Raw genomic sequence first — 120,720 nt, 5'->3', positions numbered from 1 at the left:
ATAAAGGCCCACAGCATATTTTAAATAGAGTATAGAGTTACTCAAAATAATGCATACGTTTTACATACAAACTGATAAATTATACGTGAACATATGTTTGTATTTGAGCTGTGCCATGAGAAAACCAACATAGTGGGTTTGCGACCAGCATGGATCCAGACCAGCCTGCGCATCCGCGCAGTCTGGTCAGGCTCCATGCTGTTCGCTTTTAAAGCCTATTGAAATTGGAGAAACTGTTAGCGAACAGCATGGATCCTGACCAGACTGCACGGATGCGCAGGCTGGTCTGGATCCATGCTGGTCGCAAACCCACTATGTTGGTTTTCCCATGGCACGGCTCATTTATTGTTGGCATAGGAATTATTTTTTGTAACACCGAGACGTTATTTGTTTCGCATTTCATAATATTACATTCGATTGCTTAATGGTTGGTTAGGATCGTTGATTTTGAATCACTTGCTGTTGATCGATGTGGGTTCAAGACTCACTCGGGGCGTTGAATTCTCCGTGTGAGAAAGCCATCCAGCTGGCTTATGAAAGGTCGGTGGCCCACCCAGGTGCCCGCACATGATGAAATGATGCGTGGAGGGGCACATGGGGTCTTCCTCCACCACCTAAACTGGAAAATCACCATATGACCTATAATTGTGTCGATGCGACGTTAAACTAAAAAAAATATAAAAATGAAACAAAGTAAAATATCTAATGAAATGATATATAAAATAAGCAATCTTAGCTTTGTAAAAAAAAAGCTAGTATACGGCCCGTTGTCGATTTAATTTCGTGAAAATAGTTACTTTAACATGTTTTAAACTTTTAGAAACTTCGTTTAAATACAAGCGTTTGCTGAATTTTACCAGAAATATTTATCGACGCTCATCAATTTCAGCATGTCAGACGATTGCTCCCATTTACATGTATAATCAGCGCGAAAAATAGTATATCAGATCCTCTATCTCATACAAAATTACAATATTTAACACTAATTAATTTAAGGTGAATCCTGAAACAAATTCTACCAATTGAGACATCAGTCTCCACATCTCATTCATGCGAGCTTACGAGTTTAAGAGAAGAGCCTGTTCTATACGCATAATGCTGAGCATATTAAGGGAGCAACTGGTACCATTTTTCACATCATTGGTACGCGACCTGGGATCAAATCCACGACCTTCTGTCCTGGAGGCGGACGCTCTACCATTAGACAAAATTACTGTACTGAAAGTGGAATTATGTGCCACAGTAGCTCAGTGGTAGAGCGTTCCTTCTAGCGCATATAAAATATTCTTTTTAAGGGGACGCATATTGCTACATTCACAGTTCATACAGCAATGCGGAAGGGGTGCATATTCAAGAAATCGATGGTGGGAAAACAAAAAACATATTCCTTAATTGATATAATACTGATGGACACCTGTAATATTCAGTAATTTGTGGATAAGGATGTGGTACTATGAATATAATAGGAAAACAGAGGTCTTTGTGAAAGTACATTCAACACAAAATATTAAGCTTTAGTATAAGGAAAATACAGGTTTTTTACAATAACAGTGTTCCAAATAATGTTGAAGGGATGAGATTTTCTTTCTAACACACCAGGTTTGCTTAAACATATAAAAATTTAACGCCACGTCTGTTCATCTCGGGATGGACGCCATATTTCTCATTGATAAAAAATGTAAACAAAAAAATCAGAGTGGGATTAGCATTGCAAGGGCATAACATGACATTCTACACAATGAATACCTTAGAACAGATATCTAAGATGCTACACAGGTCAGGCGGGTTAAATGCATAATGTCGATCACTTGAAATTCATCTTGAAAAGGTGGTTAATTTTAGTTTGTTTACATGGTTTTTAATTTTCCCACGACTTCTCGGCGATTCACTGCAAATGTATTACTGCGCCGGACGAAAGGTAACTCTAATAAACAACGGGAGACAACTTAGGTGTCAGCACGTGTACGATTTTTAAAAATAACATGTCGATGATTGTAATTTCTTATTAAATAATGAATCATATTCAGATATTCGTCTTTAATATTAGAAAATTATTAATTTCTGTGGACATTTGTCAAAAAATATTACTTACAGTGGACTACTTTGCGCATCAAACTGGTTTCCGCTTCAGTTGTGAGGCACTTCCGTTATACTTTTTGACAACAATAACAAAACACAAAATGAATCAATAAAGTCACTTATAAACCGACTGCTACTTAAATCAGTGTAAGTAAAATTGTTGTTACAACATTATACATGTTCGTTACGTTATGAGATAAAGTTTATCTTGAACTGCATAATCCATTAATTACGTTTAGATGATATTGCAATTTACAACTTGTTTGGCCCCGTTTTTTTACGTGAATGACAGCATTCTCGTGCAACTCGTGCAAACAGAGTTATGAAAAGTATGGTGGAGAATTCAAGGACAAATTATAAATGACATTGTAGTGAGGATAACTGTATATTCTCCAGTTTTGATCATTGACATTCCTGCTGTGTATTAGTAACTTTTGTGAACAAGATTAAAATGTTGCTTTTGCACATATACACATTGATTGGACCTCTCAACCAAATTTCATACCTTATTTTGGGGATTTTTAAGACAATACATTTTCAAAAGTTTGTTGAATGTGTTTTGATATTTAAGTGCATTGTAGTTCATGAATACCAAGTAAAAAATTAATAATGGCAACATATCTAGGCCTTTATTGTAAGCCACTAGACTTCTGTAACGATAAATGTTTAATGTATTAAGGGGAATATACTCTTTTAGTTTTGGAATGTGGCATTCCTTGACCACCATATCTTTTCTTATGCACTACTTTGTAAACAAACTAAATAATGTGTTTTAGCTCACATATGCGAAATGAAAAGCAAGACAGTGAACTTATTTCACATTCTTTCTTTAAATTAGAATCTGTAGAACATTGATAAATGTTTGGACAAAGTGAAGCACTATTATTTTCGCACCAAAAAGTCTTAATTGTTGACTTTGAATGTACACAAGAAGTCTTATGTAATTCAACAATAACTTTCTTGTTTCAGTTTTTCTCGTTTTTATTTTAGTGAGCAATCCTTTGTGTACTTATAGCAGTTGAAACAGTATTAATTTCATTTACCAAAACCTTGTACTTTTTTGCAGGTAAATTTTATAATACCCCACCCACTTTTTTCTAATTTCAAAGTATGCGTCCCCTTAAGGGATATTGTTTTAATAGCGTAATGTTACAAATGTTTAATAATGCAATGAGAAACATATGTTCTGTCATTTTTGGTACAAACTTAACTACTTAAGAACTAATGCAAGTATTAACAGTTTTATCATAATCCAAAGTTGTTTTTTTTTAATATAAGCAAGTCAGTACATATTATGCTATTTGGAAGCATTGGTTTTGCAGTCAATTCCGGATGTTTTCATCAGGCGACTACACCAGCGAGTACATGCACACTTAACACAAAGACATTTCATACATGCATTTACGATTCGAAAAACAAATCAGGAAGGGTAAAAAAGTACGCAAAAGAAAGCATTTGCAAATCTGAAACTTGTATATTGAAATGTTAGAGGCTAAAAAATCACTTGACCAGGGACAATTAATTTCATTACGTAAATTTTTATTTGGCGGGAGTCTATTTTTAGATGATGCATATTCATTTCATTAATCTCGATTCTTTACTATGATATATTCAATTGAGAAGTTACATCATTTAAACTTTATTATTGTGTCTTGTTGTTCTGTTATTTTACGTAGTTGTATTGCACTATAGATTGAAAAAAAAGATTGATTACACATATTGGGCTAGAGGCTATTTGTAATGAATATGCATGAGTCCAAGATGGCGGCGCCCTACGGGAATTCGGATTCCTCTGATGATACCCTTGTATCTATTACATGCTCAGTCAAGTGTGACATGTTCACCATAAGTGTTCATTCCCTTGAGAAGGAACAATAATGTAGTACTTAGTAGATTTATTTGAATTCATAAATAAAAGTTGAGTGTAACTAATATTCCGAACAAGGTTGAGGATTGCATTTAACATTGAAATTCGCCAATCTTCCCGAACTAAGAAAACATACTGTTTCGTAAAAAAAGAAGCATATAATGCCTCCGCAAGATACAAAAGTGTATGAATGCTTTCTGTCAGTTACTAATTGATGTTAGGAATAGGGTTCAGATATTTCATATGATGCACTGCGAGTTGCAAGCACACGTCCTCCCCGCCCCCATTACACCAGATTCCCATCCGCTCTACTTTTAAACTTCAAAATAATGTTAACTTAATTTTTACATAATCAAACCGCATTCTATATAAATACTCCCAAGATTATGAGAAAACTAAAACAAAATTTCCATCTTATCCATTCTTCCTATGGGTATAAAACTGTTCCATGCACTGTTATCCGCGCTGTGTCCAAAATGGACAAAAAGTTAGAATTCTTCTTCTGGTATATTCGATCGTTAACTCTTGATTTTATCATCAAATGTCAAAATAATTTGCTTGCTTCAACAATATTGGCCTCTTGATCGGTGAACGGTCACCACTAAACCATGAACGCTCGCTCGCAGGGTATTTTCGCACCGAAACGTTATTTACCAAGCTATTATCTGATAATAGTATAACTTGGGGGCTACTTTCATAATTTTACCTATAAAAAGTAGATATTCTCATATTTTACAATTGTTTAAACTTTTAAGTACATTTATATACCGAAACGCGTGGAAAACGCATATATTTGAGATTACACCAAAATGTATTGAGATTTTTAATAACAAAATAATTCAAATATTATTTAAGACAAATTACTTACATAATCTTCAGATGATTTCAAAAGAAAATCACGTTTGTTGTTCGGTCTTCAATGAATTCTATGTGAAATGTTAGGTACGTATAAAAACGATAAAGTCTTCTCTCTTAAACTGGCGGACATTTAACAGACATTTTTTTTATTAAATGGCGGTATTTTCCAGAAGCAAGGAACACCCATGGTGATTTTACAACACCGTTTAAATGTTTCGAAGTACATCAAGCAGAATGGTTAATTTTGTATACAATTTTTATGTTTAAAAAGATAAAATATGTTGTTGTTTTTTTGTAAAAATAATTAAAATTCCTGATCTAAAAACGGATAACAAAACCGAGTTAATGGGAGCTCTTTCATTAATCTCTAATCTTCAATGTTAGTATATGCGAATATAGGTTGTATCGAACTTAAATCCGTTTAAAGCATTACCAACTACAAGAACAAATATTTTGACTAATGGACCCACTGGCACCAGACCAGAAAGATACTTGCCTCTGTACATGTTATACCCTACCCGTAGGTATTCTGTAAGAACAATGGTCTGATAATTCATGTGGGGAAGTTGGCAGTTACTTGCGGAGAACAGGTTTGTACTGGTACAGAGTCCAGGAACACTGGTTTGGTTAACTGCACGTCGTTACATGACTGAAATACTGTTGAAAAACGGCGTTAAACCATAAACAAACAAACAAACAAATGGTCATGAACGGGAAAATATACTAGCCCATTTCAATCGCGCATTTCACACATAAAACGCGCAGTTCGGTAAATGTATACTATGGATACTGAACAAGCGGTAATTTATCTTCCATTGTGTACCGGTCACATTTCTTCAATATTTCTTACCTGGGAGAAATAACGCGTAGTTTATAGTTTTTTTCAACGTTACACAAAAAACTCCGTTGAACTTCCCTAGTGAAGTTCCGGTCTAGATTACAAAACCATTCTAACTGGCTGATGTGAAAATGTATCAGTCGTCGTTTAACTGTACGTGTACGCTAATAAAAACTGAAACTGAAACTGTTTTATTTGATTAAACGCCTCTTTTACGCAAAACATATTCAATGGCGTTTTACAAATACATAAAAATACGACAAAAATTAAGATATTTAATGACATATAACATAAATGAGCATAAATACCATTGTGAATAAACTATTTAGTAAGCATTAAAAAAAAAGATCAGACATCAGATAAGATTAATAAAATATTAGAATATTAAGATACAGTAAGACAGCTGTTTGTTATTAAGTAAGAATAAGTGGGAATTTGCGACATGTCCAGAAGTTATTACAAACAACTGTATTTTGTACATGTATTTGTTATAATATAGTTCATATTCGAATGTATTTACACAATAAAATCATCCAGTTCACGTTACTTCAATTTCTTAAAAATTACAGTCACAGTCTCTAAAAGAGTGCAAAGTACGCTAATATGTGTATATGCAGCATAAATATGCAATATGAATTAAATAAACAATACAGATGTATACCAATGAACGGCTCCAAATTGATAATCATATATCAGATGAATTGTATTCATCATTTCGAGTTTTGTAAAACTGTGAAGATTTTACATTCTTTTTTTGTTTGTTTACATTTCGCCTAACATGTGCACACTACTGTGACCTCCAGACCGGATGTTCATTAGGGAATTTCACGCAAGTTTTTTCTGTAACGTTAACGAAAGCGTAAAATATGTGGAGTATCTCTGCAATATGAAATATTTGGACAATGTGACTGGTGCACGATGGAAGATAAATTACCACTTGTTCAATATGCTGGGTACCCATTCACCGAACTGCGCGTTTTATGCGAGAAATGTACGATTGAAATTGGTTAGTGTACTTTCCCGTCCATGACCTTGGTTCTTATAGAATACCTAAGGGTAGGGTATAACATGTATAGAGGCATTTTCTTTCTGGTCTGGTGCCATTGAATGGACCCTGGTGATCTGATCCGCGTATCAAGGGAAAGCACATGTTTTGATAAATTTTGTTTCATTCCTAACGTGGTTGTTTCCTGACGAATATATATACGTAATTATGTGTTTCCTTTTTATGCAATTTTACACAAGTAAGTTTGACTTAAAGTGCAAGGCCTTAAACAAATTGTAATTTACATTTACGCGTCAGAATGGAGTTATTCACCGTCTTGTCAGTTGCGCGATTTCAATGCGTTTCGGTCGACTTGAAAGGTGTGTTTAATTTTAGCTTGTAAATCCACCAAGAATAAGATGTTAAAAGGAACAGTCTAGAAGAAAATAATTTGCCACCAAGACAGTGTTACCTATGAAATATATATTAACGGCCTGAGCTCTTGTTTAACTGTAAACAAAGTCCTGTAAACACACACACCAAACATTATCGGAAAACGTTTAGCATTGCTGGCACGATTGAAAAAATAATAAAGTTGAAATATCATTAACCGTTTTAATAGTATCTATTTATTTCAATTAATAAAACATGAAATGTATACGAGTCTTAATGTTTAATAAGAATTTAAACAGAACGACGTGGGTTGAACAGTATGAAAAATAATGAGAAGGTAACCAAAACATTAGAAAATCGTACTGAACTACATTATTTCACTTTTGATATGTGTCCACATATCCTTTCATGTTAGGAATCCAGTCCATACTTTTATTATGAATAGAGCCGTGTCATGAGAAAACCAACATAGTGGGTTTGCGACCAGCATGGATCCAGACCAGCCTGCGCATCCGCGCAGTCTGGTCAGGATCCATGCTGTTCGCTTTCAAAGCCTATTGCAGTTAGAGAACCTGCTAGCGAAAAGCATGGATCCTGACCAGACTGCGCGGATGCGCAGACTGGTCTTGATCCATGCTGGTCGCAAACCCACTATGTTGGTTTTCTCATGGCGCGGCTCAGTTATACTTTTATACTGCAATACTAAATTTGAATAAAACTCGCCTGTCTTCTGTTTTTCCAGCAATTTGAAAGTTCTACACTAACTACGATAATACCTCTTTAAGTATTCAAAAGTCTTTCAACAAACTGCACAGTTTACAACATTGTGACCGTTTTTTTTTCTCTGTTATATGATTAATCAGATACTTTAAGAATTCTTTCTTTGAATTCCAGATCTAGAATACATATAGGAAATTAGTTTACATGTATATTTGAATACAGCTTTGGCTTATTTTCAGAAGAGCCTGACTTCGGTATTGCATTAAATATTTCCGACATTGAAGTTTTTTTCTTAAATTTTATTTTAGGTAATTATTTTCGGATTGCGTATGTAAATGTATTAGTAAGTATGCATGAAAAAGATTCTATGATTTTAACCAAATGGGTTATGCCGATTTCCCCACAGCTTCCTGAGGGTTTTCCAGAAGTCTGCCAGTGTTGTTTGTAACGCACCTTGTGTGGTCGTGGTTGCTACGGTGGTCGTAGTTTTTTCAGTAGTTAATAATGTTGGAGCTATCGTTGGCAATGTTGTATGTGGCTTGGGTGTGCCGGTTCCTCGAATAATGAAATCGTCCTGGGTCCAGCGTTTTGCAATTGCTTCTTTCCTAAATATATATTTTATTACTGAATTATTACTTTACTTGCTGTGTGTGCTGTGTTATTTGCTTCGAGAAAATCTACTCTTACTTATTAGCTTTAGGTAATATAACTGTACAGATTTCGATATGAAATATAAATATTTTAATCAGTCACATTTAAGAAGAAGTTTGCACCGCAAAATCTGTTAATTATTTATCAATTATGCTTAACACGTTATGTTTGTTAAATCACCATAAAAATGATATAAAAAAAAACTAATTAATGCAGTTTAAGCGACTGCTTTGCGGACGTAAATACAATACAATAAAAGGTATATTAATGGAGTAAAAAGTATATTGAATAGAAGGTATATTTATAGAATAAAAGGTATATTGATAGAATAAAAGGTATATTGATGGAATGATAGGTATATTAATAGAACAGAACAGAACATCACTATAATAGAATAAAAGGTATATTAATGGAATAAAAGGTATATTAGTAGAATAAAAGGTATTTTAATAGCATCAACAGAAAAGTAATAGAATAAAAGGTATATTAGTAGAACAAAAGGTATATTAATGAAATGTTAGGTATATCAATAGAATAAAAGGTATATTAATGGAATAAAAGGTATATTTGTAGAATAATACGTATATTAATAGCATAAACAGTATATTAATAGAATAAAGGTATATTAATAGAATAAAATGTATATTAATGGAATAAAAGATATATCAGTAGAATAAAAGGTATATTAATAGCATAAACAGTATATTAATAGAATAAAAAGTATATATTGGTAGAATAAACAGTATATTAATGGAATAAAAGGTATATTAGTAGAATAAAAGGTAAATTAATGGCATAAACAGTATATTAATAGTCTAAGAATTAAAAGGTATATTGGAGTAAAAGGTGTATTAGTAAAATAAAAGGTATATGAGTAAAATAAAAGGTATATTTATAGAATAAAAGATATATTAATGGAATAAAATGTATATTAGTAGAATAAAAGGTATATTAATAGCATAAACAGTATATTAATAGAATAAAAGGTATATTGGAGTAAAAGGTATATTAGTAGAATAAAAGGTATATTGGAGTAAAAGGTATATTAGTAGAATAAAAGGTATATTGGAGTAAAAGGTATATTAGTAGAATAAAAGGTATATACGTGAAATAAAAGGTATATTTATAGAATAAAAGGTATATTAATAGAATAAAATGTATATTAGTAGAATAAAAGGTATATTAATAGCATAAACAGTATATTAATAGAATAAAAGGTATATTGGAGTAAAAGGTATATTAGTAGAATAAAAGGTATATAAGTAAAATAAAAGGTATATTTATAGAATAAAAGGTATATCAATGGAATAAAAAATATATTAGTAGAATAAAAGGTATATTAGTAGAATAAAAGGTATATTGTACATACATCATTCTTCGGAAAAGAGCTTCTTTAAGCTGCCTAATTCGATCGAAAAAATTCCATTTAATGACATGTCTTGCATCTGATGATACATGTTTGCCAGGAGTTTCCATTCCCTTAGGCTTTTGACGAGACGCTTTATTCAACATTTTACTCAGAGAAACAACTTCATCTGGAACACAAAAGTAATAATTGGCAATAGCTAAGAAAATAAAGCATAATTTATATGTTTTCGCAGAGGTATTTTTGATTGTTTTTACGGTAAATTCATCTTTATAAGCGGTACAGTGTATATCCGCTTTCTTTTATTGCCGACAATGAGGTTAAAAGACACAACAGGTAGCTTTTTTCTGCCAAACATGTTTTTAGAAAATGTTGTTTCTCGTCAGAAAGGCTGAGCTGTAATATATCAAACCTTAAGATTTATATCAAGAAGGCTTGGTCGAAAGTAGTTTTTATCCATTTTTGAATATCAATAAACCATTTTTCATGCTTTGGGCAATTTTAGTTACAGTTCTAACCAAAAGTTTTTTTTGCTTTTACAAAGAGCATGTGATCTACCATTATTTCTATGCATTCATAAACATTTCAATGTTCAGGATCTAGGAAAGTAGTTTGAACAAAATCTGCCAATATATTTCTATAAAGAATTTTTTTATATGTAAAATTGGGCATTTTTCACAAAAAAGAATGATTCAAGTATTTTCAGCTTTATGTTTTGACAGCTTAATGTTTCTAATTCTTGTCAAATCTGCTTTAGAAAAATCATATTAGCAACTTAAAGAAAGTAAAGACAAACTTAATACATGAAATGAAAAATTAAGGGATTTTTCATATTTTGTTAGTTTTGCGTTTGTTAAAAATAGAGCCCGAAATAATTTAAAATTGAAACTGAACTACCTGACCTTTGCTTTATATAAGCTTATGTATTTTTAAATCATTCGCCGAAGTCAACAAATGAGCAAGATTTAAGAAAAACTGACTACTCGAAGAAATATGTCAGCCGTGCCTTTAAGTATAATGCTTTGAATCAATGTTTGCGGGAGATAAAGAATAATAAGATTGAATTAAATGTGTTTTTCCAACTAGATCTTTTGAAATGAAATCAAATTATATATTATCACGTGTTTATAGTAAATCATGAACAGTTTGTGAAAATGTATTATAGAAACCGTACAAGAGAGTCACAATTATGATTTATTCAAAATACTAATTGGTAACGTTCATGCGTGAATATATGATTTATAGAATTAAGAATCGAAGAGCGAAACCACGCAAAGTTAATTACGACTTCAAAGATGAACTTAAATACAAAATGTATTTTAACACCCATGAAAAATAACTTGACTTTTTATTGCTGTTTCAAACTCACCTAATCAGATATTAATGAACTTATAATACAATACGTACATATAATCATTTCAAATTAATTTCTTAATTTAAAGATACAACTGTTTCTACCTTCAGAAAGCTTGGTTGCTGTAGTGCCTGCAATTCCAACAACAAAAACAAAGAACAAAATTGTAAGCTTTTCCATACTTGGTATCATTGTGCATATGTTTTACAGTAGTTTGGCCGTTGCAGCAAAGTTTTATACCCGCGCAACGTGACAGTATTACAAAATTACAAGGACCAGTGACTCCCCTTCCGGCAAATCTGCAGTCGTTTCTATTTTATCATCGAACGTCAAACGAAATTGTTTACTCTTGCTGAAAAAAAAAATTGATCTTCATAACCTGTTCATAACCAACAACACTGTCTATGTTTTAGAACGTTGGTAGGTGCATCTAAAATATTATCAGATGCAACTTACTCTGAGGCTAAATCTGTATAAATACCCTGTTTAAAGGTGTTCTGTCCATGCATAATTTCTTTCACATATGATGTACAATATGATCGGTCAACTTGTTAAATAGTCATTTCGCTTTAGCTCTAGAAAAAACTTTAATTAAATGAATTATAGTTTGAAGGACTTGTCATGATATCTCTGTATTCAGGACAAACTAATTAAAAATTTATTTCTAATTCAATTACACATATATTGACTTAACCGCCAAAGAAAGATAAAAATAGACCAATATTACAATACAAGAAACATATCTCTTTGAACAAAAATTTATTAAACACAAAGTCAGGCCATCAAAGCGAAGTAAATGATCAATATGTTACTGATGTTAAACATTTTTTTTAAGTTGTGAATTTGGAGATATCCAAGTTTTAATAATAACATACCTGGTTAACGTTGAATTCACTCAGACAGAGCAAATGAGAATATACACTGACTTCATTTAGGGCATTGACTATCTATAGAGCCGATGAAGAACGTAAAGGTCAGCTGAAGAACTTAAAATGTTAACCATAAACTGACATGTCCCCCACAGGCAGTAGGAAAATAACTGCAGAATCAAAGAAAGGAGGTCCATGTACGAATAACAAACACATGGGTGTAAACTAAAAATGATACATGTTATGCAAAACAATCAGAGCAGATAACCTTGCAGGTACATATCCAACATATGGAAATAGATAATCACAGATGTAAAGAACTAAAACACTTTACAAAATTCAGCAGCTTATTTAACGAAAGTTTATAACTGCAAAGTAATTCAATATTCCAACAGCGATGACGAATATTTTGTTGGGACACATAATTCAGGATAAAAAGCATAACAAAAATCAAAGAAATTGAAGATACTTTGTATGAAACAACGTGAAATGCAAAATAGTTACTGGATGTCACTGTAACATTTTATCAGCTTCAGTGTTTACAGCATTTCATCAAAGTTTTTTTTTGTTCTAAAAAGGTAATAAGTCCTTCATTTTTTATGTTTTTGGGTATGTGCCATGTTTTACAGTGTTTCTGGCACGTAATGGCAGGCAGTTAACCTTATTAGTGTTCTTACTGTGCCAACTTGTTCTGCAAATGTAACTGTCAACGTCTGCACACGAATCAGACGTGGAGGTAGAAATAGCTTCAGATGCTATTCCTTCTATCAAATCGCCATGGAGAACATATATCTCGCTCGCGGATTGAACTCAAGACACCGTGATCTGTAGATGTGAACTTTCCCTATCGAGCTATGCGTTTTGGTTTTAGATCTTCCAAGCTGTACACAAGATAGAACAAACGTCTTTGAAACAGTAGCATTGAAATGTACGGATCATGTCACAAATGTCTATGTCGGAAAATCAAATTAGAATTCACTGTTTGGATTTAGATCATTTCAAGAGATTGGTTTTGTCAAAGCTGTTAACAACGTGAACAAGGCTTATAAAAACACCACCAATCACATGCAAGACAATGATTTGAAGAACGTATGAAACCAGTCATATTGCCTGCCAGAAAATTGCTGTAATGCATATCTGTCAAAACTTGAAAAAGATGGAATGATACCAGAGATAACAATGCCTCATATTGGTTAAGCAATCTAAGCTTAGAACAGAAACCGAACACGTCATAATCTAGAAAGCATCAAAGTAAAAGCACCATGCTTCAAGATGGATGTTTTTATCAATGAAATATGCAACAACAAAATTCCAGATTTTAATGTACAAATGTACCAGTTAATTTAGCTAGCTTTGTGTATTTGGAAAGTTTGAAAAGATGACTGAGAGAAGGCATTTCATTATATAAAACTACGAAAGAAATATCTACTTCGCTTCAACCAGTTGTAAGACTGGCGTTATTTCGACTGTTTTGGACTGGAGAAAGGGGATACACATAGTAAAGTGAGACCACTGCTCTCGACGGCTGGAAGAATACTTAAGTAAAATCGAGACGTCTTCGTTCTAGGTAATTCACGGATTGATAAGTATAATGTGTTTATATCCAAACTGTATTGATTAACGATACGGATATTTAATAGTGGTAATATATACAGGAAAGGTAGCAACTTACTCCCTCATTTAGGCCGTTTCTTTCTCTTTATCTGTTTATATAACATACACGTAAAAGACAGGACCATTTCTGGAATCGGAGTGAGCAAGTCATTTGTAGTTCAGTAAAGAGTTTTGAGGGCCGACTATGAATTTACACTGTTTCAGTACTCCATTGTATCAGCACATATTTCACTGTATATCAGCCCTCCACTGTATCAGTGCACGACTGTTTAAGCGCTCCACTGTGATAGCGTTCCACTGTAATAGAGAACCACTGTATCAGCTCTCTACTGTATCAGTGCATAACTGCTTAAGCGCTCCTCTGTAATAGCGCACTATTGTATCAGCTATCCGCTGTATCAGTGCACAATTGTTTCAGCGCTCCACTGTATCAGCTCTCCACTTCATCAGGGTTCGACTGTATCAGTGCACCACATAACTGCTTAAGCGCTCCTCTGTAATGGCGCACCACTGTATCAGCTATCCACTGTATCAGTGCACAACTGTTTCAGCGCTCCAATGTATGAGCTCTCCACTTCATCAGGGTTCGACTGTATCAGTGCACCACTGTATCGGGCTTACTTGTGTATTAGTACATCGCTGTTTCAGCGCTTATTATCGCTTCACTGAATTGGCGCACCACTGTATCAGTCCTCCGCTGTATCTACGACCCACTGCATTAGCTGTCTTCCATATCAATGCCCAACTGTATCAGTGCCCCACCCCACTCCCTCTGCTTCATCAGTTCCCCACTATAGAAGTGCTCCGATGCATTAGCGCACCACTGTATTAGCTGTCTTTCATAACAATGCCCAACTGTATCAGCCCCTCCGTATCAGCCAGCGCTCTGCTTCGTCGGTTCTCTACTATAGAGGTGCTCCGATGCATTAGCGTACCACTGTATTTGACAACCCGCTTAGTTCAGGAGAGAGCGCACATTTATTGATCACAGGGTCGTGAGTTTGATCCCCGGGCAGGCCGTATGTTCTCCGTAACGGTTTGATAATAAACAACATTGCGTCTATAATAATTTGTCCTCCACCTCTGATTCATGTGGAGAAGTTGGCACTTACTTGCAGAGAACAGGTTTGTACCGGTAAAGAATACAGGAACACTGGTTAGGTGAACTACCCGCCGTTATATAACTAAATTACTGTTGAAAAACGGCGTTAATCCCCCCCCCCCACCCCCACAAAAAAAACCAACAACAACACTGTATTTGTTTTCCAGTGTATCAGCGCTCCATTCTATCAGTGTACCACTGTATTAGGCACTACCGTATCAGCTCTCTACTGTTTCAGCGCATCACTGTATCAGTTCTCGTCTATCAGTGCGCCTATGTAGCAGCGGTTTTCTTTATCAGTAAAAAACAATATTGTCAGCGCACCACTGTATCAGCGCACTACCGTAACAGCCGCTGTTTCAACGCAATACTGTATCAGCATTCTTGTTTATCAGTGCACCACTGTATCAGCGCACTACCGTATCAGCCATCGACTGTTTCAACGCAGTACTGTATCAGCATTCTTGTTTATCAGTGCATGTTTGTATCAGCGCACTACCGTATCAGCCGTCCACTGTTTCAACGCAGTACTGTATCAGCTTTCTTGTTTATCAGTGCACAACTATATCAGCTTACCACTGTATTAGCGCTCAGCTGTATCAGTGTTTGCACAAATGTCTCTTCTTATTTATTATATGTATGTAATGGCTTAGTATTTGCTCTCCTTAACATTTTAAAATGCCACCAGTATACGAAAAACACATTGCTCAATTTTCTAAGTCATGTACGTTCGAGAGAGCAACCAATTAGAACTCGGCGATAGCTGTCGGATAAAAGCGGTGGCATATTTCTTCTTAGAATAAAGTTTATCCATTTTTTTTTCAACTTATCAAATGAACAAACCCAGTCAAACTGAGTATGCTACTACATGTATCGTACTTGGTTCCAAATGATCTGAATAAATCATGATAACAGAAATCCAGAAGTGGGCTATACTTAATCTTTACTTAAATGTTTTATTATAAATTGTACAATCTTTGAGATACTTGTCTTAGGTCGACATGGACAAGTTATAACGCATGAATGAAACGAGGTTATTTTCAAAGATATATTTTCTAACTTTTTTGAGGCATGTGGTGTTCGATCCTCAACGCTAAAAGATATACAAGAAAAATGCATCGGTATATTTTCAATCTATTTCAATTGCTGCCTTTATCACCAAGTTGTAATTGCTTGATCAAAGGGGAAATGACACATTTTTAACTCTTTATATTATTGTTTCCCAACTGAAGTTACTTTAGCGCCATGCCATCACATTTTAGTTTTGAAAAAAAAAAACTTGTATAGTTTTAAATATTCTTATAGCTTCTATCTGTTATTTATCCACGACAGGATCTCAAGGGTCATAAATGTCAGATTCTCTTTGGGTACCAGCATTCTCAAACGACAGTAACTAAAAACGAAATCTAAATCTTGTATTTCGTCTTTGGCATCGATAAAACCACCAGCCATAACACGGTTTTGATTTAGCTGTAGTCGTTGTTCCAGCCGTCGTTGTCGCAGCTGTTGTTGTAGGAGGGTTCGTCTGCGGCGGCGGCCCCGTCGACGATTTTGGGCTTGCGGTTGTGTCTGTACCTCGAATTATAATATCACCATGTGCCCATATCATCCTTGCCTGTGCTCTGTAAGAATCGAACTTTGAATCAAGTGTATATAATATGTAAATGTCTATGAAATAGCTGCATTTATGATTGAATATTAGATATCCCCAATAGCTATGAATAGCAGCAACCTGATTATGGACAAGCACAGTCTGACTATTCAAAATTACTTACTTTAAAGCTAGGCATTTATGGAAGATCATGTTAAATGTAATCAGACTGAGAGACACACAGTCAAAGCAAAATGCTAAATAAATGTTACAAAAAAGAAAGATTTACAGTTTATCACATCATTTACTGAAGAATAAAATGCGATGGCAATATACATTGTATTCTTTTTTTCGGCATATTTCTTTCAAACTGGACTTCCCACTGAATAAAATACTCTCTAAACGCAAAACCCCGCTAAACTGAACTTTGTCTTTGGTCCGTATTGTATTAGACTGAATATCAGTCATATTTTGAAACAAATGGGTGTGATGGGTGTTTAATATTCCATTACCCTTTAATAAATAGGCTCAGTCAAACCGAGTCTGCTATTATTTTTCTTTGTTGCATTATGTTCTTTATAAGAATATTCCTTTATATTTTATCTGTTAGACTCTAGAATGTAATCACAATTCACTTTTCTTCAATCGGAGTCATCTTTTTGTTATGTATAGCCTCATTTTCGTTAGATGTTTCAGGAAAGAATCAAGACGGATTAATCGTTCGAACACTTCATTATATTAACACCGATCATCCACAAGCAAGCAGTTCAATATATACAACGGCAATTGTTTACTAAAATACTCTTTAGATACTTTCTTCGGATATCTTAAATCCTGTTACTTAAAACATAAATGAATTGTGCATGTAGAGTTACATACATAATTAATTTGACATGCAACAACAGTGGATTCTTTTCATATTTTGATTTCGGGTCTAGTATATACCATTAAGCTGTGATAATGTAGACAGATGAATGCTTAAAGTTTCGCATTCTATAAGTCCTGAGCACTAATCACTTCCTAGTTGGCATATAAACACTTAGAATTTAAACATTTAAGCAAAGAATATACTAGTATTAAGAATATTAAAATGCATGATCTACAGAGCTGTCATGTTAATTACTAAGTGCGAGATTCAAAATGAAGAATGGTAATATGTATGACAAACAAAGTATGCATTGATCACTGGACTCATTAATATCAAAAGTATGCCATCGCTTTGAGCAATGTATGTACTGTAAAATATTAAACTTTTCATGATTCGTATTCATTTGTATCAAATTTAACATTTGACAGTTCACATTTATTGTATATCTGGATGCTGTACTGTCAGATCTGACTGACCCGTAACAGAGATTAAGTGATTGCACGTTCCAGGTATAAGGTACGCATCTTTCTGACGGTCTCCTAGGGTTGTAGTAGGAATCGTATTATTTTTTTCAAAAGTGTCTTTAATACTATATATCATATGGCCAAAAATAAAGTGATTTTTTTTAAGCAAACTACATGTACAATATCATGAAAATTGATTAACATTCTATTTAAAAGTAATGTCTGTCAAAATTAAATTGGTGTAAAAATGGCTGAAAATATCTCATAAAAATGAATTTGATGAATTCAAAACAAATAAGGTGTTTTGAAAAATTAAAATGGACCTTTTTATCATCCTAGATCTTTTTCTGATAAAGTGAATAATTACAATGTTATTTCTAATATCTAGATAGAAAAGCCTTGTTACAGAGATGAGGGTGCTAACTGTAGTCTTCCGTAAACAAATTGAACGCAGTAAAGTTATGCCTCTCAAACTATGTTTAAATAAATTAATTTATATTTTTTATTATCCTACATTTTAGCATTCAAAAACTTTTCAAGATCAATTTGAGACCTTTCATCTGCTTCCATTTCGTTTAGAAGTGCTCGAATTTCATCATCTATCTCTGACCCTGTCAATTTGTCATCGTTGTATCTATGAGAGAAACCCTTTCTTACGTCATTTCCGTTTTTCTGAATGTCTCGTGTCGTCCCTTTCTTACTTAGGCTATTTCTGGCGTCGCTGTTTATGTTTGGAGAGGCAAGTGCGTCAATTAGTTCTTGTAATAGCTCTCTGTCATCTGCATATAAAACGTTTCAACAATTAATTACTTCTGTAGATATCTTAACCAGATAATGATACATCTTAGGAAGATAATAGGTGCATTGCTGAAAATCAACTGACTTTAAAAGGAAGTAAAACAATTAAAAAGAAAATACATTTATTAAACAAAAATAGGCACATGAGAAAATAGATAAAAAAGTGGAAAGCCACGACCAAATGTTGAAAGCTCGGTTTGATTGAGCCTGTTCTTGGACGAAAGTGGAAATGCAAGCTACCATCCGCTGATTCTAGGTTGATCAGAATACAACATTTGTACATGTTACACGTAAGCAAGTACAATTTACAGACATGCAAAGATGTATTTATATGGCGGTGAACATGGAACCTACAGCAATAAATAAAGCTGAATTTCATTAGTAGTGGCGTATGGACCCCAGTTGTAATAACCGAGACAAAATGGGCAGAACAAAATGAACCGGAATTTCAAAAGGGGTCTTAGGATATGGAACCGTTATATCATAAAAACTACCATAAGATAGAGTTAAAACGCGGGCACAAAGTTAAAAGGACGTTTCAAACATACCTCGAGATATTAAAACGGGACTATTGAACCAACCAAGCCGAAATGTTCAAGCTTAAAAGTTAGACGGTACACTAACACAACATGATTGTCGCGCTGAAGATCTTGAGAGAGATCGAAATACAACAGCTCTGACTGAAAGAACAGGGAAACGTGTTGCGGTTGCCACGCGGCACAAACAACGTTCCTGTGATCATAGAATAGAAAAAAAGCCGCCTAGATTATATTCGTGCCATTGCTTTCTATAGAAAAAGCTTTTACATGCATAAAGTAGAACTTGATATCAGCTATGATTAGTTTAAACTGTAAAGAAATTCGTCATTTTTAAGGTCTATTCAGGTCGAGTAGTGAACAAAAATCAAAATATCTCAGATTATACAAAATATTAATCATGTCCTTCTGATATGCTAAATTAAGACACGATGATGTAGATCACTAATACAATGATGGCATAAGTTGTTAGTCAACAACTTGCTCCAAACTGGTGACCAAACCGAATTTTGATAGTCATTTTTCTGTCAATTAACCTGTTTCATTATTTAAGACAAATGTTTGCTACCGTTTATAGCCACTGATTCAATCATTACAATGCTGAATCAATGCACATGACATTCGCATAACGTTAACGTGAGATACTTGTTGGACATACCCAGCTAAATAAGCCAGAGTGAATCCCCAGCTTTGCTCATGCGAGCACCCACCAGAATGCTAGAATGTAATAAAATCATATTAAATGAGTTTATTGAAGAAAAAAATCAAACGAATAACTTTCTCCGTATTTAAACAACACGATTCATTAAACATGAAACACATTACGAAGTTTCAAAGGTCATCCAGTTTGTAATGTATTTTATGATGTTCTGTAATCTAAACCCTCAATGTATCTAAGCTGGGTGATCTTTGATCTACGAACCAGGTCAACAAATTCTTAATGTATTCCAGATGTTTGACCCACGATCCACGAGTGAGAACAGCCAATTCAGGATGTATATAAAGTTAATGTACCTTAGATGGTTGATCTAAAACCCAGGCCAACCATTTTTCAATGCAGTTACGATGACTGAGCTACGATCAACGAGCTGGTTCGGCCAATTATTAATATATTTCAGATAAGTGATCCAGGTCAATGAGTCCTCAATATATGTAAGATGGTCATTCTTTAATTTATTTAAGATGTTTGATTTACGAACTGCGAGTTAGGTCAACATTCCAAATGGTTGAGCTGCTATCTACAATTCTGAATGTACTTAAGCCTGATGTTCGTAAGATTGCTGATCTTTACGATCCAACCAGGTTACCGTGATCAATTGTCAATGTATTTAAGATGGCTGAGCTACGATCTAAAAGTAAAGACAACCAATAATTAAAATTGTTTGTCTACGATGTACAAGCAAGGTCAATAAATTCGCAATGTATTTAAGCGGTGGTATCTATCAGTTAATTAATGACTTTTAGATGGTTGATCTTCGATCTACAAGCCATTCCAGCCAACACTTGATGTAGTTTAGGTGGTTGATATATGGTTTAAATGTCAGGTCAACCAATTTTTATTGTGTTTAAGATCTGCGGGCAATGTCAGTCAATTCTCAATGTATCTTTAATGTTTGTATGACCTGTGATTTATCGCCCATTTACATAGTACTTATATAATTTGAATATATTAATGTCGATCAAATTGTTGTATCGTATCGTATCGTACCGTACCGTACCGTACCGTACCGTACCGTATCGTATCGTATCGTATCGTATCGTATTGTATTGTATTCCATCGCAATATATCGTATCGTATCTATCATATATTACGCAAATATTGGTTATTTTGTTTCTGCGTAATTATAGTAGGTAAAATTTTAGAATGGTTTTGTTTTTAAATATAGAGTGTTATTTTGTTACCACTGTGTACAAACACGAAACTGCAGTACACTGAGAGTTGAGTTTGTATGTCAGGACTATAACCAATAATAATTTATCATCCTTTTGAATTTTAATGATTCTACAATACACTATGTTTAATTAAAGTTCATCATGTCTCAATTTATCAAACACTGACTTACCTTATGAAATAAAGCTATTCTTATTTAAACCACATTGGCAAATTATTTCATTTTATCAACAACTGAAAGACATGACACACTTTATCATTACTGTCAGTGCGGCTATTTCTATTCAGATGCGCCAACCCTAAACATATAAATGTCTCGTAAACCTTTTGGTGAAGATACTTATTTTTGTTTGCAGAGCTGTTCTTTTGGAGTTATGCATATACGTCTACTACACAGGTTTATAAATGTAAACGCACTCACATGTATTTTGTCAAACAGCGCCATATAGATGACACGCAATAATTTGACTTTATCTAATTATGTATTATTTAAAAAAAAACAGTGGCTGCCCCTTCTTAATAAAATCATTTTACAGTATTTGTGATAAGTATAGTATATAGATATAAAGGTAAGATCACTTTCACTTGTTTAATGTCTTTTCATTATAATGATATTGACGCTTATTGTTTGTCAACAAAATCAAATGATCAAATTTGCACTTTACATTATTGACTATCCTTCGAAGGATGACAGGTTCACGAATCATACGATAAAGACATCATATTTTGCACAACCACGTTAGTTTTCTGAATGCACCAAAGGCTGTCGCAAGGATCCTTGTAAAATAAATGATCGAATGTCAATCTGATGAGCTTCAAAAGAAATATATTGATAAAGATTTAAAGTTATTAAATTGGCCGTTGGATTGATGTGTTCACTGGGCTATAATAAATCATGTTATTTAGTTGTAGGCAAAATATGCAATTATCATGAAATATTTTATAAATAATTGACTGTTGATGTATCTCGGTTTTTGCAATACTTATTTGGTAAAACATTATCGAATATATATAAGTCACTGGTTTCTGCCCGTGGCCTTCTCTTACATTAAAGAGTAACATTTACTTAAAGGGACGAATTCTGATACTCATCTGTTGAAACAAAACATAACTGCTTAGATACACGTGTTTAATGGGTACAGATGATAAAATTGTACTCTTCACTTTTTGGATGATTTTTTGTTAAAAGATATTATTTACACAATCATATAAATAGACCATATATCACATTGAGACTTGTTAAAAAGACTACATATTTAAATGAAACAACGTTGAAGTTGATATATTCCATCATTTCAAATGTTTCTCGGAAACTTGTAAGTGACTGAGATTCCTTTGAAATGCTGACCACAATCAACTTGCTATAAAATCTTTTTTAAATTAGACATATATATCTATTCCAAGCATATTTTTTTTTTACAAAATTCAAATTTTAACATTTTGTGTACAAACCATCGCATCATCGCGTTTTCACCATCGTACCACCGCATTCCGTGAGTCATACATATTGGTACAGTACTTCAAACAGGAGGAAATCGTCTTATTCTGATACGGAAGGTATTTTGAAAAAATGTAAATACTAAGCCACTGGTTTAATTGATGAAAAAGAAATGATGGTGAAGATGCGATGGCACGATGATGGAAATTGAAGATGGTGAAAAGGCGAAGATACAATGATGAATATGCGATATTGCATCGATATTCCACCATCGTACCCTCGCAAATTTATCATCGTGGTTCACGTTTTCACCATCGTAGCATCGTGCATCGCGGTTTAGGATTGAAAAAAGTCACGATTGTCCAAACGGAATACCGTTAAACGTGCATTCAATGGGTTGTAAAATTTCGAGGCAAAATGTGATATTACCATAAAATATTTTATAATGAGCAATCGATGCATTTCTTTTTTGCAATATCTTTTTAGTGAATATTATCAAACAAACGTTAGTTAATTACTTCTGCCTGTGGCATTTTCTAACATTGAAGCAAAGTATCATTTATTGAAACGCACAAAAATTCCGATACTCATCTGCTGGAACAAAAAATATAACGTAACAGCTTAGATATATTTACGTTTCATCTTTGGGATCGAATCTTTAATTATACAGAAAGAGATATAAAATATTTATATCTTTCATTGAAAATTATTAAAAAAACATAAAAGCTTAAAAGCTGGTCTAAATATTTGAAGAAAAAGACAACTACTACTGGATGCACATACCATTAAACATGGTTTAAAACCCTGTAAAATATCCCTTAAAATAGGAAAAACCGTTAATTAGCCCTATTAATTCTTGCATCACTTTATTTAACAGGATTCACATAATTAATGGGTTACTTGTTAAAATACCATAAAAACACCCATTTTTGACCATGAATCATGCCATTAAAAATTTAGTTTGGTAGCTAAAATAGTTAATGGCTTTGAAAAAATAGTGAAATTCTGTATATTTTGAATTTAACAGGATTATTCATGGCCTTTAAATTTGATTTAATGCCCATTAAATGTTCAGGTTGTGTACGATTTCATTTAAGAGTAAACTTCATGGCCCTTAACAGCAATGTAATGCCCATTAAATCCTACATTCTATAAAATGTGATTCGTATATATTCTCTTTTTGGTTTTTGGCTTGCTCTCCTATTGAATGCTTAAAATTCCAGTCTCATATTGTTCTAAAATGGACTTTAATCACAATAATTACATACTACGCACACATCGTCTATAATATATCATGATTTTATATTAAGTTGCATTAAAGTTATTTCCCCTTGATGCAGTTACGCCATGTTTTTCAAATGTTTGCCAAATTGTGTTCCTACAAAAAATCGGATTTATTTCAATGAAAGTCGGATGAAAATGTATTAATTTATTTGATAACATCAATCTACAATATTTTGGTAAGGGCAAATACGTATTTATGCATGCCACTTTTTCTGTTCTTTGTTTTTCTTGTCCAAATAATCAGCATTTGTATAAGAAAATGGGTGGGGTAAGGAATTTACGTTATAAAATGTGTTCAGACTAGTTTAGATTTTCAAATTTTCCAATCCTTGAGTAGAAACTAAGGTTTATAGAGAAGTGAACAGTACACATAAATGTGAAGATTTACAGTCTGATTTAAATTTATTTAAGGCATAGGCAGATCAATCGCTTCTTCGTGTCAATGAATCACAGAGTGTGGTACGCTTGATTGGAGATGGGAGATACTATTTGTGATGCAATCCCGCAAACATTTGCTCTTAGCTGTTTAAGTGCATGCACGTGAGCACAAAGTACTGAAGTAGAGCTAAATTGTGATTGCCCATTGTGCGCTGACATTGTCATCAGCAATTGCTTTTTGAATACACCTGATGCCTAATGTCTGTACCAATAAAAACCTGGTCAGAATGTTTGTCAATATTATGATGTTGAATAGTTAAAACTACCCACGTGGTCACTTGATCTATTAAACCGGTACCTGTAAACCCTTCTCAGTACAACTCAATACAATACAATATCCATTTATTTTCTCATTTCATATGAACATATGACAGAATAAGGATGCAATAAAACAAACGTTTGAACGAGGCTGTTACATGTGTTTACATTACAAAATAATAAGAGAAAAAAGAAGAAACAAATATTCTTCTAGCATTTTACAAAACAGTACATATGTATAGATACTATTACATGTGTAGTAATACGTAGCTTAAATCAATACGGCAAATATTGATATGAAGTTGATTATCTTAAGATGTCTAATTCTGATGCTTATCTTCATGACCCTTAATTTAATATACAATTAAAATATTGTAAACCCATTCAAATTGAATCTGACATATTTAATGAGACCATTAATCATTTTTTTAATAATTAACGGCCATTAACAGAGTATTAAAAAATTAATGGCCCCATTAGTTCTTACTAATTAATGTGGAATTAAGGGGTACTTTTTTAATGGCACATTAATTTCATGCCAATTTAAATTTTTCATGGAGTTTTAAGGAGCCTGTTAACTTATTTTAATGGTTTATTTTAAGCAGCTTTTCATGGCCATCAAAGTCATTTTTAATGTATGGCATTAAAACTATGGTCATGAAAATCCCATTAAATAGTAAGAAGTAATGGGTGAATTTTAATGGTGACCTGTTAAAACTCTGTTAAAAACGTTTGAAAAAATTAAGGCCAATTTCATGACCCTTTTAATGGCATGTGCATCCAGTAGTGTTAACCCAGATGATGATTTACTCCATCAGTTTAGTGTCTCAGCCGTTTTGCTGTAACTGAAAGCGTCAGAGACTACAGAAATGATCAACACAATAAAATGCTTTTATAATTTGGATGGAAACGGTGCTGAAAGAGACATGTCAACACAAAAGTTTATTTTAAAAAAACAACAACATTTTTTTCACAGATTTGCACAAAAATGTAAACAAGATCTTTTATAACCTAACAAAAGTTTGAACGATACTCGCTATAAGCAGGAAATATATATCAAACCCTTCCATGAAATTAAGAAATATCAGAATAAAAGTTGATATGTCCCGATTTTAGAAAGCATTTTAACGTATTCGAATACCAGTCAGAGGGCTGTAGGTAATTCAGTTAAATCATGTACACATAAAGTTTCCATTACATGCATTTCTTTCATTAAGATATTTTTGTTATCCTATGCTAGTTAAAATACAATAAAAATCCTGAAGAAAATTAAGTGTTTATTTCGGCTGTTTGCTAAATTAGTTTATATTATTTAGCTGTTTAGGAGTGTCAGCCAGCTCAAATGCGTAATTCTAAAAAGATAAAACATAATAGAATATAGTAATACGCATGTTCAAATAAGTGTGACTCAAATCACCAATCTCATATTTGAAAACATCTTTAAAACAATATTTTAAGCAACCATTTTGCTCTATTTATTAAGTAAATTTACCATCATTTCTTGTTGTAACTTCCACAATACATATCCAGACGATACACATTAGACAAAACAAAGCAGGAATTCTCTCCATGATAGCCAAACTAATTTAAAATTAATACAACGGTGATGAAAATGTTTCAGTGAAAAATATTGAATTAACCGTATGATTAGTGAAGCTGAAACACTCAAATTTTGTTTGCTTGGTTACGCTCAGATGACGTTACGTTAATCAGATTAAAATAAAACCAAACATGTACATTTTCATTACAACTTGACAATATTGACATCACGTGGACATATTATTTGGCGTCATACAGACGCTGAGAAAGAGTGCTACCGAATTTTGATCTAATATTTTATATCAAAGCTCAACAGGGACAGGATCTGATGCAACGGGCTTGACTGCAAATTTACCCTAAGTAACAGTTATGATACTGTACGCAATACTCGGGTACAATCAATTTTATCTCACGCGCTGGTTCATTTCAAAAGGTACAGAAACACTTGACATAACGGTAGCATTGTTTTTTGAAAAAGAACGATGTTAGTATAAATAAAGCTATGTACATCAGTTTAGAGATTCCGATTAATGCGTACACGGTAACGACAACCTACCGTTTTGTTTGCAATCTTATTTATAGCCGTCACTGGTTACCCATATATGGACGACATCTCCAGAGAGAGACAGAGAGTAGTGCAAGACTCCGAAGACGTACATTTTCAAGAAGCTTTCCTGGTTCTGAAGAGTGTCAGGTGCATAGCACCCATCTGTGGGACTCTTACTCCAATGTTAGCTATTATTAGTTGGAAGCGCATGGACGCGAACACACGCGTACGGCCCCTTGTTTCGTATTCAGACAGTGTTACCATTAGACCACTACGTGCGCTCAGTTCACGTTTTTTTTTAATATACTTTATAAATGAAATTAATATGACCAATCCCCAATAGTCCATCAGGTATCTTATGAAAGATAGGTTCATTGCAGTGGTATCTTCATTTAAGACAATAAGGGGAAAGGTGTTCAGCGTTGATCTAGTATACTTTTACTAAGATATCAGTTAAGTGTACATTGATTTAATAGCCAGTTCTTAATTTAAGAATATTTTCAAAAGTTTAATCTAGCAGTCCTGTCTATACATATTTCCATCTCATATTTACATATAAATAGAAGATATACGTAGAAGAATGCCTACCATGCCTTTGCAATAACTTGTTTTACAGTAAACATTGATTTGCGTTTACAAATGTATGTCATATTCAATTTTAAGCTCACACATTTGTGCGCAATAATTATGGGGTTTTTTTTTTGTATAATTATTTTTGCTAAATACTATTGATTAGTAGACTCTTAGACAATGCGTAGACTCTTAGACAAATTTAGATTATTCTTGTTGTATAATTTGTATGTTCCTCGGTTTGGACCATATAATAGAGATAACGGATAGTCAAACATTTATATCTCTGCAACTTAAATTATAGTAGCTTTTACATATTTGTTAATATCTGCAACTTTTTAAAAATACAAATAACTTATACACTGATTACACATCATATGCCTAAAGTACATGCCAAGCTTAGCTTAATGAACGCTGTTTCATACACTTAGGCTGTTATTCGGCAGATCTTTCTTCCTACACCGTCTGCTGCAGCTTCAAATTTCGTGTGTGGCAACTAAGCGGAATGACTTTCTTACGTGCGACCTGCTGCAATTATAGTCGTTTCAGAATCGAAATGATATAACAGAACGGTATTACTCTTAATGTCACATTCTCTGAATCATTAATTACTCACTATTCCTTATGAGACAGGAGATAGTAAAAAAGAAAATTCCGCAAAAATGCGTTGCTACAAGTTTAAGAAAATCATAGAAAAACACAATGAATTTATTACATATGCTTAGCAATTAACTGTAAAGCATTTTCAGTCTGCCAATTTAATTGCTTTTAGGATACATATGAGTACAATTTCGGCTTGAGGACACTTGAATATAAGCCAAAACCGGTTCAGATTGCACACCATCTAGACTTACCAGCCCCGTATTACAAGCAAATGACTAACCTTAAACGTGGTGAGACAAGTGATTACTATTATTATTACTATTATAAGTGTTTTAATAAGCGTTATTGCTACGCTGGAAAATAATTATATTTTCTATGTTTTTGAAGTTGTAGAAATGTTTTCTAAGCAATTCCATTTACGATAGAAAGTATATTGTAGGAGCTTCATGCCAACTTTAGTGACATGATTTCCTTAAAAACCATTTTCACTATATACATATTCTGTATAGAGTGCATTTTAAGACGTAAACATCTTTCGTCAAAAGTGTTAAGATCTTAAAGGGCTAAGCGTCTGGGACCAGTGGTATAATTATATTTGAATATTATCTAGATAAGGAGAGAATCTCTGCAGTCTTGTGCATTATAAGTGTGATGATTTTACTGTTACTGCTTTCAGATTGCTTTATTATCATTGGTTGCTGGTAGAAAGAATTAATTCTTATCATATGATAACCTTTTCACTGGGCAGTAATGTTTCTGTACGCTATGAAAGTGGTTCTCCACAGCTCTTAAAAGTTGATTTTCCAAATGAAACTTCGGTTATATTTTTATGTTAAATTTTTGTCTGGTGTTACCGACATTGTGTGTGTGTGTTGAACATTTTTTCTTTTTGTTTTCCAAATATTGAGTATTGAATTTTTAAACTAACTTTGAAGATTTATCTCAACAATTATAAATGTGCTATTCAACGACACAAAATTATGGTTACTATTACGATTTCGGACCTTGACTGGTTTTGTGATTAGTATTATTATGATTAGTGTTATGATTACTGTTGTGATTAGTATTATGGTTATTATTATGATCGGTATTTTGATTAGTAAGTTACATAATTCGTATTATGATAAATCATATGATTGTTATTATGATCAGTATTATAATTAGTATTATAATTGGTATTATGATTACATTTATGATTACTATATATAATGGTTCGTATTATAGTTATTAACGTGACTGGTATAATGGTTAGTATTATTTACTTTTAGAAAGGTAACATTCGTTCATCTGGTTTTGTGTCTCGACTTGCTGAATTTCGAAATTAAAGAATCTAAATGATGGTAAGGCTATCTGAAATTCTGCTAGATGAAAATAACTCAATCGTTTCAATTCCAATCATTGCAAACGAAGGGTGTAATACCTTAACGTAATTTAAGGTGTATTTGACATGCCACGTTCTATTTGCCTCTGTTAACATTGCATATCATTGATGGTTATAACTTTCACAGTATGTTATTCAACAGTACACAGTCGAGTTTTCTTCATGGTAGCACGCAAAAACTAATAAAACAATGAAGCAACAAAAAATGCCATGGTGATAAATGTTAAAAGCTGCGTCTAATAAAGCTTAAAGCTATTATTTTACATTTAAAGAATAACATCAGATAAAAATAATATCCTGTTAGAAATGGGTGCGTTTTGTTCACTCATTTGTATCTAGCCATAACTTGATAAGTTTGAAAATATATAGCGTGAAATATAGATAAATACACCTTATTTTAATTTATCATATTTATTTCGAAAATAACATCGCAATTACATTTATTTTCACAAACAGAAAACATATTATAAGTACGAAAGAAATTAGAACGAAAGAAGACAAGTTTTTTTCTCCCTGTGTAATAACGAGATATCTTTATATGGAGGAAGGTAAAATGTAATGAAAAGTAAGTGCAATAACTAGAAATTATAAAGATTATTGAATATGATAATGACATGACACATATCAAGGCAGAGAAAAATGTCCACCCTTTTCGCCTGACTTCAGCACCATTCCCTTTATTCGCAAAAATAACCCTGCTCTAATTTTAAGGAATTTATGTTCTCTTGAGAAATAAATCTATGTTATTTTTCAGTAGGTACGCAAGAGCTATAATGTCTGCTTCTGTTACTCTAATCCAGTCCATATAATATAACGTGCCTCGATTAATCAATTTCATGCACGAGCAGTTCACGGGTGTGGTCATTTTGATCAATTTTATATTTCAAATCGGTTCATTCATTCACAAATAACTAAGCAGGCAAGTCGACACTTCGTGTATAAAAATACCCACCCTCCTCACCCTAACATTTTTTGAAAAAAAATCTGCTGCCGTGTTATATATTTTTCAGCGCCAGTACACCAGGTCATGCCACATACTGCCACGCCGGTATACAGTGCCTTTTATGGATAAAGACAAGTATTCCATCCAAGAAGTTAAAAGTTCGCCACCAAGTATGTGAAGGTTTCATTATGGATTGTTTTATATATTGCTCATGCATATGAAAGTGTTTCATCTACGAAATTCAGCGTTTTTTTTTCAGTTTATTTAAGTATTTATCTGAATATTTAATTTGTCTAAATGTTACGACCTGTATCATGTCCAATTTTCATTTAATACCAGAAAAACGAATATTATAGATCAAGGAAGTCGCGGGGTGGAGACACCTTTCTGTTTGCAGCATTTGGATATCACTGCCTCCCCCCTCCCCCTCCAAATTAAAACAAATAACTAAAAGATGAGGGCAAAAAAGATATATAAATAAGAGTTAAGGGTTAGGCAGCCGGCTCGCAGTTTCCAGACTTCCCTTTAAAATAGTCCTGTTAACAAAATGAAATAGATTCAGTGAAAATGTTGAGGTTGTGTAACAAAAGAAACTGTTTGTTTTTATTCAGTAAAGAAAATATTTTATTTTGTAGAATATGATAATTATGTTGTATCAAGTAAACACGCGGGCAGCAGCGGACTTGTTTATTTTGCTGCAAAATATCATCTCCTTAAGAGCAAAAAATATAATTTTAAAGACTTAAGTTTTAATTGTTAGTCGTGACTTTTGTTCCCATCGTGGCTGATATATTGCTGCATAAACATGGCAAAAATATGGTATCTATTTGGTAATTTTATTCTAATTATATATTCTCTTGCACTTGCATTGTATTTTTGTTTCCTTTAAATCCATTATCATGATGTTGAGAATTCGTTGAGCATCTTGGCCTCGGATTTTCGGCAGCTGGATTTGCTAGCACAATTTGCAATTTTGCATTCGCCTTCCATTGCTTAGTACATGTGTGCTTATCATAAATTTAGAGCTTCAGCATCATAGCGTTGCCTATTTTGTTTCTATGCAATTTGGCTAGAAATCTATCATTTCATGCTTCATTTCATGATACTTTTATCTCATAAATTATGCCATGATATTTCATTAATTTTCTGTAATGATATTATAATAATAAAAGTCACGGCCTTATCCCATTCAATCAGGATTTGTTATTTATTGTAAATAGTCAGAAGCGACAGGCTGCTCTTACTGATATATGGTTAATATCTTGGTCAGTTCTCGTCATGGTTTAAACAACATGTCTCTCAGAGTGCGGGCGAGTCTGTCGCTTCTTATATTCATGTCCTACTGATAAAATAAGCAGTACACTGGCTTAATTTATTAAATAAGATCTGTAAAAAGTTCCTTTCGAAGCATAGAATGCAACCAAGAAGAATAATAGCAGACTCGGGTTTGATTGAGTCTGTTCATGAGAGGTAATGAAATGTGAACACCTCTCACGGCCCCTAGGTGATCTGTTATCCACGAACCAGGTCAATCAGTCCTCAATGTATTTAAGATGGTCACCTTATTCTTGACTTATTTAAGATGCCTTGGTTTATTTACGAATTAAGAGTCAGGCCAACAAATATTTAAATCATTCCAAATGGTTGAGCTGATATCTACGATTCTGAATGTACTTAAGACTGATGTACATTAGATTTCTGATCTTTACCGATCAATTTCTAAGATAATTGAATATGATTATGACAAGACACATATCAAGACATGAACAAATGTCCACCCTTACGCCTGACTCCAGCACTCCCTTCTTTAATAACCCTGCTCTAACTTAAGCGGTACAAGGGCTTAATTATAAAATCAAATCTGTAAAATGACCCTTTGGAAGCATAGACTGCAACCAAGTAGAATAATAGCAGTCTGCTCATGAGAGGTAATGAAATGTGCAACACCTCTCATGGCCCCTATCATCCACTTAAGTGGAATTCTATTAATCATCTACGTTCCCAAACGACCAGAAAATATAACAACACTGAATCCAAGCATGAAGTTTGGTTTAAAGATGTATTTATTTATTTGAAGTATTTAAGTAACACAAGACATATGATTCTGATTTTTATTTATAATAATTTTGGCGAGAATGCCGTTCCATACCGATGGAAATCAGAAAATGAAATGAAAGATGCAATTATTCAAAGGTCCTTTGTTCTTAAAGGTGATAACGTAGTTGTTGGTTGCAAGAGACAATATGTAAATGATAGGTAATTCAAATTGTTTCGGTATGTTTTTATATCACTGAAAAAATGATAATAACACTTTATTTACATACACTTGAAGGCTCATAATATGGCGCCACATCTTTTGTTACCAACATAAAATGTGTCTATTTTTTGTTTGAATACTGACTAACACGGTACAAAATATTATTGAATCCATTGTTTATGATTACCTCCCTTTATTGCTCTAATGTTTTTAACATAACATATGGAACTTTAACGAATTTTCTAACATCCCTCTCGATAACTTTGTCAATATCCTTCATATTACTAGTCGTTTAACATTTTTTAAATTTCTCACACATGTAGCAAAATATTTTGAAAAATGCTTGAGAAAATTTTAGCAAAATCGAATTATGCTATGGTAACTTTTTTACTGCCTCAACCCAGCTTTTAAAAGTCACAAAATATAAGTAAATGTACTAATGACTCAATTTCGTTAAAAGGCAAGAAATGTTAGTAAAAAACAAAATAATTTCTTTATCCTTCCCTATCTTTCGAATAAATCTAAATTTGCTTTGATATTTGACCATATGTCAGTACAAAGCCAATTTTCATACATCTGTATCATCATAAACGATATTTGCTCGTTTTGTAAAAACACTACTTTTATGTGTATTTTTGTGATTCTTTAAAAACGAGTAGTGATCATAAATGAATGAAATAATGTCTTTGCATGATTTGATTTTGTTGATATTTTATATGGTTTTAACAAATACTTGTCTAAATATGTAGGAAATATGATAAAAGTGTAATTAGAATTATAAAAGACATCGTCAAAATACCGAGGGGTGTTAGAAGCTTCGAAAAGTATATGATTGTGCAATTTATACACATTTCAAGAATTCATTATAATTATGTTCCATGAATTGTCTTGGTTTCCCTTGTATACAGATCATGATGTTTTTTGTTGTATGTTTTTTGTTTGTGCCACGAAAATTCGCCGATGATTTTTAATTAATTAATATTGTTGTTTATAATGCATGTAATGTCGTCATCTGCTCGCATAGGTAACCGGACAGTCGTTATGTAGAGATTTTGGCAAACACCGAATGAAATTTATAAACTAATGAAGCAGACCTCACTACAATGTTCAATCATTTTTGTCTTTGTTTTCAAGTGGTACAAAAGATTCGAAGATGGCCCAGATTCGCTCGAAGACAGTGAAGGTCGAAGGTGAAAACAAAAAATCCGCGATTAGACGTTAACTTGGCAAAAGAGTTCATATTGTTTTTAGTATTACAAATTACAAGTTATTATCACTTAGGTATAATAAAGGATTCACAAATATAGATTAATGCAAACTTGAATAAAGGCATCACGATTAAATCACGACGTCGTTTATGTCGTTGAAAGATGATCACCGTGCGCAAGTTCACATCAAAATTGAATGGCATGCAATAGTGTATTCATTCGGCTATTAAAATTAATGTGATGGTCGGATGTAGAAGCTGAAGGCAACATGTGCAATTACCGTTGAAACATTTTACAATTTGCTATCTGATGCGTCACTCTTAAGTGATCTCGCTAAAGTGAATACTCGTCTATGTAATAAATCAAATGGCGTATCAATTACACATTATCTACCCGTTTCTGCACGTGGCCTTTTCTTACATTAAACGATTAAAGAAACATTTATTCATGAAGATTCAATTGCTTGAACAAAAAAGCAGAGTTGGTGTCTATAGATGTTAAAATCTGCACGGAGATCAATTGAAATCATAGAACGCAACCAAGCAAAATAATAGAATGTTCGGTTTTATGCAAAAGAAGGTTCGGTTTTATGCAAAAACTCAAGACCCCTAGCACCATAGTCAGAAAGGAAGAAAAATCACTGAATTAGATAAACTTTCAACATCCATCTTGCCTTGAGGTATAATTATAGATTACTAAATACAGGTATTTGCATTTCGTTCATAGTTTATTGATTTTGTTCATAATTTGTTGATTTTGTTTATAATTTACTGACTTGGTTTTATTGATTTTGATTTCGTTCATAATTTACTGATTTTGTTCATAATTTATTAATTTAGTTCACAGTTTATTGATTTTGTTCATAATTGGTTGATTTTGTTCAAATTAATTCATTTTGTTCATAATTTGTTGATTTTGTTCTACAGTGCTCTACATGTTCTTTCCGCAACCTGTATAAAAGGACATGATAGAAGAATACAAACAGGTCAGGAACTTAAGATCAAAAGATACTTGTGTCATAAGTTATTCAGATCACTCGAACCGTGACGTGAACACTGCTCCCTGATTGTTGAACTCTCCTCAAAGAAGATAAGATATTTTAAACATCTGTTAAAACCGAAGATTCGTTTAAAATCATTTCTTAAGTTATCCGATTAATGTTGATTTTAAATGGTTCATATCGTACTCTCTGTCTTGTGCCGTAATTAACATGTGTATTCCTTTGTATTCTGTAGAATGACAAAGTACTTTTGATCAAGTAAACGTATGACAAATAGTGCTACATAAATGTGGTATAATAGTAATAATAATAATAACGATAATAATAATAATTTCTAAGTGTCTCAAATGTTGTACTTTTAAATATAGGTTATTTTAAATAATGTGCAAGACACAAACATGCTAGTATAACAGGAACTTCATTTTTACCAAACATGTATTTATTTTATTCAATTTAAATAAGGAAAACATTTGAAAATTTATATCAAAGGCTAGCCTTCAATCACGTCATGCCATTTATTATGCTAGTCGCTCCCACCGTAAAATAAGATGTCTTAAAGTGTCGTGTGGCGACCGTAGAAAAGCTTTTCCATATATGATACGGTTTTGTTGCGTTCCTGTTCCTTTGTGATCATGGTGTCCATTCAATGTAGCTTTATAGTAGAATTCTGTTTTATCTGACGCTTTGTGAGGGGGGGGGGGGGGGGGGGGGGGGGGTGTTGCACATTGCATTACCTCTCATAATGGCTCAGTCAAACCAAATTCGCTAGTACTTTGTTCGATTGTGTTCTTTGCTTACAAATGACCTTATAGATATCATTTCAGATTTACAGGTATACTTAACACCTTTACATAGATTTCCAGGCATAGTACACACCCTGACATAGATTTACAGGCATACTAAACACCTTTACATAGATTTCCAGGCATAGTACACACCTTGACATAGATTTCCAGGCATAGTAAACACCTTGACATAGATTTCCAGGCATAGTACACACCCTGACATAGATTTACAGGCATACTAGGCACCTTGACATAGATTTACAGGCATACGAAACACCCTGACATAGATTTACAGGCATAGTACACACCTTGACATAAATTCACAGGCATACTAAACACTTTGACATAGATTTCCAGGCATAGTACACACCTTGACATAGATTTACAGGCATACTAAACACCTTAACATAGATTTCCAGGCATACTAGACACCTTGACATTGATTTACAAGCATACTAAACACACTGACATATAATTACAGGCATACTAAACTCCTTTGCATAGACGTCAAGATCGTACACTCCAGTCAGAATAACAAAGCGTTTGAAACAATCGATCTTTGATCACCATCATGAACATTAAATATAATAAAGATAAAACATTTACAATATCTAATTCTTAATCGTAATACAATAAAATGTAAAACTTCCATGAACACTAAAACATATTAAATGTAAAAAAAACCCTGACTAATTATAAATAAAAAATCTATAGTATATAGCACAATAAAACAAAATAAAAACAGACTTGGTTTGATTGACTCTATCTTCGAGGGGTAATGACATGTGAAACACCCATTACACCTCCCCTTCCCTACCACCGATTTAAACAGAACTCTTTTATATACACGTATTAAATGGATTTCTTAGTTTCAAGACCAGAATGTATAACAACACAGAAAATAAAATTAAAACACAACTGCTACAACCAATAACAAACGGAAAACATTTACTGTAAAAAAAAAACAGTGTGTATAATACAAAGCATTTGTCTCACTATTATACGAGTTGACATTTTAAAGATTTACTATGACCATCTTTTACTCAGAGATAATAAGAAATTTCGGTATAACATATCTTTAATAGAACACAGTATAGCATTCGAATTAATAGTACCATTCTTTAGCGAATGAAGAAACTGTGTAAAGAAAATCTTCTGCAGACTGGCTCCAGTCCCTATGTTTGTTCTGTCATAATTCTCATTATATATAACTTTTCTGCATTAACAGTGGAAGTAACTCCACTTGACATTTTTGTTACCATTGGTTCCGAACACAGGTATGGATTAGTCATCAGATAAAAGTCTGCTATTTTTAGGCTTAAAATTTACTTATAACATACAAGAAAATAACCATGCAGTAGGGAGCCAGGCTAAATGATCTGACGTATGCTTTTGTATATGATACATTTTGAAGTTTGTTGTTTGTTTAATATAATGACTCTGTTTAAATCCGAAAGCAGTATTTTTTGCCCCAAAACCGGAAACAAAACAGGGATGAGGATGAAGACTTGGTGGTGGCTGCAGTGGAAGAAGTTGCTGGGTTGGTTAAAGGCACGACTGTCGATGTGGATGTCGATGTAGACGTCGCATTTGTTCCTCGAATTATAAAATCATCCTGAAGCCACCTCTCCTCGTTCTCTCCACGAGCCCTGAAATCATTTTGATTCATCTCTAAAGCAAATTATACAATTATCTATTTATAACGTATTTAAACTTGAGTATAGAAAATAGAACATGTGCATTTTGTCAAGCTATTAAAACTGAAAGTCATGTTATTTTCAATTGCTCTATGTGTGATGATCTTAGGATTAAATTGCATGAGCTAGTTTTATCAACAGAACCTAACTTCAATAATATGCAAGATGTCGATAAGTTAAAACTTGTGTTTTCAAATCATATATACCCATTAGAATTTGTGCCAAAACCTGTTATGACATTTTAAACAGAAGACAGTTTTATCTATGTAAGTAATGTAATTTGTTTTTAATATGTTATTTGTACTTCTTATTTACTCCTAAGAAGTAAGTGCTAATCAATTCATCTACGATCTGATCGGGGTGATATCTGACTTTTTAGACCTTTTTTTTTTTTAATCTGCACAATAGTGCTTTTTTTCAAATATCAGTGCTTTAATCGCTCATTTTAATATCCTCTTAACAGATGGATTAGCGTCTACTTCTCAGCTTTAATAATATGTAAATAGTATAGTGATATAATGTAATGTTAAGTGTACCGAAAGTCTTTTATAACTCATTACATGAGTGTACTTTTATATTGCTTTTTGTTTATAACTTTGTATAATATAGTGTAAGTACATTGATGAGACTCAAATAAAGATTATATATATTTATTTTCGGACCTTTTTATAATCATCTGCCATAAAATAATTAGCTAATTAGCTACAATTATGAACATTAAAAGGTACTAGTAATATTTGAAAATGATACAAATAGTGATAAAGGTGGTTATCTGCTTCTTTATTTAACAATTGAATGCTATGTCTTTTGCGCTTAGATGGGTATAACCACATTTTGGCCTTCTTGCAAATCCATGAACCACGAAAGTGATTTTCGGATGATTCGCAGGAAGCTCTAAAATTCTTATATTTACATTTTATAGTAGTTCGCTACAAAAATAAGTGGTTTTCTTTCGATGAGTATCGGAAAATCAATTAATATCGATCTTTTCAACGTCTAAACAGAACAGGGGAAAAGCCCAACCACGTTTAATTGTAATCAGTATTACGGTAAAAATACAGTTCCAGATAATTCTTTAAATTTAGGAAAACTGATTATGTCGTATCCATTCAGTTGGATCTTTACCGTCAGCAGAAGTAGTTTTAACAATAACTTAACTTCGTTTTGAAATTTAGGTGTCCAATTTTAAAAGATCTTCTCGAACAACGCCAGTTTGATCATAATTTGATCATAATTTTCTTCGTAAATGACATCAGTTCACGCGTGTTATTACGCGGAAATGGCCACCCTTGATATTATTCTCCCACTTAGTGTTACACTAACTGTTGCTTATAAGAAAATAAACATTTTTCCTGTCAAACAAAACATATTCGAGTAGTTGATGTAAATATTTATATTTAAACTTAAAATAAAAGATACACCTTTATGTTCATATTGTAATGTAGAAAATGAAAGTATTGAGCACTTATTCTGGTCATGTACTCATACATCAAATCTCTTCAGTGAAATAAGGTCATTGTGTGAAAGAAAAAGTATCACTTTTTTGCCAAATGAAAAAAATGTTATCTTAGGTACCACAGATAAGCCATTGAATATCACTTTGTCACTACTTAAAAAATATATTTTCCAAAGTAGGTCTTTACAAAGATCTTTAACACTCGGTGGATTTGTATCCTTTCTTCATCATAATTATAAACTCAATAAAGATATTGCAATAAAAAGAAAGATAGTGCAAGTTTTTGAAAAAGAATGGACCATGGTTAAGAATATATTCCAGTAAATTTTATTGATCCTCTTTCTAAAATTAGGAATTTATTTCCTCCTTAATCAATATTCAATCTGTGGATAACTATATCAAGATTTTTCTGTCTAAAGAAAAACACTGAAATCATGTGGGTTATGTTCTTCTTTCCCTCTTTCTTTTGCTCTCTAGTTTTTTTTTTGTTTCCTTTTTGCATTGTAGAAAAAATAAAAAAAAATAAAAATATTGTCTCTCAACAGAGTGTGATGAAATATTGTTACATAGATATAGTATATGTTAATGTAAAGAATTTGTCTTGAATTCTGAGCTTATTTTATGAATAATACTATAGTATATAATTGTACTACTATTGATTAGTTATCACCAATTTAATAATTATGCCAACTTTGTAAGGTGCTGAAGTGGATGCCCTCGACCCTTCAGTAACCTATGACGAGGATAATAAAGAGACAGTATATATATATATATATATATATATATATATATATAAAATATTTATATTTATACCTCTTTCACTCTAATCTATGGGAATGTAGTCTCTATCCAATAATTTAATTTGATTTTTGTTTGTGGGTCATGAGATAATCTTGCTGTGAACTGACCGATTTGTTTATTAATGATTCGGCTACCTAATGGCTATAGAATTCTCAAGACAAAATAAATAGTTTGTTTTACTATATTCATTTTTACTATGTAAAAGCTGTTTCGTTTTATAATGCCCGTGGGCATTTAATGCACAATGGTATTATACTGGTCGCAATTGATCCTGTTGTTGTTTTTATTAAATTTTAAGTGTGCTATATGTCTATATTTGAAAAATTATTTAGTCAAGGCCTGTAGTTAATTATATCTTACAGTTACAATAGAGTGCCTTATTGCACCATTGGCATACTCTTTCAGACTCCTTCTTGTTTTAACTAAAACGCAGATCGAATGCATATTTAAGAACATAAGGATGGAACATTTGGGAACTAAAACTAGAACTAATACCTCTTTGAATTTAAAAACGCTTCAATCGCCCTGAGAAAACTTGCGTCTCGTTCCTTTTCGTGACCATGTGCTCTAGATGTTTTACCATTCTCCACTGCTTTTACATCTTCTTTATGATAGACACCTTTTTTTACGTAATTTCCGCTGTATCTGTTTCTGTTGCCACCACTGACGTCATTCCTCGTCCCTTTCTTATTCATCATATCTCTGACGTCATTTTTACTGCCGTCACTGAGTGCACTAATTATCTGTTGTAACAGCTCACTGTCGTCTGAAAAAAATATTGAAAATATTGCATGGTGTGCAAATCAAACTTTCGGCAAAAAACTCAGCAATAACAGTAATAAGTCAATGAGCACTCATAAAGGTCGCATTGAAGAGTCGGTAGATGATTACTATATTATTATGGAATTATTTGGGCAATACTTTCTCGTAAATTTGGAGAGTTAATATTTTTCAACTTAAAGAACAATATTTCTTGGAGTATGATATCAATTTATATCTTTTTTACTATTCAAGTCCATTAAAGCCGGCAGTGGTGGATATGGAGGAGATGGGGGCGACTTTGCACATCTCTTTACCTCTCGTGAACAACCCTAATAAAAACGAGACTAATGTTACTTTGATAAGTTTCGGTGATGGGTTCTTTCAATCTGTCGGTGTCTAACCAAATATAATGTCTCCAGTTTCGAACTGATCCTAATCATTTTTAATATGAAACAGCGGATTATCTTTACCAAACAAAAACTATGACTACAAGATCCTATAGCTATTTCAGGTTTTGAATATTTCAATAATACTGTTGAACTCCTATCAGCAAAGTGTTGAACTCAGATACAACTAACATTAATCTCATGTATAGATATTTATGTCTCTGCCAAAAACACCAAAATACGTTAATACGATATTTAACTTTTGATTTTGATTTCGTTCATAATACACTGCTTTTGTTCAAGATTTAGTTTAGTTCATAATTTATTGATTTTGTTCATAATTGGTTGATTTAGTTCAAATTAATTCATTTTGTTCATAATTTGTTGACTTTGTTCTACAAGGCTCTACATGATCATTCCCCAACCTGTATAAAGAACATGAGAGAAGAATACAAGCAGGTCAGGAATTTAAGATCAAAAGATACTTGTGTTATAAGTTATTCAGAAAACTCAAACCGTGACGTTAACACCGCGCCCAGATTGCGGAACTCTCCTCAAAGAAGATTAGAGATTTTATGGTAGTTCTGCACGTTTCATAAAGCATAACGTCATTTATCCGGAAATCGTAGAATAAAGCCTGGATTCGGCGTACAGCAATGAAAATCGTTTTATGAATAAATGACTACAGGTGAGTAAATTTATTACAAAGGCAACGTTACTACCTTTCTACAGTCGATATATGATATTAAAACGTCTGACATGTTAAATAATTCCAAACAAATATTTGAAAATAAGCCCGAAATGCACGAATTTCTTTAAACATTGGCAAATATCTCGAAAACAAGCAAACGGACCTACACATTTTATTTCATCATGTTATAGGCCATATGTTTATTTACGACTGTGAGAAGTTTCATTAAAAGCTACATTATAGAAAAAATTCTATTCGCAAAAATGTTATCAAAATTGTGATTTTCCCGTAGACTCCCATTGTGAACACTTGTGATAGGTCAACCATTTTCAGATGAGTCTAAAAACGGAATTAGGAGGTAACACAACCAGTACACAACATACATGAGAAATAAACCGGTACGGCTGAGATGCAATGTAGGAAAAGAGATTTTTAACTGTCGGTAATATCTGCAAACAGAACAAGGAGCACACCAACCACACACATACCCTAAATTCAATTCATAAGACGAGACCATGTAAATAAAACAATTTCTTTAACATAAGTGACAAATACCCGAGTGTATAAAACTAGTATTTAGTATTTCGTTTTGCTTTACTTATTCTGTAATCTGTGAAAGAAAATGGTTATTCAAGAAAAAATGGTTGTAGGTACAGATGCTGAGCCTTCCTACCGCACAAAAAAATCCCTGTTACAACCAAACCAGTGAGAGATTATTATAAACCAAGAGTGTGCCTTAAAAGAGCAAAATAAAGTATATTTTCTGTTAACTTACCATTACTTCTGGCTGCAGTTTCAGCAATACATATCCAACCAATACACATAAGAAAAACTAGTGCCAAGATTCGTTCCATGATAGAACAATTCTGTGAAACTAATGAAAAACAGTAACGAAAGATACTTGCATGAAATGTTAAACTTACTCAATGCTCACTGAAGCTGTACTGTTAACATTTTATTTGATATGGTTACACTCGAATAGCGTTATACCAATCAGATGGTGATTTTTGTTATTAGATATACTGAATGTCATTAAAAACGCAAAGCTTTTATATGTGTTATTTTCACTGTAAATGCTTGAGGGTTGATTCAACGTGCTTCAGCCTTTTTGCCGCCTTCGCCGCAAGAAGTAACGTCAATGGTTGATTGTATCTCGCCATCAAATATATATTAATACATATGCACTAGATCTAAAGTTCAAATAAATAAAAATTGAATACGTATCTGTATGAATGTTATGAATCAATGCTTAATTTCATTTGCACTAAATATTGAATTTTGTTGTTGTCACGTACTTACAATTTGTTGAACAGTCATGAACTACATGCATGTTGTTGTAATTTTCATGCAGTATCATTGAATATCATACTATAAGGATGATCTTAATATGTTACTTTCATAAAATGAAGAGTATAATTATTATAATAAAAATGATATCACAGTTTTATGTCGCGATTCACTATCTCAGTTATCGCATATTCTACCTGTAGAAGCCACTTAATCACAGTATAATCTTACAAACATTTATGGTAAGAGAGATGATTTTAATTTCAATATTGTCATGGTATTATGTCGCGATTCACTATCTCAATTATCGCATATTCTGCCTGTAGAAGCCGCTTAATCCCAGCATGATCTTACAAACATTTATATGAAAGATGATTTTAATTTCAATATTGTCAGTTTCCCTATCTTTGATGGGTATGTCCACTGTTCCGCATCTAATGAGATATACTTTTCTCACTTAATAAGATTTTATCGAGTGTGAAATCATGTTATAGACGTAATCGGTATACTACTAATTAATTTTTTTAGCAGGGCTGTCGTCACTATAAACTGAAAACCATAGATTTTTTTCTATCCTTATTTTTCAGTATTGTACTTACATTTAACACTAATTTAATGAAAACTTCGATAACAAATAACACCAAAACATGACATATCTTTATAGTATCGATTTTTGCACCCCCGTCAATGTTATCACATATATATGTACCTAACATTGAAAATAGTCCTGTTACTAATAGTTTCAACTTGAGTTTTATTGGCTTGAAGTATATATATATTTATTGAATTTATTGAATTATCATTTTACATCAAAGTAAAAGTCATAAATTTATTGCATGACATCAAATAGAAGTATGATATCTTTGCGCGAAATAGGTGTTTAATCGACTACTCATCCTTTTACTCCCGCAGTATGGCGGATAATTCCCACCAAAATTATTTCATGAGTAATATTAACTTTTGTAAAAAAAGTGGAATTGTGTACATGCAAAGCCCCTTTTGATAATTTTGTGCAAGATATCATCATTTTTAAATACATAGTTGAGCATTTTGTTTTATTCAAATAGTACATTATCAAAGATGATAAATCTGATCATACAAAAGCCACGTGTATTTATCTTCTCACTGGTTTCAATTCAGCATGTCCTACAAGTGCTTTTCTTGAAAAAATAAGGGTTAGAAATTGTACTATTATAGATAATCATAAAGACTTAATTCTCAGAATTCTCTGATTTGACGACAACATGGGTAATGATTATATTTCAACAATATTGTAATCATGATGTAAAGATACTGAGTTTTCTCAAATGAACAAGTAAATTACACAGTAGGAAGATTCATGAATTGGGCACACCGATATAATGTAAACATTTGCAAATACTGCCGGTGTAATGAAGTATTTCGACCCCCATAGAATAACGACCCCCCGGTCATTATTCTATAGAAAATGTGACTCCTTTCCTGTAAAATATTGACTCCCCTTATAAAACACTGACTCCCTTTGAAAACTCTCTAGAATAACGACCCCCCGGTCATTATTCTATAGAAAAACTGACCCCTCCAAGTAAAATACTGACTCCCTAAAGATGACTCCCTTCGAATCTCATAGAATAACGACCCCGGTTATTATTCTATAGAAAAAGTGACTCCTTCCATGTAAAATACTCACTGCCGAAATTACTACATTCGAACCCTCATACACTATCGATACCCGGACATTATTCTATTTAAAAAAGTTACTCTTTCCGTGTAAAACACCGGCTCCTAAAAAGACTTTCGACGATAATATCTATTAAAAAGTGATTCCCACCAAACCTAACGCACAATTTTACTAGATCTACAACTCTAATACCCTCCATTGCCAATAGTTAACATTTTGATTGTACTGCTACTACTGGTGCCGCTAGTTCTATTGCTATTACTACATGTACTTCTTCTTCTTCTACTACTACTTCTACTACTACTACTACAACTGCTACTACTGATACTACTATACCTGCTTCCACTAATAAGTCTTGTACATCTACCTCTTCTTCTCCTGCTGCTGTTGTTGCTGTCACTTATTCCTCTGCTGCTGCTGCTGCTACTGCAACTGCCACTACCACTGCCAGTACTACTACAACTACTACTTTCTATTGTTGCCGCTACCGTACTTTACTGCCACTGCTAAGTATTGCAACTTCTATTAATACTAAGTTCTATGCTAGCAATTTCTTGTGCCGTTTTATTCTGAAGAATTACTTCTTCTTCTACTACTACTTCTACTACTACTACTACTACTGATACTACTATACCTGCTTCCACTAATACGTCTTGTACATCTACCTCTTCTTCTCCTGCTGCTGTTCTTGCTGTCACTTATTCCTCTGCTGCTGCTGCTGCTACTGCCACTGCCACTACCACTACCACTACCACTACCACTACCACTACTACTACTACTACTACTACTACTACTACTTTCTATTGTTGCCGCTACCGTACTTTACTGCCACTGATAAGTATTGCAACTTCTATTAATACTAAGTTCTATGCTAGCAGTTTCTTGTGCAGGTTTCTTCTGAAGAATAAATTCATACCAAAGTTTGCAGGGATTATTGACACTGGTGTGTTTTGTGAACGTATTGTGAATTGTTATTTTCCTGAAAAAACTGTATACACCAAGATACAGCGTCTAGAAATAGAATCCCTTTTCCCGTTGCGGAATGCTCTGATTTCTGTTTCAAGTGATGGTACCTGGGGCTAATGGTCAAACGGAAGGACGGACGGACGGACGGACAAGGGCAAATCTATATGCCCCCTCCCCCGAGTGGCGGCATAAAATGCAGCAATTAGGCCTTAGATACATGAGTTATCACTAAATTTGACCAAATGACCGGGGGTCGTTTCTTTATGGGAGTCAATATTCTTCGTGAGGTTCAGTTTACTTCACGTGGGGGAGTCATAGTACTATGATCTTGAGGTCATAATACTATGACCGGTGGTCACTTTTTCTATAGAATAATGACCGGGGGTCATTATTCTATGGGGGTCGAACTACTTCATTACACCGGCACTTTCTGTGAAGACTGTAACAAGTTATAGGGGCATTAAAGTGGCTTATAACACGTCATGAAAATTTGCTAAAATCTTCAAATATTTCTATCTTTCTTATTATATTTAGAAAGTATATAAACTTATACATTCTAAAAACTTAAGGCTTTTTATTCAGTAGGCATAAATATAAATCAATTATAACTACATAGCTTATGACTACACAGAGGTCACTGAAGGGATGAAAATGTGTTACCCAACATTTACTTCTGAGGAAGGCTTACAGTTGGGGGTAATCTCCTGTACCCAACATTTCACTGCATTTTATACTCTTTCCCTAGCGTGCGGGAACCGTGTTACAGTAAATATCATTAGACCATTTTGTGTACGAATAAGAGGGTAAACCCCTCTGTCACTGCATGTAGAAGGATGAAGACATATCAAACATGTATAAGTTCATACAGTATCTAAATAAAATATAAAGTTCTGTATCACCACACCAAGTACTATTCGAGATACATTGCAAAACAAAAGCATCAACGTGTTACTCGATATGGTATCAGATTTAAATATCATAATAACGCCAGGAAAATTTAATCACAATTTTGTAGTAGTGTTTTACTTAATATCTTAATAACGTCTGATTGGGGTAACAAAATATTTCAGAAAAGTGTTATAAGTAAACTTTTATTAAAGCATCACATTCAAAACCAGAAAAAGAACAAAATGTTAAATGGAAACATCAATACTGATATAAGCATGTTTATTATAACCTAAACACTTGACAAGATAAAACAATTAACTTGAATACACCAAGGCAATCACAAGATTACCAGTAACAAATATATGTATGACAAATATATGTACGTAAAAAGACTAACAACAGGCAAAGATATAGGGAAAAGTTATTTGTATAAGTGTAAGGTCTGAACATATTTCACCGAGCAAAACCAAATATAATATTTTTTATCATGTGTCACAGCCACAAGTGGACTTTTAAAATCTGGTGTCCATGAGTGAAATATATTTTGATGTTGCATGTGAAATAAACAAATTTTCTTTTTATTTTCATGTCATTTCAATGTTTTTACAAAATTATTGGGTAACGTGCAAGTAGAATCATGACATGACGTCAGAATGCAGAATAGATTCTTGAGAATTATAGATATCTTTTACATTTTTTAAAATAATCATTACTGATGTTTATTTTGGAAATAATTTATTTATTACTCATATAATTCCGCGTTCAAGAGTAATTTCATAACGGTGAAAATTATAAAATGAAAAACTCACTGTTTCAAACAATGAAAGTTACCATTATATTTAAGTTACCCATTGAAAAGCATTAAATAAAAACATGTGATAACATAGATTTTCAGGCACAGTAAACACCTTGACGTAGATTTACAGGCATAGTAAACACCTTGACATAGATTTACAGGCATAGTAAACACCTTGACATAGATTTACAGGCATAGTAATCACATTGACATGGATTTGCAGTCATAGTTAACACATTGACATAGATTTACAGGCATAGGAAACACACTGACATATATTTACAGGCATAGTTACCCTTGACAGAGGTTTACAGGCATATCTAACATTATGACAAAGATTTACAGGCATTACTAACGCCTTGACATAGATTTCCAGGCATAGAACACACCTTGATATAGATTTCATGGCATAATTAACACTTTGCTATAGATTTCCAGGCATAGTTAACACCTTGACATAGATTTTCAGGCATGGTTAACGCAGTGACTTAGATTTACAGGCATATTAAACACCTTGATATAGACTTACAGGCATAGTTAACACCTTGACATAGATTTACAGGCATAAAACATACCTTGACATAGATTTAGAGGCATAGTTAACACCAAAACATAGATTTACAGGCATATTAAACACCTTGATATAAATTTACAGGCATAGTTAACATCTTGACATGGATTTACAGGCAAAGAACATACCTTTACATAGATTTACAGGCATAATTAAAACATTGACATAGATTTACAGGCATAGTAAACACCTGTACATAGATTTACATGCATAGTACACACCTTGACATAGATTTACAGGCATAGTACACACATTGACATAGATTTACAGGTATAGTAAACATCTTGACATTGATTTACAGACATGAACATACACTGACATAGATTTACAAGCATAGTTACCCATGACATAAATTTACAGGCATAGCGAACAAATTGTCAAAGGTTTACAGGCATCGCTAACACCTTGACAAGGATTGGCTATGTGATACTTGATAACTTCGATTATTCGCAAATAATTTGTTTTCTACAATTATGTAGAATTTAATGAAATATCTCACAGGCATAAAGAAACACATGGTCAAATACAATGTGTAGGTCCGTGTAATTGTTTCGAAATATTTTCCCTTGATTAAAGAGATCTACACATTAAGCGCTTAATTTAAAACATTATTTGGAATAATTAAATGTGTTAAACGTTTTAATATTACATTTCACTTTTAGAAAGACAGTACTGTTGCCGTTTCAATAATTTATTTTCACGGGTTGAGAATGAATTCATATACGATTTTCATTTCCATATACCGAGTCCAGGCTTTAATTTAATTTATACCGATAAAGGACATTATGCCAGTACTTCCGACTTATCAAACGTAAAGAACTACCTTAAAGTCTCGTGAACAACCTTAATCTGATGTTGCTTTGCTTGATTGCGTTCTGTTATTTTGCAGATGGGTTTTTTGTTCAACCTAACCAAATATAATGTCTCTGGTTTCGAACTAATCCTATTTTTTAACTGAAACAGTGGAGTATCTTTACAAAAAAAAAACAAACATTATGACTACCATTTTCTATAGCTGATTCAATTTTTGAAATATTTCAATAATACTATAGAATTCCTATCAGAGTTCTTAGTGTTGAACTAAGATACAACTAACATTACTCTCATAATAGGGTCATTATAAATATAAATGGATCTGGGATGCTGCATTCGAGGGGTTTTGTCAGAACGGATCTCACGAGGCTATGATCCGACCTTGCAAAATCCATGAGAGCCGGATACAAAATCCGAGATCTAGCTATTGTTATAATGACCTTTTGTTATAAACCTGGCACATGTTTTGTTATGAAACGAATTTTCAATGTTTATCGATATTTAGATAGAACTTAGTGAAGTTTGTATATGCGCTACTTAAAGAACTGTATCAGGTCATGCGTAAGGCTTGCCGAATTACCGTCCGTGCGCAGGTAGCCGAAGGCCGGATATTTCCATCCGATTCGTAAACACATGACTGATATTTTTTCTTGCATATCGTCTACATATTAGCATTTTATTCTGGAAGATTAATTTTCTTGCATATCGTATTTTACAAATAACAGGTAGAAATATTTTCTTTGTAGCACTCTTTCTTATAGTAGAGTGCGGGAAATTAACATCCGTAAGCAGAAGTGACGTCATGATGTTTTGCGTTACGCACAGTAACAAAGTTCCACTTAAGTTTTATCGTTTGTAACGTAACGTTATGTTCTTATGGTGAACTAACGTATTTTGAATCGAGAAATATACTATAAGGAACGGAGAGAAACTATCAAGGTACCTGCTGTTTTCGTATTTTTACATAAACAATATATTATCAGTGCATGGGGGTGCCAGATGGGTTTTGCCGGCATGGGTAAAATCACCGGAAACGCCAGTCCGGTGTGCAAGAAACTAAATGCCGTATTTTGACCGAACTTATATAGGTATATAATAAAGTTATTTATGTTTCTACCAAGAACACCAAAATATTTAATATTTCAACATCATAAAATGCACAGAGAAACTGTAGTGATGTCACTTCCGTTGACATGTGCGGATTCGTAGGCACAAAAACCGCATCCAAGACAAAACCTTAGCCGTGATATTGCGGTAAGAAGATTGTGTGTTATTTATTAACAGGACGTTTTTGTACTACAATCTACACTATTGCATTTGCATGTGCTGTAAAAATACAGTATTATTTCATAAATAAGCTATAATCACAGACATTAAACACGAGCAGTTTGTTCTGCAGAATGTATGGAAAGAAAATATGTGTAACTATATAACAACAGAGTGGGTCTGACATTTAAAACATACCCAGAAGCATACGTTACGTCATTGCCAGTAAAATGAACTAATGATCATTTTAGGTTTCTTATTTAAACAGCTAAAGTGATATGTTACACTCTACATGTGGTTCTTTTGTTATGCATTTCATATGTTAATAACAGTTTAAGTCAAATTGAATCAAACGTCCATTTACATAGATGACGTTAAAGGCGAACAACAATACAGACATCCGGTTTAGTTCTATTATATGTCACGTTACGTTTTGTACTATTCATAGAAACACTATTTTTAGAGAACTATAAGATAAGGAACTAAGCACAACTATAATGGTATCTTAGTCTTATACCGACTTACGTCAAATCTGAAAAATTGCTTCGTGAATATACTAAACCTGATAACGCCTCAAGAAAAGGAATGTAAACGAAGGAAATATGTCCATTCTTTAAAGAAAAAACGGACAGAAAAGAGCTGTAGTTTATCGTATCAATTATACATTAGCTACTGATTCATGAATATTAGCTGCCTTCATTTACATGAATATTCATTTAAAAAAAAAATGCGATTTTTGTAACCAGTTATATTGGAGATAGGAAATTAAAATATATTAGAGAAAATCTTTTAAGTTTTAAAAAAAATAGTAAGAGGCATTGATCGAAACCAGACAAATAATAGCACATACGAATTCATTGAAGCTTTATCACGATAGGTAATATAATAAATGAAATGCCTAACGCCCATAGAACCGCCTTGGGCGGAACCCTATTGAACGTACTTCACGAACAAGAACTTATTACTACACCAAGCAGTCTGCAGTATGAAAGTTAACATAGACGAGGTATAAAGAAAATATTTTTTTCATGAGCAATATACAATGCTTGTGAGCTAGCAACTCCTAAAAGAGGGTACGCCAAAAACCAAACGAAATATTGTTAATAGCGTTAGGTTAATGTTAAAGGTCCATTACTAAGGGAAAGTTAGTTGGCAATTTTTTTCATAGCCAGTGCATAGACTTCTGCAAGACACTAAATAATGAAGATTGGCAGGTCAAAATTTACAGAAGGTCTTTGGAACTCAAAGAAATGTATGTGTATTATGTTGAAATTTCAATAAATCGACAGAATGACCACCCAGGTCTTTTTAACTTTCTTCATACTTCATAGAAAAATAATTGTACATATACTGCGATTTATTTCGAATTTCTACATACCAGCTTTCATTTTCCAATAAAATGAAATACCAATAAAATGAAATAGTTTCTGTGCTTTTTAAAAGAAATTAAAATGTTCACTTTCCTTAGTATTGGACCTTTAATAACACATTATAAAGTAGAGTATACAACAATGATAATCTAGCCCAAGGAGTACTAATTTTAATTTTACATTGCCGTCGAAAACCAGTTTCTGAACAAAAACAGTGTTTCTTTTTCTCCTATTGTATTGAAAAAGATTTTAAATACCAAACACATTTCGAACAGCATACTGACCATTTTGTCCAACTGTAGCCCCCAGAACACCGATCCATCCTACAAACATCATGTAAAATATTGGCATAAATTTTTCCATGACAGTAAAGTAACCGGTATACGAGTACGATCAAAATGTTTTGCACTATGTGAAAGGTTTGCCCTATATCTAGCTATTGAAGCTGAAACTCCCCTTACGTTTGATTTGAGACGGTTACACTTCAATGGTTTAACGTCAATCGGATCGTGATCTTGATAATTGCATTGGTTATTTTGTCCATTTATCACATTGGGTCAAAATACGTCGTATAATTTATCAGTAAGATCAAAGAAAATGTTATTGTTCTGTAAGAAAGATGTGTAACCGCTTGTTAAAAACCAAACAGTACTAAGGTCAAGTTAAAGTCCCACGTTAAGTATTTATTTCTGTTTACTGTAAACAGTTTATTTCATGATGACTCGATTTTGTTTTGCCGTGAGCGTGCGAGATAAGAAAATTACATCCTGTACAAAGTGATTTGTAACTGACTATTCGCCAATTAACCACATATGAGCCGCGCCATGAGAAAACCAACATAGTGGGTTTGCGACCAGCATGGATCCAGACCAGCCTGCGCATCCGTGCAGTCTGGTCAGGATCCATGCTGTTCGCTAACGGTTTATCTAATTGCTATAGGCTTTGAAAGCGAACAGCATGAATCCTGACCAGACTGCGCGGATGCGCAGGCTGGTCTGGATCCATGCTGGTCGCAAAGCCATTATGTTGGTTTTCACATTGCGCGGCTCATATTTATATTTAATTATATACTCTCCCAGCATGCAGGGTGATCCTGATCTATTATTTTCAGAATATTGAATCATGTCAGTTTGTAAAAGATAGACATATACGCCTACCAAGCTCGATTGTTCAACCTTTGGAATTTTTGCGAAAAGCACTCAGTCTATTGGAATCTCAGAAGGGAGACCACAGGTCTACGGATCGCGGGTCGTGCGTTCGATCCCCGGGCGTGTCGTTTATTCTCCGTGGTGATTTGATAAAGAAATTTTGTCTGAATTTATTCATCCTCCACCTCTGATTCATAGTTACTTGTAGAGAACAGGTTGGTACGATATATAATCCAAGTTTAACTACACGCCGTTTCGTGAGACACTGTTCACCCAAATACAAACCAAATATTTTCGAAGTCTTCGCAGTTTGCAAAATAAAAAAGCGAGATAGCTTTAATAAGACACTTTTAGATAAATGTTGTAACGATCTGTTGTCGAGGAAATCAGTTGTATGTTACCCGACTTCTACACGCAAAGTCTAGCTCTAAATCCGGTCAACGGCACTCTAGACAATTTCCACAATGTACGCTGGTCAGTTACTGGATGTACGTAATAAATTTCGTAGTCAAAAGTGCAGAAGATGTTTTATTCAACGTTTGTAATATTTTTGTAAGGCTTAATCTTTTATTAGGTTTATTGATTTCTTTGCACAACGATCGCAAACTAATTTCTCTATAAGAGAAAAAAAGCTTATTTTCCCAAGTTAGCTCCCCTTTCCAAAAACTCTGGCATTAACGGAAAGGCACCGAAAGGAAGATGTTTGCAATACACATACGACAAAATGGGCGCCTCTTTCAGAAGGGGGACACAGTAATAAATAAACACATTACGTTTAACTTTTTTTATAAGTGTAACTATTTCAATAATGAGCCTTACAAATACCTGAAATATTTATTTTTATATTCAAAATACAGTCAATTTTTGTTCGCTTGAACTCTTGCCGGACCGGCAAACTTTATTCGACTCATCAGTAGTTCGAGCCTTTGAACAAAAATACATCATACAAAGATTTTGCCGGGACATGACGATGAGTTCAAAGAAAGGGCTGTGCTCGAATTATCCAAGTTCGAGCGAACGAAGTTTGACTGTAATTGCGAAGGGATCTTAACATGTATATCCAAGCATGCTCATCATCATCTCCGCGAATACGTCAGCAAATTCCAGTACTTCAGTCAGAATAACTTGGCATCACACAGTAAGTAAAACAATCATCCATACTGAAATATTTCAAATGTAGAACATCTTCTATATCTTATTTAATGTAATAAAAGAACGTAACTTAGTAACACTTCCTACAATAGTAAAATCAGATAAGCATGCTAAATATAGTTTATAATCAGACCATTTGGAAGCATGGAATACAACCAAGCAAAACAATTTAATGAAACCTGTTTTGTGGTGGTGGTCGTCGGTAAGGTTGTAATAGGCTTTAATGAACGATCGGATGATCGATAATCCATCTCTTCTCATTTTCTTCACGGACTCTGTAAGTATGTAAGCACATATAAATGTATTCAAAAACACATCGGCAAACACGCACACAGACAATAACAAAGCAGTCACACAGCGACAATAAGGACAAATATAGGAACACAGTTGGGCACCGCCTTGGAACGATCAGTGACAAAAATACCACCACCGCCTTGGAACGATGGCAAAACTACCACTGAAGAGCTTGAATTAGTTTATGCAGCACCCATAGCATAACTTCTACCCATATCATGTTTCAAAGACCGTTTCTGATATCATTTCCGCTGTATTTATTAAATTTTCTGTTCCAACCTTTGACATTATATGTCGTATCTCTAACATCAGTTTTGCTGTCAGTTTGCACATCAGTCATCTCTTGTAACAGCTTACTATCGTCTGAAAATGTAAGCAATTTCTCTCTGCAATCGATAAGTTAGATGCAATACTAATATTTGTTCAAGAGGGGACAATAACTAACAAGACAGTAAAAGGTCAATGAACACTCCTGAAGGTTTCATTGTCAAGTTAGTAAAGTGACTGAAGTATCGTCGGGTATAAAATTTGGAAACCTTTGAACAACGCTGTCTGGATAGAAAACATAGGCAGTTCAAATTGCCCACTATTAAGACCGATAACTTTGGAATTGTGTAGTCCTTTCATTTATTTGAAAAAAAATAGCAAACATGGTTCGGGCTTTATCTAATGAGATAAAAAATCAAAACGACAAAGACAAAGGCAAATCAGCAAACACATAAGGGCAACGCAAACAAGTAAAGAAACAGTGTGGCAATGAGTTCGAACGGTCAGTGGTAAAACAACCAAACTAATTGCAATTGGAAACTGTAACAATCTGTAAATCATTCCATTTATACATTTGCATTTAGTCGTGAAGTGTTCTGTAATGTATTTAATATTATAAATACGGACAAATGTATGAATACATGTATTCTTGGAATAAACGGGCTAAAACGTGGTTCCAATGGGGAAAAAGATACTGACGATACACGTATTGGCAATTGAAAATTTAAAAAAAAAATGTTCTAGTATATCAGAGAAAGCATTTCAAATCTTTTATAAAATGAAAAGTCAAAGAATTCGTTTAATGTCATGAGATTTGTATGGTGTAGCTCAATATCACATCGCGAAAGAACGAGTGCATATTTATCAGTCATATTAAAACTACGAATCGTTTCGTTACATACTCAGGATTAACAATCAGTTGCATTTTGCCATTAGGACGCCATCAACAAAATAATAGCAAACTCGACATGATCGGAGTAATGAAATGCGCAATATCCTTCATGCACATTGCACCAACTATCATATAAACTTAATTACATTGAACGGACGCCATATTCCCAGGCTCAGACGTCACAACAAACCCAAACAGTCTTAAGAAGTATTTAGAAACACACTACTTTATATGGCATTTTATCTAGCCTGTGTTCAGACCCTATTATTTCTTCATAGGAGATATAACTCCTGAGGCTATATTTAAATTTTGTATAATTATATTCCATTTTTCTCACGATCAGACAGAAATGATTTTAAACTGAGCTAAAAAAAAACAAGAAGAAAAGGTTATTTAGTCGGCAGCCAGACTAGGATTTTTATGAGCTTAATAAAACGCTTGTAAGTTATCCAACAAAAGTCACTGTACGCGCAAACAGAATTGATCTAATATTAGTCTTGAAAATATATAAGAAAATAAACACAACAGGAATGTCGCCAGAAATACACAGAATTTAATCCCTTACTGATTGAACTTATTTGGCGCCAAAATAACCCTTTATTTTGCTTTTCCTACTTTACTCACAGAAGTTAATTCGAGATGCCAAGGATTTTTTGCCTCTGCAAAGTAACCTTTTTGTCTGGCGGTAACATCCCGAATATAGGTCCATCCCATACACGCCAAGTACAATATTTCCATGAATATCTTCATGGCAACAAATCTATGTCTAGCACTACGGAATCCTGCTCATGCCACTTAAACTGTCGCCTCGCCAACACGCGACAACGCGATAATTATCGTGTTGTCGCCTTGTTCGAAAGCATATATACATGCGAGATTTAACAATCCTCGCGAGGTTAAGAGGGCGATAATTATCGTCTTAATTGTCGCGTGTCTTTCTTAATTCTCGCGTCGTGAAATTGAAATCCAACAGACATAGTTGCGAGAATTAGTAAAATCTCGCATTGTCGCATTGTCGCTTGGGATTCAATTTCCGGACAAATTAATCGATGTAATTCTTCCGGGGTATTATTTATCAATACTACGGTGATGTAGCAAGAAATTATCCCCTACACCGGGCGACAATGCGAGGTTTTACTAATTGTCGCAACTATGGCTATTGGATTTCAATTTCACGACGCGAGAATTAAGAAAGACATGCGACAATTAAGACGATAATTATCGCCCTCTTAACCTCGCGAGGATTGTTAAATGTCGCATGCTTTTGGACAGGGCGACAACGCGATAATTATCGCGTTGTCGCGTGTTTGCGAGGCGACAATTTAAGTGGCACGAACAGGATTCCGTACGAACAGGATGCCGTATAGCACAAAGAAAACAGACACGTACAAAAAACTTTTCGTGCGTAACGTTTAACCTGTATCTGCCTATAGAAGCGGAAATTCTTATACATGTATTTTATTAGATCGGGTATAGCCACAAACAGATCGTCACTTTTATAAATGTACATCTCCTTACGTCGTGTATTTTGGAAAGTTTTATTACCCTGTATGAGAGCTAGGTCTAATCGTACTTTGTAAGACCAAATTGTACAAATTAAAGTACAACTGGTTTTATTATCATCGCACTTATTTTTTTGTAAAGATTAATAGGGGTGACATAGCGGACAGGTGTTCCATTACACAATTGTTTTGGCCGCGAGCAAAATTACATTTTACAGGCTGAATATGGTGAAATAAGCACATATTACTTCAATACAATCATAACCACGGTGAGGTGCAAACACCGGATATTGCCATTTTGTGATAATGTATTTTCCGAAAAAGTCCTGTTGAGCGACCTGTGGAATTTCCCCTTTTTCTATTTTAGTACTTATTATTCCTTAATAACAATGTATTAAGACTTTTACCAGGTCGTAACTTGGAAATAGGTTATTCGGACAAAACTTGCCGATGAATTATTCAACAACACTACTGAAATCTTACGAATTGTTTAGGAGATGCGAGGATAAGAATTTACGACTCCCAGACTTAACCCCTATGTTGACTTTATGTACATTCATGTGACGTTTACTTATAATCTCAACAATACCGGACAAATTTATTAAGAAAAGACATTTTAGTTTAGGAGATGGTGCGGGAATACTACAACTAGACTGAAATTCTATGTACACTTCATGTGTAAACATCAAAGGGCCAAAACTCAGTGAAAAGAGCTCATGCATTCAACTGTAAACCCTATTATTTCAGTTTAAACATATTTATTCCCAAGAGTACGTAAGATAGATTTATAGTTTATTATACAATTACAACAACAAGTTAGCATGATATTAAGGAAAGGATAAGAATGAAAGACATGTCTTGTAATAAAACCCGTTAAATATGCATAAGTAGATAAGTACAGATCATTTTAATGGTTTCATTTATATCCAGCAAACAGAAGTCCTGACAAATGTTATAGTGCACTGCTATTTGTAATCCTGCTCGAAAGTAGTTGAGAAATATAGCCACATATACCAAATTATTCCTTGGTCTAAGATAAAAACAATATGTATGTATCTATTCTTGGGACCGCGACTGGATCCGGAAATGACGTCATCAATATGGCGGCCGATTATAAAAATAATACTGCTGAATAATTTCTGACAAAAATCAGTAAAATTCCTCATAATATCGGATATCATGTCATTAAACAAGCCAATGGGACATTTCAAATGTTTATATTTTCATTCTCTCAGAAAAAAATATATTCAATTTATTTTAAGTGTTTAATTTGTACCCCACCCACTTAATATACAATGCATTTTTACACGTCGCTTCTACCTCTTGATATTAATTATGTTCGACTATTCTTATGGTGTTGAATTTGAAATATGATTATTTACGAAAGTTACAAGAAATATAACCTACAATAAGGGAATATAAGTTACCAATATTTGCTTTTAATAAGTATCTAGAAGGAAAGGAATTTGACGAAAATTCTGTGCAAATCAATGTCGGCACAAGCAGTTGTCTATGCTCTAATTATAAGATTATGTGCAAATTACATGCATTGTTTGCAATTTTATCTTGATCAGATTTAAGCATGATCAAGACAATTATGCCAGTAGATGTTTACAGAACTTTTAACTTAATGTAAGTGTTAAATTCATGACATTCAGCTAATTGCAGAAGGAAAGGCATCAGGGGCAGGTGATAATGTTGTCATAACTGGAACAAAACAATCATTTCATTTTCTTTCTTTCAGCATTTCCTCTCTGCAACTGAAAGTATTTCTCAAACGATCCGATATGTGATATACTCTAATTCATGGTAGTGCAACGTTCGAACAAAACAGCCTCTTTAAACCGTAACAGTGCAACAATGCATGTATAGTTTAGAACATGATAAATACATGAATATAAAGTATAGCATATAGACAGCTAGCTAAAAACCTAAAAATAAAGGAACGTAGTGCGGCAACGCCTTGGAATGGTCAGTTGCGAAAGAACGTTGGTGTGTTTAAAACAGTAGTTTGGCAAAAATACTCACACTCTATATCCCACAATAGTCCAATGAGATAGAAAGGTATACATAAAATTAAGCCCCCGACAGCTGAATGTCTTATTCACGCAAGGGAAACTAAAGGAACGTTATGTGAAAATAATTGTATGAAAAACCTCTGGTCCTTTAGAATTATGGTGTTCATTTAATATTATCATAATAGAAGTTCCGCTTAAGCTGAAGGCGTGAGGGGTATATCGCCTTTCTAAACCTCTCATAAACAAACCAAGACTACTATTATTTTGATTAGTTGAGCTCGTTACTTTCAATGGATCTTTTAACAAACCATTTACACAAGTTCTCCAGGCCGTTGCAGAAAACAGAGCAACAGCAGAACATTATTAAAGATCCGACGAATCAGGAAAGCAGAAATATTTCGAACAGTTCAGTACAAGTGGGCTTTAAGACCTACCTAACACGATGAAAGTGTAGCATCCAGCTGACAAAGGACTGGAAACCAAATATGCAATATATCTCCAAATAAGCGGGTCAGAACCGCATATACCTAAACATTTTATCATTTTAGCAAACACAATTTCCATTGAATTTGATAAATAACTTCTGTTTTGGTACACTTTGTAACAGAAACTTGTGTTTTAAATTGCTAAAACATTATTAAAAAAACAACTGTTTACACAAGTCTGAATTACGATACTGACATTTAGTAGAGTATTCCCGCAGTTGATAACAGCGGTAGTTCTGCAAAAGAACACATTGATAACGTTCATTGAATTTTTGAAAGTCGCTCTTGCAAAGATGTAAAGGAAAAAGTATTTATTTAACGTCGGATATAACCGACAAACAACATGACCTACAAAGCTACAAGGTAGGCAGAAGTTCTCACGGAATCCTAATTACCTCCCTAACTGGACATCAATGTTGTTCAATAAGAAGTAGAGGGTTTTACAAACTTCCTCACAGGTTACAGACAAAAAAGGCTTAACTGAAATTAAATGCACAAAAAGTGCGTTTAATTAAAGCAGTTCCTTTGTCATTCATTAGATTATTTGGTATAAAGAGTAAAGAAATCCTATGAAACGACTGAACAGTAAACCTTGTAATTCTTGGATTTTAATATTTTCTAGGATTTTTTAAGATTTTATACTGACTACGAATGTTTTTAACAGAGTTTGCATATACTTTGTCGCAATATCTTTTCACGTGGGGTAAAATAACAGTTCGACCTGAAGTTATACGATTAAATAAATTAGTAGTGGTACATGTATAAGAGGTAAAATTATCTATGATTTAATATTATTGTATATGCAGTTAAAGAATCCAACATAATCTTGCTAATCGTCTATGCAAAGTTTGAAAATACGAACTTCATGTTGTGATTAGTGACTAAATCCTGTTCATTCGAAGGACTCATGGTGTAGGTTTTAGTACTATAAAGTTTCTTATGTAAAACGTAAATATACTGATAAATGATGATGACATCATAGACCACCTAGTATGCTGGACTAAAACATACATGGAGAAAACTTCTGGTGATGCCTTTCGGAGATGTCTTTAACTCAGGTTTACGGGGAAGTATGTATTAATTAGATTTATCAGTTCTAATAAGAGAACAGACACTATCAATTATACTCGACAAAAAAGTTCTGCAACAAAACATGTTTTATGCCGTAACTTATTTATTACTTAACGTACAAGTATAATTCATATATCAAATAAAAGTACAAGTCAATCTTAACAAAATACTGAAAACAGAATGAAAATTGAATAACCGGTTTCGGCAAATTTCATGTTCAAAGTCACATAGGGTACCTGATCAAAAGTTGCAAATTTGCTTAAGAAAATTCAATAGTGCGTGTATTCACCATTTTGCACATTGCATTCAAGCAGACGACTCCTCATTGAAAACACAAGCCGGCGGATTAAGTTCAGACTGTACCTGATTTATAAGTATTATGAAAATGTGGGTGTAATCCCATGCCGAACTGTTGAGGTTGATACAAACTTATTCTTCAAATTAAGTGTCTATATCTTTTAAAATGAAGTCTGAACACTAGTTTTTTTACAACTTAATTCTAGATCACAGAGTTTCTGTATAACTGTATCATTAAATCTGTCTACATTCAACACTCGCGAGCAGTCAATTACTAAAGATACTTTCTGCAAGTCTTCCAGATAATTCCATTGGATTTCACTGATTGCTGATAATTCGTGTATAATATCAATCAATTCGGATGTTCCCGCGTAAGAAAGAGTTTTACAATAAAACAAGAAATGTTCCATCGTTTCGTTACCCGATCGACAAAGATTACACAGAGGATCAACTACATTTTGGTTGAATGTCGCCCTATTACTTTGCAAAATGTATGTTCCCGACATGAATTTGAGTTTCAATACAACTCTGTTTGCGTCATTTGTAGACTTAACTTCAATTTGCAAGAGAGGATGGGGTTTCCCTGGTTGAAATGTAGAACAGTTGAGGTATTTTAGTGACTTTAAACTATTAGATTTCGTAAGGATTAACGATTTTCAATGTTCATCTACAGCACGGTGATCGACCTTTTTCCATTGAAATCTACATTCTGGGTTGTCTAGAAGTTTTTCCGGATCTCCCAAGTCATACAGACATAAGATCTTGGACAATTCAGTAAACTAGCTATTACTATCTGGATGCTTGACAAGTAGTTGTCGTCTAGCCAGTCGTTTTTCGACGGAATTATCGTCCCGCAAACAAATGTTGTTGTAAAGTGTTAATGCTCGCTTATGGATCTGAGTTTCTATAGGTAGAAAACCGGTCAATATGTAGACTGTTGCGTTTGCTGTATTCGAAGGTAAGGCAAAAAGCTGTTTGAGAGTTTTCATCTGGAACAGTTCTAACTAATCTAGTAGTTTCGTCTATGGGAGGATGATTTCCAGACCATACAAAAGGATAGGCGTAACATACATTCGGAATAAGTGTAAGGCAGACTAAGTATCAAGTCCTCCTGAATCGTGCATTCCCACTGGAAGGAAACTGTATAGTGAACATATAGGCTTCTGTTTGTTTCTGTCAACGGTCTCTTCCGCAGTGACTTTGATGGAATTGGCTCTCTTGAGACCTAGATGGGTACTTGAAGTCACATTGGCTATTTCAGTGTCATATATTTCATTAAGAGTTTGATTTGACTTTGTCGGAAAGACTTTGAGTGCCTCGGTTTTCTTTAGCTGAAGAATGTATCTTTCACGGTTGGAATAATTTTCGGCCATTGACAGTAAAATTCTGGAGTCATCAGACTTTTTGGAGTTGATTGTGATGTCATCATCACATGCTGTAGTGTTACATTTTATATTACCAATTCTGCAGCCATACGGAGCATCTGCAAGCCGATGAAGTAGGGGGTTGACATATTACTTGTACAGATATGTGCTCATCGCCTACCTTGACGAACAGATATACCGAATCCGAAATGCTTCAGAAAACTGAGAGTCCCATTTGACAACACTCCCAGTCTGTTGATGAATACTGTAAATAATCGCCTAGTGTTTGTCCTTAATTCCGGACTGGTAAACTCTGCGAAGTAAGTGTGAATGGTTGACAACCTCAAAGGCTTGCTTGGCGTCGAGGAAAATTATCTCCAGATCTTAAGATTGGTCTTTGCTTTCCCTAATTAACTCCTCAAGTACCAATGTTGCGTGAAAGGGTGAAGTATTTGTGGTGAAGCCACGCTGGTAGGGGTGTTGATTTTCTTGCAGTGTTGAAGATACCCTGTTCTTTACAATGGTTTCTATGACATTTTCTAGCACCGGCAGAACTGTAATGCCTCTGTAGTTTAGAGCTGAGCGGGAATCACCTTCTTTGTTCTTAAATATTGGTGTCAGTAAGCCGGCCTTAAGAGACTGTGGAACTTCTCCGGTTTCAAGCTCCAAGTTGACCAGGGTGAGTATTGCTCTATGAAGGCTATCACCACCGTTGAGTAAACTTTCAATGGTTAGCCCATATATATCTGCAGCTTTACCTTTGTTGATAGGTAACATTGCCTTCTCCAGTTCTAACGAGTTTAGAAAGGTTCTGCCGACCGTATCGTAGGTTAAGTTGTTTTCAAGAATAAAGCCACCGAGATACGACAGTCTTTTCAGTGTTGAATTTCTATTGCCAATATCACAATTCAGGTCGCCCCCTATTAGAATAATATAAGTATGTTGAAATTTCTGTACAAGTTCATTCAACAAGTCTATGCAGTCACAGAATGAGTCTTCAGCATCTGAATTGCTTCCAGACGGCATGTAGATTGACATCAAGACGAACGTTTTTCCTACCGCGACTAATTCTATGCACTGGATTCTTTCGTCACCGTCTGATATGATTTTTATGTACTTATTTTAGTCCTTTTTTTCATAGATTGCGACCCCGCCATACCCCCGCTTGGTGGTTGCACTGGTGGTACTTGGTTGTTTAGATCTGCGCCCTTTCCGGCATAGCACATATCAGTAATTGTAATTGTAACAAACATTGCCCAGGTCTTTTGGTAGGAAACCATGACAACCCTCACTTAGATTCTTCTTTACATTCCAAATGACAGTAACATCTTGTAGAACTGCTTCTGAGGTTGTTATGAAATTTTATATAGTTAACGAAAGTCATTTCTACCTCTGACAAGGTCCCTGAACAATGTCATACACAACGACCGTTTGTGGTAAAATGATTATAAAATTACAAGTTGACCTCTCTCGTTTTTTTCCTGTTACACTTTGACCGTAATGTTGGAGCGTTACACTTTGACTGTAATGTAAGGGAGCTACACTATGACCGAAACGTTAGAACTTAAAACTTTGACCGTAATGTTAGAGAGTTACACATTGATCGAAATGTTACACTATTACTATAATGGTACGAATTTGCACTTTGACCATGCTATTAGAGAGTTAGACTTTGACCGTTATGTTAGACAGAATACCGCCATCAACTACATGCATCTGTCCAGTCACCATGGATGAATGATCGCTAAGGAGATACAGGATCGGATCTACGACTTCATTAACCTCTATAATCTTGCCCATTGGGCATCTTTCAATTGCTAAACTTTCCGCTGGTAAACCTTTCTCGATGAGGTCTTGCATCATTAGTGTCCTTACGAGTGCTGGGTTCACGGAGTTCACGCGGATACCATGTGGTCCGAGTTCTAGAGCGAACTGTTTGGTTGCCATATCCATGCCAGCTTTTGACACGTTATAAGGTAGTCCTTTTGACAATGAAGCTAAGCCTGCTATGCTACACTCGATACATTGACTATTGTCCCTTTAATTTTGACTTCTATCATTTTCTTAGCAACCACTTGTGAACAGTTTATTGCGCTAAGAAGGTTGTTATCCAGTAACTTACACAAGTACTCTCTTGGACACTCCAATGCTGTGTAATCATAGCCATCTATCCCTGCATTATTCACCAAACCGTCCAAAACTTCAAGCTTTTCTAACTTTTTCTTCGTATCTTCCCATTTACATAAATCCGCTACAATAGATGTTATATTTGGATATTCTTCTGTTAACGAATCGAGTGAAGATTTTGTCCGACTTAAAGCATAAACTTTGCAACCACTTTCACTTAGAGCAATAGCCACTCCTCGTCCGATTCCTTTAACTGCTCCCGTCACTAGCACTTTCTTCCCATTAAAGTCAAACGGCATTGTAAGTCCAAATTAAACAAAAACGCACAAATACTAACTAGAGGTTTATTAATTCAAACAAATTTCTACACCAATGCGTGATTTTTAGCGTCGAAATATCGTTATCCATGTGTGACCCATACACAATTTGGATTTAATTTTATATAAAGAAAACTTAAAGTTTACGTCAAATAGCATTGTAGCATTGTGAGTAATGGAAATTATGTACGGTTTCGTTTTATTTTACTTACTTTAATTTGTCTTCACAATGTTTTATTTAAGTAATAATGTGACTGTCTCATTTTGTGATTTGTCGTTGAATAAAATCATTGTTTGGAGTTCAGATGCGAAGGAATTAGATCTATATCACGTGGGCGCAGCCCGAGTATAATAATACGCATCTGAACGGCAATTAAATGCCTGAAGGGCCTGAGAGTCAGCTAGTGACTGACATACTGGCAGTATAGTCTAAATGGTAAGGTTAATTAATTTCAAACAACAGGAAATGAATACAGGATGCACACGAATGACTAGTTTTGTGGGTAACAATAATATGCTTCCATGCAACTTATTTCAAATATATCTTTTTACTCAGATTGAGATTATGTATGGTAATAAATCAATGGAATCGATTAAAGTAGCGTATACAGTACATTGGGAGCATTACAAGCATATTAGCGAATAAGAAAGAACAAATATTAAACTGAAAATGAGGAGTGGTTTGCAAAAAAAAATATCGAAAGTACAAACTACAATTTAACAGTTGACACTATGACACTCCCCATGACAATAACTATATATTTTAGCTCGACTATTCGAAGAATAGTCTAGCTATTCTACTCACCCTGGCGTCGGCGTCGGCGTCGGCGTCGGCGTCACACCTTGGTTAAGTTTTTGCATGCAAGTACATACAGCTATCATTTAAAGACATATAGCTTTGAAACTTATTTATTCTTCTTCTAGATTTATTACCAACCTCACTGGGTCAAGTTCCATAACTCTAACATGTATTTTGAGCAAATTATGCCCCCTTTTGGACTTAGAAAATTCTGGTTAAAGTTTTACATGCAAGTTACTATCCCCAAAACTAATGCAGATATTGAAATGAAACTTTACATGTGTCTTTGGGGTTATAAATCTAGTTGATAGCACCAAGTCCCATAACTCTGACCTTCATTTTGGTCAAATTATGCCCCCTTTTGGACTTAGAAAATTCTGGTTAAAGTTTTGCGTGCAAGTACATACAGCTATTACTAAAAGGCATATAGATTTGAAACTTATTTTTTCTTTTTCTAGATCAATTACCTACCTCACTGGGTCAAGTCCCATAACTCTGACATGTATTTTGGGCAAATTATGCCCCCTTTTGAACTTAGAAAATCCTGGTTAAAGTTTTACATGCAAGTTACTATCTCCAAAACTACTACAGATATTGAATTGAAACTTCACATGTGTCTTCGGGGTTATAAAACTAGTTGATAGAATCAAGTCCCATAACTCTGACATGTATTTTGGGCAAATTATGCCCCCTTTTGGACTTAGAAAATCCTGGTTAAAGTTTTGCGTGCAAGTACATACAGCTATTACCAAAAGGCATATAGCTTTGAAACTTATTTATTCTTTTTCTAGGTCAATTACCAACCTCACTGGGTCAATTTCCATAACTCTTAACATGTATTTTGAGCAAATTATGCCCCATTTTGGACTTAGAAAATTCTGGTTAAAGGTTAAAGTTTTACATGCAAGTTACTATCCCCAAAACTAATGCAGATATTGAATTGAAACTTAACATGTTTCTTCGGGGTTATAAAACTAGTTGATAGCATCAAGTTCCATAACTCTGATATGCATTTTGGTTAAATTATGTCCCCTTTCGAACTTAAAACTCTTTTGATATTTAACATTTTGGGTAATAATTTCCTGCTTCTGTGACAATATTTCGAATAGTCGAGCTTGGCTGTCTTACGGACAGCTATTGTTTGTGTAAACATTTGCTTCCGGCATTATCAAAGCTGGTATGTTCCCGCGTGACAAAATTTGAATATTGACATTTTATAGGGCGGATTGCCATTAGATGTTGATCGCTCAAGATAAAATGTCGTGCGCACGAGATAAGATGTTGATCGCTCGAGATAAGATGTCGTGCGCACGAAATAAGATGTTGATCGCTCATGATAAGATGTCGTGCGTACGAGATGAGATGTTGATCGCTCGAGATAAGATGTCGATCGCTCGAGATAAGATGTCGTGCACACGAGATAAGATGTTGATCGCTCGAGATAAGATGTCGATCGCACGAGATAAGATGTTGATCGCTCAAGATAAGATGTCGTGGACACGAGATAAGATGTTGATCGCTCGAGATAAGATGTCGTGCGCACGAGATGAGATGTTGATCGCTCGAGATAAGATGTCGATCGCTCGAGATAAGATGTCGTGCACACGAGATAAGATGTTGATCGCTCGAGATAAGATGTCGATCGCACGAGATAAGATGTTGATCGCTCGAGATAAGATGTCGTGCGTACGAGATAAGATGTTGATCACTCGAGATAAGATGTCGTGCGCACGAGATAAGATGTTGATCGCTCAAGATACGATGTCGTGCGCTGGAGATAAGATGTAGTGAGCACGAGATAATTTAATCTTAAGACCAATAATTGCATGTCCTAAACATACCACCGTAGTTAATGCGTGATTTCTATTTTTTGAAATGCTTTGCTGGGGACGGACATTTATTCCTGCGCAAATGGACATTTGTTCTCTGTGTCTTGTTTCTTCCATAATAACATCTTTAAGTAGCATAAAAGATGCAATCTAATCCATACTATGTTTTGGTCAGATATTTGTATTAAAGCGCGGCTTTGGGTTGGTTGAAAAACGTATAGGGAAACCAGTAGGCTAAGTCAATGAAACTGATCTGAAAGAAAGGTAATGTTTACAGTCAAAATCAAGCAGTTAGGCTACAACGTTTTCTGTGAACTTTGGAATATTTTACAAGTGTCTGACTGAATGCACGCCTTTTCAATTATTTCTTTAGAATTGTAGGTGTCAGCGGGCATTTGGCCTCTATATGTCATTCAACAACGGGGGAAGTTATTTTACCAGAAATTGTAAAATATCGGATCGGTTAAGCCTATTTAAAATTACAATTTTTAGGTGTCTGACATGTTAACTTAATAAAAGAATCACATTTTAATTGTCATCTACCAATTTTGGGGTATGTGACAGGGTCATTTCTTATAATGGAGCCTATGGAAAATTCTACCTTCTGCTGTATCAGTTACCATCCCCATACGCAATGCCATGTCCCCTACAGGTCCAACAATGTTCTTACTCACTTCTCCTTACTCCTACTTGAACTAAGAGTCGGTTAGCCGTGAATGTATTGAATCGAATGTCCAATGTCGTTCTGGATTCGAATGTCCAATGTCGTTGCGGGTTCGAATGCCCAATGTCGTTCTGGAATCAAATGTCCAATGTCGTTCTGTAATCGAATGTCAAAATGTCGTTCCTGTTTTGAATGTTCAATGTCGTTCCTGTTTTGAATGTCCAATGTCGTTCTGGAATCGAATGTCCAATGTATTTATGGATTCGAATGTTCAATGTCCTTCTCATTTTGAATGCCCATTGTCGTTGCGGGCTCGAATGTTCAATGTCGTTCTGAAATCGAATGTCCAATGTCGTTCTGTAATCGAATGTCAAAATGTCTTTCCTGTTTCGAATGTCCAATGTCGTTCCTGTTTTGAATGTCCAATGTCGTTCTGGAATCAAATGCCCAATGTCGTTCTGGATTTGAATGTTCAATGTTGTTTTTGTTTCGAATATCTAATGTCGAATGTTTAACTTCTCGACAACTTCACGCTTTAAATGTCCAATTTCGTTCTCTTATCCAATGTCGAACTTCTTGCCAACTTCACAGACTTAAAATTAAAGGGACAATACTCAGTGGAAATTCGTCAGACCGGAAAACGAACAAATCGTGTGCAACAAGGTTTAGGACTTATTATTCCTTAATAACACTGTATTAAGACTTTTACCAGGTCGTAACTTGGGACAAAACGTGCCGATGATATATCATCAACAACACTACGTGCCAATCAGTGCGGTAAGGATTTACTGAAATCTTACAAACTGTTTAGGAGACGCGAGGATAGGAATTTTCGACTCCCAGACTTACCCCCTATGTTGACTTTATGTATAAAATCAAAGTCATAAATAACACCCGTTAAATATGCACAACAAAGCTCAGCACAGATTATTCCTATCACGGTTACTTATAATCTAAAAAGATAGCACAGGAATAGACCGGACAAATTTATTAAGAAAAGACATTTTAGTTTAGGAGAAGGTGCGGGGATACTACTACCAGACTGAAACTCTATGTAGACTTGATGTGTAAACATCAAAGGGCCAAAAGTCAGTGAAAAAAAATCATGCATTCAACTGTAAAACTTACTGTTTTAGTTTAAACATATTTATTCCAAAGAGTACATAAGATAGAATTATACAATTACAACTACAAGTTAACATATTAATAAAGGGATAAGAATGAAAGACGTGTACGCCTTATAATAAAACCCGTTAAATATGCATAAGTAAGCTAAGTACAGATCATTACAATGAAGTTTGATTTATATCCAACAAACAGAAGTCCTGACAAATATTATAGATAAATAGGCTTTAATGGCGATATGCGAACCTGAACTTCACATCGAGTTTAGGACATGCACAGATATGATAACCTAGACATAATGATTTAATATGATTATATCATTATGTCAATGGAGACGATATTAATGGTTACCGATTGCCTAACTGCCTGGTGCCTAACATTAAACAAGAGGGTCAACAGTCTCACACGACCTTTACATTCTGTTGTTGCTTCTGGACTGGTTTGGTAAACATCCATCCAGCAGTTCATATGAAGTCATTTATAGGTCTTGCTAGTTTTAGATTTGGCAGCTCCTACGTGCAGTCAGGAGGCCAACTTGAACGATTATGAGTTCGATACATGGAGTAGTTTTGAAAAAGAATTGATTAAATGTGTTTTCTCTATATAAGCTCTAGCGGCCCCTAAAAGGGGTCAAGCGGAAAAAATGAAACTTGAGAGGTCAATACAAAGATGCTACAGACCGTTTTATGAAGATCCATTAATTAGTTCATAAGAAAAAGTTCTTTAAGCATTTTCTTTTTTTCAGCTTTGGGGGTCACACAAGGGTCTGGGAAGATATAAAGGATTTAACGTTGTCTGACAACGTTTGGCAAGATCTGTCAGGTGGTTCATGACTGTAACGTTGACTTAAGATTTTTTCTGTTTTTAGCTCTTGCTTCTCTTCAGTGGTGTCAAATGGACTTGCGCGAGTTCCACTCCAGGATGCTTAGGTATGCTTGATAAAGATCCATCAAGTGGTTCATAAGTAGAAGTTGTTTAAAAATTACGCTATTTACAGCTCAGTCTGTGGCTAGTGGACCTGACAGACTCGTACATGACTGCTTTAGACCGACATTGAATTCCATTAAATGGTTCAAGAAGCAGTCATTTAAAGGTTCTTCCTATATTTTATCTCTGATGGACCCTAAAAGGGGTCAAGCAAAACCATTTGAATAAAGTGGTTCACGCTTAGAACACGTTTGAGGTTTTCCTTGTTTAGCTTTGGCAGCCCCTAATAGTAGTCACTGGCAAGCGAACCCATTCAAACAAACATGAGAGAGGTATATACACAGATGATACCATCATCAAGTGGTTATACTGGTGTTCAAATGTTGTTTTTTTTTCTAATCTTAGCTCTGGCGGACGCTTGAAGGTGTCAAGCGGAACTGTTGAATATATTTTTAAAAGGTGTATCCTAAGATGATACAGACTTAATTTGTTGAAGATTCGTTAAATGGTCTACGAAAAGGCATGAAAGGTCTTTCTGTTTTTACCCTGTCGGCCTCTGAAAATGGTGAAACATAGATCTAACCACTTGATAAAAACCTAAAGATGTCCGTACATTTATGCTGCAGAACACATTTGGTGACGATCTATCAAGTTGTTCATGAGACGTCGTTGAAAGCATTATTTTTAGTTCTGGTGTCCCCTAAATATAGCCAGCCAGGCCCATCTTTTTAAATGAACTTAAGACAGCTTCATGCCAGAATGCTATGGACCATAATTGGTGTAATTCTGAACATAAATCTCAAAGGAGATGTTTAAATAACTAGATGTGTGTCCATAAGACACTGGTGCTCCCATTTATTGTACAGTCAGTTATACTATCATATTACTTTCGGGCGGGGTGCCAATCGAGAAAGGTAAGAATATTTCTAAACACGAGGAACCCAAATGAAAGAAACGGGTAGTATTATTTTCTTTCTTTAGGGAATAGGGAGGTGGTAAATCCAATATAAAACATTGGGTGCATAACAAAATTGACAGACGTGTGACAAAAACTTACGGCCATTTAAGCATCTGTTTGGTCAGAACTTTGGTCCAAGGGAAATCCCAAACAAACCCCCAGCTGCTGTAAATAATTCCTAAATGCTACATGATTTAAGGTCAAATACATTTTGAGGTGCACGGTACACAAACTTTCAAGTACATTTTTACTAGGCCAACAGCCATATCTCTGTCCCGAGTGACTGTGAAATCGCAATAAAACCATAGATTTACAACTTCACATGCTGAAGAAAAGGGCTTCGCAAAGCGGGGAAATATGCTCTCAGTACTATATCAAAGGAGGACGGGAGCAAACTTTAAAGATCTTTTGCGTGTTGTGTGTGCGAGCGTGCTTTCGGTGGCGGTGACAGGATACTAAAGGGCAAGAAACTAAATGATTTTATGGGGGGAAGTGGGGTTAAAGTGGTGGGGGGGGGGGGGGAGGAGCGGTGTATTGTGGATTGTTGCAGTCTGCACATCGTCTCATCACCGCCTACCTATATTCTAAATTTCAAGTTAATACATTTTAATACTTTTATGATACTGGACACGATGGGCAGATTTGACATTGCTATGACCTTGACCTTTGACCTACCACCCTGGTTCATGCACGCTGCACATCGTCTCATCACCACCTATCTACATAGAAAGTTTGAAGTCAACACCTAGTCAATGAACGGTTAACGAGTTACGCTCCGTACACTAAACATGATAGACAAATTTAACCTTTGAGCTCAATTTGTGACCTTGACATTTGACATACAGACCCTGTTCAATGCTCCGCACATGGTCTCATGCTAAGTGGTTACATGCTAAGTTTGAAGTCAATACCTTGCATGGTTATTTAGACTTTCTCTGGACAAAGAATATGATGGCCAGTTTTGACCTGTTAGTTCAATTTATGACCTTGACCTCAGACCTACAGAGCCGGTACAAGCGCATTGCACAATGCAAAGTTTTAACAATACGCCCCGTTATTCTACAAGAGGACCATGGTGGTCCTGAATCGCTCACCTTTTCCCACATGACCCAGTTTTGGGTATGACGTCGTTTTTTCCATTATATGACATAGTGACCTAGTTTTTGAGCTCATGTGACCAAGTTTTGAACTTGACCTAGATATTATCAAGACAAAATATCTGACCATTTTTCATGAAGATCCATTGAAAAATATGGTCTCTAGAGAGGTCACAAGGTTTTTCTATTTATTGGACCTATTAACCTAGTTTTCGAAGGTACGTGCCCCTGTTTTGAAATTTATTAGATATCATCAAGGTGAACATTCTCACAAATTTTCATAAGTCTCATGAAAAATATGGCCTCTAAGAGAGGTCACAAGGTTTTTCTATTTTTATACCTACTGGCCTAGTTTTTGACCGCACGTGACCCTGTTTTGAAACTGACCTAGATATCATCAAGGTAATCATTCAGATCAATTTTCATGAAGATCCATTGAAAAATATGGCCTCTAGAGAGGTCAAAAGATTTTAAAAATTTTAGACCTACTGACCTAGTTTTTGACCGCAGTTAAACCCAGTTTCAAACTTGACCTAGATATCATCAAGATGAACATTCAGACCAATTTTCGTACAGATCCCATAAAAAGTATGGCCTCTAGAGAAGTCACAAGGTTTTTCTTTTATTTGAACTATTTGACCTATTTTTTGGTTTGGCACGTGACCCATTTTTCGAACTTGACCTAGATATCATCAAGATGAACATTCAGACCAATTTTCATACAGATCCCATGAAAAATATGGCCTCTAGAGAGGTCACAAGGTTTTTCTATTATTTGACCTACTGACCTTGTTCTTGACGGCACGTGACCAACTTTCGAACTTGACCTAGATATCATCAAGGTGAACATTCTGACCAACTTTCATGAAGATCTCATGAAATATATGGCCTCTAGAGAGGTCACAAGGTTTTTCTATTTTTAGACCTACTGACCTAATTTTTGACCGCACATGGCCCTGTTTCGAACTTGACCTAGAAATCATCAAGGTGAACATTCTGACCAATTTTCATGAAGACCTTGTAAAATATATGGCCTCTAGATAGGTCACAAGGTTTTTTTATTTTTAGACCTACTGACCTAGTTTTTGAAGGCACGTGACCCAGTTTCGAAACTGACCTAGAATTTACCAAGATGAACATTCTGACCCATTTTCATTAAGATCCCATGAAAACTGTGACCTCTAGAGATATCACAAGGAAAAGTTTACGCACGCTCGAACTCACATAAGACGGACGCTGCGCAATCACAAAAGCTTCATGACAGGTGAGCTAAAAATGCATATAACAATTAGTTTACCTTTCCACAAACAAGTCATCATGATAAACCATAATAAGATTCCAATGAAAACCTGCAACTATTTTATGGGCAAAAATATAATGAACACTTTTTGCACATGCAGCATTTATTCTTAATATGATAACACTCTAAACCGTCATAATATATCTCCAAACACAGAAACAAAAACATTTAGAACATGCTGAACTAAACAATGTCACTAATGATGTACATGATTATGTCAAATTAACAATGCAATAGACAAAAACATATTAAACAATTGTTGTGCATTAACAATTTTCAACATATTTATGTGTAAATCATGCACCCTTACAACGATGTGTAACTCTCCTTTTGCTTCTTGAAAAGTAAAGGAGGTCAAACCGTTCGAAATAGTGGAATACTTGTAATGAATTTTAAAACTTTACTTTAAGATTACTCTTACTTAAATATCTACTGTTAGGTTTAGTCACTGTCCTAAATGTTTTGAATATCGCAAAATAACCCCAAAAAAGAAGATAGATTTTAATACTCAACACAAGGGTTACTTATGGACCTGTAGCCCTTTTGATTCGTATGAAATATAAGCTGTAGTCTTAGTACATCGAGACAAACTCTATCATACATTTCAATACACTGTGAATGAAATGTAACACTGTTATAAATTTACATAGAATCAATATTGTGTAACATACCAAATGAAAATGGAGAAATGTTAATAACCTTCAAAATATATCATCATTATAATCATACTGATAAAACAGAACAAGATAATAAATGTACAGTAAATATATCAATAGTTATTCTCGTACATAATTTTGTTATGCAAATACTATTATTTAAATTACTATTCATAAGTTAATAAAAGTTATCATAATTTTAACTTGCAAACAACCTTATATAATACTGATAGTGCCAAATAAATCCCGTATTGTAAAAGACAATATAAAATAAACTTTTATATTCTTTGCCAATTTTTCTCAGTTGAAGTTAGAAAGAAATCAGACAATTCCAACTTTTAAATGCATATAGAAGCATCAGGTCAAGCATTTTCTTTATATATTTATATTCCTGCAGACACTTTTAATCAGTCAATACCCAACTCCAACCCAGAGTTAATTCCCTTCATCGGTACAGTAGATGATTGTTTGACAATATTCGAGTCAATACCCATTATCATTTATTACAGAAAAATATTGGAAAATGCAAATTGCTGATTGGCAGAGAAAAATAGGTATAGAATAATAAAGGGCAATTTCAAAGTTTTCTAATCTTGCAAGTTTTAAGTTATAGAAGCAAGTGAAATTTTATTTTGATTATAAACAATGAATAATAGAAGCAAGTGCAACTTTATTATGATTACAAACAATCAATAAGTTATCAGTTTGTTATACACATTTTAAAATACATATATAAAGACAACAAAAGCATTAATAAATGCTGTGATATATGTGGCTAGAATCTCAAGCACGAAAAGTACGATCACATATTAGTGACAAAACTGGTAAAGCCGACATTTCTACTTTAAACCTTTCATGTTTTAGCAAATACAGCACATTTGTATGGATTTCCAGGCATACCTCAACATTACACAGCTATCACATGTAACAGTGATACTTAATTCTATATAATATACAATAAAGCAAACTTTCTATGTGTAAGAAAACATGGATTCCCTAGGTTTAGATATAATGTTATTAGATATTTTTTCCAAAAGGACATGGTATAAAAAAAAAAAAAAATTGCAATTAACAATTTAATTGTGAAAAAAGGGTCATAATAAATTTCCAAACACCAAACATATAGTAATTTCTTTCCAATGTCTTCAATTCTAAAGCAAAACAAGACATACACACTGTATGTCACCTTACAATGCGTAGCTAAGAGTTTCTACATGCACATAGTATTTAAAACCTGTCAAAAAACGCAACATACCAAAAAAAAACTAATAAATACATGTTATATACACTTATCTACAGTCAACAACAAGCAACAAGATATTGCAGCACCCACAATACAAGTTTAACCATATTTCTGCAGTATATCCCTGGCAACAGACGTAATTATTTCCCTGAAGAAATATTTCATCCAACCTTGCATTACCTTACCTTACCTTACCTTTATATCTTACTGTTAGTTTCACTTACAAAATGCTTATATCTAAAAGCCATACTTGATCCACAGCAAAAACTGTCCATGTGAAATTAATGTTACAAAAGACTTGTTCTACTTTGAGCACCATAATGGTAGTAAAATGACAGTCTAAGGTTATAAAGCTGTTCAAAGACCAGTCTGGAATGTCAGGGATCTGATTGGCTGTTGTTAGACATGACCTTAAATTGACCAATGGCAAGGTGTCATTCTTGGACTGGTCTCCGAAGTCTGCTTTATAACCTTGGAGCCATTAGTAATCATTGAGCTATAAAATAAATGTACTTGTTAACATATCACACAGGAAAAGAAGACATTCTGTTTCATCATGAAAATGTAAACTTTAAAGTCTATAAGAATTATTTGGTAATGAAAGGAGTGAAATTTTATGTGATAAACTATAACTTTCATATGAAAAAAACTTGTCATTTTTCCAAAACAATCATTTAAGCAATATATGAAACTTGTATTTTAGAATACCTTTTTTTTTTCAATTTGATGACATGTGTTACAACCATACAATACATTTGAACTGTGCTGTGCAATTAAATGCTGTGTCTTTATCATCCACAATGATTCTACAATGAGATACTTAGATGGAATATTTCTAGCATGGAATGAAACATTTGGTCATTTCTTGTAAGAAAGATGGTTTTTCACCTCCTAGCTGGGCCAATATTCATTACACTTTTAAGTCTTAAATTTAAGACTTAAAGATTGACAAATATCAAATTTGCAACAGTTCTGTTTACAGCAAAATTAAACTTAGGAACTTTTGCTGAGCTGTCTGCATATTCAGAATACACATTTATACAAAGTTTCTTTACCATCTGAATTAACCCTTACTCTGCCAAATTTATATATTGAACTTGTCCATCTTTCAATTTGGACAGTACCATTAACTGTTGAAAGGGGTGCTTACCAAAAAGATACTGAATTAATAGCAAACAGTGTAGATCATGATCAGACTGCATGTATGTGCAGGCTGATCATGATCTACACTGGTTGCAACGGCAGAATCAATCATGTCCAGCATGCTAAGGGTTAATTTTACAGTTACAAAGCAAAAAGAACATTTAATTTCTTAAAGTCTGAATTTCAGACAAAAAACACTAATGAATATGGACCCAGATTTCAACTACAAAACATGGTTTTCAACCACAGGCATCAAAATGGAAAGGATAAATCATTTCTGTTCAGGGTAAATACAGCATTATTGTCAATGAATGCATGAATAAGCACTAAAAAAACTACCTAGTTAGGAAGTATACTATACTTAAACATTCTGCAGGATTTCATTCTTTTTTTTTTTGCAAGATGCAAGGGTGAAGATCAATGTGTCTATTTGATAAATTAAAATTTTTTTTCACAGCAAAAGATTATAACAAGTTGAGAAACATAGCATTATGACAAAATCAGTGGATCTACACTTTGTCTATAGAATTCCCAAATTCTGCTAATTTGTTCAAAATCCTTTCATGTCTGTGTTTATATTCTGGGATATACTAGTAGTTCTGGCTTTTGAATTTTACATGTAAAATCACAGATTATTTTCGTACCCCAATTAAAAAAAAAATAAAAAATAAATTCACTTAATACAGAAGTGTTTATCATATCTAAGAGTCGTTAATACACTGATAAAGTTCAGAAGTCTACCATTTGTTTATCTGGACATATATAGCATAGCTAAAGCCAAACACTGACAGTGACAAGAATGAAAGTAAGCCTTAAACAACAAGTTTCAAAATATTTGCTGCAGAACAATGAATGCATTTAAAACTCAGCAGTGCTATAACAGGTAGAACAATGCAGGTGCATAGCTAACGTCTGATCAATCTTTTCTGTAACACATTTTTTTTTAAAATTATGACAAAAATGTATTTTCTCCCAATGTAAAATTGTGGCCCATTACTAGTATTTCAAAATAATTCATTTGAAATGTTTAGCTTTTCAACTAACTTACCGGTATATATCCAGATAAGTTTTTTATTTATCCATCCACAATAAAGATTCAAACTTGTTTTGAGACAAATAGCTGAAATTTACATTGGACAGTGCGCTACCAAAAGTAATCTATTTTGAAAATTTAAAAACATTCCAATAATCATCCTTGGAGTTCTTTATAATAATGTATAATATGAACGGAATTGTATTATATTTAGAAAACCCTTATTACACAAAACATGGATCAAACTATACACTTGAAATGATACTGAAATCTTTTAAGCTAGGTAGGTTCAGGGGCATGCCCTGAAATTGTTATTTCTACATGTGATTTCCTGCCAACTGAAGTAGGAAGGAGTTTTAACCTTTAGCCTGCTGCCGGCAAGTGATTCTGCCATTGCGACCAGTGTGGACCAAGATCAGCTTGCACATGCACTGTTCGCTATTCAGTCAATAAATTTTCAGTTAACACCCCTTTGAATAATAAGTGGTACTGCCAAATTAAATGATTATAGAAATTTAGCAGGGTAAAGGTTAAATATAGGAAGGTCCAGGCATCTTACTTCAGCCCTGCTATGCGCCTGCAATGCTTCCACCCACCAACCTGCATATACATACTTTCAAGTCTACCCAAAGTTTATACAAACTAGTTATTACTAAAAAATAATGTGTCATGGGCAGAGTTTTGCTATCTGTTACGAAACTGGTGCTATGCATCAAAATTATGCAAACATCAAAACTTTTCTTAACTTTTCATATTACTAAAATTATTGGTTCAGTAACTAACAACTAAAAATGGATAAATATCAACAAAAAAAAATAGTGCAAATATTCGGACCAGAACCTAATACATATAAACTAGAATTTTCCCAAAGATTGTCCTAACACTAAAACTGCAGCCAAATCAAAACAAATTTGCTGTAACAGAAATAAAAGAATATTATGAACACTTAACATACACCCTTTTTGCGTTCTGAAGAGCTTTGAATAGCCCTAGAAATTTTTGCTTTTAATCAGTCCCTGAAAATGATCTCGCTAACAGCAACAAAAAAAATTTGCTTCTTAATGTCTACCTCTTATCTGTTTAAATGTTACAGATCTAGTAAGTGAAAAAGAAAATGTCTTAAAAATTATTTAAAAAAAAAAATAATATGACTTCAAGATGTACAAACTCTGTTACAGAGGCAGCAAGTGTAACTAAAGGAGGAGTTAATAAGTAGACCAGGTATCTTTGGAAATCGAAATTATACCAAACATACATTAAAGGAAAATTTACCACAAAAATAATTTTGAAATGACCTCACATCATCTCTGACTAAGTAAGGAACAGGACAACACTTTCTGAACACAAAATCTAAATATAGAAGTCAGACTTATATCAGACTTTCAAGTAGGGGGTAATCATAATTTTTGTAAAATATTTATCACTACTATATCTACTAAGTGTCCTTCTTCATGAAAATAATAATTATTCATGGAAGAACTGTACATGTATTCTGTTATATTAAAAATCTATGTTTCACATTTTGGCCTTAGGTCGCGAAAATTCTACCAAGTAGTAGTAAACCTGTAGCCTTGTAAAAATGTCTGGGTCTACTGCAGGAGCATTATCATTGTAATGCCTCAGCCAGAACAACATCCCTCAGTTTGGATCTTTTACAAAGGCATTATGAAAACATGTTTACTTGCTTTATCTATTATACGATCTTCAAATCATTTCTATTTTCATTTAATATGTTCTTTCACCAGGATTACTGTACGTTTCTGAAGCAATGCTAAAACATTTTTTGTACCTTATGCCAAGCCCTAGGTTGATGTATGAAAAAAGTGTATTGCCCAGGGTAACACAGACCTGCCCAATAATATGCATACCTTTAAATAAATTCTTGGACAGGACCTACAAATAGCATCATTATCTTCAACAGTTCAAGTACAGACAACAGTTATTCTGTATCGTTGTTATAAGCTGAGCATCCAGGATTTTGCAAAATTATTCACCGGTATTTATCTAATTCAGTTAAGCATACATCATTGTGAGTGGTTCGAAATGTAGTTATTTCTCTTGCAGCAAATTCTTTAAGACAGGCTTAACAGCCAATGATTCTATAAACTTTGTGTAGTTGCTCTTCTAAAACCTCTAGCTCTGACTGACCACTTGGTGACCAGTCTTCTTGAGAATCATATACATCCTGTAAATAGGTCATGAACATGATTCTAATAGTTTATATACATTTTCAAATAGCTCCTAATTATACATACTGTAAATAGGTTATTAGCAGAATTATGTGAATAGTTCATAAACATTCTAACCAATAGTTCATAAACATTCTGTAAATATTTCATAAACATTTAGTAAATATTTTATATACATTCTGTAAATTGTGTATAAACATTATTATTTAGTTCAGATAGTTCATTTACAATATTTCACGTAATAAATATCTATGACATATAATATTCTGTCAATATTTATTAATATTCTGTTAAATAGTTAAACTACAATCTGTTAATACTTTATATAATATTCTGTAAAAAGTTCATAAAACAAACAATTTCAGATATTGTTAACACATAAAATCGTTTTAAGTAAAAGTTCAAATTCAGTTCACTTTCAAGTATTAATCTAAACAATTCTCATGAACAATTAGTTAAGTATACTATTTATAATGACATATTCATAAACAGTTCTTGTATATATAAATAAAAATGTTCAAACTTCGCTAGTGAAGGCTTTGGTAGTATGAGCAGTTTGGTAGAACTACCTTGGAAGAACCACCAACCTTCCAGAAGCAAAATGAACGGCTCTTCTTATGAAAAGATTTTATCTTGGGCCAGCAGAATTAAGGACTGAAACATAGAATTCAAAGATCTCAACTGTGGCCTTGAGGTCTCAGACAGGAAAAGCTAGCTAGTTAAATAGAAGCATGATATTTAATCTCAGTCAAGTTGACATTATGAACTATCTAAATTAGGGAGAGTAAGACTTACACCACAGCTCCGAGAACAAACACTGACACATGGCTAGCAACCAGTGCAGTCAGATTTTCCCTACAAAACAGCGGGTTCTTCATGACACTTGTATTTCTTAATGTGTAACCTGGACGTTTCTTTGCAGCATTCCTCAGCCTGAAAGCCTGCTCTCTGTAAATATATAACTTTTTTAATAAATTAAACAATGAAGTGGAAGTGCTCTTGTCCCAATGTCTTATGATGCTGATATTAATATATCTTGTTAATTCATTAATTTTCATGGTTGAGGGGGGGCATTAATTTTACATTTTGTGGTTGTCAATGCAAGAAATTTAATTCCAACAAACTAGTTACATTCCCTCTCATTTTATGTTCAGATGTTAAAATCAACAAATTTATATTCCCACAAAACAGCTGTTTTTGCTCAAACAAGGACATTGTCTATACAACAAAAGTACTTCACAGTAACTGTTAAGCACATATTTCCTGTGTGTATGAACAATGTCATAATGGTAACACTACATTTTAGAAGTTTCAGTATCAAAATATCTTAAGTAACAAGGCAATTTATTATATAATCACCATCAATCTGCCCTTTTACAGTCATTATTTTGCATGTATGCACAGAATTTGACAGTTTCATATTGACTGGGGCAGTGTGGCTTTTTACACAATGCCTGGACCAGTATAATAGGGTTATTATAACAGTAGCTTGATCTGGGAAGCTGTCTACGGCTTGAGTGGACTTTAGCAGATTGGATCTCATGAGTCGCGCAATTGCCAAGTGTGATCCAACCTTGCAAAATCTTATGAGAACAGAATATAAAATCCCAGATCTAGCTACTGTTATAATGACCCTTTCATTATACACCTCCACCTTTTTGTTTCTTGTTTTGTTATTGAACGAAATCTTCAATGGTAATCGATGTTAAAATGGAACTTAGTGAAGCTTTTATGTGCGCTGTTGATAGTTTTACCTGTGTCAGGTCATGCATATTAATGAAAGAAGTCCGGCAACATACAATACAAAAGGTAAAGTATGGAATTTTTTCTGCCCGTTCATATTAACTTGTGAAATACAAGCCACTTTTTTACAGAATTTATATTGGTATATAATAAAACCTTTTATTATTATGATTACAATGAATAGTCTCTAAGTAAACATCAGTCCATGAATTATTATTCTAGCATGAAAAACGGCCAAGTCTGTAATGACTGGGCAATACAAGATTTGTTCTCTTATTGCTGTGACCAATGCAGCTTTTCATTTCTCACGATTTGTAAATTTTTCACCATAAAAATGTTAGTTAGAATGTTAACACTGGTTAATTTTTTCAAGGAAAGGGAAATAATTTAAATGACATGTACATTGTATTTGATTTAAAAGTGCCTGTGTTATAAAATTAATTTTCGATTTTCACATATGCCCATCAAATCTTAAAATCCTATGCCTCAGGCTGACACCACATAGTCCTCAAAATCTAGTACTAAGCCTTTATGAAAAAAAAAATGCTCACTAAAATTATATCTTACACAAATTTAGAAAAAACAAGAGCTGTCAGTGTCAGTGGACAGCGCGCTCGACTATTCTCAGTGCTTGATAGTATAATATAAGCAATGAGTAAAACTTTAACATTACAATAAGCATATTCTAAGTCGAAAAGGGGCCATAATTCAGTTAAAATGCTTGATAGAGTTGTCTCCTCCATTTTACAGACTGGGGTCATGATGGTAAACAGGTATGCAAAATATGAAAGCAATATCTCAATGGACTTTGAAAATATTTGGGGTGGTATGCAAACTTAAACATTTATTCTAAGTCGAAAAGGGGCCATAATTCAGTCAAAATGCTTGATAGAGTTGCCTCCTCCTTTTCACAGACTGGGGTCATGATGGTAAACAAGTATGCAAAATATGAAAGCAATATCTCAATGGACTCTGAAAATATTTGGGGTGGTACGCAAACTTTAACATTTATTCTAAGTCGAAAAGGGGCCATAATTCAGTCAAAATGCTTGATAGAGTTGCCTCTTCCTTTTTACAGACTGGGGTCATGATGGTAAACAAGTATGCAAAATATGAAAGCAATATCTCAATGGACTTTGAAAATATTTGGGGTGGTACGCAAACTTTAACATTTATTCTAAGTCGAAAAAGGGCCATAATTCAGTCAAAATGCTTGATAGAGTTGCCTCCTCCTTTTCACAGACTGGGGTCATGATGGTAAACAAGTATGCAAAATATGAAAGCAATATGTTAATGGACTTTGAAAATATTTGGGGTGGTACGCAAACTTTAATATTTATTCTAAGTCGAAAAGGGGCCATAATTCAGTCAAAATGCTTGATAGAGTTGCCTCCTCTTTTTTACAGACTGGGGTCATGATGGTAAACAAGTATGCAAAATATGAAAGCAATATGTCAATGGACTTTGAAAATATTTGGGATGGTACGCAAACTTTAACATTTGTGTGACGCTAAGTCGCTAACGCCGACGCCGGGGCGAGTAGGATAGCTCCCCTATTCTTCGAATAGTTGAGCTAAAAAATGATAACGGAGTATTTTCTCAGGCAACAAAGATTATTTCATTGACATCTGACTTCAAACTTTTAATTCTAATTTCATAAAATTGCATGTCAACACAATGGCCCAGTACTAGATCTCCCATCTGCTGTATTGATCCTTGGCCTGCAGCCTCAGGCCAGCAAGTCAGATATTAATCTTCTACATAGTTATCACGACAACACATGTCTATCAGCATTGTAGGAAATGTTTATGTAATATGGACAAACTATCTCCTTGTTGGCATTTTGTTCTTTTAATTTTCTCCACTTTATACAAGTTATTCTTTTTTTTTCTGTAAGTCTCCCTGTATTCCAGATAAAACATGAGTTGGCAGAGGACTGGTGGTTTCCAAAACTATTTTTGTTTTCTGTTTTAGTGTATTAAATCTTTACCTAGACTGGTTCTTTTCAGGTCCAGATGACCAATCCCACATCCAGTCTGTTCCCAGCACATTTTCTTCCTAAAATAAATGTTGTTAGAATATTATGTTCTTATATTTTCAGTGTAATTAAATCTAAATATTGTTTTTTATTGTACAAATGCACATATGCATGAAGCAGATGTAACAAATATTGGCCATCTGCTAGTTTTAGGCATTATTCTATTGTATTATTGGTTGTGTGAATATTTTATCTTTTATCTTACAGAAACAAGTATACACATAAATCTTTGGGACTAGCAACAAACAACAACCTTTTAACAAGAGCACCGCCTTGCGGGTGCTGACGCTCATCTGATTTTTTTTGTGTAATAGAAATATTGTCCTACCCATGATTTTCTAAGTCTAAAAAGGGCCATCATTCTTGCAAAAAGCAGGATAGAGTTATGTTTCTTGATGTACAGTGTCCACTTATGATGGTGAAAAACTGTTGCAAGTTTTAAAGCAATAGCTTTGATAGTTTATGAGAAAAGTTGACTTAAACATAATACTTAACCAAGAAAATGATTTTCTAAGTCCAAAAGGGGCAATAATTATTGCAAAAAGCAGGATGGAGTTATGTTGCTTGCTGTACAGGGTCAGCTTATGATGGTGAACAAGTGTTGCAAGTTTCAAAGCAATAGCTTTGATAGTTTAAGAGAAAAACTTGACCTAAACATAAAACTTAACCAAGAAATCTGATATTTTCTAAGTCCAAAAGGGGCCATAAATCTTGCAAAAAGCAGGACAGAGTTATGTTTCTTGCTATACAGGGTCAACTTATGATGGTGAACAAGTGTTGCAAGTTTTAAAGCAATAGCTTTGATAGTTTAGGATAAAAGCTGACCTAAACATAAAACTTAACCAAGAAAACTGATTTTCTAAGTCCAAAAGGGGCAATAAATCTTGCAAAAAGCAAGATGGAGTTATGTTTCTTGATGTACAGGGGCTGCTTATGATGGTGAACAAGTATTCCAAGTTTCAAAGCAATAGCTTTGATAGTTTAGGAGAAAAGTTGACCTAAACATAAAACTTAACCAAGAAATCTGATATTTTCTAAGTACATAAGGGGCCATAAATCTTGCAAAAAGCAAGATGGAGTTATGTTTCTTGCTATACAGGGTCAGCTTATGATGGTGAACAAGTATTCCAAGTTTCAAAGCAATAGCTTTGATAGTTTAGGAGAAAAGCTGACCTAAACATAAAACTTAACCAGGCAACGCCGACGCAGACGCCGACGCCGACAACCGCTCAAGTGATGACAATAACTCATCATTTTTTTTCAAAAAATCAGATGAGCTAAAAATACAACACAGTGCTTTTAAATTTACAAATACAGGATCCATCTATTATATTTAAGTTCTAAGAGACAAAAAGGGAGCAGAAAGCCTGTTGAAACTATATCTTAACCTCTGGTAAGCTGTCATTTTCATGCTATTGGGTCTGTTTGACACTCATATATATGTCAGTGTTTTTGTTTTTGTTTTTGCTGGGCTTAAAGTCACACCAACACTGTTAGGTTATATGGTGGAATTTTCTAGCTTCTGATGTTGGAGGAAGACATGGGCACACCCCTGGGGTAGAACCACCAATCTTCCATTCATTTAAGCCAGCTGGATGGCTTCCTCCCGTGAAGATTTTTACATCCAAGCAAGGTTCTAGTCAGCCACCTTGACTACATGGCCATGCTGAACCCCCCCCCCCCACCCCACCCCACACCCACCCATTATGATATTATGACAATATCAGTATATTATAAGCATAAGTTAGTGGTAACTATAACTAGTAATGGTTAGATTTTGGCGAAGCTCATATCACCACTGAAGGAAGTAGATAAAGACCCTCCCATAAAGAAGCACTCACACACTTGTTACAGTGAGGCAATGATATTATGATTGTTAAAGTTGTGTAATTGAAGTTCTCATTTATAACAGAGATTAAAAACTCTAAAAAAAAAACCACTACAATATTTTCCATACATAAAGGCATTAAAAATCTAATAAAATGGCTGCAGCTATATTACTCATCCAATAAAAAAGTACTTCTCTGACCGACTCTTTTTTTCTTCACTGAAGTAGGGTATATTTTTTTCATGTAAGACAATATATATCTGTGAGAGATAGGAAGTGACTGCTCAGAGTTGAGGACTAGAGTGCCGATGACTGGTGGTTAAGAATACCAAAATAAACACTGAGAGACTTGAAATAACATCCTACAGGTATGTTAATGAGAATGTTTCCCAAAGAAATAAGGTTTTCCTTAACCCTTGTTGTAGTAGGACAGAGTATAAGGGTGCACTTATACTTCCTTACTTTTGGGCTAGCTTTTACAGCGACATGTCTGCCTCGGGTGTGAGGGGTTCCTTGTTCGATTCCCGGTACAGGTGTAACGGTCAGTTTTTGCCCCAGTCAGTTTTTTCCCCGGGGAAAAAACTGACTAGTTAGTTTCTTCCCCGGGGGAAAGAATTGACTAGTCAGTTTTTTCCCCCACTAGTCAATTTTTCCCCCCTATCGCAACTGGTTACTCTTGATCATTCTTATGGGGGGAAAAATTCTTTCCCCACCCTCATCAATTTTCCTGGCTAGACAATTAATTCCCTGTTAGTGAATTGGAACTGGTTATTCTTGGTTATTCTTAACTAGCCTGGTTTTCATTTCCGATAGTCGATTTTCATTTAAATTGCATATAAAATAAGAAATATGTTTCATATTTTGTGTAAATTAAAGAAATGTTTTTAAATGAACTTATTTTAATTTCTGTTGTATTTTTTTATTTGCCTTTTTCCTGTTTCAATTTTTTCTAAGGTAAGGAAATACTGCTGGTCAGTTCTTTTCCCACCTAGCCAGTACTTGACCAGTAAGATGGGGAAAGTAAACTGACCAGTCAGTTCTTTCCCCCCTAACCTGTACTTGCTCTGTTAGGTGGGGGAAGAAATTGACTGGTCAGTTCTTTCCCCCCTAGCCAGTACTTGACCTGTCGAGTGGGGAAATGAAATTGACCAGTCAGTTCTTTCCTCCCCCCCCAGCCAGTATTTGCTTTGTCAGGTGGGGGAAGAAACTGACCGGTCAGTTGTTTCCCCCCTAGCCAGTACTTGCTCTGTTAAGTGGGAAGAAATGACCGGTCAGTTCTTTCCCCCCTATCATATACTTCAAGTCTTGACCTGTCAGGTGGGGGAAGAAATTTACTGGTCAGTACTTTCCCCTTTAGCCAGTACTTGCTAGAAAGAATTGACTGTTCTTCCCCCTCTAGCCAATACTTGCTCTGTTAGGTGGGCAAAGAAAATGTCTGGTCAGTTCTTTCCCCCCTAGCCAGTACTTGCTCTGTTAGGTGGGAGAAGAAATTGACTGGTCAGTTCTTTCCCCCCAGCAAGTACTTCACCTGTCAGGGGGGTGGGGGAAGAAATTAACCAGTCAGTTCTTTCCCCCCTAACCAGTACTTGACCTATCAGGAGGGAGAAAAAATAGACAAGTTAGTTATTTTCCACCTAGCCAGTACTTGACCTGTCAGGTGGGGGAAGAAATTGACCAGTCAGTTCTTTCCAACCTAGCCAGTGCTTGACCTGTCAGGTGTGGGAAGAAATTTACTAGTCAGTTCTTTCCCCCCTAGCCAGTACTTGACCTTTCAGGTGGGAAGAAGAAATTGACCGGTCAGTTCTTTCCCCACTATCATATACTTGACCTGTCAGGTGGGGGAAGAAATTGACCGGTCAGTTCTTTCCCCTCTAGGCAGTACTTGCTAGAAAGAACTGACCGGTCAATTTCTTCAACCTCTAGCCAGTACTTGCTCTGTTAGGTAGGCGAAGAAAATGTCTGGTCAGTTCTTTCCCCCCTAGCCAGTACTTGACCTGTCAGGTGGGGGAAGAAATTGACCAGTCAGTTCTTTCCCCACTAGCCAGTACTTGCTTTGTCAGGTGGGGGAAGAAATTGACCGGTCAATTCTTTCCCCTAGCCAGTTCTTGACCTGTCGGGTGGGGAGAAGAAATTGACCAATCAGTTCTTTCCCCCGTAGCCAGTGCTTGACCTGTCAGGTGGGGGGAAGAAATTGACTAGTCAGTTCTTTCCCCCCTAGCCAGTACTTGACCTGTCAGGTGGGGGAAGAAATTGACTGGTCAGTTGTTTCCCCCCTAGCCAGAACTTGGCCTTTCAGGTGGGAAGAAGAAATTGGCCAGTCAGTTCTTTCCCCACTATCATATACTTGACCTGTCAGGTGGGGGAAGAAATTTACTGGCCAGTACTTGACCTGTGAGGTGGGGGAAAGAAATTGACCGGTCAGTTATTTCCGCCCTAGCCAGTACTTGACCTGTCAGATGGAGGAAGAAATTGACTGGTCAGTTCTTTCCTCCCTAGCCAGTTCTTGACCTGTCAGGTGGGGAGAAGAAATTGACTAGTCAGTTCTTTTCCCCCAGCCAGTACTTGCTTTGTCAGGTGGGGAAGGAAATTGACCGGTCAGTTCTTCACCCCCCCCCCCCCCCCCCCCCCCCCCCCGTCCAGTTCTTGACCTGTCAGGTGGGGGAAGAAATTGACTAGTCAGTACAGGCTAAGGGGGAAAGAACTGACCGGTCAATTTCTTCCCCCACCTGATAGGTCAAGTACAGGCTAGGGGGGAAAGAACTGAGCGGTCAATTTCTTCCCCCACCTGACAGGTCAAGTACTGGCTAGGGGGGAAAGAACTGACCGGTCGATTTCTTCCCCCACCTGACAGGTCAAGAACTGGCTAGGGGGGAAAGAACTGACCGGTCAATTTCTTCCCCCGCCTGACAGGTCAAGTACAGGCTAGGGGAAAGAACTGACCGGTCAATTTCTTCCCCCGCCTGACAGGTCAAGTACTGGCTAGGGGGGAAAGAACTGACTGGTCAATTTCTCCCCCCACCTGAAAGGTCAAGAACTGGCTAGGGGGGAAAGAACTGACCGGTCAACTTCTTCCCCCACCTGACAGGTCAAGTACTGGCTTGTGGGGAAAGAACTGACCAGTCAATTTCTTCAAGTACTGGCTTAGGGGGGAAAGAACTGACCGGTCAATTTCTTCCCCCACCTGACAGGTCATGTACAGGCTAGCTTACCCCACCTGACAGGTCAAGTACTGGCTAGGGGGGAAAGAACTGACCGGTCAATTTCTTCCCCCACCTGACAGGTCAAGTACTGGCTAGGGGGGAAAGAACTGACCGCTCAATTTCTTTCCCCACCTGACAGGTCAAGAACTGGCTAGGGGGGAAAGAACTGACCGGTCAATTTCTTCCCCCACCTGACTGGTCAAGAACTGGCTAGGGGGAAAGAACTGATCGGTCAACTTCTTCCCCCACCTGACAGGTCAAGAACTGGCTAGGGGGGAAAGAACTGACCGGTCAATTTCTTCCCCCACCTGACAGGTCAAGTACTCGCTAGGGGGGAAAGAACTGACTGGTCAATGTCTTCCCCCTCCTGATAGGTAAATTACTGGCTAGGGGGAAAAGGACTGACTAGTCAGTTTCTTCCCCCACCTAACAGAGCCAGTACTAGCTAGTGGGGAAAGAACTGACTGGTCAATTTCTTCCCCCCACCTGAAGATAAAGTACAGGCTAGGGGGGAAAGAACTGACTGTTCAATTTCTTCCCCCACCTGATAGGTCAAGTACAGGCTAGGGGGGAAAGAACTGACCTGTCAATTTCTTCCCCCACCTGACAGGTCAAGTACTGGCAAGGGGGGAAAGAACTGACCGGTCAATTTCTTCCCCCACCTGACAGGTCAAGTACTGGCTGACAGATACTGAATAGTAATGGCAATCAAACAGAAGTTAAAAAATTTGATTTGCCAAAAAGAAAAAAAAAATGATAATATTTACAAAAAAAGAAACAGATAGGTTTATTCAAACAAGAGGACCATGATGGTCCTGAATCGCTCACCTATCCCCACATGACCCAGTGTTGAACCGAGTATGACGTCGTTATTTCTATTATTTGACAAAGTGACCTAGTTTTTGAGCATATGTGACCTAGATATCATCAAGATAAAAAATTCTGACCAATTTTCATGAAGATCCATTGAAAAAATAAATTGACCTCTAGAGAGGTCACAAGGTTTTTCTATTATTTGACCTAATGACCTAGTTTTTCAAGGCACGTGACCCACTTTTAAACTTGACCTAGATATCATCAATGTGAACATTCTCACTAATTTTCATGAAGATCTCGTGAAAAATATGGCCTCTAGAGAGGTCACAAGGTTTTTCTATTTTTCGACCTACTGACCTAGTTTTTGACCGCACATGTCCCAGTTATAAACTTGACCTAGATATCATCAAGCTGAACATTCGCACCAACTTTCATGAAGATCCAGTGAGAAATATGGCCTCTAGAGACATCACAAGAATTTTCTATTTTTAGACCTAATGACCTAGTTTTTGACCGCACGTGACCCAGTTTTGAATTTGACCTAGATATCATCAAGATGAACATTCTGACCAATCTTCATCAAGATCTCTTGAAAATATGGCCTCTAGAGAGGTCACAAGGTTTTTCTATTTTAGATCTACTGACCTTGTTATTGACCGCACGTGACCCAGTTTCGAACCTGACCTAGGTATCATCAAGGTGAACATTCTGACCAATTTTCATAAAGATCATATGAAAAATATGGCCTCTAGAGAGGTCACAAAGTTTTTCTATTTTCAGACCTACTGACCTAGTTTTTGACCGCACGTGACCCAGTTTCAAACTAGACCTAGATATCATCAAGGTGAACATTCTGACCAATTTTCATGAAGATCCATTGAGAAATATGGCCTCTAGAGAGGTCACAAGGGTTTTCTATTTTTAGACCTACTGACCTAGTTTTTGACCCCACGTGACCCAGTTTCGAAATTGACCTAGATATCATCAAGGTAAACATTCTGACCAATTTTCATGAAGATCTCATGAAAAATATGGGCCCCTAGAGAGGTCACAATGTTTTTCTATTTTTAGATCTACTGACCTAGTTTTTGACCCCACGTGACCCAGTTTCAAACTTGACCTAGATATCATCAAGGTGAACATTCTGACCAATTTTCATGAAGATCCATTGAGAAATATGGCCTCTAGAGAGGTCACAAGGTTTTTCTATTTTTAGACCTACTGACCTAGTTTTTGACCCCACGTGACCAAGTTTCGAACTTGACCTAGATATCATCAAGTTGAACATTCTGACCAATTTTCATCAAGATCTTATGAAAAATATGGCCCCTAGAGAGGTCACAAGGTTTTTCTATTTTTAGATCTACTGACCTAGTTTTTGACCCCACGTGATCCAGTTTCGAACTTGATCTAGATATCATCAAGGTGAACGTTCTGACCAATTTTCATGAAGATCCATTAAGAAATATGGCCTCTAGAGAGGTCACAAGGTTTTTCTATTTTTAGACCTACTGACCTAGTTTTTGACCCCACGTGATCCAGTTTCGAACTTGACCTAGATATCATCAAGGTGAACATTCTGACAAATTTTCATGAAGATCTTTTGAAAAATATGGCCTCTAGAGAGGTCACAAGGTTTTTCTATTTTTAGATCTACTGACCTAGTTTTTGATCGCACGTGACCCAGTTTCGAACTTGACCTAGATATCATCAAGATGAACATTCTGACCAACTTTCATAAAGATCCCATGAAAAATGTGACCTCTAGAGTGGTCACAAGCAAAAGTTTACGCACGCACGCACGCACGCACGCACTGACGCACGGACGACGGACGCCACGCGATCACAAAAGCTCACCTTGTCACTTTGTGACAGGTGAGCTAATGAAAAACAATACCTATTTCATCTGAAATTTAAATGGAAAATGAATAGACACTTGTATCCCTAAAAACAATATCGAAAGAAACCAGTACTTGAAGGGAAAACTTGACTAGGGGGAAAGAACTGACTAGTCAGTTTCTTCCCCTTTCAGAAAACTAATTCTAAGGGGGGAAAAAACTGACTGGGGGGGGGGGGGAAGAAACTGACAAGTCAGTTTTTTCCCCGGGGGAAAGAATTGACTAGTCAGTTTTTTCCCTGGGGAAAGAACTGACTGGGGGAAAAACTGGGCTGTTACACCAGTCAGGCCTGAAGTATTTTCAGCCTGTTACATTTTTCACCCTGTTAAATTATCATGCTGGACACAACTGATACTGGCTTTGCAGGCCTTTTTTTCATCAATTTGGGAATGCCAACAACACCGGTGGAATTGGGAAAATGCTCTCGGAAATTGTCTTAATTGGGACAATTTGCAGATTACCAAAATCTACATAAATGTGTTTTTGTGTGAAATATTAATGAATTGCATTTTAGTATTTGTTCAACAGTATTATAATTTACCTAAATATACATACAAATCAGCAAAACTATCTTATAACAGCAAAAACCCTAAAAGGTATAATCATTTGGGAATTTTAAATTCAACTTTGGGAAAAAAACATACTTTCTTGCATTGGGATTACCTCCTTTTACAGGAGGTAGATTTATAGCGGAAAAAAGCCCTGCTTTGCGACCAATGTAGGTGTAGATAATGATCAGCTTGAACATCTGTGCAGTCTGTTCAAGATCTGTACTGTTTGCCATTCAGTCAGTATAATTTGCAAGCACCCCTTTTAACAGTTAATGGTACTGTCCTAATGGACAAGTTCATTATAGAAATTTAGCAGGGTAAGGGTTTAACCAGCTTGAATTAAGTCTGAGTTAACTCAGTATGAAATTTTAAAGGTGGTCAATCACATTTAATCAACATTTAATGACATTTTTTACTTTTTGTATATTCTGGTAGAGAATTATTTAAGGAACAAAAAGACCGATTACATACAGTTAGATTCCTATTTGAAATGTATATTTTATTATTTTTATAAAATTTTGTAATTACTCCCCTTTAATATGAAAGTATATAAAAAGCTGGGTATTTCTTTTTATTTCGATACAATGTCTAGTTTTACATTTGCATTTGATAGACATATCAACTATTGAACAATCCGAACCAAAATGCAAGTTCTAAAGCTGTGTGTAGCTTCTGAATTCATTTATTTCCAATCTATCTTGGTTGCGCAACCAAGGGCAAAGGGAGGTAATAATAATTTTTCAAACTTGCGTTTCTAATGAATTCCATCTAAATACATAATTTTTAATGCAAATATTTTACAAATATATTACAATATGTCTAATATTTACACATTTCCTTAGGCAAAGTATGTTTATCAAATTTATACTTATGATAAAATAACTCTATCTTGGTTGGGCAACCAGGATAGGAAAGTGAAATCTTAAAAATACCTCCAGTGAAAATCTAATTTGTATTAAGTGTAAAGTGAACATAAATGAGTGTAAATGATCAGATGCTAAAGTTTCGAACAAATCCGCCTTTAAAGACTGTGCATAAACAAGATTTAAACCACAAACTACAACTGATAATATGGCTGAGTAATTTAGATTTTGTTAAACCTTCCAATTTTCCTTATTTTATGTAAATTTTGTTTTCAATTAAGCCTGCCAAATCTGCTTATTTTATGTAAAACTGCTTTACAGAACAAGCAGAGATTATTGAAATTTGTAAACTAAATTTGTAAAGGATGTGTGATTAAAATCTGACCTATTAAGTATCAAGTTCATCATGACCTAGCTGACATAAAATTGTCACAGCTATTGTAAAAGGACAATGAGAATACTGTGAAAAGCTTTTAGTGACCTCAATGTCCTAAATCACTGACCCACATAAAATCAATAAACTAACAAATATACAAATGTACATCTAGCATGGACAGAACAGAAACAAGAGGACCATGATGGTCCTGAATCGCTCACCTATCTCCACATGACCCAGTGTTCAACTGAGTATGACATCGTTATTTCTATTATTTGACATAGTGACCTAGTTTTTGAGCACATGTGACCTAGATATCAAGATAAAAAATTCTGACCAATTTTCATGACGATCCATTGAAAAATATGGCCTCTAGAGAGGTCACAAGGTTTTTCTATTATTTGACCTAATGACCTAGTTTTTGAAGGCACGTGACCCACTTTTAAACTTGACCTAGATATCATCGAGGTGAACATTCTCGCCAATTTTCATAAAGATCTCGTGAAAAATATGGCCTCTAGAGAGGTCACAAGGTTTTTCTATTTTTCGACCTACTGACCTAGTTTTTGACCGCACATGACCCAGTTACGAACCTGACCTAGATATCATCAAGCTGAACATTCTCACCAATTTTCATGAAGATCCATTGAGAAATATGGCCTCTAGAGAGGTCACAAGGTTTTTTCTATTTTTAGACCTACTGACCTAGTTTTTGACCCTAGAGACCCAGTTTCGAATCTGACTTAGATATCATCAAGATGAACATTCTGACCAATATTCATGAAGATCTCATGAAAAATATGGCCTCTAGAGAGGTCACAAGGTTTTTCTATTTTTAGATCTACTGACCTAGTTTTTAACCCCATGTGACCCAGTTTCGAACTTGACCAAGATATCTTCAAGGTAAACATTCTGACCAATTTTCATGAAGATCCATTGAAAAATATCGCCTCTAGAGAGGTCACAAGGTTTTCCTATTTTTAGACCTACTGACCTAGTTTTTGACCGCACATGACCCACTTTCGAACTTGACCTAGATATCATCAAGCTGAACATTCTCACAAGTTTTCATGAAGATCCATTGAGAAATATGGCCACTAGAGAGGTCACAAGGTTTTTCTATTTTTAGATCTACTGACCTAGTTTTTGACCCCACATGACCCAGTTTCGAACTTGACCTAGATATCATCAAGGTGAACATTCTGACCAATATTCATGAAGATCTCATGAAAAATATGGCCTCTAGAGAGGTCACAAGGTTTTTCTATTTTTAGATCTACTGACCTAGTTTTTGACCCCACATGACCCAGTTTCGAACTTGACCTAGATTTCAACAAGATGAACATTCTGACCAATTTTCATGAAGATGCATTGAGAAATATGGCCTCTAGAGAGGTCACAAGGTTTTTCTATTTTTAGACCTAATGACCTAGTTTTTGACCCTACGTGACCCAGTTTCGAACTTGACCTAGATATCATCAAGATAAACATTCTGACCAACATTCATGAAGATCTCATGAAAAATATGGCCTCTAGAGAGGTCACAAGGTTTTTCTATTTTTAGACCTACTGACCTAGTTTTTGACCCCACGTGACCCAGTTTCGAACTTGACCTAGATATCATCAAGGTGAACATTCTGACCAATTTTCATGAAGATCTTGTGAAATATATGGCCTCTAGAGAGGTCACAAGGTTTTTCTATTTTTAGACCTACTGACCTAGTTTTTGATGGCACGTGACCCAGTTTCGAACTTGACCTAGATATCATCAAGATGAACATTCTGACCAACTTTCATAAAGATCCCATGAAAAATGTGACCTCTAGAGTGGTCACAAGCAAATGTTTACGGACGCACGGACGGACGCACGGACGGACGACGGACACCGCGCGATCACAAAAGCTCACCTTGTCACTTTGTGACAGGTGAGCTAAAAAGTACAAAAACAGTGGTACTGGTAAAAGGTCCCATGCCAACTGGAAATTATATTTTTTCAGGCTTAGCTCAAATTTTTCCAATTAAATTACATGCGGAAATTCCAAAGGAAAAAAGAAACCGGACTTTTGTTAGGTAGCATAATATAGACACTTTAAAGATAATCTAGTCTCTTAAGAAAATGGTTATGATATTCAATATCTTTATGATATGTATTAATTTTGTTTATATTATTAAAATGTTGTATTTCCCCCAAAATTTGTTCATGATCCTAATTCTGTAATCTAGTCCATGAAGTTCTGACCTCTAGTTCATGAAATTCTGACCCCTATCGGTATTCTCAAGCCCAGTAAAATTAAAGATGCCCTTGCTATTCAACATTGTGAAAATTAAAATATATCAAACCTGTGTTGTAAGTTCTATCGGAGATCGCAAACCCTTCGGACTGAAAAAAAAGAAGAAAAATTTAAATTTAAACAGCTTTTTTAAATATTTCATAAAATTATACTACAAAAATGTTGTTTGTAACGTTTATGGTAACAAAACAAAATTAGAAGTTAGACTTTAAATTTGTTGCTTTCAAATGTCACTATAACATAATTATAAGTAAAAAATTTAAACTGTTTAAGTTATACTCAATAGATCAAAAACATTAAGCAAATGCATTGGCAAATTAAGTGTCCACTGGTTTTTTGGATAATTTGTAATTCCTCTTTAAAACCTCCTTTTTGCTAACTTCTGAAAATTTTATTACAAAACTGAAAAAAAATCTGTAGTGTAGTCTGGGTAGGCTGTTTAAGCCAGATAGGGTCACATTACCTATATGAGACATTATTTTACTCGGTTTTGTCCAAATTTCTTCTTAACTGAATTTATTTAGCTGAATACAGCAAAACTTGAAAAGTACCATAATTTTAAACTATGATATTAAAATAAGCGAAAACCCTTTTTCTATTCTTATGAAATTTGACCCTGACCGAAGCAAACCTAAAATGCAACCAATGGTCTCTATGCAAGGCTTAGTATTATGTACCAAGTTTGGTCTACATAACTGATTACTAAATGAAGTTATTTCACAAAAGCTGTTTTTCTAATTACAGTAATGTTGGCCTATACTTTGACTCAAGCAATCCAAAATTCAACTGATTTACAATGCAAGCTAACTATATAAAATCATGTTTTTGATGACAGCAGCCTTGACCCAACTAACTGGAACATAGACCTTAGTCTCCCATACAACTATGTATGTACCAAGTTTGGTCACAATTATGAATATCGTTCCTTACTTAAGTCACTGAGTAGACAGATTGCAAAGTAAAACCCTACAATATTAGTAAACACCAAATAAAGTAATAAATGCCACCAAGCAATTTGACTGAAACTTGCAGGAACACAGTTTGCTACTGCAATAAACAATTCTGCCAAGTTTTATTCAAATAATCCAACCCATTGCCCAGTTGTATTTAAACACTTATGGGTATTTAAGATGTCATAAATATGGCTCCAGACAGATGACACGATGAAACTATAAACATGCACAGATATAATTATATAGATAACAAATAACAATAAAGGGTAAAAATACATGATTGTTCAATTTTAATACTTAGAATTAAATCAATTTTGTATACAAATCACAAAATCTGAGGGAATACAAATTCACATCAATTTACATGTTCTGATCAGGGGTTCAAATTGTCGTAAATGAATGTATCTACTAATATAAAGATGGTATGTGAGATATGTACATAATTATGTTCTTCATCTTTCATCAACAAGTGAAATGTGACCTCAGTTTGAACTTGTATTTAACCTGTTGTTGACAGATAATAAAGACAAAAATACACCTGTCAAGTAAATGACCTGCAATTACAACCATTTTAATTATCAGATGGTCCAAGACACTGGAAATTTCCGAGATGCTCTTACATGCCTCCCACCTAACAGGCCAATACTGGTTCTTCCAAGGAGAGATGGCTTCCTGTGTATCTTATATCTAGCTCTAGCAGTATTGTACACCTAGTCTTCTAGCAGTTATCAAAATACACCCATGTTCCCGCAGTATCAAAATATTCCTCGAAGTTCTAGGATATTAACTGTACACAGTTCTAGTAGTAATAAATATACCTAGTTCTTGCAGATGTCTCCCGACTGTTCTGTCCACTCTCTCTTTGGGCATCTTGAAGTAATTTCTCTATATTTAATGGTGTATAAAGACCCGATTGTTCTATACTTGTCTCTGTTTTAGGTGAGCCTTGTCCATTACTGGAGTTCTCACTGCTACTGTTCTTGTAGTGCAGGTCAACCCAGGACTCTGTTGAATGAAAAGTGTAAAGTACTTAGATAGAAGGCATACATTTAAAATAGGATGGCCCGCTGCTGTCCATCTAGGGGTTGTAACAAATAGACAAATGGTCAGGAATTCTAGCACTTTCAAAATCCCTTTCTTTAAATATTTGAATCAGTGCTGTCATTTCTTCAGTTATCATTAAAAAATGGATGAATTTGGTATAAAATGTAGATAAGGGAATATTAATTTGATATACAAGAAAACAAGAGATCACAGAGTGATCTTGGCGCCCACCAATGTGCCATTTTTGAGCGTTCCAAATTTCCAGACTTACTGACTAGCTCAAGGTCAAATTTCATTTCCGTACACAACACTGTGCATGTGGTCCAAATTCGAAAGCTGTAGCTTGAGAAATGTGAAAGTAGGTCACTAGATCAATTTCAAGGACAAAATGTGAAAGAAGGTCACTAGGTCAAAATCAAGGTCAAATTACACTTTAGAATACAAATTTATGCATGTAGTCCAAATTTAAAGCCTGTACCTTCAAAAATGTGAAAGTAGGTCACTAGGTCAATGTCAAGGTCAAAGTTTGTTTCGGTACACAATCCTATGCATGTGGTCTAAATTTGAAGCCTGTAGCTACAGAAATGTGAAAGTAGGTCACAAGGTCAATCTTAAGGTCAAAGTTCATTTCGGTACACAAAACTATGCAAGTGGTCCAAATTTGAAGGCTGTAGCTCGAGAAATGTGAAAGTAGGTCACTAGGTCAAAATCAAGGTCAAATTTTATTTCGGAACACAGAACTATGCATGTGTTCCAAATTTGAAGCCTGTACTTTCAAAAATGTGAAAGTTGGTCACTAGGTCAATGTAAAGGTTAAAGTTTGTTTCGGTACACAAAACTATGCATGTGGTCCAAATTTGAAGGCTGTAGCTTGAGAAATGTGAAAGTTGGTCAGTAGGTCAAATTCCATTTCAGAACACGAAACTATGCATGTGGTCCAATTTTGAAGCCTGTACCTTCAAAAATGTGAAAGTAGGTCACTAGGTCAATGTCAAGGTCAAAGTTTGTTTCAGTGCACAAAACTATGCATGTGGTCCAAATTTGAAGGCTGTAGCTACAGAAATGTGAAAGTAGGTCACTAGGTCAAAATCAAGGTCAACTCATGTCAAGGTTCATCTTGCCACTCAAAACCATACATGTGGTCCAAATTTGAATCTTGTAGGTTATTGACAAGATTTTAAAATCTTTTCCCTATGTAAGTCTATATGAACCATGTGACCCCCCAGGGCGGGGCCATATTTGACCCTAGGGGGATAATTTGAACAAACTTGGTAGAGAACCACTAGATGATGCTACATTACAAATGCCAAAGCCCTAGGCTTTGTGGTTTGGACAAGAAGATTTTCAATGTTTTTCCTTATATAAGTCTATGTAAACAATGTGACCCCCGGGGCGGGGCCATATTTGACCCTAGGGGGATAATTTGAACAATCTTAGTAGAAGACCACTAGATGATGTCATATACAAAATATCAAAGCCCTAGGCCCTGTGGTTTTGAACAAGAGGATTTTCAAAGTTTTTCCCTATATAAGTCTATATAAACCATGTGACCCCCAGGGCGGGGCCATATTAGACCCCAAGGAAATAATTTGAATCATCTTGGCAGAGGACCACTAGATGATGCTTCATACCAAATATCAAAGCCCTAGGCTCTGTGGTTTTGGACAAGAAGATTTTCAAAGTTTTTCCCTATATAAATCTATGTAAATGATAGAAATAAACAAAGGGCCATAACTCACTAAAAAATTGTTGAACCAGTCTGATTTTCAGGGGGACACAACTAGGTTACCAATACATCATTCTGACAAAGTTTGGTCAAAATCCCCCAGGTAGTTTCTGAGGAGATGCGATAACGAGAAATTGTTAACGGACGGAAGGACGGACGGACGGACGGAAGGACGACGAAAAATGTGACTGTGTACAAACAGTAAATAAATACTGGCCCCCCATGGCAATGTCATGTAGTACGTGCTTTCTAGCCCAATTTTGTCCTTTTTCTTATTTTGCATTAACTTAAGTATTAAGTTGTCATTTATTTATTTCCCAAGCTACATTTTCACTAAAAAGATTCATAATTATGTGAAATTAATGTGGGTTACCAAAGGCACTTAATCATAATTATAATGTCATTAAAGTTATGGTCAGGCAAGAAGTTTACATCATTGCCTGAAAACCAGTGTCGAACAGACATCAGTGATGAGTTGTAAAAGATCTGGAAAAATGCTATAAAAGGCAATTAGGAATAATGGCATGAAGACAACATTTGAATGAGACGTTTGGCACACAAGAATGATTTGTGAGATACCAGATGAAACTGAAACCAAAGACCAACTCAGGATCCATCGCCATTCTACAAGAAAACAGTTAACAGAAGGAAAAGAATAAATGGCCTGAATTTTTTTTGTATTTTCTTGAAGTGTCGCGCGCAAGACCCAGGTCCGTAGCTCAAAGGTCAAGGTCACACTTAGACGTTATTTTAAGGTCATATTTCATGATAGTGCATTGATGGGAGTGTCCGGTCCATATCTTTGTCATTCATGCATGGATTTTAAAATAACTACGCATGAATGTGTGGCACAGTAAGACGACGTGTCACACGCAAGACCCAGGTCCATAGGTCAAACTTTCAAAGGTCCTAAACTCTAACATCGGCCATAACTATTCATTCAAAGTGCCATCGGGGGCATGTGTCATCCTCTGGAGACAGCTCTTGTTATGATATACTTTAGTAAGAATCTAGGTGGAAGAAAGATCTTACATGCCTTCCCTACCCTGGGACATAATGCGGAATAAAAAACAGAGCATTGGCCAGATTTTTTTTCAGCTTAACATCTTTCATTGGTAGACATAAAGACAATTTTTCTAAATCGCAATGACAGATTCTATTATTTTCCTGACAGTATGAACATTATTATGACATCATTATAGTGCAAATAAAATAATTAAGCTCAATCAGTAGAGCACTCCCTAGTAATTAAGTGCACAGTCTCTGATCTAGCCCCACACATTTTTTGCACCCAATGTTGGCAAAAAGCCGGTCAATATGAGTATTGACCGGTCCGGCAGTCAATACTGGTTAAAACCGGTCAATACTGGTCGATTCAATACTATGGTCACTCTTGGGTGGTCATTACTGGTTTATTCAACACTTACATAATGCACATTCAAAGATTGGCACAGGCTGTGATAGTAATATAAAAATAATAAAGCAATTTGAATAATATAAAATTTTGTTCATTTATAAGTATAGTGGTCAATACTGGTCGATTCAGTTTTGGTCAGTGGCAATGTGTCCTGGTCAGGCTCAGTTTTGGACAATATACCTAGACTGGTCAGTGATCAACACTAGTTTATTCAAAGCTTTTATCTTCTTACAGTAGTCTTTATTTTAAATTAATTAAAGATTTTATTAATATAAATTACACTCACTGAAACAGACAGTACTGGTCAATTCAAATTTTGGTCCTACGCAATATCCCTGATTAATGCATATAGTGGTCAATATTGGTCAGTTGAATACTTTGATTGCATAACTTATTTTACCATGTTCAAGCATGTCAATAATACAGTGGGATTATTGATCTTGACACCTAATTAGTGACTAGATAGACAGGTCTGCAACATCTATTGTATATTGTAAGACATGGTGTCAATTAGGCAATGTGACAATTGCTATCAAAACACAATTAAACCACTTCTGTGAAAGGGTCCAAGTGTTTTGCAGCAGCTTTTCATTAAATTGTTTATACCAATATAAAAAATCATTAGATTTATCACTTGTGAATCAAACACTTACTGCTACAGTTTATGAAATACTGTCTACAAATGAAGTTCAGCAAAACTATATATCTTTGTAATCTAATCTTAACAGAAAATGTTTAATAACCAGTATCAATCAGTATTGACCAATCAACCACTTCTGACCAATTTGGGAGTACTGATTTGGTTGCTTCAACTAAATACTAATGCCTGCATTTACCATAATCAAGCCCCAGATGTTCTTAAACAGTCATTATTTAATTGTTCATAAACTTTGCAAAATATCTGTCAGTATTGACTAATTGACCAGTATTGACCAATTGACCAGTATCGACCACTTCAGGGAGTACTGACCGGGACGGTTTTAACTAATTAAAACCGGGGGCGGTTTTAACCGCCCAACATTGTTTGCACCCTTTGACATTTGGCACCAACATGTGACTTCTGCATGCTACCTACAAAGTTTGCAATACTTTGGGCCTATGGAACTCCTGGATCAATAATTGAAATTAAAATTTTTCTTGCTGGCAGACAGCCAGTTTGGTCAATCTCTGCAGCACTCACCCGCAATAATGTGGTCCCTGGACCAAGCCCCTATAACTGACTACAATTTTTCTCACTCTGTGATGTATCAAAATATCTTTAAATATGGTTGATTAGTATATAGTCTAATATTCCCGATTATTGACATTTTACAAATTACATGTTGTATATCACATACACTACACTGCACATATACTTGCATCACGTATAGATTTTATAACGTTTAGAATTGTGCCTGCTTGAAACTGCATGAAAAAAATTCATTCTTTTCACATCGAACAAAATACTTAATATTGTTATCAAACCTTACCAAAAACAACATATATGCACGGCTTGATCATTTCAGTTAGGGTCACATCCGGGCACTAATTGGCAGAATTTTTTGTCAACACTGCCACAATTTCATCCACAAAATTCCGCAACACATGCAAGCTTAGCCCTTGAAACTGTTGCATTTTCTATGCTTACCATTTAATTCATCCTTCTGCAAAACTAAACTAGGATTACTCATTGTGAAACTGCAATAAAAAGCCAGATGAATTAACGCGCAATTTACTGACGTGCACTACCCCTGCAGTTTGTTATTGTTTTTAATGTTTACATGTAAACGTCACAAACACGTGACTTTAATTCTATCGGTGATTGGACAACATAAATTAACGGCGTGCACATTGTATAGGGCATAGGCCGCTATAATAGTTAACATTATAGGTTACAACACACTAAATTTATTCTATATAAGGATTTCCAATGGCCGCAGCACACATCAGGACCCATTTTAAATGTCTGTAACTTACATTTTCTTGAAGAATATTGTCAGTGCTGAATAAAAATTTAAAAAAAAGTGGGGGTCATGTTTGATGCAAGAAATGTGGATGTATTTTTGACATTTTAGTAGGAAAAATGGGAACTGTTGTTGTATTTGGTGAAGTGAAATTCAGTTTTAGTATGAGTAGTACTTCCAGGTCACAGCAGTGTGATTTTGATGTGATTTTACAGTAAGCAAATGTGACAAGAGAAATCACTATTAGAAGATATATGACCCCTACTTTTCTCTTCATTTTATATCAGTTTTATCAAAACTCTTTAAAATGAGGCAAGGATTTGTTCTCTAAAATGGGTGTAGCTATATTTGGTAGCTCTTTAAAATGTCAGTTTTATATAGAATATATAGGGAAAACTATTTACTGGTGTGTGACCTATACTAATTCAATTCCTTCTTTATTTCATATAAACAACGATATGTTTCTCATTACAGATCTGGTGCAGTCGTTCTGCGCATGTCACAAAATCATTATAATCGGAGCGCACGGTAAAAATACGCAAATTTTGGGGTGAAGACAAAACACTGACTAGACCACTTGACTGACCAGCCAGGGGGTATAATTTGTAGACCACTGGTTTTCAGACCAGAAAACATAACAAACATGTTAGATTAAATGCAATGAAAACATATGTTAGACATAAATTTATGCAGTATAAGACAACGAGAGATATTGAGCTATATGTATTATTTCAGGACCACAAGCTTGAAAGCCAAAATTGAAGGTTTATGACATGTCAATGACCCCAAATTGATATTTGTGACACAGCAATAACTCCAAAAATTTTGGATTAGAGTGTGTAATAAAGGGAAAACAACACATATTCCTCAAAAGTTCATAATGAAAATAATATTATTTACACAGGACTGATGTCCTTCTTTTGTTAAATACTATGGCAGGTCTTGGCAACCACTTTAACAAGTTCTTTGTCAACTTGGAAAATAAGAATTTTAACTTATCACAATCGGACGCATTGTTCAGAATACTGGCTTTAGCAAATAGTTCAGCTCTAAAATCATTACATCACAGTTAAGTATCACATGCATTTCAGACTCTACACTATTACAAAATGGATAGTGTATGTCCCCATATCTTAAACCTTCATAGCGACCTGTCTCTATCCTTAAAGGTGCTACACAACACCAGAACTTACAAAATGCAGATCTTTGTCTTACTGGCAATATCAGTGAACAATGATGTTCCGTTACAAAATCCATTTTGAAAGTATGATAAGTGCGTAGTTTACCACCATTTCTTGAGTGTCGGGCCAGTATTACAACTGATTTTGTTATACCATTCTTGTTTAGATATATTCATTGCTGATACACGTACTTTATCTACTACAGAATACAAAATTGGTACACTGATATTAATATTTTATAATCCAAAAGTACTCAATTTATTATAAGCTAAATAAAACTACTTGTTACATCTTTTACTAGCCAGTCCTATCGCTCAAAGCGCTATCCTCTTGTTAATGCGTGATTCATTAGTACTAGACAAACAAACCAACAGATGTGATACAGATACTGCTTGGCGGCCCGAAGGTGGCTCCCAAGCCAACTCACCATACAAAGCCATAGTAGGTGTATATCTGCCCACATCAAGAAAAAAGCGCATTGCTCTATTCTGACTTTTTTGATTATACAACTTTTCCGAGTTTATAGGGTCATAAATGTGGCATCTAGAGTGTTAACAAGCTTTTGCTTTGATTTGAATGGTGACCTAGTTTTTGACGCCACATAACCCAGTTTCGAACTTGGCCTAGGAAACATCAAGATAAACATTCTTACCAAGTTTAATGAAGATAGGGTCATAAAAATGGCCTCTAGAGTGTTAACAAGCTTTTCCTTTTAATCGAACGGGTAACCTAGTTTTTAACCATACATGACCCAGTTTCGAACTTAGCATAGGCATCATAAAGATAAACATTCCGATCAAGTTTAACGAAGATAGGATCATAAATGTGGCCTCAAGAGTGTTTACAAGCTTTTCCTTTGATTTGACCGGGTGACCTAGTTTTTGACCCCATATGACCCAGTAGGAATCATCAAGTTTTGACCCCACATCTTGGCATAGGAATCATTAAGATAAACATTCCAACCAAGATTCATGAAGATAGGGTCATAAATGTGATCTCAAGAGTGTTAACAAGATTTTCCTTTGATTTGACCGGGTGACCTAGTTTTTGACCCCATATGACCCAGTAGGAATCATCAAGATAAACATTCTGACCAAGAGTCAGAAGAACGTAGTAGAACGACATAGTAGGCGGGTTGCTTCAAATATTCATTAACAAATACGTTTTAATTGTATGAAATATATAAATATATGATATAGAAAAACAGGGACTGGGTAAAAAATGGGGATGGGGAAAGAAATAAATGAAAGTAAAACATACGGGATGCATAACAAGAGGGGAAGGAGGCATCAAAAAGGTAACGGGATGAAGAGAAGAAACACAAATAATATACAAAAACCTATACATAATATATGAAGCGAACCAAACAAAATGTGCACCGCCTTGAAATGGTCAGGTCAGTAACATATATAAAGAAAACTGGAGCGTTAAATGCGTTCGGAGCATGTCAACCTGGTGCATACTTTATTTTCAACTAGCTTGACAAGACAGTGCAAATTCAAACAATTCCCCCACTGAGTAACAGACTGCATAAAATAAAACATAAAAAATAGGTTTAGTCCGGGGTATCAGTACACCAATGTACTCAATAGCTTGTCTCACAACACAATTTTTAAGGGCTGCAAAATGAAAGTCCACTTCTTGCAACATCAAATAGGAAAACGTGTAAACGTGTAAACCAGCTGTAAAGGGGTGAATCACCAAATATACGCTGTGCTTTACAATCATTCAATGTTTTCTTTTGTGCCAGTATAATGTGACTGGGTGGGGTATCATGTCACATCTAGGGCGTGGTATTCAAGTGAGGCAGCTCTATAAAGTTGGTCATTGTGCTCGTTGCTACAAGTAGACACCGTCGTTTATATGACTGAAAAATTGTTGCAAAAGACGCTAAATCAGAACACACTCACTCACTCTATTTCACCCAACAATCTTAAAGCTGAAACTGAAAATGAATAATTTGATTAAACGCTTATTTTTATACAATGATATATTCAATGGCGTTGTACATAATAATAATAATTATTATCATTATAACAATATTAATAATGACAATAATAATAATAATAATAAGAGCCTTATTGTAACAAACAGTCATGACCGCATCCCTCTCCTTGAGGTCATTTTACTCCTATTGCGAATAGCATTGCTTAAAGCATCACATTGTACGCCCAGACGAGCTGATATAGAAGTTCAAACCTTACCAACAAGTGCGTTTAATTAAACAAATATAAATGTTGAAATGTAATACCTTTTACAAAAAATTAAAACAAAATAAAAAATCAACATTTTGAACACAACCTGTATTTACCTTAAAGTTTACTTAAAATATCTGATATAGTCCATTCATGACACTGCGCAAGTCTTACTCACATATTATCTAACATAAAATTTGAAAATGCCGTTTGATTTCAAGGGTAAGACGATTCTCGTGACTGGAGCAAGGAGAGGATTAGGGCGCGGCGTGGCAATTACCCTGTGTAAAAGTGGATGTAAAGTATATGCCCTTAGCCGTACAAAGGAACCACTTGATACACTAGCGGAGGAATACCCAAACATCGTGCCAATTGTCGCAGATGTTTCAAACTGGGAGGATACCCGTGAAAAGCTGAGGTTTTAAGATGGCTTAGTAAACTATGCAGGAATCCAAGCAATAGGAAATGCCGCTATTGATTGGTAAAAGGAAATCATTTGGAAACTGTTCAACACTAACCTTCTAAGTGCAATCAACTGTACACAGGTTATAGCAAAGAAAATGATTGTGCCGAAGATAAAGGGATCTATTATTGTAAATATGTCAAGCATTACTGGGATATCTTCTTTTCCACAAGCATTACCATACAACATATCAAAAGCTGGACTGGATATGGTCACAAAGCAATTTGCCCTTGAATTAGGACCATACGGTATACGTGTAAACTCTATCAATCCTACCTTGGTTGCTACGCCGTTAGCTGTTCATCATATCGAAGCCGGTGATGTTTCCCCCGAGACAATTACATCAAGGACTCTTATGGGACGGACTATGGAAGAGCAAGAATGCGTTGATCCCATTCTTTATTTGCTCAGTGAACATTCTTCCATGGTGACAGGCCATTTGCACGTCTTAGACGGTGGGTTGTTGTCAAATATAACTGTGAAAGTGTAGTTAAAGATATAACAAGTCAAAATGAAAACCCGTTTTGAAGAGTGTTCAATAGATTTTAACCAGTAAAAATCATATGGACTACTCGCAAACACTCTGTCTGATTGTAAGGTTTACTTTTTCTAAGCATAACACGAATGTCGGACGTCAACAGATAAGCAAAAACTTAACAAACAGAACATTGTCTTATTACATGACAGTAACAATTTGTAGAAAAGGATTGCCTTCATTAAATTTGTGAACACAAGTTTCATGTAAGCGTTCTATTTTTGGTTTATATTTATGCTTTGTCTTCTTTTATTATACAATACACTTGTCTTATTGCTATACACATCGTATATAAAAGGAGTATTAGAATCTATAGAAACATTGAACAATCACAACGGCAACAATTGATACTGTTGAACATTGTGCTGTCAATTGGTGTACCCTTACAGACATGTTTAATTTTCATTACATTCTGAAAATGCAAGTCGAATTATATGAATATGTCGGTGTCAGAACGTCATCACACCTTACATTAGGTAGATCGAGGATGGGTGTTTGCCGTCAAGTATTTTCGTTCAAATTCTACAAATAAATGAAAGATTCACAGCGCTGACCGCTTCAAACATCCTAGCATCAATTGCACGCCAAACATAGGGGTCTGGAATTGGCCCAAAAACTGCTATTTTCCCTGATACCCCTCGTAGGGAAATTCGCCGATTTGGGAGGGTCCTATTCCCGCCATATATCGGAAAGTTAATTGGTGCTTGGGCACCTAGAACCATCCTAGCATCTGTCTATAAACATTTACATTTTGCTTTTGGAATTTAGTTATACAGTCCAGTTCAAGATTCTGTACTTGAATCGAGATAAAAAGAATTAAGTTACAAAAATAATGTTCTTATTGTATTAAACTCTACATTTGTTTTCACGAAGGGAATGATAAAACCAAAGATGAACATATTTTATCGTGTTATCCGCATACGGTATTCAAGTAAACTCTTTTATCCAACATTGTTTGCTACGACTCGACCTGTACATTCTATCGCAATTGGCAGGGACATTTAAATCCAAGTCTCCGTTAGGCCGGAATATGCGGGGGCAAGAATGTGATGACCTTCTTCTTCATTCGCTAAGTGAACATTTATAACCCTAATACCCTGCTAAATGTTTATACAGTATAATGAGCTTGGCCATCTTTCAATTTGACAGTACCATTAACTGTTAAAAGGGGTGCTTACCAAAAAGATACTGACTGAATGGTGAACAGTGCAGACCATGACTGCACAGATGTGCAGGCTGATCTTTGTCTGCACTGGTCGCAAAAGCAGAATCACTTGCCAGCAGGCTAAGGGTTAATGTCTGATGCACGTTGTGGATGGCGGGTTGCTGTCAAATATAACTGTGGAAGTGTAGTAAAGATATTACATCAAGTCAAAACGGAACATAGACAGTATAGAATCATATATTTTTCTATGTACATTTTCCAAGAACAGAATTTTTATTTATCTCCTAAGTTGTTCTATGTTATAAGACTTTACGGAATAGCAAGAAGACTCCATAAAAGGCAGCGCTTATGCCTGACCGGGACGGACCTGCTTTGTCTCCTGGTCTGCTACGTCGTCCTAGTTGTGTACCTCTTGGTGCTCTATCTTCTGCTAATGAATTGAGCATCTGCATATACACGATTCGTTAAGATTTTTGTTTATGTAAACTTACAAAATGTACAAGAGCATTTTTGTTCGTTAGAAGCTATGTCTTATTATAGATTTTATTAGTGTACTGAGATAATTCATATAAACATTGTTCCGCAACTTTGGAGAACATGTTGGGGATTAGGAGTAAGGTATGGTAAACCGTTAACAGGTTTCAACTCCCTGGTTGTGTTTTTGACACTGGACATTCCAATACAATGCCATTATGTGTTCCTTTGTTTGGATGCACGGATGTGCAGGCTGATCTTTGTCTGCACTGGTCGCAAAGGCAGAATCACTTGCCAGCTGGCAAAGGGTAATGATGACAGACCCGATGCACGTTGTGGATGGCGGGTTGCTGTCAAATATAATTGTGAAAGTGTAGTAAAAGATATTACATCAAGTCAAAACGGAACATAGGTAGTAGAATCATAAGGACTAACTTCTTTCTCTTGGAAATAGTTGTTTGTTTATGGACGGATTGTAGAAGATATAGTCTTTATTAAACGAACAAGTTCCGAAGTCAGGCGTTTAAAGTTTTTCAAATATATTTTCTCATGTACATTTTCCAAGAACAGAATTTTCATTTATCTCCTAAGTTGTTGTATGTTATGAGACTTTACGGAATAGGTAGAAGACTCCATAAAAGGCAGCGCTTATGCCTGACCGGGACGGACCTGCTTTGTCTCTTGGTCTGCTACGTCGTCCTAGTTGTGTACCTCTTTGTGCTCTATCTTTTGCTAATGAAGTGGGCATCTGCATATACACGGTTCTTTAAGATTTTTGTTTATGTAAACTTACAAAATGTACAAGAGCATTTTTGTTCGTTAGAAGCTATGTCTTATTACAGATTTTATTAGTGTGCAGAGATAATTCATATAAACATTTTTCCGCAACTTTGGAGAACATGTTGGGGATTAGGAGTAAGATATGGTAAACCGTTAACAGGTTTCAACTCCCTGGTTGTGTTTTTGACACTGGTCATTCCAATACAGTGTCATTATGTTTTCCTTTGTTTAGATTGACCTATGTCTATATACTTTACTTTGTCTAAATATGTTTGTGTAGTGCATGTATTTATTTATTTTGTTGGGTTTAACGTCGCACCGACACAATTATAGGACATATGGCGACCTTCCAGTTTTGATGGTGGAGGAAGACCCCAGGTGCCTCTCCGTGCATTATTTCATCACGAGCGGATATCTGGGTAGAACCACCGACCTTCCGTAAGCCAGCTGGATGACCTTCGCACATGAAGAATTCAACGCCCCGAGTGAGGCTCGAAACCGCATCGATGAGGGGCATGTGATTTAAAGTCAGCGACCTTAACCACTCGGCTACGGAGGTCCCATTGAACATATATTCCAATGACGCACACGACATAAACTTCTGTTTCATTATATTATTTACGTTACGTAATGCTCGTTAAGTAACGTTATTTCGATAGAAAACTACGCTGTAAATACCAAAGTGCGACTACAATTTTCACCCCGATTTACGCGAAACATTAGAAAATAATACAGAAAGACTGGCAAAACTATACTTAGAGTGTGACTGATATGTATCATATCTTATAGATAATTACCAGCATGCTATAAATAGAAATATTTCCACCGTAATAAGATTACAAACAAAATCTAAACATTTAAAAAAAATTCTTCCATATTAATAATGTGACGTTTTAGTTGTTACGTTGCCAAATTGAATGACGTAGTCACTCGTAACTGCGTTACATGTGAAAATAGTAAACATGTGGTTAACTTGGTTATACTCAAAGAAATAAACATCTTTTTATTTTAGTAATTGCTCTCCATGGAAATTAGAACTGTGTACCCCGTTTTCGACCGGTACCACGATTTCGCCCGATCTGGACTTGTTTCAGTCGGGCTGGATGCGCGCGCTTAAATTCGGTACACATAAGGGACATGCCGATAAGCCTGATCAAAACTTCACGGCGCATTTCGGTGTGCCGATCACGTGATCGGGATAGCCCAAAGCTGTATGAATCAAGTCCACCTATTGTGGCATCCCTGTTTTAACAAGTACACACAGTTGACCATAGTTATATAACCAGGAAGATTTGGTAATAAATATTTACGCACGCAAATAAAACTTTTGACATGACGTTATTGTATGCGTGTATGCGCAAAACATGACAGTAGGGATAATACACGTTTTTTTATGTATTAAAGTCTGCAGATACCCGCGGGAATGTTTTTGTCCGAGGCCGAAGGTAACTTGGTAACTGATACAGCAAAAGGTTGAATTTTTCATAGGCTTCCATTATAAGAAATGGCCCTGTCACATACCTAAAATTTGGAGATGACTATTAAAATGTGATTCATTTATTAAGTGAACATATACGACACCCAAAAATTTTAATTTTAAATAGGCTTAACCGACCCGATATATTGCAATTTCTCGTAAAAAACTACTCCCATTTGTGGATGGCATATAGAGCCAAATACCCGCTGAGATCTACTATTCTTAAGAAACAATTGAAAAGTCAGACACTTGTAAAAAATTCCAAATTGTAATTGCTTGATTTTAACTGTAAACATTACCCTTTTTTTCAGATCAGCTTAAGACTCATTGACTTATTGATTTCCCTGTACGTTTTTCAACAAACCCAAAGCCAATACCACATAGTATGGATTAGATTGCATCTTTTATGCTACTAAAAGATGTTATACTATGGAAAAAACAAGACGCAGATAACAGATATCCATTTGCGCAGGAATAAATGTCCGCCCCTGGCAAAGCATTTCAAAAATAAAAATCATTCATTATCATCACGTGAATCGCCATGTTAATACACGGGCGTAATACATGGGCGAATCCAGTGAAAAAGTAGTTTTATGCAAAAATGTATAATAAAACAGTGTGAAGACAAATTAAAAGTAAGTAAAATAAAACCGACACAGTACAAAATTTTCCATAACTGACAATGCTATTTGACTTATGCGGACTAAGTTAAACTTTAATTTTTTTTTACTTAAAATTAAACGCAAATACTGAAATCTAAACCGATATAGATCACACCTGGATGACGATCTGGGACAACTTCATAATGTTACGACGCTAAAACATGCATTGGTGTAGAAATTTGTTTGCATTGATAAAATTCACAGTCAGTAATTTTCTCGTGTACGTAAAATTTATGTTTTATATGTTTCTGTTTAATTTGGCAGTAATTTGAACTAACAATGTCTTTTGACTTTAGTGGGAAGAAAGTGCTAGTGACGGGAGCAGGTAAAGGAATTGGACGAGGAGTGGCTATTGCTCTAAGTGAAAGTGGTTGCAAAGTTTATGCTTTAAGTCGGACAAAATCTACACTCGATTCGTTAACAGAAGAATATCCAAGTATAACACCTATTGTAGCGGATTTATGTGACTGGGAAGATACGAAGAAAAAAATAGAAAAGCTTGAGGTTCTGGATGGGTTGGTGAATAATGCTGGAATTAGTGCCCATGACTACGCAGCTGTTGATTGTCCGAGGGAAAATATTTGCAAAGTACTGGACAACAATCTTCTGAGCGCAATAAACTGTTCGCAAGTTATCGCAAAGAAAATGATAGAGGCTAAGGTGAAGGGCTCCATAGTTAACGTATCCAGCATAGGAGGTCTGGCCTCGTTTCCAAATGGCTTACCCTATAATATATCAAAGGCTGCAATGGACATGGCTTCAAAAGTATTTGCTCTTGAACTTGGGCCACACGGAATACGCGTGAACTCCGTGAATCCCTCGCTCGTTATGACACCAATGATTCGAGAACTGATACAGAATGGTCTTCCTCTGGATAAAACTGCTGTTGCTCGATCATCGATGGGTAGGCTTCTTGAGATGAATGAAATAGTTGACCCGATCCTTTATCTCCTAAGTGATCATTCTGCCATGGTAACTGGCCAAATGCACGTTGTTGACGGTGGTTTATTATGTAATATTACAACCAAAATATAACATCATCAAGTTTCAAGGAACGATAGTTTGTTTCTACAAACGGCAAACAATAACATTATACCTTGAGTGCTTGAAGGCATGAACAATGTTGTTGTTTCTGAGACAAAAACTGTTTTCACAGATTTGATGTAATCATACGGATTAAACATTATAAAATTAGTTTTATAAACAAATTGTATCTGTTCAATGTCAACATTCATTTTCTGCATATATATATAATCATACTGTATTTTTAGATTTATATTCGCTTGTATGCTTTTAAAAGGATATATACATGAATAGAGTAGTTACTGTAAATAAATGTGATGCAATAAGTAAATCTTTGATTCGCTTTCCCCGATCCTTTCACATCTGTTTCATTTTTATACACATCGTATGAAATATGTTACGGAAATATCTAATGATTTTGTTTTGCTTTTTCAGCATAAATTATATGTAATGTAATTTGATACTGTAAATAACACAAATGTTCAGTTATTAAAGTTGACGGTAGACCTGGCCTTACTTAACAGACGCTTTATATACTGATGTTATTATAACTTGCGTTCACTTGATATTAGTCATTGCATATACATGTAGTTATTTACTTAGAAACCTTTCATTTAGTATTATATAAGAAGCTTGGATAGTATCTTTTCTTCTAATAGATTTTATTCAGTACTAATAGTTAAATAATAGTTTTCTTCACTCACAAATTATACACATTTTTTTCAGTAGGACTTTCTTTGTTGTAACTTATCTTTTTATGTTAACAGTTAGTTGATATTTTTTATTATGTTATATCTTAAGGATAGTTCTCGTACTTTTGATGGGGTCGATGTTATATAATAATAATAATAATAATAATAATAATAATAATAATAATAACTTTATTTAAAGAAGGTAACACATAAAGATATATAACAGTGTTAGAACATATTAAACATCTTAAATTTCAATGTGGCCTTCTGTAATATTAATAAAAACAGTTCAACACACAAAAATAGATTAAAACCGATTATCTAATTATAGTGGAAGACAAACGAGTACAATATGAAGGCATAGAAAAGTATATGTATATTTAACAATTCAATAATCTAACATATATTTGCATCATTCACAGGGACCGTTAAAACTTAGAATTATGAATAACTAGTAGACGATACACACACTGTCATGAATAATTCTTCAATTCTATTTCCATTTGGCCTTTTACTAAAAGTACGCATGTTTAAACTTTGACAGATATCAAGTTATCAATAACAGATAACCGTGTTGTAAAATTGGTCAAGGGCAAGTATACAGGCAAGTTGGAAAAGAAACGACCGGTAGCTTTTATATCACAGAACTATACTCAGCAAAATTTCTAACTCCCCACCTACAATTTTGGATATACCTCGCTAACCTTTGGACCTATTTCAACAAAACTGGACACTATATAAATCCAATATTTGAAAAAAGTGAGTCATGAAACAATTGCGTAAAATGGCAAGTTCATTGAAGCGTGAACAATTTGAACAGCACAGCCCCCAAAATGAAAAATCACACAATCCGAGTTCTTAGTATCTCGTGTTATTGGCGGTGCGGAGAACGTTTCCATGACGCTAACGTCATTGAGAACGACCAGTTCCGAAGAGGGTCGATAATGATTTGGGCGGGCGTTTCACTGAACACTAAGACCAGAACTGTGGTGGTGAATGGTAATCAAAACGCAGCCCGGTATCAAAACGAATTCTGACGCCAGTCGCCATTCACCATAATTAGCCAAACAGGGGCATGCAAATGAGAAGCAAGATTCGATACCTGTCATACAGCTGCTGCTATACGTAATACTTAGTATGCTGCAGAGACACAACATTCGTGTGCTACAGTACCGTGGTGTTCAAAGTCTCCTGACTTGAACCCTATTGGACATTGGGAGGAGTCAGGAGACTGAGACCTGTTCTCAATGAGCTACAAAATGCTGTTGTTAGAACATGGACTGGTATTCCACAGAGGCGTATCAGACCGTTCGTTTGGTCCATGCGTTCCAGGTGTACAGGCGTTATTAATCTTTACCCAGTTATATTTCTAAAATGGACTGGTCCATCTTTCAAGTTGGACAGTACCACTTGTTTATCAAAGGGGTGTTCACTGAAAACTTACTGGCTGAATAACGATCAGTGCAAACCATGATCAGACTGCACGAATGTACAGGCTGATCTTGGTTTCTGCACTGGTCGCAAAGGCAGAATCACTTGCCGCCAACAGGCTAAGGGCTAATGCTGTCGGGGTGGGGAGTTTGGGGGGGGGAGCACACGAGATACTAAGAACTCGGATTTTGTGATTTTTCATTTTGGGGGTTGTACTGTTCAAATTGTTCACGCTTCAATGAACTTACCATTTTACGCAATTTATTCATGAACTACTTTTATTAAATATTTGATCTATATAGTGTTAATGTTAATCGTGCATATACTCTCAAAAGATACAATTTGGAATTAAAACTATCTTAGGTTACTTTCGTTGAAAATTGATTTGTTATCCATACATCTAACGGTTATTTTACTTATCAAATTAAACACACAGACTCAATTTCATTTTTTTAAACAAAGAAAAAAAAACTTTTGTACCTTACCTGTATTTATCTGTCTAATTCATTTCACATGTTTACATTTTGCACAAGTCTTAGCTGATGTAACATGTAACACTATCTTGTGTGAAAATCTTTCAAGGAGTTGAGGAGATAAAGAGCGGACCCAAAATGGAAGGCTTAAACATTTGACCTTGAGATGTGACCTTGACCTTAAGCCAACATGGCTGACTCATAAGTTCTGAACATCGTCTTCATGAGGTGATCATTTGACCAGTTTCTTGAAAATCCTTCAAGGGGTTTAGGAGATACAGAGCTCAAACCTTTGACCTGGAGTTGTGACCTTGACCTTGAGCCGACATGGCTAACTTATTAGTTCTGCACATCGTCTTCATGAGGTGACAATTTGACCCAAGTTTCATGAAAATCCTCAAGGGGTTTAGGAGATACAGAACGGACACAATTTGATCTCGAGTTGTGACCTTGACCTTGAGCCGACATGGTTGACTCAAGTTCTGCCATTGTCTTGATGAGGTGATCATTTGACCCAAGTTTCATGAAAATACCTCAAGGGGATTAGAAGATACAGAGCGGACACAAAATGGAAGGCTAAAACATTTGATCTCGTGTTGTGACCTTGATCTTGAGCCGACATGGTTGAATCATAAGTTCTGCACATTGTCTTGATGAGGTTATCAATTGACCCAAGTTTCATGAAAATCCATTAAGGGGTTTAGAAGATACAGAGCGGACACTAAATGGAAGGCTCAAACCTTTGATCTCGAGTTGTGACCTTGACCTTGAGCCGACATGGTTGACTAATGAGTCAGAAAATACTGAAAAAAATCAATTTTTAAGGGCAGATAAATCATGATCAAGCCTGGGTACCTATGATTTTAATTCATATTTTCGTTTTAAACTTGATTCTAATTTAAAGAAATTCTGCCAGTAGGAAACTTTTTGCCCTATATACATATAGGCAACTGTCTCATTTACCCTTAAACTAAACTCCACGGCATACATTTATCTTTGATACCAATCAAATAACACTATGGTTAAGTGGTAGCTTAGAAAATACAAGAAGCTGTCTGTTTTTTTTTTCAAATTTATTTCCATTTAGAACTTTATAATAAATTTTCAAAAATCACAGCTCGGCTTTCAGTTCTGTAAACACCATGGCCAATCTTTGATGGATACATAAAAATTTAAAAACAAGAAATCAGTTAAGATACACATATTTATAAGAGCTGTTTGTACAACGTGTATGCCCCAATGATGCTTTGTCCCATTTTCAGTCCTCTGATTAGTATGACCTTGATCTACTTATCCTCAAAACATTTGGGGTCACCTACTTATTAAGCCTAATCATACCATGTATGGTAACTGTAAGAGCAATTGAGTACAACAGCAAGTGTGACAGACGGAATGAGCGGGCCTAAGTCGCTCGCCTGACCATGACCATATGACTGAGAATATATGTATGACACACTGAATCATGAATAATAATAATTGTAATCAGTATAAAAATATAAAAATGACCATGTGCCCTCATTTGAACAAATTTGATAGAGGACCTTACAATGATGCTATGGACTAATTTCAACGAAAATCAACAAACAAGAGAAAAGGTCATTTAAAGATATTTCTATTTCTAGCTGTAGTGGCCCCTTTAAGAGGCCAAGCAAAGTAATTTAACAGAGATCTTTATAAGAATGCTACAGACCATATTGGATGAAGATTCAAAAGCGCTTTAAAGATATTTTTGTTTTTTAGCTCTGACAGCCCCTAAAAGGGACCAAGTGTCCCCATCTGAATAAAATTGGGAGAGTTCCTTATAACAATGCTAAAAACCAAGTTCAACTAGAGCTATCACTGAAGGTGATGAATGTACCCCCGCACGCACTGACGCAGTATATTGCAATTTGACGCACATAAGATTGCATAATTATGTGGACTGTTTGTATATAGACTCTATTTTTATAGCATAGCAACAAAAAACAAAATCCCATAACTCTGCAGAATATTTTTCTGAAAGAACCTAACATGCATCATGCACAAGTAAGGTTGGTATTGATCACTTGTGTAAGTTTCATAAAATTGTGCGCAATGGTTCGGGAGATTAGGCACGCACAAGATTGCATATAATTTATTATTATGTAGACTCTATGTATATAGCATAGTACCAAAAAACAAAATCCCATACCTCTGCAGAATATTTATCTAAAAGAACGTTACGTATAGAATATCGACCGAGTACGAGGTCTTTCTGTGTAGGAAAGACGTGCGCACGGGCTTCTTGTGAACTTCGCGCTCGAGTAGTTTCGAGAAGCCCGTGCGCAGGTCTTTCCTACAGAGAAAGGCCGATGTACGAGGTCGATATCCGACTTTTAATTTTTTTTTTTGGCAGAGTCACAGGACTTTATTTTGTGTTACTGTACTATATGCAAAGATCTTACATATACAAACTAGTGCGCGCCTAATCTCCTGAACCCATGCACACAATTTATTGAAACTTAACACATGTGATCAGTACCAACCCTAGTTGTGCACTGTGCATTTACATACCTCTTCTTTTGTTAGACAGAGGTCTATATTTTTCTGAAAGACCTCTTTGAACAAAAGAATTCTCGTGCAAGGTCTAGCTGTTCTGTCCCAGACTTGAGCACGTGAAAAAGTGATGAAATAGCATCTATCAAACACATAAATATGTTTCAATAACATGCTTTTTATAGTGATTTTATCATGATTGCTTATGATCACCTAATAAAATAGTCAGTAGTAGATAAACGGATTTTCAAGAAAAGCGTGCATAATTTTATTAACATTTCTTGTTATTAAATGCACCTTACATGTATGCATAAGTAAGATTTTGCAAAAATCCTAATTCCCACATAAAACCGTAAAAAATAAGAGGAAAAATATGTACAAATCAAAATAATAAGACAAAATTATGAAAATAAGGAATAACCGCTCTACCACTGACACAGACAAAAAACAATTATACAATTCACCATTTTCTAGCATATATCACTCAAAACATTATTTTCAGTTAAATAAATTTGAACAATTGAATATTTGAACAAGCAAATTGGTATCCCCCGCAAAATGGGTTTGTGGTGAGGAATGGCATCAAAACATCAACTAATGATGCAGAAGACATGTGTCACCTTTGAAAGCATTTCATAAAGTAGTGCTTGAGAAACCTGTTGACATGTAAAACTCCTGTAGCACATTATTAAACATGATTGATTATTTTTAAATTGTAGAAATTTCAGCTAAAATCTAATTTAGTTCATCAAGCTATATAACCATAATTTCAGTTCATTGTGGCGTGGTGTAATGTTACTACTTACTTGTTGACATCAAAACATAAGGGACTTAAAGGGACCAAACTATTTTATTAAAGTATCACTTCCAAGCTTTTGATGGTGACAAAGACCCCATGTATTATTTCAGGCAAGAGCAGGAAACTGTTAGAACTGCCAACCCTATGTAAACTAGCTGGATTAGTTTCTTGCATGAAAGAATGCTATATACCCCTAGCGTGGGTTTCAAATGCACAGCGACAAAAGGCAACAGATACTACATCAGTTGTGAACAGTCAAAATACTTTCAAACAAATAAATGATATACTCTATATGGACAAATAGTACTGTGTGCTATCTGGTATGACATATTTTATGATGAATTCTGACAAGTAGAAGTTAATATGTATATCATGTATAAGTCTTGAACAGGCCCAACAGGTCTTACGGAAGACAAAAATAACTTCCTTTGTTCCACAATTTAAAACCCTGTACTTGTAGCCCTCTAAAAACTGTGTTTACTGAAGATTTCTATACCTGAAAAAGTAAAGCTAATGTTGTATTTCTATTTCAGAAAATGTGCACAGGCTAAAGTAAGGTAATTAAAACAGATACCTGTAGTACCAACAGTTCTGTGCTGGTATGTGCTAGTGTACATGAAATATTTCTTAATTAAAGCATTGTTTAATGAAATTACAATCAATTTTTCTATACAACAGTGTCATATCATCATATTATTATTTGTTCAAAAGTCTATTATCAAGATTTCAAGAACAACTACCCAGATGTGGTGGCTAATGGATAAGATGCATGCCATACAATTGGGAGATCAAAAAATAGAGTACCATCAGAGGCTGGCAAGTTGTCACTAAAGAAAGACTGCTTGATGAACTGCAAGCTAGTTAAACAATAGTTACCGATTGCATATCTGCCTGGTGCCTTAGGCATTTAAAAAATAGTAATGCTGTTCAATGTCTGTAGGTGTCTCATAAGTCAAACATGGCTGGCCATTTCAGTTGATGTGACAATATAATTAAGGCCTAAAAAAATTGTTTGTTTCCAGTATCCCGACCTATCCTAAACTTTTGGCCAGACCCTAAATGTTTTATGGCCTTGGAGATATTTTTTTTTCAACTTTTTAACAAAAAGTTGCAAAACTGCACTTTTTATGCTAAAAATAAACATGGTCAGTGATATTAAAAATCAACTTACTGATACCCTAAAGCCATAACCCTTATTAGTATTCATTTTTTGACATAAAAATAATTTCTGAAAAGTCCCACACAATAAACTCGACCCTCCCCCCCAACGCCCCCACCCCCTCCCTCAAAAAAAAAAAATACCGACCTACCTACCTTAATTATTTTAGCATGTTACCGGAAACATTTTTTTTGTTAGGCCTAACACACAATTACACTTTAATCTACATATAAACTTATTATGGTTTATTAAAGCTAGTTAATGTGACAATATGTAATGTCAGTAATATGGTCTGTCAACATTTTTTTCACAAACAAACAATACAATCTGTTTATGAAGAATGATTAAATTATTTATAATGTGCAATAAATTTATTACTATCTCTCCAAGATAAAAAGGAAATATACATATATGCTATTATAATTCAGACAAATTTTGAACGAAGGAAATTTATGAATACTTGATTTTGAACATTTTATAAACTTAAATTGACATTTTTCCTGGTTCTATATAAATGAATTCAAGAGGAAGGAAATAACTCAATGACCAATGACTTTTTTGTCACATACCTCCGAGAATATTTAACTAAAATTGGACTGGGAAACAAGGCGTTTGCTTTACGCCATGCTGCAATCTGCAGTTGACCGACATTCCAGGACTTCAAGTCAATGTTCAAAATTGTCCACTACCTGTTACAAAAATAATGTCACTGTTTAGAATCTTATTTCTTTTCAGAGTTGGCCGGTATTAGCAAGAGCAGGTGTGGCAAAATCAATTGTCTGACTGGCGCAGCTTTACCCAGAGCCAATAGGGACAATCAAAGTTCACCACATTTTACAATATAACCATAAATACGGACAGGTTTAAATCCTTCAGAAAACATACAAATATACATGTCAAAAAATCAGATGTCACCATCCCTGCAGGGGCAGGAATTACTTAATGGTAAATTTTAATATCAGATACTGTTAAATGCTGTTAAAACTGTCCTTGCATCATCAAAAATTGTCAAACACATCCTTTAAACTGGAGATTTTGGCAATGTTTATAAAAGCGTAACAGTATCCGGACATACAATTTTGGATATCCGGATTTTTATCAATAAAAATAATTGGGGCTAGGGGTTTTAGATACGGGTGGGCGGGGATGAGAATCAAACAGTTAATTTTCTATTGCCTAAATTTGTATTATGTTTGACTCTATACATTTTGTTTTGACGGTTTGTCATGCCAAAATGTAAAAATTCACCTAGGTCTTGTACCCCTCAAAAGAAACATCAGTGCAGGTTTAATTCTCAGTGGAGTTTTGAGTTTAGACATACAGTAGTGCTAAAAGTACAGTAAGTATTAAATTTTGCAAAGAAGGCTTGCATAAGTTACAACAAAGAGTTGAAGAGTTATAAGAGACTAGTTAGATATTAACATTTCAGGACTTGAAAAATGCATGAACATGTGAAGAGTAATGACTAGTGATATTATAAGTGCAAATAATGTAATATTATTGCATGTAGTTTATTGTTTATTATTTTTTGGTTAGGAATGCTAAAGAGAAGTTGTACACTTTACAAGTGTTTTTAGTACATATGCATGCATTAAAAGTTTCCGTTAAGTAATACCATGAACGTAAATACCGCAGTATTAAATCTCCCACTTGAACACCTCAATCTCCCACTTTGAAATGCAAAAAATCCCACTTGGCATTAAGAAAAAGTTGGGATGTCTGAAGTCAGATATGCAAAGTTATAGTCTTCTTATCCAATCTTTGAAGGCATTTTCATAGTCTTTTCTAGGTATACTATGAAGACACTGGAATATTGCAGAACCGAGGTGTTTGCGCTGCACAAATTTTCGACCAGAAAAGAATTTTTGGAGCCTTGGGAACAAAATGAAGTCAGACGGGGCAAGGTCAGGCGAGTAAGGAGGGTGAGGGAGTACAACAACCTTTTCCTGCTTCAGAAAGTCTTGTACAATAGACGCCTTGGGCGATGACGCATTGTCATGTAGCAATCTGACATTGGCCAAACCAGTTGCGGGTCTTCGATTTTTGAAATATTTCTTCAGTTTTCGAAGAACTTTAATCTTGTAAAACTTCGCATTTACGGATTTGCCTTTAGGTACAGCAACCTGAATGGCAGGACCCTGAGTTGTGAAGAATATGGCATACATTACCTTCTTGAAACTCATGGTCTGCTTTGCAATGCATGGTCTTTTGCCAGAATTTGTTGCCCATATTTTGTTCTGAATCTTTCGTTTGGGCTCAAAATAAGTGAACCCATGTCTCGTCACCAGTGACGACATTTGCAAAAGACCGTGCATTGTAATTTGGAAACTGTTCAAGCAACAATTTTGCGCATTGCACGCGTGCCTTTTTCTGCTCATCTGTCAACAGATGGGGAATCCATCTAGCACAGATCTTTCTCATTTTCAAATTACGTTTCAGAATTGTATGAGCTGCTCCTAATGAGATGCCAACCATACTAGCTATTTGCCTAGCGGTGTATGCATCAGTAGCAACTGTTTCTTTCACTCTAGCAACCATCTTGGCAGACGTTGCTGTTTTCGGCCGACGGCCATGTTGTGCATCTTCTGTTGAAACTAACCCATATTTG

General features: G+C 34.9%; 7 protein-coding genes across 8 annotated transcripts; 2 read left to right on the top strand and 5 right to left on the bottom strand.

The window, feature by feature from the left end:
• Nucleotides 1–7,683: 7,683 nt before the first annotated feature.
• LOC128545996 (uncharacterized) lies at nucleotides 7,684–10,800 on the bottom strand. The gene is made up of 2 exons (XM_053552064.1): nucleotides 9,761–10,800; nucleotides 7,684–8,345 (listed from the first exon to the last, which is right to left on the bottom strand). Exons 1-2 carry the CDS (start codon nucleotides 9,901–9,903, stop codon nucleotides 8,114–8,116), a joined length of 375 nt encoding a protein of 124 aa, XP_053408039.1. The 5' UTR covers nucleotides 9,904–10,800; the 3' UTR covers nucleotides 7,684–8,113.
• A 5,017-nt stretch (nucleotides 10,801–15,817) lies between these two features.
• On the bottom strand, nucleotides 15,818–25,913 carry LOC123547299 (uncharacterized). The gene is made up of 3 exons (XM_045334280.2): nucleotides 25,755–25,913; nucleotides 18,173–18,398; nucleotides 15,818–16,318 (listed from the first exon to the last, which is right to left on the bottom strand). Exons 1-3 carry the CDS (start codon nucleotides 25,831–25,833, stop codon nucleotides 16,090–16,092), a joined length of 534 nt encoding a protein of 177 aa, XP_045190215.2. The 5' UTR covers nucleotides 25,834–25,913; the 3' UTR covers nucleotides 15,818–16,089.
• A 10,242-nt stretch (nucleotides 25,914–36,155) lies between these two features.
• On the bottom strand, nucleotides 36,156–41,845 carry LOC123547298 (uncharacterized). Its single transcript, XM_045334276.2, has 3 exons — nucleotides 41,664–41,845; nucleotides 39,545–39,815; nucleotides 36,156–36,744 (listed from the first exon to the last, which is right to left on the bottom strand). Exons 1-3 carry the CDS (start codon nucleotides 41,740–41,742, stop codon nucleotides 36,540–36,542), a joined length of 555 nt encoding a protein of 184 aa, XP_045190211.2. The 5' UTR covers nucleotides 41,743–41,845; the 3' UTR covers nucleotides 36,156–36,539.
• A 21,156-nt stretch (nucleotides 41,846–63,001) lies between these two features.
• On the bottom strand, nucleotides 63,002–63,421 carry LOC123546259 (L-xylulose reductase-like). The gene has a single exon (XM_045332451.1). The coding sequence runs from the start codon at nucleotides 63,419–63,421 to the stop codon at nucleotides 63,002–63,004; it is 420 nt and encodes a 139-aa protein (XP_045188386.1).
• An 8,802-nt stretch (nucleotides 63,422–72,223) lies between these two features.
• On the bottom strand, nucleotides 72,224–100,934 carry LOC123546258 (BCL2/adenovirus E1B 19 kDa protein-interacting protein 3-like). Of its 2 annotated transcripts, none has more exons than XM_045332450.2 (6): nucleotides 100,774–100,934; nucleotides 95,778–95,964; nucleotides 94,056–94,095; nucleotides 82,136–82,203; nucleotides 79,198–79,350; nucleotides 72,224–78,398 (listed from the first exon to the last, which is right to left on the bottom strand). In XM_045332450.2, exons 1-6 carry the CDS (start codon nucleotides 100,814–100,816, stop codon nucleotides 78,347–78,349), a joined length of 543 nt encoding a protein of 180 aa, XP_045188385.2. In that variant the 5' UTR covers nucleotides 100,817–100,934; the 3' UTR covers nucleotides 72,224–78,346. The 2 variants fall into 2 exon arrangements, with proteins under 2 accessions (XP_045188385.2, XP_053407545.1); XM_053551570.1 differs by lacking the exon at nucleotides 100,774–100,934 and adding an exon at nucleotides 100,616–100,729.
• A 4,130-nt stretch (nucleotides 100,935–105,064) lies between these two features.
• On the top strand, nucleotides 105,065–105,418 carry LOC128559310 (cyclopentanol dehydrogenase-like). The gene has a single exon (XM_053550609.1). The coding sequence runs from the start codon at nucleotides 105,065–105,067 to the stop codon at nucleotides 105,416–105,418; it is 354 nt and encodes a 117-aa protein (XP_053406584.1).
• A 4,733-nt stretch (nucleotides 105,419–110,151) lies between these two features.
• Nucleotides 110,152–111,550, top strand: LOC123548058 (D-erythrulose reductase-like). The gene has a single exon (XM_045335287.2). It carries the CDS (start codon nucleotides 110,301–110,303, stop codon nucleotides 111,054–111,056), a length of 756 nt encoding a protein of 251 aa, XP_045191222.1. The 5' UTR covers nucleotides 110,152–110,300; the 3' UTR covers nucleotides 111,057–111,550.
• The last annotated feature ends 9,170 nt before the right edge of the window (nucleotides 111,551–120,720 follow it).

This window comes from Mercenaria mercenaria, chromosome 9, assembly GCF_021730395.1.
Source record: "Mercenaria mercenaria strain notata chromosome 9, MADL_Memer_1, whole genome shotgun sequence".
NCBI lineage: Eukaryota > Metazoa > Mollusca > Bivalvia > Venerida > Veneridae > Mercenaria > Mercenaria mercenaria.
The sequence above is the reverse complement of the archived record's forward strand: the minus strand, read 5'-3'. Positions and strand labels throughout refer to the sequence as shown.

Excerpts from the sequence above, each read along its gene's own strand:
- LOC123547298 (XM_045334276.2), bottom strand. The coding sequence starts at position 41,742 with ATGGAACGAATCTTGGCACTAGTTTTTCTTATGTGTATTGGTTGGATA. Across the intron at positions 39,816-41,663 it reads AACTGCAGCCAGAAGTAATG|ACGACAGTGAGCTGTTACAA; the intron begins GTAAGTTAACAG and ends TATTTTTTTCAG. Across the intron at positions 36,745-39,544 it reads GCGTTTTTAAATTCAAAGAG|GGCTCGTGGAGAGAACGAGG; the intron begins GTATTAGTTCTA and ends AAATGATTTCAG.
- LOC128545996 (XM_053552064.1), bottom strand. The coding sequence starts at position 9,903 with ATGTTGAATAAAGCGTCTCGTCAAAAGCCTAAGGGAATGGAAACTCCT. Across the intron at positions 8,346-9,760 it reads GCTCTTTTCCGAAGAATGAT|GAAAGAAGCAATTGCAAAAC; the intron begins GTATGTACAATA and ends ATATATATTTAG.
- LOC123547299 (XM_045334280.2), bottom strand. The coding sequence starts at position 25,833 with ATGGAGAGAATTCCTGCTTTGTTTTGTCTAATGTGTATCGTCTGGATA. Across the intron at positions 18,399-25,754 it reads AGTTACAACAAGAAATGATG|ATGACAGAGAGCTATTACAA; the intron begins GTAAATTTACTT and ends TTTTATATGCAG. Across the intron at positions 16,319-18,172 it reads GAAATGGAAGCAGATGAAAG|AGCACAGGCAAGGATGATAT; the intron begins GTCTCAAATTGA and ends CGATTCTTACAG.
- LOC123546259 (XM_045332451.1), bottom strand. The coding sequence starts at position 63,421 with ATGCCGTTTGACTTTAATGGGAAGAAAGTGCTAGTGACGGGAGCAGTT.
- LOC123546258 (XM_045332450.2), bottom strand. The coding sequence starts at position 100,816 with ATGAGTAATCCTAGTTTAGTTTTGCAGAAGGATGAATTAAATG. Across the intron at positions 95,965-100,773 it reads GCAGAAGGATGAATTAAATG|AGTCCTGGGTTGACCTGCAC; the intron begins GTAAGCATAGAA and ends TTCATTCAACAG. Across the intron at positions 78,399-79,197 it reads TTTGTTCTCGGAGCTGTGGT|GATGTATATGATTCTCAAGA; the intron begins GTAAGTCTTACT and ends ACCTATTTACAG.
- LOC123548058 (XM_045335287.2), top strand. The coding sequence starts at position 110,301 with ATGTCTTTTGACTTTAGTGGGAAGAAAGTGCTAGTGACGGGAGCAGGT.
- LOC128559310 (XM_053550609.1), top strand. The coding sequence starts at position 105,065 with ATGTCAAGCATTACTGGGATATCTTCTTTTCCACAAGCATTACCATAC.